Source organism: Aythya fuligula, chromosome 11, assembly GCF_009819795.1.
Source record: "Aythya fuligula isolate bAytFul2 chromosome 11, bAytFul2.pri, whole genome shotgun sequence".
NCBI lineage: Eukaryota > Metazoa > Chordata > Aves > Anseriformes > Anatidae > Aythya > Aythya fuligula.
The window spans coordinates 6,931,852-7,053,747 of record NC_045569.1 but is presented as its reverse complement, the minus strand read 5'-3'; the positions used below and the strand labels follow the sequence as shown (position 1 = coordinate 7,053,747).

General features: G+C 36.4%; 1 protein-coding gene and 1 long non-coding RNA gene across 2 annotated transcripts; one reads left to right on the top strand and one right to left on the bottom strand.

The window, feature by feature from the left end:
- Window positions 1-20,786: 20,786 nt before the first annotated feature.
- LOC116493375 lies at window positions 20,787-24,044 on the bottom strand. Its single transcript, XR_004253751.1, has 3 exons — window positions 23,884-24,044; window positions 22,745-22,914; window positions 20,787-21,740 (listed from the first exon to the last, which is right to left on the bottom strand). It is a non-coding gene; the product is annotated as an uncharacterized LOC116493375 (long non-coding RNA).
- Window positions 23,837-113,812, top strand: VPS13C (vacuolar protein sorting 13 homolog C). Its single transcript, XM_032194724.1, is given in 86 exon segments — window positions 23,837-23,957; window positions 25,263-25,305; window positions 27,332-27,374; window positions 28,216-28,311; window positions 29,132-29,176; window positions 29,179-29,232; window positions 31,586-31,648; window positions 33,607-33,672; window positions 34,497-34,606; window positions 35,425-35,484; window positions 36,081-36,140; window positions 36,830-36,910; window positions 40,807-40,864; window positions 41,573-41,700; window positions 42,369-42,475; window positions 43,157-43,328; window positions 43,768-43,830; window positions 44,788-44,923; window positions 45,487-45,581; window positions 47,395-47,537; window positions 48,976-49,168; window positions 49,327-49,441; window positions 49,870-50,006; window positions 50,739-50,865; window positions 51,474-51,591; window positions 51,942-52,071; window positions 52,435-52,513; window positions 53,515-53,654; window positions 54,182-54,335; window positions 54,737-54,813; window positions 55,002-55,061; window positions 56,893-57,046; window positions 58,116-58,232; window positions 59,109-59,212; window positions 59,487-59,654; window positions 60,434-60,738; window positions 61,040-61,187; window positions 62,023-62,131; window positions 62,541-62,674; window positions 63,361-63,517; window positions 64,309-64,388; window positions 65,253-65,312; window positions 66,493-66,658; window positions 67,685-67,801; window positions 68,371-68,474; window positions 68,954-69,121; window positions 69,606-69,910; window positions 70,304-70,448; window positions 71,628-71,784; window positions 72,601-72,731; window positions 73,721-73,890; window positions 74,669-74,907; window positions 77,560-77,789; window positions 78,279-78,371; window positions 79,366-79,731; window positions 80,683-80,772; window positions 81,185-81,340; window positions 82,314-82,578; window positions 83,387-83,547; window positions 84,066-84,187; window positions 84,454-84,748; window positions 86,105-86,494; window positions 87,352-87,456; window positions 88,194-88,358; window positions 88,655-88,783; window positions 90,864-90,997; window positions 91,385-91,511; window positions 92,707-92,942; window positions 93,273-93,423; window positions 93,966-94,106; window positions 94,898-94,979; window positions 95,086-95,155; window positions 95,994-96,105; window positions 96,916-97,029; window positions 97,586-97,722; window positions 98,015-98,096; window positions 98,548-98,661; window positions 98,891-98,966; window positions 99,565-99,728; window positions 100,158-100,203; window positions 102,291-102,414; window positions 102,885-102,999; window positions 107,781-107,872; window positions 109,164-109,287; window positions 109,558-109,641; window positions 112,537-113,812. Coding segments are annotated over 86 exon segments (11,286 nt in total). The 5' UTR covers window positions 23,837-23,856; the 3' UTR covers window positions 112,639-113,812.
- Window positions 113,813-121,896: the final 8,084 nt, after the last annotated feature.

Genomic DNA, 121,896 nt, shown 5'->3' with positions numbered 1-121,896 from the left:
TGTAATGGCATAACTGTGTTGCAGTGCACTCTTAACCAATGTATTATGAGCTCATACCTTGTTCTTTTGTCAGCTGTCGCTGATGCAAAGGTCAGACCCTCTGAGTCTTTATCTCAGATTTTTAGCACATCACTTCCCTATTTTTGCTGACTCTTCTCTCCTGGAAATGTTTTATTTTCTCCCACCTCTCTCCATTGCTCACAGTAAACTTCTCTCTGGTGTGTCCTCTTTGCCATAAATCTTTTTTGGATAAGGACAGAACTGAAAGTCTGTGTTCCTTTATCTGTTTCCATGTGTCCATCTCCCTACTCTCTCCTAAATTGTTTGGCCTCTTTGCAAGTGCTTTATTTGCCTTTGGCAGTATTGTTTTTGCTCCAGAACTATGCAGTTCCAGACAATGTATTTTTACCCATGGGTTACTAGAACTGGGTCACTTCCAATTGTGCTATGAAACATGTCATGCCTTGCAGGTGATGCAGCACAGCACTGACATCACAAATCTGATTGTTTCCAGTAAGCAGTTCCAACACAAAGACAGGACTGGTAATATCAGAGTACCTGGAGTAAATCTAAGTGTGAGCTTTGATGCCAAGCATGCAGACTGTTGATTTACATTAAACCTAAAGCTACAATACAAGGGCAATATTGGTATATAGTAATATAGACCTGGTACTTTTTCTCTTGTTAGAAACTTCACACGTTGTACATGGGAGATAGGCTTAAAAGTCTAAAAATTATTCTCTTTACTAATGGTCAGACTGACTTGCATAGAAAATGAAATACTTCACTGTGCAGACTGCTTCAAGCTATTTAACACAATATCTCTGGTTTTACAAATCCCTGATAAAATAAAATGACTGACTGATGCAGAAGAGATGATTGCTCCCAGTGCCAATACCTCCCTCCCTGAGAAGGCTACAGCACACGGTGTTTGTTTCTGTTGGTTGGTTTGGGTTTTTGTATTTCTATTTTCTTTTTTTTTTTTTTTTTCTTTCTTCCTCCTGAGAGACTTGCCACAGCAGGTAGTATGCTACTGTCATAGGTACATTTCTACTTTGCCTATGCCTTCGGCTCTATTACCTCCTTACAGACCAAGTACTTGAACATTCATCTCGGATGTTACAGCTTATTTTGTGTTTTAGTTGTAAAGACAGAAGAGATGGACTCTTCCCTGATAGAACCTTTGACCCTCAGCTCCTCTGAGACCAGCATCTCCCCTACTTCAAGTACATTGAAGAAAGTAATTTGACAAGGCAGAAGACATTCCTTTCTGATAAATTACCAGTGCACAGCATGGGATTCAGCCATGGCTCATTTCTCGCTGTTCATTGTGCTTAAATTAACAAGATCTTTTACTGCACAGACTGCAGGACTAAGGCCTCAAAGGATGAAAAGACTTGCAGTATGTGATAAAAGCACACCTCTATTAAAGTGAAAAATACAAAAAAAAAAAAAAAAAAAAAAAAAAAGAACCCATCCCTCATCTGCACTTAGAAACCACTTTTATCTAAATTGAATAGAATGGCTTTCAAAGTTAAGATATAGAAATGTTGACAAATACAGAGAACGGGACAAGACTTTTTTTTAAGTGACCAGACCTGAGTTTTCTTTAAAAAGTTGAGAGTGAAAAAAACCCTTTAGAATTTTACTGTGCCTACCTGTTTTAACTTCTCTTTATTATTTTCTTTATTCCCAACAGAGAAGAAACAGTTTTCCTTGTAATCACGGTACCATTTATGATCCTGCTTCTTGAATTTTACTTGCTGTAAGATTTTGAGAAGCTACTTGGAAAAAAGGCTTCTCTTGATTTTTAGAGGCCTTTGGTAGCTAGAGCCTATTAACTAGGTCAATATGTTTTGAATTCCATTAGACAACTTCTGTAATTAGGTTCTTGTCTGACGGATACAAAAACAGGAAAGTTCTCCCCATCCCCAGCTCCCTGCTCCCCCAGCACTTTCCTGAATTCAGTTTCAATAACCCAGAGTGACAGCAGTTTAAAAGGGAAGACAGGAGTTGTTAGATGCATTTTGAGGAGTGACTCAGAGCCCTCAGTGCAAAGCAATTTACTACATAAACATGCATTACTATTACATGTGATACAGTAAAGTCTGAAGAGAAACTTTTGCCCAGGATACCTCTGAAGGGAAACTTCAGTTTACCATGCTCTCTAGTATATCAGGCCTACAGCTGCCATTTGAGTACCATTCTTTTTATTATAAAAGAAGCAAAACTGAGTTAGTGGTAGTAGCAGTAATGACTATCTTCCCTTGTGTGACTGGAGACAAAGTTCACCATCTCCTCTTTAATTTCCATCAGTCCCTCTTCCTCTGATACCATACAGCCTTCTACATCTGCCTCAGTGTGCCTCTTCTCCTTTCCCATTTCATTACGTGAGGGTTATCTGAAGAGGCTGGACATTTCAGCTGTGGGCTGTATGCAGGAAAGCAGTAATCTGAAGTTGTTCTGTGCCATCTGTGTATGTAGACTTAAGTGGATAAATTGGGCTGAGTAACCTGAATATTACGCTATTTTCACCTATCACGTTGTATAGACCATGAGACAAACAGAAAGCAGCATGGGTTTCTATAGGTCTCCCAAGAAAACTTAGCTATGAAAATACAATAAAATAAAAGAAGCAGCAACAGAAATCTAGGCCTATTGAATGGAGGATTGGGTCTTGAGACAAAACATGTAATATCTCAGAGTATATTGTTCTCTTGGAAACAATTTTTTAAAAGACCTAAATGGAAGATTGTTTTCTAGGAGATACATCATAAGGAAAGCTGGGGATCAGCCCCAATTGGATTAATTTTTAATGACGGGAGCATTTTGGGCTATGTAAAACTACTGGATTGTCACGTAAGTGCCCCATGTTGCCCTGGTAACTGATGTTGAAGATGTGTGTAACAATCATTTGCTTTGGAAAGAGTTGGCAACGCACTGCAACATGACTTGTTGGCAATGCTCTTATACACTGAGTAGTGGTAGGTGCTAGGAGATTTCTGATAGCTACATAAATACAGCTCAACCCATACAGGTCCATGCTACCAAAATTTCTGTAAACCACAAAAGACAGGAGAGGTAAGAAGATGCAAACGGAGAGTAGAGAAACACAGAACATCATGCAAAGACACCTGCAGGTTTCTTGCACAACAAGTCGACTTCCAACTCACAGAAATATAAACATTAACAAAATCCCCTACATAGGGGATCCCTCAGGTATATGAAGCACAAAACATTTAACAAGGAAACCGTTGATATTAGAGTACATCTTAAAACATAATTGTTATCCTCTTCATTTAATGAAATATTACACCCCATTGGAACAAGTAGTCCATGCAATAGCAAGTTTAAGGAAATAAAATTAGGCCTCTTTATATCTCCCATGAATTTAAAAGAGTTCTAGGAAAAAAAAAAAAAAGCAGGGCCATAGTACTGACAGGCTAACTTCGCATGGAGAAAAGCTGATGGAGTTGCTGGTTCACTATGTGCCTTTACTAAATGTTTCTTTCGCCACCCACTTTCTGAGCCTCCCCTCTAAACTGCCACCTACAATTATTTTGCATATCTGTGACTGATAAACGTAGCAGAACTCTACTCTGTACATGTGAGTGGGAAGCATGCATCCAGGCTCTGCATCCCTGCTCAGTGTGCATGGAATAGGTTGATTCATCACTTATGATGCTGCTGAAGAAGTCCAGGCACCAGTGCATTATCATGATTAATTTAACAAAGCTAACTTAGAAATGACACCAGAAGCAATACCTAATGGCATGTTGTTTCACTCTTAAAAGTAACATCTAATATATACTTACAAGGAAGAACAAGGGGATGAAAGTGTGTTTTTCTGACTGATGAAATGTGAGGCTGAATACATGTATTTCTGACTTTTCCTACATTAGCATGTAATTGCTCAGGTGTTGTGTCAGCTGCTCAAGGCAGCTTCAGTCTTCAAAGCAGAGGCAAACAGATTCCCCCACGCGAGATCAGTGATTGAACATCAGTGTAATGCTTATGAAGGTAGCTTATTCACAGGCCCACAGCAGTTCCAGACATTGCCGAGCCAGGCTGTCAGCTACACCAGGCTTATTTGGGATGTTTTAGAGTTAACTGCTGCATCAGACATAGGCAGTAGTGTCCCTCCTCCATGTGCACCCTGGTCAAATGCATTGAAGAACATTTTGCAAACATACCTCTATGTGCCTCTCAGCCAGGGAACTCCATGACACTTCTTGGTGCAGTTTGACTGAGGTTCTTGAGGGAAGTCTGACAGTTAGGTTCAGCAGCCCCACAGTTAACACATTTCCCAGGCTGCATCAAAACTGTTGTACCATCAGACCTGCCACGTAAACAAATGAACTTGTTATAAAAATGCTTTTAACCTGTAATTTAATGTTTTTTTGAGGGAAAGTGACAAATCTGCATTTCACATAAACAGATATATGAGTCATTACAGCAAGTGTGTTTATTGTACATGGCAGTTCTTTCCAAAACACACATGTTTAAACAGATGGCTTATGTTGACTATTAATGCAGTTCCTGCAATTAAGTTCAGTCTGAACAAAGTAGACAGAGACTGACATTCTATTGACATCAAAGCCAGTGTATTACATCTTCCCCTTATGAATGTTCAAATTCAGATCTGCTACTACAGCCTTACTGAAATGTCAACTGTGATAAGTCACGATGTAAATGAAGAGGAGAGATAAGGTAGCTGGCATCTTGCTAATTTACTTTTTGACTGGTATTTACTACATGCATATTCATGCTGGTATGTTTTAATGGTGAAAGTCCACGTTTGAGCAAATTACTGTAAATAAACAGAGCAGTAGGGTTAAATTTGGCTCTCCATATCTATAGGTGTGGTGGGCTCAAAGCACAGGCATACTAGTTTTTACCGGACAGACAGCCCAAGAGCAACAGGGTGGTGGTGTGCTCTGCTGGCTGTACTGCCAACTGAAGCAGCTACGTGGCCCACAAATGATTGTCACAGAATCACAGAATCATCTAGGTTGGAAGAGACCTCCAAGATCACCTAGTCAAACCTCTGACCTAACACTAACAAGTCCTCCACTAAACGATATCTCTAAGTGCTACATCTAAATGTCTTTTAAAGACCTCCAGGGTCCTCCATTATGGTCCTGCAAGCAAAGCAGCTGTGCCAGAAAATAAAAATGGCCATACCTGGTCAAACTCAAAGCTATTCTAACACAATATTGTGTTGATGGAGGACATTGCAGTAGGGGCTGGCTAAGAAGGAATATGAGAGCAGCTCAGATGAAATGGCCCAGATGACACAGCTTAGGCTGCTTCAGGTCTTCCTGAACTGCAGCCTGTCTCCTTGTATTTAATAGTGCCTAACAGGTTTCTCCTCTATGAATTTGTTGCAGAGGTTTTGGAATCAATGTAAACATACAGCATTCACAATTTCCTGTAGCAAAGTGTTCCATACCTTAGCTGCATATTACATGGAAGAAATGCCTCCCCTTCTTCTGAACTTGCTATTAACTTCATTTAACAATCTGCAGGTCTTGCACTGGAAGAAACAGTAAACAATTGTTCCTTACTCACTGCCTCCTGTGATTTTTTTTGTAAGTCTATTCTATCATTTGTTGTGTTTTCCAGTCTGAGAAACTCTATACTATTTCTGGTATGGAAGGAGTTTCATATCTTTCTTTATCACTTTTTCTCTATTATCTGATCAGTATTTTTTTGCATACCTATCTTATTTATTCTCAGATAAACTTGTGCAGCAGGTAGTGCTTTGGCCCTGCAGCTGGAGTCTCACGGTTGCATTTCATGAAGGGCATCTCCATCTTTATGTGACCTGTTCAGGAGATGCTAGTTGTAGCTTCTGAAACAACATAGATGAACAAGTATGGCTCGGCTTAGTGAAGTAGAGAAGCTGTTTAACACAGCTTAACAAGCATGTCGTATCTGTTAAGTGCTGCTTACCTTTTCCTCCTTCCTTGGTACTCTCCCAAACCAAATTTCATCTCCTGCTTCTTCCTCTATTATATTCTTCTTCACTTAAATTTAGTAGTGGAAAAAAAAAAAACACATCCATTTCAGACGTGCCTCTGGATGGAGATGCTTTAAATGCCTTTTTCATATTCAGTAGTAACTTCCTAAATAGGCATGCATGGGAAAAGCTCAGTTACAGCACAAAAGCTGTGTAGTAGTTGGGCTACTTTGGCTTCTGCTCTAGCAGGGCCTGTGACACAAGTTCTTGGAAGATCTCCAAGTGTCACAGCATGATGCTGGACAAGGATGAAGCTGAAGCAGAACAAGGTCCCTTTTATCGAAAAGTCTGGCACATCTTCAGCATTACAGGGTTGGCGCTGCACAGTGGAACACTGCCTCCCTGCTGAAATACCACCAGCTGTTGAAGAAGAGAGCTCATTTTCAGTCACACAAATGCAAATAGCCAGAGAGTAACATTCAACAATCTAATTAAGGCTGAACAAGAGGAGAAACGTGATACCTTACAACCTAGAAAACAATTAATCATCCCTCTTTGAGTGGTCATTGTTGGAAGTAAAACAAAAACAGCAAACAAATAAAACAAACAAGAAACAAAAAATAGGCAAACCCCAAAACGCAGAGACACACAGAAGAAACCCCACAACATTTCTGGGAAAGCCCTAGGAAAACTATTTCAGGAACAACATACTTTACTTAAATTTCTTCCAGTTTGTTTTTGACCAGCTTTAACAGAATTCACAAGACAAGAATAAAAGGGAAAATATATATCTCCAATTATACAAAGTCTATGAGCTTTCATTTCAGTGTATATGCAATAATAAATGTGAACTTCACAGAGTTACTATTTCAGCACTCCATGGTAGTATTAGGAGAAAAAAACCTTGCATAGAAACCTTTCAGTGAAATAGCCTGGCTGTAGTAGATTTACCCTCTAAAAATTTACAGTTAATGTTTCAGTTGACACAAAGCTCCAGGAAGGAAGTTTTAGACCCAAAGGGAAGAGCACCCTGGGTGCTTTTCCAGTAAGGGGTAACTACAGCAACCACCAGGCATGGCTATTAGTTCTTTACAGAAAGAGAAGTAAACTTAAGTTGTGCTGCAGCTAGATTAAATATTTGTGAAGCTCATTTAATGTCCTTTCAACAAGTGAACGTATAATGGTCTAAACAGCTGTAATAATAATGCGAAAACATAACCTACGAAAATAGAGTCTTTTTATAACTTTCCTTGAAAAATGGCTTCAGAGCAGGAAAGGTAATGTACTGGTACCAGAAACATTAGGAAGCTGATTACAAGTGTATCTCCTCACTTAGTTGCTCAGGTTGCTTGACACTTCCTGTCATAAGAGCGGGATTTCAGTCATGTAACTTTGCCAAACTCTAAGTGTTTAGCCTTAAGTTTTCTAGCCTGTATGCTTAGCCCAGGCTACCATTTAGTGAGAAACACTGATAAAAAGGCACAGCCTAATGACCAGTCTTAGGAATGAGACCTTGTTTTTTGATTCTTGCCACCAAAGGCTTGGGAAAATGGTTCAAATACAGCATTGGCATGGCTCTTGTAGCAGGCTCTCAATGCTCTTGTGCAAGTTAGAAAGCCTTGATAAATTGTAACTTGCACACTGTCCATGCAGACTTAGATCTTAGTTGCCAAAAGCTCAGTATGTCTTGTCTGGCTTCTGCATGCCTGACAAAACTACGTTTTGCTATTTTGATAAAGCTGGGCGTGCATGAACTCTGCAGAGCCATTAAGCTTGATTCAGTCCCTGGATACAAGCAGAGTCAGACTTCCCACAACAAAGCTATTCTGGCTCCAGCACAGAGCTCGTCTTTTCAGAACTTGCATTGATCCTCCTGCAGGATGTGTAAGAAGGAGGAGGAGTGAAGGCCAAGGGGAGGGAGGGAGGCTGATGGGTTGCCCTGGGGAGGTGGCAGGACATGACAGCCCCTGCAGGAGTGGCTGATGATAGTGGTATGCTGATTGTGGCTGGGAGGACCAGTTCATCTGGCCAAAGAGTCAGCAGGAAAACAGCTGAAAGAACTGGGGCTTGGAGAAGACAAAAGGAGAGGAGGAGCAGGGCAGAGAGCCAAACTGGGACATGAGGAAAAGCAAGGGAGATTTGGGAAGGACCACAGCTGCAGTGGTCCAGGCAAGGGAAGGGAACGAATGAAACAGTAGTAGTTTTTCAAGCAGCAAAAACAGTTTATCGATTTTGAGGATAAAATATTCAAGGTCGATAGTTTTTTTTTTTTTTTTTTTTAAATGTGTGTTTTCTGAAAGTTAATTTCTAAAACAAACTATTTCAAAAGAATAATATCAACCATTCCAACCGTAGTGAGAAACATCCAGGTCTTTTCTGGGACAGAAGTTTCCCATGCTATTCTGAAGGATGTTGGTGTTAGCAAAGAATGTCTGCAGGCAACACACACTCATTTAGTTTCTCAAATCCAATTTATGGACAAAAGAGAGGGGAAAATGATTAAATTATGACTGCTAGTAGTCCTTGAATTTTACCTCCTACTATGTTAAGCAAATGATATGATTGTGCTGATGCCTTTTTTTTTTTTTTTTTTTTTTTTTTTTCAGATTCCTGTCTCTAAGCTTATTGGCATTTCCTCATGCCATGAAAAGGTAAAACTAATTTACTGAGAGATTATAGAGCAGTTAATTTATGTTGGTTTAGGCAATGATTCAGCTTCTGTCTGACATGAAACATCAATCTCTGTTTCCCTTTGGCTTGTGGACAGATGTGACTAACTTAACATAGCCACACAGGTAAGTTAAGGAGTGTTATGGATAAAGCAAGGAAATAAGAATGCTGCTCCTTGAAAAGCAGAATTACACTTCAGCAGCTACCACTTTAACCTTCTAACTGCTGACCATTGGCAGCATTCCTGAGCTGTGCTTCCATGTCCTGTAATGCCAGCTATGAGGAGGGAGTAACTTGCTGCTAGTGGCCTTGATAAACCATAAAGCTTAATATTCAGATGGAAAGAGATGTGAATGGTGTGGTTTTGTTTGTTTGCTTACCTCAATATTTTCTACAAGTGAACAGCTTTTGCTTTTTCTATCTAGAGGCAATCTATCTGTGTGTAACAAAGCACTAACAGGGCCTTGAAGATGATCAGAGGGCTGGAGCACCTCTCCTATAAAGAAAGGCTCAGAGAGCTGGGGATGTTCAGCCTAAAGAAAAGAAGGCTCTGGGGTGACCTCATTGCAGCTTTTCAATACTTAAAGGGGGCTTATAAAAATGACGGAGAGCAACCTTTTGCTCAGTCAGGTAATGACAGTACAGGGGGAATGGTTTTAAACTAAAAGAGGGTAAATTTAGATTAGAGGTTAGGAGGAGATTCTTCACTCGGAGCGTGGTGAGGCACTGGAGCAGGTTGCCCAGAGAAGCTGTGAATGCCCCATCCCTGGAGGTGTTCAAGACCAGGATGGACAAGGCCCTGGGCAACCTGATCTAATGGGTGGCATCCCTACCTATGGCAGGGGGGTTGGAACTAGATGATCTTTAAAGTCCCTTCCAACCCGAGCCATTCTCTGATTCTATGATTCTTCCTTGCTTAAATGCTGAACATGTCATTTCTCCTGTCATTCAGAGAAAGACATCTCATCCGGCAGCCTCTCCATGCTGGTGTTTTTGGCATACTGGTGGTGTCCTCCTCTTTCTCTTGGTCACTTTGTTTGGGCATATTTTACCACACAGAGGCGCTGCAAGCAGGATATAAACACCTTCAAGGTACAAAGCAATTATGAGTTGTCCTATGCACACAGGCAATAGGCTTGCACTAACAAGTTCCCAGACTGAAGAAGCTGGCTCAATGTTGTGTTGGCCCAGAATTAAGAGCCCATAACTGAGACTAGGTATTACTGCACAGAAATAATTTCAGAACATCATTAGTGAAAGCCGAAATTAACCCTCTCAATTGTCTAAACTTGAGACAACCCTGCTTATCAGGGTCTAAAAAAATATTTGGTACTAGACTGTCTCTGCTTGCATTAGCAAAAGAGTTACTTTTAAGGACCTTTCAGGAAATGCAGGTCCAGCAATCCTAATGCAGCAGAAACAGAAAGTCTTCATGACTGAAACTTTGGGACAAACCTGAGCACACAGTGAAGGGAAGGCAATCAGAGCACAATATGACAAACCTGTCATATGTTGATGAAGATGTAAGACAAGTCTGTGACACAAAACCAAAACTGAAGTTCTTATATGTAACAGTACATCTGGCACTTGTGGGCATCCTTCTACATTGAACACATGTAAAAATATCTTATTTTAAGACTTATCTCATCAGTCATGCCACTTAAAAATCTTATTCATTGATTAGTCCAAACGTATCTTTTTAAAGGAACTTATTCCTTTCACAGCAGTTGCATGTCTCTTACCAATTGCCAGTGAAATACAGTTCCTGCCAAGCACCAGGATAAGAGGAACATTCAGAAATTGCATTTATGTTATGAATTACATCACGTTGCTATGCACCTGAACCATTCAGGAAGTACTCCCCTTCTTTCAAAAAGCCTTTGATCTGCTTCCTGGGAGAAGAAACAATTTTTAATCTTACTTGGTGAAAGAAAAAGACTTTTTTACATTTTTAATTCAAGTTAATAAAAAAGCATGACAATTTATCTGATATCTCCAGGGAAATTTATGTCTGTATCAGGTGTACAACACTGACAAGATCAATAGAGAAAAAAATTGCTAACACATTCAGAAACACCGGATATGTAGACCTGGTTGTTGAGCAGTCACATTTTTGCAGATTTTTAGGTGTTGCCCTACTATAAAATTTGTATAGAGCCTCGTTTTTTGGATAGCTATGCTCCTCAACTTCACCCATGGTCAATCTCTGACAGCTGGCAGCATTGGACTCTCCAGCTCTTCTCCCTCCATAGCACTTGTGAACGGGTGTGAAGAAAAACCGTATCCTTATCACCCTTCCATTTGCTAGACTAATCCAGACATGCTCTTTTATTCTTCTCCGGTAAGATATGATCATGTCTCCTCTGATCATACTATCAGATAAATTCATCTTTCTTGATAAGAGGTGGCTTTCTCTAATAAAGGCCTTTGTTTTTAAAAGTCCTAATTTGTGTTACATGAGGTACCTGTAAAGGGCTACAAAGGCATAGTCTAGTTCTGTGTGCTTTTTCTGATTTTATTGTTTTAAACAGATAAGTAAATATTAACATCACAGAAGCACATTACATAGACTCAACTACTATGAACTTAAAATGAACAATATTATAATCAAACCAAAACGGCTACCGAGATTAGATCAGTGTGTGACCGATTATATTGGCTTAGCTCACTAGTTTATGAAATCATAAAGCTAGTACAGTGTGTAATCACAGTGTGTGTCCAACAAAGAGAAGAATTGCTATGTGTTAATTTTGCATCAGGTGATTGAAAGAGGAGTTGTTTCCTGCTGGTAAAGACCTACCAGTAATAGAGGGCTTTAACAACCTGGGGATTACTAGTGCCAGGATTCATGGAGCAAAGAACATTGCCTGAAAGATAAAGCCTGTTTAGATAATCTTGAGGAACTACAGAGATCTAAGCAGGCCTTCTGTAGTTTTCTGCTTCAACGCTTTCTCCTTAAAATTTCATTGCATTTGTGGAGCTATTGTTTACTCTTCTTAATTATTACCTGCCTTTACCCACGTGAACACAAAGCTTGCAAAGGGTTTTGCAATGAGGTCAGTTTCTGGACCAGCCTTAAGACTAACAACAGTGTGTTAACACAGCCTACATTCAGATGTCTCTTTTTTGGTCTCAATTTAAACAACAGGGGTTCATTTTTCTGTGAATGATGAGTTCCTATACAAACCAGCACTGTCTGATCTTCCTTGTACATTATTGCACTGGATGACAGTAAAATTATTTGTGCACTCCGGACACGAACTGAGTGAATCAGTACTTTTCAACTGGGAAATCTTTAGACATGAGTCCCATTCAGAACTGACCTTGATCACCCTATGCCAAGGAAAAAACCTTACAAAGGATCCATCTGTCTTTTAAAATGCATAATCACCTGTTATATAATGAGAATCCACATGACTGGAAACATTTTTTTTTTTTTTTGGAGAACATACAATAACTTACATGCCAAATCTATTTTTCAAGGAAATAGTTCTTCTGCATCCACCCAAATTTTACAATTTCTGGGTAATCTGAATGCTCATTATCTTTGGTAAAACAAACAAACAAGCAAAAAACCACTAAATTGATTTCTTAAAATGTTGGAATTGTGTCTGAGTTGCCAACTCTTATCTTTACAGTATGTAAAAAGGTTGTATTTTGGAATTTGATCTACTTTAGTTCACAAACTAGCATTGGACAGTTAAATATTCTCAGTACTTCTCAAATGTTCAGTAAAAAGAGTTTTCCAAACTATCTCATAAGTAAAAAATGGTGTTTTTTATACAGTGTAATTGTATTAATTATTAAAGACAAATTGGAAAAAAAAAGTTTTCTGATCACAACCTGACAAACACATTCAAGACTGAGCTGGCTGATACAGTTATTAATTATAATATGCTTTTATACTTTCCTGACTACACCAATTCCCAGAAATATTGTAAGTGGTGCTTCTGACCACAGTTTAACTCCCCAGTAAACATACCCATCTGCTCAGTGTTTTCCTTCCTGCCTAACTTTTACCTCAGTGGTAAAAGCAGCTGACTGAGGGCATTAGGTAAGAAATACGACTGCTCTTACAGACTGTCTTGTTATAGTGATATTGGAAATCAGGTGATGTTAGTTCTAACAGATGATACCTATGTTGACAAATGCCAACTAGAGTTCAGGGATTTGGGTGACGGGAAGCTTCAGTGCTTACCACCTTTAGTACCTAAGTGCTAAGGAAGCCTTTTTATCTGCTTCTGGAGAGCTCTATCCTGGAGACAGATAAAATTTAAAATGGTGTTTCTCAGAATTGTAAATGCTTGAAGTAGGTAAAATTTGATGTAGTTATGAGCAAAACTGTCATGTTATGGAAAAGGTTAGGACTCCACTTATTTCAAATATTTTCTTATTCTCAGAAGTAGCATCATCTTCAAATTTGATTATTTTAATGGCAAAGGTGTACATACAGCACACATGAAGTTTAGGATAGTGTAAGGAACTTTCTAAACTTTGGTGGGTTGCCTCTTATGCTGCTGACAAATTTCAGAGGTAGGATGGTGGCAAAATTCAACTCATGAAAGCTTTGTATATCATACCTGGTCTGCACTTTGGACGTAAAATCTGAGGCTCCCATTTTTACCCCTGGGAATTTTCTGCTAGCAATTATCAGTTTCACAGGTCCAACAGCCTCTACAGGGAATGAGACTTATTGCAGATCAGACAATTGCAACACCACAGTTCTGGTTTGTGTGTTACTCCTGTGCAGTTATGCCAAAATACCGAATGCAGAACCTGTTCTGCTATTTGCCATAAAGGCAAGCGCTTGAATCGTAACTCTTCTTGTAAAGTGAAAGTGGACAATGTGTGTTATGTGGTCAATCACACACTACTTACATGTGGCCAGCTTGGTTTTAAGCAGAGCACACTGCTTCCTGCCGCAGTTTGCCAGCTCAAGAATTCAACTTTGCTTAGAGGCCATGTGTCTCCATGCTGACTCCGGCTTCTCTGTGAGAGGGCACAAAATATTCTTCAAGCAAATAAAAAGCTTAGTTCAGTTCAGAGGATCAGAAGATGTCTTACATGTTTGTTAGTCTTCAGTTTTTACAGTGAGGGTTGGCTGTTCTATTCTTACTAATCTCTTCCCATTTAATGGGACTTTTGGAACTAGCCTATTTTTGGAACTAGCCAGTGTCTAATTGAAATCCAGCTTAGATCTTCATCTGTGTATTTTAGAGGAAATAATATAATTTTTTAAAAGTTTGAAATGAGAATGACTGTCTAATTCCCAGACTTGCAAGAGAAATGTTTATTGTTGGGGAAAATACATAGATACCTAACCAGGACATTATTTGGTATTATATAAAGGCAAATAGGAGCTGAACAAGGTCAATATTGGGAGACAGACTAAAAGATATTTGTGCTGGACACTACTCCTTCAGAGGTTTCACCTGGAGGAAAAACATTTAGTTTGATATTTTAAATGACTTTTAACCTGAGATGTAAATAGTAAATGTTTGAATGTGACAGGTTTTTGATCTAGCTGTGGAATTCAGATGGATCCCTGTACTCATGCAGTTAGTCTGTCTACATGACTAGGATTTGGTATAAAGTGTAGGGAGACAGGGCTTTTGATGTGCGTCTGCAGTTCAGAATTGCTATTTTGAATTCTTAAAATGCGTAAGCCAGAAGATTTGTCATTCAAATAGTCTAGATCACCTCATTGATTTCTACAGACTCCTGCAGCACAGCATATGAGTGCTTAATTCATGTACGTGTTTAATATTTAACAGAGTGCTTCTTCGTTACAGTAACAACAGGGGAAAAAAAAAAGTACATATGGTTTGCTGCTGTCAAAAATAAAGACCTAGAAGAAAAACAAGCAGTGGCTGTTCATTTCTTTCTCATCTGCCAAGTACTACCTTTCACCTAAAAAAAAATAAATCTGGAAAAGTAGTTGCTATGTTGTTATTTTTATTAGGTATTGTTGCATAGCTTTTACTTCCTTTTGATAAGGGACAGCTTGAAATACATACAACTTACAATTCAATTCCTATCCACAACCTTGAACCTTTCTAAGTCACGTATGTTGACTGTTCAGAGGGTTAATGGCTCCGAGAGAAAAGCAAGCTTATGAAATAAGGCTAAATCTATAAATAGCTTGATTATTGAATGCTGGTGCTTAGGGCTGCGGAATATGTGGTAATTGAAGAGTTTGTGTTTCCCAATATTTTCTACAAATAATTAACAAATTATATAGACCAGGTCAGGCTGCCTTTGCTGCTTCCTAAGCAGGATGCAGGAGACTGTGGGTGCAATTTGTTAAGAGGTCAGGAAGAGTAGAATACAGAATTGTCAAAAATAAACATGAATCAGATTTAGCTAAATAACTTGGTTCTTTTTAATTTTTTTCCTCTTCTTATGGAAAGCTTTTTATTGACATCATAATGAAGGGCAAGGAAAAGTAAGTTGCACTGATTTGTAGGAGAGGCGTAAGAAATATGGAGCCATTCTGCTGAAAAGGACAAAGACAGGAACAGACTGGTATCGTTATTTCCCTGGGCTTCCTTTGGCCCTGGTGATGTGGTTTGATGAAGTCACATAATAAAGAGGAAAAATGACAGCTAACTTTCTCCCATGCCAGAGGATGGACTCCAGCTGTTAATGTGGAGGAGCAGAGGCTGCTGTGCATATGGACTTGGTCTCTTTGGGACCTCCGAAGCAGAGCTCAGGGAGATTCTGCCTTTTGGGATGCTCTTTCTTTTTCTCATAGCAAACACTGGGATCAGTGGTGAGCACCCAGGTTTGCACTGTTGTATTTAATAAATAGACTCTGTACAGCCTGAGGACTGCTGATTCATAGCACATCGATCTGTCTAGTCTATATCATTGTCTGATGCTTCCTGAATAATCAATTACTGGTGTTGGTCATACCATTCTGCTTTGGTTTATCTGCAAATTTCATAAGTATCCAGTTTGTTCTGGGATTTTATCTCTCCCTATTATTAAATGTAAAGCATATTGGACATCAGCAGCTATCCATGAAAAACAATCATTATTGTGATTGATTTCTCCATCCATGTAATTTCTCTTTGAACATTACCTGTTACAATCTCAACTTCAGCCACTTTATACATATGTGTACTTGTCCTCTATTTTAATACAATTTTTAAAAAATAATTCAGAATTTTTAAAAGAATAACTAAACATCAAAAAAGATTTTTAAAATAGTGATTTGCCATTGGGCACTGTACAAAATGCATTGCTTAAATCTTCTTAGATTAGATCTACCAAATTCTTCTGGTCTGTGGACCTAGTTATCCTGTCAAAGAAAGACAGCAACTGGTATGACACGATCTGCTTTTCATAAATCTGTGTTGCAAATTATTCCAGCCTGGTGACTCAGGCTTAATTTCTTTGGGTATCTACACAAGATCCTCCGTTTAGAGTATTCTCCCTAGCTCCCATCCACTCTGATCCTGAGCCAAAGTTGTCTTCTTATCTAGGGCCTCCGGGCTTATGGTGCTGGAGGCAAGCAGCACACCCTAAGTAGGGTTCAGCCTGGATTTTAATTTGATGTGGAGGGTTATGAGTTGTAGTGTTGTTAACTACTTCTGGGAGTTCCTCCTCAACTTTATTCCTAAATCACACAGATGATTTAAACTTCAGAAGTGATTCTGAGCTAAATCAGAGACAGAGGTACTCAGCCAGCCAGGCACCAGTCTTCTGCAGGGTACTGCCTCCCCTGACAGTTTCAATTCCTCCTGTTTGAACTAGCCACCCACATAATTTGGGCACCACAGAGCTCAGTTTGACATAATCTATGTGAGATTTTCCATAGAGCTGAGGTCAATTCTGCTGGCATTGTATCTGATCATATCACTTTTACCCTTGCATTTCTCTACAATGCTTGTTGTTCCGAGATACACATTTGAACTGACAGAATAATTAAAAATCATTGCTACAGGACTTATGCTTTTGTGTGCTGGCTCTTTCAACATTCTGTCATGGAGATCACTGGGAACAGCTCATGTCTGGGCTTTTCCTGAAAAGCTGCCAATTCTACTTCTCTGTACTTTCTGCCTTAGATATTCTGACTTTCTCCACCGTCTTTACTAAAAACTGAAGTAAAGTTTTTCTATGGACTTTGGCCTGAATTCACATTGCTCACAATCACTTCTGTATGTGGTCACCCAGTTCTCCAGTCCATGCCCACTTTTTAAATAATGTCAACTCTCCAGAGCTTTATCTTTTGTTGTTCAGTTTATAATGTCTGACAGTTCTTGTATAGTGAAGTGTTTCCCTTCCTGACCTCAGGGCAAGGAAACAGTATTCCTGCTTCAGTCACATTGCACTGGCACGTGGCTTAGTCACACTGCAGCTACAGATCCCTGGATGAGGTCATCAAACGGTCTGATGAAAAGTGACGGCTGTGCTAACAACATCTGCAGTAATATGAGGAACTACGCAGGCTTTTGGGGAACAAAAAACAAAGCAAAACTGGTTTCTTTTACCTGGCACATGTCAACTCTTGTGACTCTTACTGACCATTCCTGACTTTTACAGCAGAACCATCTTACAAAAGATAGTGAAATAATGCCTGTCTTCAAATTCTTGGAGTTGTTACAACTTTCATATTCTATTTTTACACTTACAAATTTACTGATTTTAAGGCCTCATCAAAAAGAAAAAAATATTGATTCTAAGTTCATTTGTTTTTAGTTGCCATGTCCTCAGATGTCAAAAAGAGGCAAGTTTCAGCAGGTGAACTCAGCACTTTCTGAGTTCACAGGCATTCAAAAGCATTTTACAAACTTTCACGTGAGACTTAATGATTTCACTTACAACAAATCTGACAGACAACACTAAGACGTTCCTGCTGAGATGGGTAGAAAGACCTTTCTCCAAAATTAGGAGCATACTTGCTCATGAATATGCCCATGGCGTGCGATGATGGATTGCCTCGCAGGGTCTTGTGGACTCGTGACCTTGATGACTGTTACTCCTGTCTGACTCTGGAACTGGTGTAATGCATTAGCAAATAAGGCATCCTATATTAATGTTTCCAGCCTCAACTAAGAATCTGAAAACTTTAGGGCATCTTATAAATAGATTCTGTAAAAAGTAGGTGATGGTGAAGATTTTTGATTTCCTGTTGCTTAGATTTTTTTTTTTTTTTAACCAAAACTGTCTAGTTCAGAAATGTCTGGAGTTAGGGTGCCTTCTGTGAGAAGAAAGAAAGTCTTGTTCTTGATTTTCTGAGTTCATAGTAAGTGGGATATTTGGTAATTTTCTTAACTTTATAATATAAAGACTGACCTACATCTGGAAAATTAATAACTCTTAATAAACAAAGGGTATTATAACTGCAACACCCTACTGTTCTTCTCTTAGCACTTTCCAAAGCAAACTTCAGCTGATAATAAGTAAGTGATTGTGCTACCTTCCAGCATCCCATTTCTTTAAAACCAGTCAACACTCTTCCAAAAAAGCCATTCATAAAATTTATCTTGAACAATTCTATCATTTAGTGAGTTTTGCTGGAGAACTGTTCCAACATGCAAGTTAATGTGCAAATAACTGAAATTGTTCTCAAGTGAAATGGTTTGTTTTTGTATTCATAGATATTCATATGGGCTTTCACAATGAGTAAGTTCAAATTCTTACCAAGTGAATAAAATTATGCTCATCATTCGAAAGCAAGTATGTTTGGTCCAGACTGGACTATTATTGCTTCTTTCCCCACTCAAAGGCAACATATTCACTGAAACAAGTTCATTTTTATTTCAGGCAATTTTCTTACATAGCCAGTGGCTTTTTCATCTTCACAGCACATCACCGAAGAAAAAAGCTATGACTTCCAGAAATACCATCAAATAAAGTCCTCATAAAAAATTAAGTTAAGTTCCTTTTATGATGCAACTTAGCTGCTTTTTTGAAGATTCCCTGGCTTGGGATAAAAGATATCAGTAATTTATAATTCAAATCTCAGTTGGTATGACATACATGTGATCAACACTGATCAGAAAGACCGATCCTCTTGGCTTAGACATTTCACACAAAAAATGCAAGTTCTAATTAACAAATGTCCTAGACACAGATAGTACAGCAGATCATGGAAATGATTCTTTGAACTCCCTTGAAAACCACCTGTCATAATAAGATTGTATGTGTATCCTCATTTGCAGATACAACATTATTTCTTAGCATGTGGGATCTATGCAGTATTTGTTCTTTTGTAATCACATGAAAGCTGTGAAGAGCTTTGGGTCTAAGCTTTGAACAAAGAACAGTCAATAGGATTGTCATTTTTTACATCCAGATTTTCTCTGAAGACTTGTTCATAGTATGAAGAGAGGCTTGTCCTGGAGTATAATGAGAAAGGGTGTGTATCTATTTATTCAGAAACAGAGGTGGCATTTTTATATGCAACAATTACAACTACTTTGTTAGAATTTAGACATCTAGTTTAAAATTATTCTGAGAAACAAAACTGGGGTTTCTCCAAAGAGTTGAAGGTATTTTTATTAATAAGCTTTGTCCCTGTGCAAAACAGCTGTGCCTTGGCAAAAGTAGCTGAAGTTAACACTAGCTTCTTATACTGACACTCTTCCATTTGCTTATCAATTAGTTCTTCTATTTTTGCGCCTGGGAAAATCCTTTATGTTTTATTGTTCTGTCACAGAAAGGAAAAGGACACACTGAAACAGCATCACAGTTTTTTTGCAGATACTAATTCTCCCACGTTCTCCACTGAGAACTGGAAGCTTCCAGCTGTCACAAGGAAAAAAGGGAAAGGAGATTACTATATATTGGCATCTTCTTAGTGTTTCAACCATCTTAATATATTGTGTTATGCTGGGTTTACTCATTCCTAATGTATTTGAGATACGTGTTGCAAAAATTCCCAATATTGATCTTAGGAAATTATTACCTAGCTGGTTGTAAGGCAATTTGGGTGTTTTTAGTGCAAAAATATTGTTAATATAAAAATTTAACATAATAAAATAAACACAACAATATCATATTGTATTATATCCATGGAATACTGTAGGTTTTTTTAGATAAAGGAGGATGGTAAAATTATCAATACTGATTTCTTGCATCTATTAAGTCCAAAAATGTGTCTTAAATATATAGTTACTTCTTCTGACACTGTTACAGTAAAAAATTACATCATGGGAGATTCGCAGTAGCTAAAAGGTATTAAACAAACAAACAAACAAAACAACAAAAACCAAAAAACTCAGAATCAGAGTGAAGAAGGAACAAGTTGCTCATGGATACTGTGGTGTAACCATTTTTGGACATTTTCAAAACTTGTACAGACAAGGCTTTTGGCAACCTGATCTAACTCATCAGAAAATCCTCTAATCTCTGTGTGGTTTGTGATGAAGAGAGTTGATGCCACATTACTTGGCTGATTTCCCAACTGCTAACAGGCATATACTCTGTTTAGTGAGGTACAGTGGATAAAATTTGCCATCTGTTCACTTGCCAACAGTCAGATGGTAGGAGCTGGAGATTTTGTAATATTAATGCAGTAAAATAAGAGAAGAAAGCTTGGTTATTGAGCAATCAGTCCATGTACCCACCTCAGATTAGCATTATGCTGTGACAATCATTTATTTATATGTACAAAATTGTGTAATAGGCAACACCAAGCAAATATTTGTTGTTACAATGTGAAGGTCTATTCACAAAACTGAAGCTTTAAACTTTAAACTTTCAATACAGATTTTCTGTGGTTTTTTTTTTTTTTTTTTTTTTTTTACAGTTTTACCTCAGGGATTTGAGCAAATCTTGCCATGTAAATAAGTTTTGCTACAGTGCTGTATTTCTGTTTTCTTTTTACGAAATCATTATGCAGTGATGGAGTCATCAGATCCTTCTATTTAATGAAATTCTACCATAATACACAAAGAGCATGTTTTCATGAATTTCAGCTGAGTGAAACTGGTGATTCCATTCACATTTATCAAGTCAGTCATGTCTATTCAACGTTGGTATTTAGAAAAAATAGGCAAAATGCATGTTTTTTCCTGAAGTGAATGAACATTATCTGTGTATTCAATGAATGGTAAGCAAATACCAAAGTTTCTGCTTGTCCTGTATCTGTTCTTCTAGATACAGAACTCATACGTCATGTAACTTTTTTTTTTTTTTTTTTTCTTTTTGGTCTGTTTACCTTTTTCACTGAGAACACAGAAGGAATGGTACCTACCAACACGCAAGAGGTGCATTAATGTCATTCTTGAGTGGCATCCTATCTGCAAGGGAGGCTCACGAAGACTACCAAAGGACTGTTTGGTAATAAAGGTGCAAAATTATGCATCTTTATTTACCAGAAATATCTCAGTAATTTGAAGTAACTGCATATGTATCTATGGTTGATAAAATATTAAAACTGTCTTCTTTACAGATCATCCATTCATAATTCCATCCTGTTTCCCCTTTATGTTTTTAATACATGTAGATTTTACTTAAACAGAATATTTGATGCAGACTTGGCTTTCTGGGGCTTTTTTTCCAGGTGAAATCACATTATTTTGTGAGCAATTTGTTCCACTAGGCCACATATTTCTGTTTGTTAGGGAAGCATGTTTGTAAAGAGCAATAGTAATTTCATTTACTCAAATGCATGCTTTAACAAGATGATTTTCAAAAGTCATTTTGGTTAATTAGGAAGTGATTTGACCACATACAAGCTGTTTTCTTCTTTTTTTTCCCAAATAATCCATAGTTGTGATAAATTGATCTTCATTTTTTTGCTGTGCAGAAATCATTATGACTGTTATGAAATGCAGAGAAAATGGATATATCATTGTGTTTATGTTCCACAATTGTTATAGAGAACATACAGCCACTGATTTGCACAATTGTTCTTATATACTTTGATATAAGAGCATAAGCTGTTGTTAGCTGTTGCTCAAAACTTATTTATTCTGTCATGGTTTATATATAAAAAGAGTAGTAAGTGAAGGTGTTTTAAAGCTTGATAAAAATGATCACAAATGGAGGTTTGTTACCTAACAGCAGGAGCTCTGTGCACAATTTTGCATCTTGTTTTCTTGCATTGACGATTCCCTATGATACAAGTGGATTTGATGGATTTGAACAGCCAATACTGCACAAAAGAACAAAAAAAAAAGAAAAAAGAAAAAAAATATTTTTATATAGTTTCTATAACTTTCATAATTAGCAATTTATCTTTGTGTCTTAAGTTAAACAGAGCTTAAAATGAGAATTTGATCATTTTTGGCTAAAAGTCCCCCCTCTGTTTCAAACATGCAGAAATGCAGAAATCAATTACATGGCAAACAAGTTTTAGGCCATTATGGAAGATAAGTTGCATCAACATGCTACTTATTAATGTTTAACCTTATTAAGGTTGAAAAAAATAACTTGGCGTTGACTTTGGAAAACAGAAATCATGGTATGAATGGCTAGAATTCTCAGAAAGAACAAAAATGGCACTAACAACTAAATATAAAACCAATTTATCCAAATATAGGCGTAGACCAGTCTTGCAAAAGGGCTAGAATATGCACCTATGTTTTTGACTAATACAGTGACAATTAATAAAGCATCTGTCAGTGCTTTTATAAGAACTGCCACAGTACACATGAGGGAACAGACATCCAATGTGCACTGATATGTCATTGTGATTAGTAGTGGGGTGCTTATGGAAAAATACAAGAAGGTATTTTTGTATTATTCTTTCCAATTATGAACCTCCCCAGGATTTCCATGTGTCTCCAGCACACAGTGATATGACTTCCCCAGTCAAATCATGTGGATCATTGTGTTTAACGGCCATTGTCAGCCTGAACTTTGGTCTTAGTGGCATAAGGGTATGCCTTATGCACTGAATCTTTAATGTTGAAAAATTTTTGCAGAGAATGTGGGCACATATATTTACAGCAATGTGCAGATGTGGCATGTATCTCTTAGAATGTTAAATAAGGTGTCAAATAGAGAATCTTCTTGTGTTGCTTGCATGCTCTGGGCTGCAGTCTGTGCTCTACTGCATATTTCGCAAACCAAAAAATGCATTTGACAGATAACTTTAGGTATTGTACTGTAGTCCCCCTGAAATTTAAAGTTCTGCTCTACCACCAACATGGTTACCTGCAGATTTACCACACAGGGCTGCATGTTCTCATCTACTTTCTCCGTAGTGGCATCAACTCCCTGAAGGATGCATTTTTCAGGATCAACATTCTTGTTTGTGTTCCCTGTCTGCCACTATTCATGTCACTTGGACAGCTAGATTAACAGCAATGATTTTTTTCCGTGCGCTGTAAAAACAAACCAGGTTCAGTCAAACCACAGCCAAAATGGTGGCTAGCATATCTCCTGAAGAAAGAGGTGGACAGGAAAGATGGCACCACTGCATCAGTGCTCAGTGCTCGCACTTACACGCTGTACCAGGCTGCACCTCAGGCACAGCACAGCTTTTCTCAGGGAAACTCTGGGCAGCTCTGGGAGGCCTCTGGGGCACCCTGGAGAGCCCTGAGGGCTCCAGGGGGTGTCTGAGCACACGCAGGGGCACTACGAAGCGCTCAGGCAACACTGAGACACCCTGGAAGATTACAGCATGCACTGGGAGGCCTCCACTGCTCTCTGCAGTCCAGTGGGGGTCCCGGTCAGCCTGAAGGGGTACAGGTAGGCACTGGGGACCTTTCTAGGGCTCCACCATGTCCTAGAAAGGCTCTAAGGGACGCTAGATGATCCTGGCAAGTGCCCGGAGCTCTTACAGCTCACTGGGAGGCCACTAGTGCTCTTTCGAGTGCACTGAGGGCCTCGGGAGGCCTCTGGAGCAAACTGGGAGGCACCTGAAGAGCAGAGGGGGCACCAGATAGCACCGCAGGGCCACGGGTGGCCTCAGGGCTGTGCTGGGAGGCCTCAAGGACATCCCAGAGGGCACTGGGGGCCACTGCAAGGCCCTCATGGGGACCTAGAGCGCCCGTGGAGACCCCAGTAGCCTCGCAGGCACTTCGGAGCTGACTGGAGGCTGGCGGGCGGCGCGCAGCGCGCTCTGACAGGGCTTCACGGCACCCCCGCGCGGCCCCGCCAGGACGAGGCGCGCGCCCCTGCGCGGCCCCGGCGGCCTGCGCCCCGCCCCGCCACGTCACCTGCATGTCGGGAGCGCGCCCGGCGCCGCTCCGCGCTGAGCCCCGCCGCCCGCCCGCTCCCTCCGCTCCGCTCCGCTCCCTCCTCTCCTCTCCGCCCCCCCCGCCATGGTGCTGGAGTCGGTGGTGGCCGACCTGCTGAACCGCTTCCTGGGCGACTATGTGGAAAACCTGGACAAGTCCCAGCTGAAGCTGGGCATATGGGGGGGGTAAGGAGCCCGGTACTCTCACGGGGGGCGGCCGCTTCCTCACGCCGCAGCGGGTCCGGCCGCCCGCGACCCCTCTGAGGGGCGGGCGGGCCGGGGGCTGCAGCGGCGGAGCCTCCCTGCAGACGCTGCCCCGTGAGGGGCGGGCGCTCCGTGGGCCGCCGACCACTCCCTGAGGGGCGGGCGGGAGGGCAGCGGCTCCTCTCCCCCTTCTGCCCCCTCGGCCGTGAGGGGACGCCTGGGGGCTGCGCGCTCCCGTCCTCGGCGAGGGGCAGTGCCGTGAGGCGGGGGCTGCCCGTGCGGGGAGCCGAGGGGGGCTTGTGCCCCTTCCCCAGTCGTGTGTGGGGTCGGGGAGCCTCACGGCTGCGGCCATTTCCCGCTGAGGCAAGGCGCGGGTGGGCGCCGCTGGCCTCAGGGTGCTGCAGCCCGGCTCTGTGGAAAATAAAAACCCGTTTATTTTGGATTTCTTGTGAGCGTGCTTTGGGGTCTGCGTCTGGCATGGGGTAGCGAGGGGTGGTTTGAGCATGGTGGTGCTGCGAGGAGGGGGAGCCGGGGCTGCAGCGCAGGTGTGGGGTGCTCGGGGAGCTGTCTTTCACCTCCCATTTGAGTGCTCGAAGTCATGTACTGAACAAACAGTAATGGAATAAGGTGGTATAGGTGGTTTTGATGCACGTAGGGAACATTCAAGTTTGCCACATGGTAAGCAAAGAGGATGCTGTTGAGGTACTGCCTGGAGAAGGCCTTACCTCCATCCCTTACATACACGAGGGAACAAGACTTTTCTCATTGGCATTAATTTTGTGGTTGCTACGTCAGGAGAAGTTAAGGTGCTTTTGGAAATAGCTGTGCAAGAATCCTTACATTTCATGGAACAGCCCGGGTTGGAAGGGATCTCAAAAGATCATCAAGCCCAACATTTCATGAGAAAAGGGAGCCCGAATGAGATTATCTAGCATCCTCTGCAATTCCAGCTTGAAAACATCTGGTGATGGGGTTTCCTTTTTGTGGTTCTACTATGCAGGCTTTTCCTGCTGTGTAAAATCATCAAAACCGAGATACCACTACAGAAACATGCTGGAATGTAAGCTGGTGATATTTCTGTAGTCTCTACCATCATTAAGTTTTGCCTGGGTAATCAGTGTTTAATAATTCATACAAAATTGCTGTTTATTATGCTCTTCTATAACTGCAGTCAGATTTTCAGATTTTATCCACGTGTATTTGGGAGAGTTGCAGTTTTGTTCCTTGTTTCAACTTCTATGGCACAGTAGTTGAAATAACTTACTGTACTTTTTTCTTCTATGTAGGTAATGTAGCACTTGACAATTTACAAATAAAGGAGAATGCATTAGTAAGTATTACGTTAATTTTAAAGTGGTATTAATGGGTCCTGGGACTACTTATTATAGTCTAATTTTACACAGTATGCCTTCTTTACTGGTTATTCAAAGTAGGTACTTGGTTAACAGGTTCTATTTTTGCTAATGTTATTGAAAAAAAAAAAAAAAATAGAAAAGCTATGGGTTAAATCATTAGTATGCTCCTGAGAAGAGAACACTGATTCTGAGAAATTAGTAGTAGAGGTTTGAATTGATGCGTTGTGCATATGTGCATACGTAACGCATTCTAATGTTTGAGGCTTGAAATGCTAAAAAATTAAATAAGATATTGGTGCATTTTTGTTAAAATTTCAGTCTTCTAGTACAACTTAAAGGATTTATTTTCCTCAGTGATTGCTGCTGCATTATTATACTTCCACGTGAAATTTCTTTTAAAATACCAAAAGCTGATCTTGCCTGTTGCTTCTTAGTTTATAATCTTGAGGTATTTTCAGCACATCATTTTTTTTTCCTTAATATCAAACCCCAGTGCTCTTATTGTCTTTAATGTCTGTAAATCAGTTGTCTTTAAAAAAAAAAACAACAAAAACAAACAAACAAACAAAAACATTAAAATGCCTTTAATTTCTAGCATTTTCCTTCATTTTTTTCCCTCTTGAGTTTAATCTTCAGAAAACTCATTCTTCAAGGTCAAACTTATGGTCCAGTTGTATCAGCAGGCCAAACTGAGCTAGTCCCTCTCGGAAATCAGCTGTGGGTCCTAAGTACAGTATCAAATTGGGTAGATGTAGTAGCTGGTACCTGCATTTATTTCACTGCTTCTGGTTCTGTCAAGAGCAGAGATCTTTCTTTGCTCTCACAGTTTGTTTCAACCTCTTTCCATACCTGTTCATACTCACTAAAGACCAAGTGTAGAGATAAAAATATTCAAAGTGAGTCTGTTTTCGCTTACTCTTTTGATATATTTTAATGACAAATTAAAGCTGACAAGAAAACTTCCAGTTAAGCTTTATTATTATTTTTTAATATTTTAACAATAACTAGACTTTTAAGATTTAGCCTCCTGCAGGAAAAAAATAGAAAGAAATATTTAAGAGTTCCAAAAGAGTGGTCATCACTGAGAATATAAAGCATATGGAAATATTTCTAGGAATATGTAGTCATAACCAGAAAAGGGTTGGAATGCTCCGTATTTTTCAATTGTTTCTTGAAAGCACTAAACAAGAACAAGCCACAGAATTGTCGCTAGTTTTGTCAAATAAAGTTGTTTGATGTTAGACTCTTAATTATAGCTCAGAATGCTTTTTTAAAACCGGAAATCTGGCAGAGATGTTAACTGGGATATTAATCTTCTTTTGAGAGGAGCCTTGTTTAATACTTTTGAGCTGTTGGAAAAAGCGGTTTTTAAGGCTGTTTTGTCATGTAGGAGAAGCGTTTGACGTGTCTCATTTGAGAAAGCAGGTTTACTTTTTATAATCTTTGAGACTGAGAATTCATGGCTTTGGATTGTACTTAATTCATTTCAAAAGAATATTGAAGTGGAAGATCTAGAAAACACTACACTAAAATAGGGGAAGGAAATTCAGCAGCTGGGTACCAATTGGAAATTTTCTGTAAATCTTGTTGTTGAAGCTTTTAAAATATCTTAGTGCAATGCTTAGTATTTACTGATAATTAAAAAGAGAACACCTATTTGGCAAATCAAAAAAATAAATTATATTCTCTTAGGTAAATAAAAATCTACTTCTTAGATAACCTTTGGAGCAAGGCATTATCAAAGTTGTAGGAGAGAACTGCTAGAAACGCGTGACTCCTCTGTTTTTAGGCTTTCTATAGGCCTAACCATATTTATGGATACCTGTGTTCACATGATTATTGTTAAATAATTAAAGCTATATCATATAGAGAACTGTTTCTGTTCTGGAATTTCAGTTTTGAGAGGGTAGTTTTATGAGAAGTCAGGATAATAATTTTGCTATATAAATCAGGTTACCTTCAGAATTCGTGTAGCTATTTAATACTTATTTTTCTTTACAGAGTGAACTGGATGTACCTTTTAGAATAAAAGTTGGTCAGATAGGTAAGTCTTTGTTTCAACGTGAATCTTAAAATTGAAGTTTTAACACCGCAATATGAGTCTTGCCTCAGAATTTCTTTTATAATTTTTTCTTCAGTGCTCTCTGTAATAGTGTTTGTTGTTGAAATTAGTGTTGATGTCTAATGTGACTGCACTAAATAAATCATAAAAAGTTATCTGCCTAACTTTCTTTGTGTAACTTTACAGTCTAGGTATGACAAACATGCCTGGGAGGTTCTTTTCAGGTATACGGATGATCAAGAGAGCTTTTTCTTATAACTTCAGTGTGTGTGATCCTTTAAAGGAAAGATAAGGAATATGAAGAAATTAAGAAAGATTCCCAAAAAACTGGCAAACATGCCAAGCGTTTAGGAACTCTTAGTTAAATGTTGTTAAAAATTGATTCCCTTGAGGTCAGCATTGCTTTTTTCACATAAAATGTTTGTTGGAGATGAATATATTGTATTTCTTCTTATATTTTCCTGGGAAAATCATATTAACCCCAGCAAATTAAACTCCAGTCACAATTCCAGATTTTGATCTTGACTATTTGGACTCAAACACCATCTTTGTACTTAAATCTATTGCTTTTATTTTCTCTTCATGCATTTTTTAACTTCACAGGTTTTATATGCCCATCCAGTTTCTCTTCATTTTCTAAATTGTTTAGGACATGAATGAAGATAAGGGGCTAATACCCTGTATTGCCAGAGTTACTGTTCAGGCTAAGCATAGCATACATTTTGATGTAACTTTTTAAATTTTTATTTATTTATATTATATATTTTATATATATATTATTATTATTATTTGATGTAACTTAACATTTATCTGCTTTATATAGATAAACTTACTCTGAAGATTCCTTGGAAGAACCTGTATGGTGAGGCAGTTGTTGCAACACTAGAAGGCTTATATCTTCTAATAGTTCCTGGAGCAAGTAAGTAAACTCCTCAACAACAGTTTAATAATGAAGGGGAGAAAAATATCTAAGGGTACTCGTTTATTCAAGTGTATAATAGCAATTACTTCATATAAGCTGCCATTTTTTACTTTCTGTTCCTTTAGGGTGATTTCTACATGAAGTTCCTTTAGGGATTTCTAGATGAATGCTGGCAAATAAGTAGAAGAAGGGTGGGTTAAAGAGGGGAGCATGACCAAGATGATAAACAGTAGCTTTCATGAAAATCTTTGATTGTATCCATTTGAAGTTCAGTTTAACAGGTTTCCTCTGATGCATGCTTATCCCGAATCCATTCTTCTGGCATGGTTTAGATCTTTTGACTGTTGCATGGTCTGTCTGCTTTTAACTTAGAGCAATCAAAAGTAGTCATTCCATTAGAAGTGATTTTTTTTGGGGGGGGTGGGAAGGGAAGAGGATCAGAGAACTTGATTTGTTTTCTCTGAAATCAGATGCTCTGTTGTATGAAGGAAACTTCCAAGTTGCTAGAGCATCACATGTATGTGATGTGAATTAAAACCTGTTGTATTACACAGATCACACTTGAAGGTCCGAGTACTCATGGAAACATCCTCTTGAAAAACAATGCTTAAACGCTGATGCAATCTTTTGTATTCTAACTGTGTAAAAAATACCAGTTTCTGAGGCTGTGTACAGGTTTCAGCATTCGGACATAGAATAGCCTTTGCTTCAAATGACATTTTGCAACATAATGCTCAATATTGTGCGCATTGCTTGATTATGCATTTATAAAATGTGATTTGTAAAAGGTTAAAGCTGTTCCCAACTTGGTTTACAGGCATTAAATATGATGCAGAGAAGGAAGAAAAATACCTGCAAGATAATAACAGAAGGAACTGGCAAGAATTGAAGAAGCCTTGCAGAAAGCGGCAGAAAAAGGTACTGAGTTAATAAGTCCTCCCCTGGAATTTGAGGACCTACTGTGCTGTGGAAAGCAAGTCCAATTGTTGTGATTGACTTTATAAATTAAGTGTCTAGCTAATCTTAGAATTGCCTCCTATAGCATCATAGAATATCCTGAGTTGGAAGGAACCCACAAGGATTATTGAGTCCAACTCCTCCAGTTGGACTCTCTTGCTGCAGTGCTTTAAAAATCTTTTTGCTCTGAAACTTAAAGAGTGTTACTCATTTAGTTTATCATTCCTTTGTCCATTGGAAGTGAGAACTGGATTATCTGGCATGTTTTTTCTCTTAAAGATTTTGGGAAATAGGACCAAAGACAGCAACTACATTGCATGAGGCAAATGTATCTTGCTTTGGAGTTTTAGTAATGGATGTTTAATAACGTGTTCTAGACGAGCACAGGACATTATTTGCTTAAAGGAAACTTTAAGGAGTTGTATTTAATTAATTTAATTAAATCAATTAATTAAATTGATTTAATTAAAATAATATAATTAAAAAAAATTATTTAATTTAAGGAGTAGTAAGGTTGGTAAATTTTCCACAAAAAATATCAACAATAATGCTTTCATTTCAGTTTCTGCTGTCTTATTCTGATGTACTGCATTTGGACTAGTTTAAAAAATGAGACTGTCTTGATGAGGTAGTAAGTAATGACACAAGAAAACAGTTGAACACAAAGACAGGAAACTAAGCAAAGCTGTGATGTAGATCATTAGAAATGTAAAATTTTCTAAGACTGGGTAAAAGAATTGATCATTTCAGCCCAGTTAGCTTTCTTTTTTTATTTATTTTTATTTTTTTTTCCCTCAAATAACTAATAGAATAACTGTGTAAATTAGGCTTGTTTGGACAGAGACCAACTTCAGAACCAATGACAGAATGACAGGTAGTGAAAACTTGCAATGCCGCAAGTCATTTGCCTTGCAAAATGTCCTGAAAATAAAATGACGCCTAGAACGCTTCGGGGGGGGGGGGGGAAACAGTCCGTATTGTAGTCTCTTCTCTTGCTTTATTTTCCAGTTGCAGGACTCTAATGCCTTTTCCTGTTCTGGTAGTTTGAAATACACATTTGCATTTTCCTTCAGAGAGCAATTTGGCCATCTATATACAGCGAAGAAATAAGCTCTGATTTATTTCTTGTCTTTAGTATATCAAAATGTGTGTGCGAGCTAAGACAAGCTCAGTTGGTGAATTTTGGAGCCATTAGTTCATACTGGAACAAGGGAATATCTGTAGAAGTTGTCGTCTGATTATAGAGGACTTGGATACTGTAGGAGCTGCAATATTTAAGCTGTTTTTATTTATTTTTTTTTCTATCAGTAGCAATGTAATGTAGAGTCAATGCATCTGTAAGAAAAGTCAAAAGTTTTTTTTTGATAAAAACGATACCTCAGTAGATTGACTTACCATGTGAAGAACTAGAATTAGATTCAGAGTCATGTTTTAGAAAGATGCAGTATTAAACTTTTGGCTTAGGGGTTAAAAAGCTAGAGGAATGTTCAAGTCAGATCATTTTAAATTGTGGTCATGCTGCAGCCTCATTCAGTGGTACAATAGCTTTGCAATTTGTGTGACCAGGTCTTGTATTAGAATACTGTAGTCATGAGGACTTGTCTGGTTCTTGTATGAGCAGATCTCTTGCCTTTGCTAGGTACAAAGGTCTCGTGGTCCAAATTGCTCTGCTGTGCTGTAAACTCGTAAGAAATTCAGCTCTTCCTGTAGCTTTTAAGAGCTTGCAACAGCTGGTGAAAGTTGGAAAATACACCGAATAGAATATTTTCTCCATGAATTCTTAGCTTTTGTGACTGTTACTCAATTTACATTAGTAAGTGTACAATCTTAATTCAGTACTGTCATTTATTTGAGAATCAGTTGGTATAAACAGTCCTGGGGATATTTTCTTTCAACATACTATTCAAATGTTGAGCAAAACGGTCACGTCTCTGTGTGGTTGTAGTGTAATGGAGAAGTAATAGCCAGGTCTGCTGATACAAGCTGACAAAACATTTTCTGTTTTCCAAGCTATGCAAGTCTCTCATCGTCCAAACTCATTAATGGAGACCAAGGCTTGAAACCCTTGTCTTTTGCTGGATAGAAGTAAAATGAAAAGTACCTAATTTGCATCTGTAGATAGTCTTTGACACTAGATATTTCTGAAGTGGCTCTGGCTGTCAGATACTATACTATACTGTAAATGCTAACTTGACACATGAGTCTTACAAACTTGCCATTAATTCAAGAGCAGAATGTAACATTATATCAGGATCCAATTTCCTTCTATTAAACAAAATGCATTTTTCGGTTATTTGCTGCCATGTGGACCAAGGCACTCATTCACAAGATTCCTTGTATCGTTTGGAGAGTCTGATTTGCAAGGACACCAAGCCTGGTGGGTATGCATGGTTAATTGCAGTCTATGTTTTTAAAAACAAAAAAACCCAAAGCAGCCAAATTTAAAATGAGAAAACAAGATGTTGATGACTGTGAATTCAAGCGGAAACTTTGTGTGACTAGTCTTAGTTGAATTGAATGGCTGTTCAAGGAAATTAAGAGACCACTTAGAAAAATATCCATTGGCCATTTGGAGTTCAAGAATGTCAAAATACTGACAACATTCTGCTTTAGTTTTTAAATACTACTGTGTAGATATTTTGAGAACAGAGGGTAATTCGTAAGAAGTCTGGTCTAAAAAATACTGTAAGTTTAGGATGTCATGAAATAGTGGACAGGCAAAATGACTAATAGCAGAAAGAAGGCTTCTAGTATGTTTTTTTTTTTTTTCCTTGGTTTTGTTTAATTTGATAGCTTTTAGACAAGGAAGCAGTTTCCACTGAAATTCACTGGAGCTGTTATGTTGTATCTGCTGCTGTTTTTTATCTTCTTGAACCAGATTTTCAGAATGTTACTCTTAGCTAAGAATACTTAGGGAGCTCTTATCTGAGTCAACGTGTAGAATGAGCTTTAAGCTTTATTGGACCATATTCAGTCTCTCCATAGTAGTGGATGCACATAATTGAGCATAAACCCATGTTGCCTTAGTTTTGTCTAACATGCAAATGAAAGTCCGAGAACTACAAATTCAATACAAAGTGAAGTAAGCTGTCTTTTAACCTATCCTCTCCAGAGGGTTCCTTGTACCACTAAAAGGAACTATTCAAAAGAAAACATAATTTCTGTTTGGCATGGATTTTCTTCTTTGTGACTCCCCCTACATTTTTTTTATTTGTAGCATGGCCACCTTGTAAGTTCAAGACAGGTTGAAGTCTTGGCTGGCACTTCTTTCTCCTTTGTTTGAACAAGCATGCAAAGTACATCGAAATAAAGCTCTTCCCCTAAGTTAAATAGGCCGTTGCACTTCTGTCTTGCTTTAGTAGGACACACCCTTCTTCTGCTGTAACCTTTTAAACGTTCTTTTTCCCCTTTATGGCCAGAAAGGAGAAAGAAACAATGCGACTCACCAAACTGGTTTTCTTTAGAAATACGGGGAAAAAAGAGCATTAACTTAATTTATGCTATGGTTGTGATATGTTTGACCATAATTAACATGTTAATATTAGAATTTAACTTCATATAAAAACGTTTAAATAATCATTATTTCTGTATGTGTTTTTTGTAGTTACTGTTGTTATTTCAGATTGCTTTTGTACCCAACTGTTGATTGTTGTGAGAATCTTATATTGATAAATGTTCTTTGGGTTTTCTTGTATGTCTTGAGTTTTTTAACTCGTAAATTTTACACTTGTATAGTAGAAACCTCATCTGGATTTAAACTGAAGGTTTTCCCTTGTGCATATTGTTAGTTGTTAAGTTATGACAACTATGCCTTTTCCTTAAGTCATTAAATAAATAAATGCTTGGATTACAGAAAAGTTTATTCATCAGGGTTCTAGTAAGCAGTCATGCTTCTGTTTTCAGATCTTCTTTGTATGCAAGAGGCCTGACGGTATTTGCTGAGAAGCCTGGTGATCATTTGTAATTCCTCAAACTCATGAGATGTTGTATAAGGAATATTGAAATCTGAATTTAATGCCTTGACCTTACAATTGGCAGGACCCTCTCTTGATCCAGTGGAAATTTGTTCACATACTTAAAAGTTGTTACTGGCTTCTTGTTTTAGTGGGGCTTTAAACTTAAATGATGTTTAGCTTAAAAAAAAATAAAAAAAAAAAATAGCTGATGGCATCCTTAATGGCTATGCAATTCTTTAAAAGCTTTTAATGCATGCTTCTTCCTAAGTCACTTTGCTTTAAGACAAGCTAAACTTTCTTCTGTCTTTAATTGTCTTGCATTTCTGCCTTACTAACTTGAATTTTATCCTTTTCCAAAAAATTGCTTGCGCTGAAAAAGGACGTAAGCGTAAAAAGTATAAAAAGCATTTTAAGAGACCCTTTAAAGGTCATGATCACTCAAAAGGTGGGTAAAATATATGGCTTTCAACTTATTAAAATACTATATTTCTGCATTATTTTGTATTAGTTTCTCTTATTTTGTATTAGTTTCTCTTATTTTGTATAAGTTTCTCTTTCTCTTTCTTTAGCATCCACTGAAACTTCTTATTTTTCCCCTCGTTTTTGAAAGGGGGGACATAAATTGGAGAGAGACTTCTGTTGCTGTATATCCATTCTCTCTATCGAATAAGATTGAATTTAGTTCAGGTTAAGTGATTAACTTAGCTTAAATGATCACAGCATAATTCCACTGTTGAACAAATGGAGTATTTCCTGGAGTATCTTTTTATTTTTCCCTATGGTAAGCAAGCTTTTTAACATTCTCAAGCAATGTCCTGTAAAAGGCTCTAGTGGACTGATCTTGTATTGTGCAAGTATCACCTTCATCAGATTATTCTAACATATTTTGTACTGAATTACACCTTCATATCTATTTGAAAGATACTTATTTGTTGAAACTCACAGTTAATTGCAGAGGTGCTTTTAAGAGAGAACCTTTTACCTTAGAAGGAGTGAGGAGATGTATCTTAAAAATAAAAATGAAACTGGAGCTTGCTGTAAGCTGAACTGTCGTCACTGAAACTTAAACATAAATTTTCCTATGGTTGTGTTATGTGCACACAGCTAATAGCACATCTTCAGAACATAGATGTACAGAAAAGGAAAACATCTGAAAAACTAAAAACTGAAGTGTTAAGTTTTCACATCAGAATAAGCATTATATTTGCATGGGAATAGCTGTGGTTAAAATCAGCTGTTAGGCTGAATGCTGACTTTTTTTTTTTCCAGACAAACCAAAGGAGGAGAAGAAAGATACTTTTTTAGAAAAGCTTGCAACTCAAGTTATAAAAAATGTGCAAGTCAAAATCACAGGCATTCATGTTAAATATGAAGATGATGTAAGTATCTGGCACGTACTCCTTTCTGTCTTAAATTCAACCAAAGTGCAGTCATTATAGTCTAGTCAGTAGAGATAAACTGTTATTTGCCCCATTGAAAAAGTTATTGTGGTTTCTTCTACACCACTTTGGATGAAGTACCTCAGGTACAACCAAAAGTCAGAAGTATTTTGAATATATGAACTAGATGTTCTTTGTTTTGCATTGTTCAGTAGTACCTTGCTCACTAAATGTGGGTGGTGGCGGTTTGTCATATATTAATATGTTCAAATGATATACAGATTTTTTTGGTGTAGTGGGTGAAATGGAGAATGGCGGGAACATGAGAGCTTATGAATGAGTTAGAAAACAAAAAGTTTGTAACACCTACTAGATTATGTAGTATCTTTATATAAACCACACTAGTATTATTCTATCCCAGTTCCAGCTTCCTTTAAGAAAAGAGATGAAGCAGTTTGTGATGGGATAGTTGCAAGTAGATGGGAAGTATTGGATGTAGTGTATTTCCCTTACTTTGGGACTGTTTCCAGAGTCATATTCAAAGTGGTGGGAAGAATGATGTAGCTGACTGAAGTATGGTTCTTTGTAGCTTTTCAGTTCTTTACCATATGAAGGTTTTAGGACCTGAAATGCAATTTTAGAATTGAATTCTGAAGCCTTTAAACTACAGCCATATTGTTTTTGTCCCAACTCAATGTTAGAATACTGAAGCAAAGGAAGACCCTTAAAACAGCTCAGTGTTTCAGTCAGTTTTAATGATACGATGCATCTGTGTATGCAGGCAATAGAGATAAATAGCTGTTTTTCTGTTTTTGCAGATCACAGATCCACAGTGTCCAATTTCTTTGGGAATGACATTGAGTGAGCTTAGTTTATTGGTAATTATGTGCATGCATGTTTTTACATTTTTAATTTACTTATCTTTGGGTACCAGAAAGGAAAAGTCACATGTTTAATAGAATGCAATGACAGTATGCATATGGAGGGTAAAACAATCTTTTATTTGTGCAAGTAGTGCATGAAGTTTGTTCAAGCAGCAGAGAAGATGATTGAAGAACATCATACTTTGAGACTAGTGTTTTGTTCTTATGATCCAAGTGATTTTTAAAACTGAATGTGTTGACTTTGATGGGGGTTATCTCCCTGTCTAACAAATAAAGTAAGCAACCATTATGTCATGATGAACAATGTGGTATTTTGCCAGGCCTTTTGAGAAAAGAGGGGACAGAATTCCAGCTTGTCTTTGCCATAGATTCAAAGGATTTTATGAGTGGGATAAGAAATAGAAAATTGAAATAAACTCAAAAATTTAATACTGGATTTTGACCTGTGCATATGCAGTCTAGAGGTTAGACTAAGAATTAGGTTATCTGGTAGCACCAAAATGATTCATTCTGTGTTTGACATTATAAGATAAAACTTGGATGTGTTAAATAAGATGCACAGAATGACTTTTATCACTTTGACCTTGTAGACAACAAATGAGAACTGGAAGCCTTCTATTCTGAATGAAGCTACCAAAGTAATATACAAGGTAATACGGTGTTTTTTCCTAGCTACCAAGTGAGCAACTAATCCTTGGAGTCTAAAAGTTTGTAGTTATAAAGAAAAATTGTAAAACGTGAATTCTTCCTTTTCTTCTTAATTTTACTTTGTAATTAAACGGTACAACCAAAATGACTAGCTTTATATAAACCATAACTTTCAAGTCCATGGTAAATAAATTAAAATAGTTAAATTTAAATAATAGTAAAATTTAAATAGCTAAATGCAAACACTGATCAGCTCATTAAAGGCATTATACAACAAGTCTAAAGTCTGCATAGTAACTATGATTTCAAATAGTTCTGTCAAACTGCCATTTTTCACTCTAGACTACATGTCTAACATGTATTTGGGTTTGTGGTGGCTAAGAGTGCTTGCTTGTGTTTCCCTTCTTCCTCCCACCCTGTTGTGTTTAACCAGTGTGTGTGAACTTGCATGTGCTTTAAGAGCTTGCTTTTTAGCAAGTAATTTTCATTTGAAAAATAGTATTACAAGATTAAATACATCTTAGTGCTTCAAAGATTAAATACATCTCAATGCTTGTAGTATATTTGCTGTCTAACATGCCTTTGTTTTCTCAAATGGAAAGCTAAATTCATAGTATGGATTGAATACTGAGTATGAAATCTGTTGATTTTTTTTCTTTTTTTTCTTTTTTTTTTTTTTACCCCTACGCAGCTTTTGTGCTTGGACAGCCTAAGTGCTTATTGGAATGTACACAGCAAAATGTATTATCATGGCTCCCGTGAACAAATACTGGTAATGTAGAAGAAAATGTGTTGAATAGTACTATATTTCATGGCTCTTGTAGTATTTTAAGTTACGCCATATTAATTTCTACAACCCCCCACTCTCATGCATTTTTGTCAACTCTATTTTGATACCAGAGTCATATGTTAATCCATCACACCATTAACACTAATCCTGTTTTGTTACCTTTTTTGTTACCAACTCCTATAGGTTTAGAAATGGTCAGATATTGGGTCTTTAAAATCAGTTTTGTTGGCATGTTCATCTTGACCTTACTGGATAATGTTTGTTAGTATCTGGGCTATATGAGGTCTTATATAGCTACTGGAATGAAAATTAAGTTATTAAATGAACACAGAATTAATAAAATTTCAGAATATTATGTCCTTATCAGAGCAGAAACTTGTATCACGTGTTATCCAGATTCCTAAGCTGTGTGACTGAAACAAAACCAAACAGAACAAGATGTTAAAGCAAAAAGTTTTTTTTAAAAAAAAACAAACAAACAAACCAAAGCTTATAGGTAGTGGGTGTCAATCCTCAGACTTTAAAGTTAGAGGGGTTAATGTAGTATTTCTATTAAGGTAGCACCCCTCATTGTGGGAAGCAGCTCTGGTAAAATTTTTGAAGAGGTTTATTAGAGTAAGTTTTATATGTGAATGAATAAATATGCTGCACTTGTCAGACTGAAGAGACTGAAATACATGAAGGTGCTCCATTGCAGATGAGACACAACATGAGGGCAGTGAGTGTAACTTGCATACAGAACAAGAGGCATGTATTTTATTCTTTCCATTAAATTAGCATTTTGAACTCAAATTTAAGTATGTGAGTTTGTTGGAGGTGCTCTCTATTTCTGCTTTGTTCATGTTTTGAGTAGCTGTTAGCTACATGGGTGATTGTGTCATGCAGCTTTTGATGTTGTAAATCTATGAAGTACTTGCTTTGCTTTGCTTTCATTTCTGCTTTCTCTCACAAGTTTTACTTCCTCAGAAGGGGAACTGGGAATGTTCGTGCTATGAATAGGGCAGTTGTATAGATACAAATTATGTTTGAGGGCAAACATTCTCTTTCTGTGCTACAGATGAGGACTACTGAACTGTAAAGGCACCATTACTGTTAAGTTTATTTCAGATGGCTATGACATTCATGTGGTTAAAAAGCAGCTTGTTTAGAGGTTATGCAAATATTCTGTGTATCCTTGTACAATACTGCTTGTTTCCCTTGTTTTCTTTTCTTCTGTTGTGCTTGTCTTTTAGAGGTGTCTTTTTTTAAAATTTTTTTTCCTAGTTAACAAAAGATACACTTAACCAGGTAGGCTTCATGCTAATAGGGAAGGGTGATTCAAAACTTAAGTGTAAAGCCAACCAGAGAGGAAAGAAATGTACTCTGAATCTTGCTTGTTACATGGATCTTGAAACCTAAGACATCCTTTTATTCTGTTCAAGTTCCCATTGTAGAGTAATTCTTTTTTTCTCAAAGCTGGGGTGTTAAGTTCACTGTATGAAGAAGATGCTGTGAATATGCTGATTTTTTATCCTGTCTGTAGTCTCTTGCTTTGTTTAAGTAGCTGAATTACCTCAGAGCATTTTGCCTTGTGCCTTTCTAGTTTAGCAGAGATGGTTGCATATTAGTAACAGCCAAGTTAATGTCAGTGTTTTCAGAGTTAGTGTGGAGTGAGTGACATTTGATCATACTTGCAGACACTGGTGTCATAGCTGGTCTGTGGATGTTTTCTCTGTTAGATCTCAACCAGTCTGAAGTGAGATGTAAATGCAAACCCATATGCACAGAATACACTGTTTGAATTGACAGCAGCAAAAGCCTTAGTTCTTCAAATACATCATGCCAAAATTGTCCACAGAATCACAGAATGGTTGAGCTTCGAAAGGACCTCTGGAGATCTAGTTGTCCCCCATGCCCCTCCCCTCTGCCAAGCAGGGTCACCTAGCACATGTTGCACAGGAAAAGCTCCTTGGTGAATCAGTGCTTCACATGCTTGTGGGCAGATGGTATTGTGGCCATCTAACACTGGCTTACCTGACATCATCGATTGAGTTCTTAACAGATAATGTTTGAAAGAAGTGGGAGCTTGGCTCTCCAAGACTATAAAATGGAGTTCCCTGTTTCAAAAGCCTGTGGTATGTCCTGCATGTGAACTTTTCTTTGAGGGTTGAGGGCAGAACAATTCCACCGTAGCAGATGGTGTCTAGTATTCTGATCACCCGTTAACTCAAAGCATCTCACCACTTGCAGTTTTTCTAGTTCTTAAAATCCTTAGCAGTTTTGGCACTGTGTACTAGTGTCACATTGCATACTGGGTTTGTCACTTGGATGTTTTGCGTCTTGTGATGGGGCATTTCTTTTGAGGTCATAACTGCAGCTTTTGATGCAGCATTTCTGTGAGTTAAAATTTTATCGGTTGTGATTAGTCGTCTTTCTGTGCTTTGGTGAATTTGGCAACCTTTATGGCCCTGTGTCTAGAAGGGGAAGAGAAGAAAAGCAGGAAGCAGCTCAGAACACATCTGAGAAGACTTGAAGAAACTTGGGGGGAAGACTGGAATTTGGAATGGGCATAAGATTACTTGTGGAAATCCTTTCAGCAGCTTGATAAGTCCTCTCTGTTTCACAATTTTAAAACAATTACATAAACGAAATAAACAGCAAATAACATGCTTTTAGTAGCATTCCCTGTATTAAAGACCTGAATACATTTTATATGTAGTTCATAGTGTAGCCTGTTTCCTGGAAAGCTGGACCTTCTATCCAGACAGGCCATTTTAGTCTTACTTTTAAATGGTATTATCCAGAAATCGTATTTATTATTGTAGCTCATTGGTCAGACTTGTAGTTAAAATAAGCTGTGTAATCCATAGCAATCTGTCACTTTCATACAACAGTCTTCATATTTAAATAACGTGAGCATATGGCTATTTGTGAGATTAGCTGTTACAAGCTTAATCTTAATGAAAAGCTAGCTTTTATTACTGTGGAGCAGTAGACAGAAAATAAGTTGAAATACAAATATTTTTAATGAGAAATGTACCTTTTTATAAAATGCAAGGCTGTTTTTAATTAAGGAACTGGGAAAAGGAGTTGGTTGAAGAAATTCATAATTGCAAAATATTTTCCATGTAAAAACGACTCTTAATGTTGACAGACTGTGTAAAATATGACAGGAACAAGCATTTCATCTGCTTTCATGTAATACATGCAATAATACATATTTTTTCCTAAAAGCATGTCTCCTGTTTTAACTGATTGTGCCATTGCAGTTTGGAATCTAGCTAAAATGTTTGGGTAGCATCAAATACAGCATTCTCAATAAATTGTGGAAAGATTGTAGCGGCAAACAGACTTCATTCTGAACGAAGACTCAGCTCTAGCATGGTATTTCTGAGACCTCTCAGGCTGTTGCATTACTTTCCTGACTTCTTTCTATCTTTAGTTTTTCCTCTTACCCATGAAATACGGGAAGGCTTAAGTGGCCTCATTATGAGCTAAACATGAGAAGAGGTAGTTTATGAATATTTATTCTCAGTATGCTTGATCTATTATGCTAGGTGTTTGAACATGTACATGAGCTATGATATTTCTAAGTTCATACACATTGGTTTTTGAAAGATTTTGAGGTTCCATGAACCTCTAAACAAAGTTGAATGAAAACTGTACTAACCTTCCCCTTGAAGAGAGAAACTTTAATCTGTTTTATTTAAAAAAAGGTATATTAAAACTTTTCACTCGTAAGTACTTGTGCTATATTAAATATGCCTTTTGGCGATGCAGAAGGGGAAAAAACTCCTGCAGAAAACATGTGAATTGGAGTTGGTCTTCTTAAACTGTAGGGAATTGTCCAAAATTAGTACCTTTCAGCAATTATTAGACAGTATCATATTTCTTCACAGGATCAGCTGAAAAGAGGAATTCCATGTGGCGGTAACCAGTCTCAAGACTACCAATATAGTAAGTAAACTATATGAATATATGCTGCTTTGAGTATGTTAATTAATCTGACCTGATTATGCAGGCAGGCCCATAGTAGCTTCATTTTACAAAAAACTAATATCTCTGTCACATTAACAGATTAATGTAAGATCTCTTACAGAGCTGGGGATGTTCAGACTGGAAAAGAGAAGGCTCTGGGGAGACCTCATTGCAACCTTTCAATACTTAAAGGGGTCTTATAAAAAAGATGGAGAAGGACTCTACTTGGGTAGATAACAATAGGACAAGGGGGAGTGGTCTTAAACTAAAAGAGAACAGATTTAGACTGGACATAAGGAGGAAGTTCTTCACTGTAAGGGTAGTGAAGCACTGGAGCAGGTTGCCCAGAGAAGCTGTGAATGCCCCATCCCTGGAGGTGTTTAAGGCCAGACTGGATGGGGCCTTTGTCAACCTGATTTAGTGGGTGGCATCCCTGCCTATGGCAGTAGGGTTGGAGTTAGATGATCTTTAAAGTCCCTTCCAACCCGAGCCATGCTGTGATCTCAGAGCTTATCTTCTCTTTGACTAACGCTGGACTAAGCTCATTTGTAGTAAGAATCACGTGCTGTTTCTATGGGTCTTGGGCATATGTATTATCCCTATGAAGTTTGATGTATCAGGCAGTGCACTTAAGTACTTTTAAGATGTATTTTGATTGTAAATATACACGTAATTTGATTTCTTAAGTTTTTAGACCAGTATCAGCCTCTGCAAGACTCTATATCAACCCATCTGCAGAAGTAGAACTGAAAACTCCCAAGCTTGATTGTAATGTAGAAGTACAGAGAATTGCCATTGAACTCACTAAGCCACAGGTAAGTTGGCTTGGTGTATGTTATCACCTACTTCAGTATGTGAGCATTTTTTTTGTAGGGTATTTTTGTTGTTGAAAAATGGTGTTCTTTGGGAGTTACATTTATAGGTGCATGGACTGAAATGTGTATCAGTAATTGGGGTGAAGTCTCAAGTCCTTCTCTCACTACATAACAGTTGATCATTCCACTAGATCCAGGTACTCTGACTCTGTTATCTGTGGACCCTCTGGGGACAGCACTTTCAGTAGCATTTCCTTCACACAGAGAATGGAATCATTCTTTTGATTAGCCCTTACCTTGCTTTAACTGTGAAAACCATAAGCTGATACTATAACTGAAGAGAGGCAAGGATGGGAATGAATGGTGTATATTGTCTTTGACAACAAAGCCCGCTGAATTATCAAGGAATTAATTTAGATTGCTGGGGAACAATGATACATGTACTTTGTTCTTCAAGGAGACCAGAAATTCAGCTGGTGTTGTCCTCTGAGAACAATAGGTACAGTTGTTAGTCTACTTAGATGTACTAATGAAGATGCATAGGCTTACATTTCTGTGTAGTTTGGGGAGTACTGAAGGCCATGGTAAACATATAAATGTATTTTAATCATTGCATGTAAGGAATGGCATCTGAACCTTTGCCAAGAAGCTTGTTTTCCTATGTTTAGTACCTCAGCATGATAGACCTTCTGGAGTCCGTAGATTACATGGTTCGCAATGCACCGTACAGAAGATTTAGGCCAAACGTATCTGTCCATAAAAATGCCAGACAATGGTAAGTTGAATATGTTCATGCATTTTTTTGGGAGATGCTATAGTCCTTTCCAGGCTTTTCATTCTCCTTTGTGGTTAATACAGTTTTAAAATGAGATTGCATGTATCATAATTTTAACATAGCTTTGCTTAGCCAAGTTAAAAAAGAAAAAAATAGTTTATAGAAGGATTACGTGAAAGAAATAAATAACTGATGGAAATTTCTTGAAAGCTAACTTTGATCCCAGAATCTCTGACAAAAAGCCAATGTTTGCTCTAGAGATTAGAATGCAGTTTTAGAATGACTGAAGAAAATATTAGGCAATGTTTTACAAGGGAAACGTATGTCAACTCTAATTCTAGTTCTTAGTTTTGAATTGATAATTTTTAATGGATCTCTTTCTGAGTACTTAAGCGCTTTGACAAACAGCATCAAGTAATTGTACTTAGTGCTATTACAGCCCAAATTTGTAAACATGCAGAAGTCAATAGAGAATGTCAGTTTATAGTTCTTCAGGCATTAAAAGTAATCCATCAGTCTTTTTCAGAAGTGATGTTGAAACCATTAAAAGTTTTATAAACAAAGTTACTTAAATGATGTGGTGAACAAAGTGCATACTAACATGCTACATCCTCTGCAATGTTGAAGTTGCCTTGCAAAAAATGAAATAGGAAATTGCTCACAAGTGGGGAATTGTTGTAGGTGGAAATACGCGGGTGACAGTGTTCTTGAAATTCACATCAGAAGACGTACTCGTATGTGGTCATGGAGTAACATGAAACAACACAGGCAGCTTCTGAAGAGTTACAAGAATATGTACAAAAATAAGCTGACACAGAGTAAACTGTCAGAAGAAACACAGAGGCAAATTCAGGTATGTGATGTTTTTCTGGAGAGAAAGTATGCTTTGGTCCCTTAAATAATTCTTCAAATGTACATGACAGTAATCAAGGTTGATAGTTTCAGTAGGGCAGAAGAGCTCTGGAAAGTTTTCATCAGAAGTGTAATGTAACCTATAGGGGAAAGAATTCTAGTGGAATGCTGTTAAATTAACCTCTCTTAGTTGCAGAGTAATGAACTTGAACGTGTTTACTGAAGTGCAGGATTATTAAAAAAAAATAAATAAATCAGTCTGTCTGACATCAAACATCACCTTTTAGTGAACTTTGGCAGGAGTTACACCGTGGAAAGAAAGGAGCATGTCTTGGAAGAAATTGGAGTATAAATATGAAGGGGCTGGTAGAGCAATTGTATTGGAGAACATCTCCTAAGTGTTGTTGAGAGGCAAATGATTTCATCATACATTTTTACAGGACCTAGAACGAAAGCTTGATGTCTTCAATATAATCCTAGCAAGACAACAAGCACAAGTTGAGGTAAGAAACCATTTCTGTTCAGTCTTATTTTAACACTTCAAATAAGATTATCATGATAAAATCTTAAAAAAAAAAAAAAAAAAAAAAGTGGTGACAAATGACTGGATGGGGAAGAGAGAAGGCAAGTTGCCAGTCTTTACAGGTCAGGAGTAAATCAATTTCCAAACTGGATACCAGTCCCTGAAACTTAACATGGTGTGCGCACAGTGTTTCTGCTGTGTACTCTGTACCATTCAGGCGATTGTCTCAGGGTTTTGTGATTGTTTTCTTCCTTTGACTTCTGTTATTTTGAGACTGATTCTGCAGGTATTTGAATCAAACATATACAACTGTTTCCATACTATCTGTATTCTGTTCCTTTTCAAGTGGATAGCCAGTCTAATTAAAGAATAACTATGATAAAATTGTTGAAAGGTAGATAAAATACGCATTTTATTTTGGAAATCAACACATCTGGAATGCATATAAAATAACATGAAAAACCAGTAATGATGTTGCTTGTTTTTGAGATACTGTGGCCATACCTAGAGTTTTTTTCTTAATGCAAATAGAAAGTGTGACTACGATGTAAGAAAAAAATAAATATTACTAAATATATGTAGCTGTACAGGCTCGGTCATCAGGTTTGTTATTGTAATGTTAGGAATGTAATTGTTTCTTGTATCCCCACTCATTCTCTTTTCATATGGTTCCTGCCTTTTTGCAGTATAAATGCTAGTGAAATGGCTAGAGTAAGGGCACCCAAAGTAACGCACACTTGCATTCTCTCCCCCTCCACTCTCCCTGCCCCCCAGCCCTCTTTTTGTTTGTCTGGTGAGTCAGTGATCTTAATCCCTTGCAGGTGTGATGTTGCTGTCTCTAAGATATCTATTCAACATACATGCATGCATATGTGAATTATTTACAGAAAAAAACATATATAATAATTAGTTACATATTCTAATGTCTGGTTTGTAGACGATAAGATCAGGACAGAAACTACTGAAGAAGAAAGCCGCTGAAGGTGAAAAAAAAAGTGGAGGATGGTTTAGTGGTTTCTGGGGTAAGAGAGAATCTAGAAAAAAGGAAGATGAAGAATCATCAGTACCTGAAAGTAAGTGTAACATACTAACTTTTTAATAGATTTTTAAGTTACTATGTACTTTAATAATGATAAAGAAGCAAGTTAAAATATATCTTCTTTGCTACTATACAGAAGAGAGTATGGCATAGACAGTGCCATACAGCATAGATCTATTTTATAGTATTACATACTGTTACTTACTATTGAGTTGAGAAATACGGCCCTTTTCTGAAATGGCTATAAGTATTTTAGAACTTTATAATAAGAAGAACATCGAGTTTACAGCTGTAGCGCGATATGCATCAAGTGAAATACTGTAATCTGTTGATTGCTGTCGGGATGAGAGATGTATTCTAGTAGTACTCAAAGTTAGTTTTGTATTTGGAAATTATGGGTAGTCTAATAAATGATTTCACTGCTATGTATATAATGCCATATATGAAGGCTGGTTATTATTTTATAATATGGAACATACTGCAGTATGGAGAAGCAGAAGATGAGCTTTGTGTCAGCAGAACTTCAGTTAGGAACCATAACCAATTCTCCTCTCATGTTTTTAGCTGTACTCAAGTGTATATATATTTTTTTTAAAGCTATTGATGAACTAATGACACCAGAAGAGAAAGCTAAGCTCTTTACTGCTATCGGTTATAGTGACAGCTCCCATCACCTTTCCTTACCAAAACAGGTAAATGACTCTTAAAGGGTGGTTTAAAAACAAACAGACAAAAAAAACAACTTTCAGACACGTTATTCTTAAGCTAAAGAATGTGTTGGTAAAAATAAAATCTGTACAGAATATATATATATATATATAAACATATAAATATCTATAAATTTATATAAGAATATAAATTATATAAATTATATATAAATTATAATATAAATCTTATATAAATTTATGTAAGAATATAAAGAAGATAAATAAACATATACATACTTAGTTAGAAAGCATGAAGAATGGCTAACGTTTTCTTGGATGTTTTGCCTTATTCATAGCTCTAATGTGGAGTGATTTAGGAGTACCAAACTGGAAGAATGAAAAAAATAGCATTTATCTCTTGCTTCCTGTTGTGGCAAAAAACAACTAGCCTGTATGGTTGTCTTGACTGTTCTGTAAATCCAGAAGTCAGTTATTCTGATAATTGAGTTGTTGTTTGTATAAAGGTGAACATTACCATGTGATTATTTTCTGTTTCACTAAATTCTTGCCACTTCCTGGGATGCCTTTGTTAGAGGGATCATGTTATGTTCCTGTTGAAACCTTTGTTCTCATAAGAAGTGCTCGAAGATACCTGTTATGCTTGTTTCTACAACAGGAAGGAAAGCAAAAATTAGAAAAGCGTATATTTAAAAAAGAACACAACACTTTTGTGATGGATATTTTTTCACTTGTTAAGCAAAGGAATAAAATATCAACTTGCTGGTATAGTATTCTTCGCAGTGTTTATCAGTTGAAAGTTATAAAGGAGACAAAGAGAATGTGTTTAATGTTAAGGTTTCTCTCAGTATGGCTATTTTTAGTCAGTGCTATTACCATTCTTGTTTTAAATCTGAACATGAGTGGTGGCTCTGCTTCTAGTTGCTCATCACTTAGAGAAGCACTTCTTTGTTTCCTTCAAGGAGACTTTTGTCAATTTTCGCCTGCGTACCTAATTGAATGCTTCAGTCTTCCACCCTTGCGTGTATGTGTTAAATTTTGTCATTGTAAGCCTACATGTGCTTCACATGTAGGCAGGGAAACTCAGAATTATTTGAGGGGCAAAATCCCAGCCTCTGCATGATTGTGTGAACTTTTGTTCTAGTTAAATTGAAAAGAGAAGAACAGCAACGTGCCTTGTTACCAGCAAAGATGATGAACAACCTAAACTGTGCCCAGTACTGCTGTGTTCTTTTGTTTCATGCATTCTTGCCCAATTCTGTAGAAAAACTTCAATTTTTAATTTGGACAAATGTAAAGTGTATAGATGCTTTCATCTCTGCCAATACCACATAGAAATGTGCAGGCTTCAAATTGAATTGGGAAGTATGATCTGATTCTCAAGATAGTGATTGATGTAGTCACAAATGGTACATGGAAAGGTTTACGCATCCTTGACAAGGTTGATACCTGACATTAAGCAGGAAGAATGAAGGCATTTATGCAATACTTCTAAACTGTAGTTATTTGGTGTGATTATAACAATTTTGTTTACTTGTCTTGCTAGCTCTCTACGGAGTGTAGCTTATCTGCACTTGATTCACAGCCTAAACTCTATGAATCGTAAAAAGAAATACAGATTTTATTTGCTCAGCATTTGTTGAAATAAGTTATTTTATATTGCAGAATTGACTGGTGAGGGTTGAATGAAAGTTATGTATAGCTAGGTTCCTGCATGAGGATGTATGGCTACTGGAATAGTTGCAATTCCGCATTTCATTAGATGGATTTAAATTACGAGCTCCAAAAAAAAATTCAGATCAAGATGACTAATTTCAGTTTTCTCTGTCCTTCTCACTAGTACATTGCTCATGTTGTGACACTGAAGCTCTTAAGCACTTCTCTTACAATTAAAGAAGACAAGAATGTGGCAGAAACTCTTAAAGTACAAATAATTGATCTGAGTACGAAAATATCACAACGCCCGGGAGCACAAGCCATTAAGTAATTAGATTGATTTTTTTTTTTTTTTTTTTTTTTTTTGTAGAAACATTACTTCTTTTTCAAATTTCTAACCTTTTTTTGCTTGGGTAGTTTTCTTTGTATGATGTTATATGTTGACTTGTAATGTTTACAGGGACTCTGATATTTCAGTCCTTGTAGATAATTTTAAAAGTTGTTGATTTGATAAATAATATTGGAGGGAATGAAGAAGGGAATCCTACTTGTTGCTCTGTGTGAGTATGAGTAATCTTTTTCTTGAATCCAGATGTTGAAGTGCTGAATATTTTGGGAATTGATGCTTAAGCAGTGTGAAGTGTTTGAGCTGATTACATTCCAGCCAAGCTACCATATGTGCTGCTTGATACTTCCTACAGAAAAGAAAATCTATGTCTGTATGTTGTGGGTAGGAGATAAACCAGCGCAGGGGAAGCTGAGACCTTTGTCCCCCTTACCAAAGGGCACATCAGAGATACTGAGCACAAATTGTGTTACACAGTCAAGGAATAATGTTTCAGTGGCTAGAAAATGAGATTGTGTGCATTTTTTTTTTACACTTTGATTTGCAGTTCTATTATATTTTGACTTGATGCATAAGATCACCAGTTCAGTTGTTAATTGTGGAAATAATTTTGCTGAAAGCATTTTTGGGGGTAGTATTAAAAGTGTGGACTCCGCTGGGAAAAAAAAAAAAAAAAAAAAAAAAAGCTTTGAAAAAGTTTTTACCAAAGTGTGCCATATAATTTAGTTGGCAAGACTGGAACAGTAGGGAAAAAATACCCTTGATCTTAATTTTCTGGAAAAATATCATTAGGTTATCTCAATAAAGTCAGGTTTATGACTTCAATTATGCCCAAAGAGTCAATAAATTCCAATGGTAGCGAACCAGGACCCTAGGACTGGTTTTATGTCTAATAGTTACTTCAAAATATGAATGAAATCAGGCATGTGGACACCACCAAATTGCTCTTTCTTTCATAGACATTTTTCTGCTGATTTTGCTTCCCACTGTTCCTAAGGAAGCTGGCAGTAAAGGGTATCCATTTGCTCCAAACCAAGCCCATAAATTGTTTTTAAATCAATGAGTAATGGTTAACATTTTTACTACTTTTTTACTTGTAGTATAAATATTCTACCTATTTCCTCTTGGAATTGATTTTCTCAGTAAATACGAGCTAAAAGTTTTTACTCCACTTTGCAGATGACAGAAGGTAAAAATATAATACTGTCCTTGTCTTGCTGTGAACAACTTGCTTCCTACATATTTTTCCCTAATCTGTTAATGTTACAATTTCTTAACCATGTGGTATGTTAGTCCTATGAAGCTAGGTTGGTTTTGTTTTCTTTTATCAAAGCCTTTCTCATCTTGCTTGTTTTTACTAGATGGAACTGTGTTCTGTATTCTGATTAAATATAATATTTAACTTCTCATCTTCTTTAGGGTGGAAGCCAAGCTTGAAAACTGGTATGTTACAGGCCTGAGACAAGAAAACATTGTACCATCTCTTGTGGCTTCCATAGGGGATAGCAAGTCTTCTTTACTTAACATAGAGTTTAATATTAACCCTGAAGATAGTACTGCTGATCAGAGTCTTAGTATTGAATCGCAGCCTGTGGAAATAAAATATGATGCAGTGAGTAGTTAACAAAATTATTCCCTCTTTTTCTGATTCTTCTCTTTCTCTACTGTTGCTCTAATTCTTTTTGCTCAGTCAAGATCTATTTTGTATTTTTTAACTGAATGACTTCTGTATATGTTGATAATTCTTGTATCTCTCTCCTTTCTGAAAAGAGAACAATAAATGCTATGGTAGAGTTCTTCCAGACAAGTAAGGGAATGGATCTTGAAAGATTAACATCAGCCACGTTAATGAAGCTGGAAGAAATCAAAGAAAGAACTGCTACAGGTAAGATAAAGTGTATCTCACATGAAGTCATTTCATAAAATATAAATGTTTATATATCATAAACGTATATATCAACATCATAAAATGTTTCTATATGATTTGCAAAACTGCTTGTGTGTGGTTTGGTGGATAAATGGAATGACTAATTTTTTTCCTTTGTTGATTTTTTTTTCTTTTGACTTGGATTAATGGATGCTTTGTGGGGAGAAGCATTCAGCTTAGTGGGAAAATGCCTTTCTTTAATTTTTAAATTTTAATTTTCCTTTACGGAAACCAATTCTATGATTCTATGAAAACAATAAACTTGTATGAAAATAAGACTTCATTCAAGATGCCCTGTCTTTGAGATAACATCTCTTTACGTGTGGTCTGGAACAACTATTTTACTTGTGACTAGTATTTCAATTTTTATGTACCTTTTATTTAAGGATTAGCTCATATTATCGAAATGAGGAAGGTTCTCGACTTGAAGATCAATCTGAAGCCTTCCTACCTTGTGGTTCCACAGACAGGTTTCTACCATGAAAATTCAGATTTGCTGATTTTGGACTTCGGTACATTTCAGGTATATAAACGATCTTTTATAAACTCAGAGGAAGAAAATACTCTTCTTCTTTTAACATAGCTGTCATTTGGTACTGTATGGTTTTCAGAAGATGAAGGTGGTCATCTTTGAATGTGTTTTCACATCGTATGCTTACTACAGAGTCAGTTGGGGTCAGCGGTTTCATTGTTTTCAGTGTGTTCAGTATTCAGAGCTGTTAGGTTGTCTTTTGACATAGTTTTACTAGTTAGTCCACCAATAAAATATTTCCGTATTTGGTGAATCATAATCACAGTAGTTTTAATCTTCCATGTCTTCAGCAAAATGTGAATGTTTACCCTTTTCTTTTTTTTATAGAATGATGTATCTTTAACAGATAAAATAAAATACCTTTTTTTTTCTTGGAGCTTGAAAGTTCATTTCCTTGTTCCTGTAAAACTGAAAAATGACAATTTTTTAACTTCATTTTAGCCAAGTAAATATTTTGGTTGTAATCCAGCAATAAACTAATAACGAGAGTTAATTTTACATTACTTGAATTTGAACGGTTCGATAGCATGAGGAGAAATTAAAAAAATATTCTATCTATCCTTGGTGAGTGAAGTGTTAAAGAAATAAAGATCTCATCTCTGTAAGAGTCCAAATGGCAATCATAAACTCCTATGAATTGTCTTTTTCACCTTCACTAGAATTAATAGCATGTAAATATGTGTAAGTTTGAGACTTAACTTTGTTTTGTCCTTATGTGTTTAGCTGAACAGCATAAATCAAGGCAGTAGTCAAGCTTCTAGCTTTTCATCTTTAGAGGAGATAATGGACAAAGCTTATGACAAGTTTGACGTGGAAATAAAAAATGTACAACTTCTTTTTGGAAGAGCAGGTAACAAAACATAGTTGCTGTTTACTCAAAGGATTGATTGAGGATAATTGCCTGTAATTAGTAAAAATATTTTTAAAGAAAGATAGCAAAGAAAAAATAGTAGTTATGTAAAAGATCGTAATAGTCTGCTCTCAGGTATTCAACTAAGAAAAGTTTGCATGTTAATTTCTCTTAAAGCACCTGCTTGTTTTTTGTTTTGAGACTGGTGTATTATTTCTTTGCCAGTGAGCAACATAAATGCATAGGACTGTTACGTTTTCCTTAATGCTCTGGCAAATGTACTAAAGTTGCCCGTAGTAATATTTAATTTGTACTTATATTTTACAGTTACCAAAATGCTAGGTTACTTTTTAAAACTTTATATTCAGATGTGTCTTTTAGTGTGGAATTGGGTTAAGGCTGCTAAGTTAATATAGTGTTAAGGAATACTGAAAATATATTGAAAAGCTCTTAAAAATCTTAAAATAGTTCACCCTAAATAGTTCTGGCTTTTTCAATTTGTGAGTGGGTTCTTTTAAGTTTTCCTGGGGATGCCATTTGATAATGCACAATGCATTAGAGCAATTAGCAGGCAGTGTTTTTCATCTAAGGTGATTGAATACTTGCAGGTGAAGACTGGAAGAAGGCTCGTTTTCAACATCCATCAACTTTGCATGTTTTACAGCCTATGGATATTCATGTACAGCTGGCAAAATCGATGGTGGAAAAAGACAGCAGGATGGCCAAGTAATGTATTAATATTTAGAGGACTTCAAGTACTGTGTATTTAGAGAAAAGAAGAAAAATATATCTTCTGCAAGGGTTTAGTAACATGTTAACGTAGGAAATAGTTGGCTTACTACTTTTTAAACACCCTTTGTTCTCTACCGATTCTGTAGTCACCTTCACTTGTTACTGACTAAAAAAAGTCATTTTAATGAGTCCAACACCTATTTTTAATACAGATTCACTAGCTTTACTGTGATGTGATATGATATTTATATATTAGCATAGTTACTAGTAACATTTTAAATGAAGAATTGATATGTACTGTTTTTTTTTTTTTTCTTGGAGTGAATCTTTTTTTTTTTTTTAAGGTTTAAAGTGTCAGGAGGGCTTCCTTTGGTACATATCAGACTCTCTGACAAGAAAATCAAGGCGATTTCTGATCTGATTGATAGCATTCCATTACCTCAGAAGACATCTATGCCAATCGCAAGCAGAAAGGTAAGCTAACTACAATTAATAAAACTGAAATTTAAAAAATAAATAAGAAGACACAAAGTGATTGTGAATTCCTGCTAATGTCCTTTCTCTTTTTCATTTAAAGTAAGAGATCTGTTGTCCATCTGAGCTAGGCAGAGTGGTGCCAATACAACTTAATATCAGAACATGCTGGGCTTATTAAAATAAGGTTACCTGAGACTTTATCACTGTCTGTTGGCTTCAGTATAAGTGTTGGAGAAACGCATATTTCTAAGAAATATGAGGAAGGCCAGTTGAAAGATGCATAACCAGTGGAAAATACCACAGAGGATACCATGTTACATGAACTTCAAAATAATGGTTTCTTCTTTCTGCTCCATGTAGGTAGCAGTGATTCCTGCAATTCCTGTTGTTGATAAAGGGTTACTTAATACCCACCAGTTGTTAGCAGAAATAGTGTCAGGTAAGAAAACGTACATGCCCCTTAGTAAAAATAGGTGGCCAATGTTTATGGAATAACTTAACATTTCCAAGCTATCATTGCTCTTAAAACATGTTATAAGGATACTAGGGATGAGCATGGTTGTATCTAACTATCACTGCATAAGATGAGTATTAAGATGCTGTTGTTATATCAGAATACGAAACTTTATTTTTAAAAAAACAAAACCCTTATTTTGGAGATGAATTCGTACTCTGTCTGCATAAGTAACCTCTTCAAATATGAGTGAGATATTAATAAAAACTGCATTTGGTTGTTATTAGCAATCCAGTTTAATTATCCAAATGTCATGAGATGTGTTTTTAGGGAATTGAAGTGACGAACCTGTTTGAGAATTAAATTACACTGATTTAGTCAAAAACGAATTTGCTGGTTCTGCTACTCAAAGAGTTTGAAGTCTAAGACATTGACTTTAAGGCAGGCATGTGGAAAAGATAAATAACAAGTCTAAAGCACATGTACTTGTTTAAGCAGCCAGCATGTGGCAGAAATACTGTTACAGACATCACAGATGTACTGTCTGAAATGTTTCACATCAGCAAAGCTCTCCTTTTTCAGTAAATGCAGAGCTAGAAGAACAAATAGCAAATTAATTTATTCACACTGTGGATTTGACTGTTCATTTTCATAATTCTAGGGAGAAACTACACTGGAATATGGGAAACTTGTTTCTTTGGTGTTTACTTTAGAACTGTTTTTTTCCTACATAGATTCTTTAATATCTAACAATACAGCCTAACTCTAGTGCTTTAACAGAGCTTTAATTTTTTTTTTTTTCACTTTCTCATCTTCATCTAATGGGAAGAAAGCAATATAGATCTGAAAACTACTTGGTCAGCTTAGGTTTAAATAGCTTGTACAGTGTGAAATGATATTGGAATCGGAAACAGAGCAGTAGATTTACCCCTGTTTGTGGTATAAGCTTATCCTTCACTAAGAAGGAGGTCATTTCTGTTCTGTAGATTCTGAAGAAGAATATTTTGATTTTGAAGAAAGTTCTGAACAAACTGACAGGACACTGATTAAGGGAGAAGAAATAAGAGATAAGGAGCCTGCTAAAGAGGAACTGACAGATCTTCAGTTGAAGTTTGAAATTAAAGAGGTATGTCTCTGTAATTCTACCTTAATCTTCTATATATAGACTACTTAAAATAACAAAAAACATTATTCTATTTCAAGTTTAATGGACACACAAAACGTAGCCACTAAAGAAACAATACACACGTATATATGTATTTCTAAGTGTATGTGTTATTTCTAAGAAGTGTAAATAAAACAGTCTTCAATTGTGTGTATGAGTTGTGTGTTACGCACAAAAAAAATATTGTGTGTTATGCGCAAAAAACAAAAATTAATAAGCCCATTCATTCAACTAGTATTTTCTACCGAAAGCACTCCAGACACAATTTGACCAAGGAGAAAAAAAAAAACAACACAAACAATGGTAGAACAAAGCAAGTACCCGGGCAGGTCACTTCTGAAGAGCAAGACCTGTAAGGTCTGTAAGATAGTTGCCTCGCACCATCAGATATTCACAAGGCATTAATATTAGTACTCTTTTATTGTTTTGAGCAAAGAAAATAAAATATATGAACAGATGGCCTTACTGTGTATTTCTTGCTCATTCAGGTTTTGTTAGAGCTCACCAGGCAAAAAAAAACTGAAGAAACAGTACTTGTATTTGATGTGAAGCATCTTGGGACAGAGGCTACAGTCAAAACCTATAATTTAGCAGCTGTATCATATTTGAAGACAATAAGCTTGGATTACTATGAAATTGGAGGTAAGGAAGGAGGAGTAAATAACATAGTTTCTGTAGTCTGAATCAGTCTCTCTCCTGTCTTTTAGTGCTCACTAAAATTCAATTATTGTTCCAGTTGCACAGGCACAGTACTTATTATACAACTTTCCATTGGAAGTGCTTGTGTCAATTGTACAGTTGATAGTTTTTGACTGTCATGTTAGTGCTTATTAGATAAATAAATAGGTTTGTATGGAGAAGGAAAACGGTGTTATGTTTTAGACATAACAAAGGGAAACTAATGCTATGTATTTGGCAGTGCAACATATTTTAACGAGCTGTACTGAAAGCTTATTTGTTCAAGGCACAAATTCCTTTGGTTCACTGAAAAAAAACGAAAAAATATTCTATTTTTTGTGTGTATTTTGTGTGTTATGTTACAGGCAAAAAAACACCCCTTCATCTAATTAGTTCCTCAGATAAACATGGCTTGGACCTTCTGAAGGTGGAATATATCAAGGTATAGATAAAGCTTTTCTAGAGGTTGACTTTTTCTTTTTTTTTTTTTTTTTTTTTTTTTTTTTAAACTTTTCTGTACTTGATCAAGTCTTAGAACTACTATTCTGAGAGAGTGGATTGTTTTCTATCTTCTAAAGAGCACAGTGGGTGGTTTGAATTAACAAGCTACATGCTAATCATTCATTTCAGGCTGACAGAAATGGTCCACACTTTCAGACAACTTTTGACAACACTGAACAGAAGATTGAAGTGAGTGCCTGCAGATTTTTTTTTAGCTTTCCTTTGGTTTGCTTGCTTAGAAGTGGGGAATTGATGGTGGTTTTTTTGGCTTTCCTGTTTTTTCTTAAATTTTTTTATTATTTCTTCCTCTTGCACCAGGGGAGACGTAGAGATCCAAAGCAGCTGAATATTTTATACTCTTAGTTTTAGAGAAGTATGTTAGTCTATTTCCTAACTATGGAGAAAAGCTGTCTAGTTATTAGCTCCTGAATAAAATTAAAACAATGTAAGAGTGCATTATCTTCTCAAGCATTTGCAATACTGTTAGTGTTAGGTCAGAGGTTGGACTTGATGATCTTGAGTTCTCTTCCAACCTAGAAATTCTGTGATTCTGTGTGAAATAATAAAGTTCAAATGCCTGCTTTGGGGAAAATATATTGGTTCTTGGGGTTTTTGTTTTCTTGTCAAATAGAGTATTTGTATTGTGCGAGCTATGTAATTTGCACTTTGCGTAAATTTCTTAAGAAGTCTAAATCCAGTTGTGAGTGACTTTTTTTTTTTTTTTTGGGGGGGGGTGGGGAGGGGAGCACGTTCTATTTCTGAAATATGATTGAGGAGTTTCTTGTGATACTGTTCTCCTCTATCACTTCTGTCACTCTCCAGAGCAAGAACTTAAAAACATCTTATTCTAATGCAATAATTTATAAGACAGTATGTACCTACCTTGTTAAATTTTGACTCTTGTACTAATGGTGTATTTCTGAGTCAGTTTTCATTCTAAGGAAAAACAGTATCTTGAGTAACTCTGGAAACTGACAACTCGTTTTTTTATTTCCATAGTGTGATGACCTATTAACTCAAATAAGAAAAATATGACTTATTTCTTCAAAAGACATCTTTCTGCTTTTTGTACTTTATTGCAAATATTTTGCCTGACCTCTTCTGGCACAACAACTGAAATATTCCTGAATAGTTGTCAGTATAACTGTGTAGTTTTACAGTTTCTACAGATTTCATTGGGGAAGTCCAGTTAATACTGGCATTTTTTTTTTCCTAAGAAAAGGCTTTGGAAGTCCCAGTGGGGGGTGACAGTTTTATTCCACAGGTGCTGGGGTAGATAGATATAGCTGAATTGGCTGACTTCACCCTATGGAAGAGTGCTGATATTTAGAGAACTCAGCTTTCCCTACATGATTAGGTTTTGGCTTTGTAGCTCTTCAGTAGGACTTGTGTTTATAAGAATTGGATTTGAACCTTTTTTTTTTTTTTTTTTTTTTCCAATTTCAAACCAATTCAAGTGGTAATAAGTTTTGCTAAACTACAGTGCAGGCAGTTTTCACCTTTTGGGCTCCCTTAATGGATTTATTGAGAAATGATTATCCTGAGTATCTATGTAGCAGCCATTTGCCGCTTACCCTTTACGTTGTACTGGGTTTTGGCATGAGCATGCAGGAGTCTGGGTTTCACAGAGCATAGTGCTTGAGAAGACTGAATCCTGGCTGAGGTTAAGTACCTAACTGCTATCTGCCTTAATTCAGATGGGTTTCTCTGGTAGTCATCAAGTTACAATGAGTTTCCCCTCTTTTAATGCTTCTGAATTCATTTTGTCACTTTGCTTTTGTACTAACCAGGTAATAGCTTAACAGAGCTGTTGAGTTGTTGTCAGGTTCAGTTATTTTCTGAGTTTACCACTTTCCTGCTTTACAGAAAGCTTTTTTCCTTTGTAATTTTTTGCTGGTGTAACACGTACGGCTTTTCTGTTTCTAAGATACTTGTGCTCCGTAGGGTGCTTTTGCACCTCAGTCCAGCTCTTCTACTTGTTAGTTACATTTTGTGATGAGGAATCTCATGTTTTGAACAGGTAGCTTTTTCGTCATTAAACATTCTGCTGCATACAGAAGCCCTTATGTCTGCTGTCAGTTTTCTAACGGCTGTTAGTCCATCTGGGGATGAAAGCAGTAGAGAGACATCAACTAAAGAAGAAAAGCAACGAGATGACATTAGATTAAAGAAAGGTATTTTTGTGTTTGTCAAAATGATGGGTCTGGGTGGATGTTTTGCATGCTGACAAAAGGATCGAATCCTAGAGAAATCTGATTAACTTCGTAAAGCAGGGTGAGGATCAAAGCTTATGTTGCAGTGGCTCTCCAGGCTTTAAGTATACTTGAGAAGTGGTAAAGTGCTTTGCCAGCCTAATGAAAATCTTGCTGTTCCTAGAGTGCTGGAACAAAAAATGTATTTATGTCAAAACAATGGACATCGAGGGGAGCAGCTGCACTTCCTTCAACACAAAGTGCAAAAGTCAAGCATCACATGAACTGGAAATGAGATGTTTAGCGAAGAATGGTCATGGTTAGAGTTGTTTTTAACTTGAAATGGCCTGGGTTTGACTGCACACTGAGAAGCTGCTGCTGTTTAACAACATCCATAAACATTTAAGCTCTTGTATTAACATTTGCTATCCTTGGTTAGTGAAGGTGCGGTCTGATGGTGAGGTCTGATGGTTTCTGGTTTATCCCTCATAGGTCATTTTTGACACTTGTGCTTGACCTCGCCTTAACCTCCACAGCTTTAATACTTGCTCTCAGAAAACCTAGATGTTGGCTGCCTGAAAAAGGTTTTCAAGGATGGCTATTTTTTACAAGCTGAAGCTTTGTGTTAATATCTAGGGGTCTTGAAGTAGGACATTTGATAACCTGAAAAAAACAGTACTGTGAACCTGCTGAATTAATATTAAAAGTACTGTGCAATTATTCTCCTTACAGCAGCATTTACCATTCATTTAAAAAAATAAAAAAGTATCAGTAGAGACTTAACACTAGGTGGGAGTGATACTAGACACAGATGAACAAGGAAATACTGACATGTTTTATCAATAGAGTTGGCTTCAGAGGGAGTTTTCTTTCTCTAAGATAGAACAATAGCTGTTATATACTAGTGGTGATGAATGAAACGATAGGAAACAATACTGAATCATCTGAACACCACAGTAACTAAACTAAAACAGCCCTCCAGTGCTCTCAGGAGTTTGACTGAAAACATGCATGATGTGCCTTGAAAATAGATCCTTTGTCTTATTTTTAGTGACCAGACCTTCCAAGGATAAGGACATCTTTGCCTTCAAGCTTTTTGCCAAGCTGGATGCCTTCTGTTTAAATATTTGTGATGAAAAAAAGAATATTGCAGAGATCAAGATACAAGGTATTAAATTCATTGTTAGTACTACTAATTAAGTATTTTAATTTCAAAGCAACTGCTGATAATTGAGCTGAAAGATAGTTAAGGTATAGATTTTCAGCACATGGTTTTTTCTCTTGTGCTTTGGAACAAATGTGGCTTGTAGTATTGTTTCCAGAGTCAGTCCTTTACTATGTCATTATGTTTTGGTCTCCAACTGCATAAACATAATCAACTACTAAGGTATTGAATTAGCGTTGAAGTTTTGAAGGAATTTGATTATGAGTTACTTCTCATGTTGTGCTAGATTTTGTAGTTTTTTGGTGTGTGTGTGCACCTGAGTTATTTAATATGTTTTAAAACTGTTTCAGTTGGTTTTGAACTCCTAGGCTTTGTTCGGGTTTCTTGTTTTGGGTTGTGTTTCTTTACCCTCACCCCCTGAACTTAAATTTCTGGAACTTAAAATACTTTTTTTTTAAAGATGTGATTTAATGTGTTGCTAAAAACAAAAACAGAAACACACAAGCAACAAACGAAACACTCCCCCTTTTCTGATTTTGGAGAAATTGTGGTAGTTGGAAATTACTTCTAATTATCCTGCCTTGGATGTAATAGAATTTGTAGTGCATATGCCTCTTGGTGAAGAGGCTGTAAATAACTTATTTTATTTGGAAACGAGAAAATCAATAATTTTTTTTTGTATGTATGCATGCATGTGTGGGTTTGTAATATTTGTTGAATTACTGCAAGATTAACACAGAATTGTTTGTAACAATGTGATTTAAGAATAATGTAATAAGACCTTCCCTCACTTCCCTTATTTGTGTTGTCCACCCTACCCTGAAAGTGAGTGCTACTTCTGTTATGCAGTGCTGCCATTTCTTTTCTTATACTTCACAGGCCTTGACTCATCTCTTCTGCTTCAGCCAAGTCAAACGGAACTCTTTGCTCGACTTAAAGACATAATTGTCACAGATGTTGATTCAAGGACCCTTCATAAAAAAGTACAGTTATAGGATTTTAAGTCTTATTTGACTCTTCGTTAATTTTACGTGTACAAGTGAAATTTAATACACATTGTATTCTTGAAAATGATTTCATGTGAACACCTCTTTCCCTGTAAACATGGTGAAGCATGGATGTCTAAATAGATGTTTTTTAAAAAGTCTTATATAATTAGTATTTCTGATAGTCTGACAATATATTCAGTTTTTCCGTGTATTAAATACCTTCTTAGAAGCTACTGATGGCTGAAATATATTATTTCTTCCTTTCTAGGCTGTATCTATAGTAGCAGATGAAGTTTTCAGTTTCAGTCTGACTTTATATCCATATGCTACTGAGGGAGAAGCCTATACTGATATGTCAAAAGTGGATGGTGCCGTATCTTTGAGAGTTGGTTGTATTCAAATAGTATACCTTCACAAATTTCTTATGTCTCTGCTGGTAAGTCTTTTCTTTGTATGACTTGTGCTGATTTCTTCAATTATGCTTCCCTGCTTGCAGTCTTGGTATAAAGATTAGCTTAAGTTTCTGAAAGAGAAAGGGTAGGCTTAATTTTCTGTATGTACTACTAATAAACTCAGATAAACCAACCATAACTGGTTTGAATTTGAAAAACTACTACTCTGCAGGGGGGGTGTTCTGAGTCTCCTTCTTCCCCACTGTGCTTTTAAGGCATTCCTGTTCTCACACCCACCTTCAGCAAAAAACTGAATTCGTTGCTTATGCAAACATATCAGAAGTAGAATTAGAGACAAAATTTTCTGCAAGGTTTGATGCTATGAGGACTGCAAATTAACCACTGTAAATCACTTATCTCTTTGTCAAATATTCTAATACTGGCTTCTTTGGCTAAGCCCTAGTTGGTTCTTTGCCACTTAGTACTGGCTTTAATAAGTATTAGTGTTCACTGGTGACAGAGGGGTTCTACAAATAATGTGGGTCCCCATAAAGTAATGAGATAAAAGACTGTTGCCACAAATGAAGCTGGAGAAGAAGATGGGTTCAAAAATCACTCGTTAGTACATTTTTGACCATGTAATAGAGGTAATGATAGAAAGTACCCAGTTGTCTTACCCCAGGGAAAACTTAACACAATAGGCAGCATAACTTGGGGTTGATGTTGGTTGTGACTGGTGTTCTAATAAGAGAGAGTAGTTGCAATTGAAAACAAAACTGTTTATAGCTCTATTTCTGCTTGCTCTTCAACTCTTTTTTTCTAGACCTTCTTGAACAACTTTCAGACAGCTAAGGAGGCACTGAGTGCTGCTACAGTCCAAGCTGCAGAAAAGGCTGCTACCAGCGTAAAAGATCTGGCTCAAAGGAGCTTTCGACTTGCTATGGACATTCACATAAAAGCACCAGTAATAGTCATTCCTCAGTCCTCAGTTTCCCTCAATGCTATAGTAATAGACCTTGGCTTGATTAAGGTTCAGAACCGGTTTAGCTTGGTGTCTCCAGAAGGTGGTTTGCTCCCTCCGGTCATTGACAAAATGGATGTGCAGCTGACAAAGCTGAAACTATCTAGGTAAAGTGCATTGTACCAAGTGTAATGTCTTAGCTAATTGTTAATATTAATACTTAGTAAGATATTAATCTACTTGTTTAGAAGTCATGGTTGGTAAGAGTCAAATATTTGGTGCTAGAATATGAACCTGTTACCCTAGGGGCAAATAAATGAGCAGTAAAGTAAGATACTGTTTTGCTCAGGAAGCTATGTACGTCTAAAGAGAGATTAAACTTGATATTTAAAGATAATTGAGTTGAAAATGTAATATGATAAACTTCTAACATCCCCCGACACTTTTTTTTTCCTCGTTTGTTTTAAGAATCACTATGGAGACAAGTTTATCTCATCTGGACATTCAGATACTTCACCCTATTAATTTGAGCCTGTCTGTGAATCGAAATCTAGCTGCAGATTGGTTTCACAAATTGCCAGTATTGGAGATTACAGGGTATCTGGATACAATGAATGTAAGTCTTTTGAAAAGAAAGTGGTGAGTAGCTCATGATACCTAATGTAAGACTAAGCTTTATGTTATTTCTGGGCACAAAAGTGGAACGAACTGCAAGCTGTTAGTAGCTGTGGAGTGTTTTTTAGGGATGTTAACTGGATTTAACCTACCTTTGTAAATAGTGAAGTTGAAAAGTGTCATATAAAATATCTAGCCCCCCTGTGTGCATTTATTGTGCTAAGAGAAAAGAGAATTGAAAGGCATGTCAAGGAGTCTTGAATATTCCTTACTATAAGGCAGGACAAACTTATATCACTTGTTGTTGTGTTCACTTTTCTAAACGTGTCTATTTCAGTGCCTTTAAAAAAAAAAAAAAAAAAAGGTATCTTTTTGAGAAGAAGTTAAATCTATGCTAATATTTGCCTTAGTAACTCATCTGCATAACTTTCAGTCTCCCTTGAATGATCTCAGGATAGTTGTGTATTGTGGCAACATACTGTAGAAGAAATACCAGTTATCTCTTGGCAAAACTGGAAGTAAAATGCCATAAGGTAGCACATCATTCGTAGCAAAGTATTGAAAGCTCTAAAGGCTGCATTATATATTGATACAGCTTTAAGAAGTCATAACTTTCTTTAAGCTCATAGTCCTTTAACCGTAAGTAGTTAGAAGATTTTCATTGTTACTTTCCTCAAAGGATGATGCTGCTGACAGAACAGCTGTAGTTAAGCACCTTTAGTCTTGCCAGAAAACATTGTTCTGCTTTGATAGCTAGTTACAACTTTAAAAAACAGTTTTTGTTTGTTTGTTTATTTGTTTTTTCATTCTGAGAACTTTGATCTGCAATTTTGTAGGTTGCAGTAAGTCAAGAGGATTTGAATGTCTTCCTCAAAGTGCTGACAGAAAACCTTGGTGAAGCAGAAGATAAACAAGCTTGTGCAAAGCCAGTACTGCAAGAGGAAGGTGAGAGAGAAAATTTGTCTCAAATATGAAGTTAGTTTTCAAGAATAACGAAAATCATGTGTTATATGGAAAGCAGACTTAGATCTGAGTATGATGTGCAAGTAAAAAGCTCTTGTTAATTTTGCAAGGACAGTGTTTGTGCTTCAAAGTATTGCAAGACAGAATTTGGTGGTTGTGGGAGCTAAAAAGTAATGGAGGTGACAAGGTACTGAGATGGCAGTGTCCTTGTTGCCAGAATGTTTCTACTTTCTTTTCCTGTTCTGAAGTTAAAGGCTCTGTTTGTGGAAATGTTGCTAACTTACCTCAGGTGAATATAAGCCATTTAAATGAATAAAAGAATTGGATCTGTTTCTTGAGCTAAACAAATAGTAGCAAATTGGCAAGTTAACCACTTCATTGAATGCTGCAGGTAAAACCAAAGAAATGGAGAAATCTGTTTTGACGCAGGATAAGAGTGTTCCAGAAGGAGTGCTGTCTGACAAAAGGAAAGGAGCATTAAGTGAAGATGTAGTCAATATGCTGCTTAATTTCGAAATCAAAGAGGTACGTATCTATCTATAAAACTTACTTGTTACTGGTTCTAGTATTCAAACCTGTTTATCTGAAGAAGTGGGCTGTAATTATAAATTATTGAAAGAAGGGGGTAATAACTGATGAAAAGAAAATAAAATAACTGAAAAACTAGATTTTTCAGTCTAGAATGATATACAGAATGCTACCTTTATTTAGCTGTTTTAATTTGTCTGCATTATGTGACTTAGTATATATAGAGGGCTTGACATCTCACAAGGAAAAACAGACTTTGTTTTAGATGTTCTGCACTTATGTAGCCTTATACAAGGCGTATGGTTCTTAAAGCAACAAAATGGCTTTAGTAGCAAAATAGGTAAGCTAGAATTGATATTTTTCCTGTAGGGATACAGGACTGAAGGTGAGTTTGTAGATGAAATACAGGGAAAATGCACAAGCAGCTGAGTAACAAAGATACTTATGGATATAAAATTATCCATGTATATCTTTTTTCTGAAGATAGATGTCTGTGTGAACAGAAGGGGAAAAATATTTACAAACAGGTGTTACAGATTCTGTTCGTAGAAAAAAGCAAACTGTCTAGACTAATACCACTTTTGAAGTCTAGCTGAAGAGAGAATGTCCGCTTATAACTGCATGCCATGTTCTCTGAACAGTTTTACTGACATAGTGAACTCAATTCCTTTTCTATATTCAAGGTAGTAATAACCTTGATGAGGCAGGTTCAGAAGGAGAGGTATCCATTACATATTCTAAATGTGCTACAGCTTGGAACTAAAACTAAAATCAGAGATCATGAATTGACCGCAGCAACATACCTGAAAAGAATTACTATGAGATGCACTGAAATAACTGGTAAGTATTCTACGTAACTGGTGCATAGTAAGTATAGTGCATACTGTAAATTTCTATGGTAAAATAATATTACGATACAAAATAATAAAAACAAACAAACAATAGAAAAGGGAGGTTATGTGCCAAGTTATTTTCATGATCCTGCTCTCTGTAGTTCAGATTCAGTTTAAGTGTCTCCTGTGATAAGAAGTTCTACTGCTGTTGCTAGAGTTAGCTCGAATATAGTTAGTTGCCTACTTAAAGTCATTCCTGTGAAGTATTCTTTCTGTTCAGCATGTTTTGATGAGCAGTTACTAAGTTGTAAAAACTTCAAATTTGTTAATCTGTGCTTTATTGCTACTTCTGGCAGCACTGGAAATCCAGAATACTTCTTTATTTGTGAGGTACCAATTTGAAGCGGTACTCAAGTGATAACAGAAGTAGCTGTGTACTTACAGTAGAAAAGTACGTTACAGAATATATAAATAAAGACAGGAATGTAAAACTATGGGTAGGAATGCAAATAACTTACCAGTTCTGAATCCTCTTGCAGGACCGTGCTAAGTTTATTTTGATTAGTTTAATTAAACGGATTCAGTAAATTGACAATTAAAAAATAGTAATCATGAATACAGCATTTCACAGGATAGTGCTTGATCTGCAGCTCCTCTATGAAAAGAAGTGTTTCCTTTGATAGTTTCAGCAACAGTAGTATATAATTTAAAAATAGAACAGAGGCATTCAATGGGTGGAAGAAAACTTGTGAATGGAAATACTTTCAATTAATAACTAGATTAATTCTTGATTTGCAGACTCAAATGGAGATCCTCTTTGTATTATTAATTCTTCAAGTAAGACAGATGAACATCTTCTGAAAATGGAATACATTAAGGTTTCAATACCTTTTTAACTAAGATTATTTGGGAACTAAAATAAGGCTTCCATACTTAGCCTGTGAGAGATGGTTTGTGGGTCTGTTTTTTTTTCCTGCTTGTTTGTTTTAAAACTTGCATCTAAAACTGTCCGAGGCTTTCTCTCAAATATCCAGTTTTCAACTTATATCTCATTTTACTCTCTGGTGCATCCATATAGTGCTTGCTTTGTAAGTTAACCCAGCTACTGAAATCATTGTGTAAGCTAAATGTGTGCATTCTTCTCTGTAAAGAATACAGAGTAGTACCTTTGTGAAACTTAATAGTTGAGATGGTCTTTGCCTATTCAAGTGAAAGGTGACCTTCATAGGGCTTAAAAGCATTTGAGGAGTAGTAAGTTGGTAGGTGGCTCTTGAGATTTATTTAAAGAAAGAAAAATGTCTTTCAGAAAGCATGTAAATACTTGGGCATCTCAGGTCTCAGGACCAGTGGGATACTATTATTAAAATTTTGTCATTAATGTTAAGAGTAGAGCAAAACAAGTTAATTGGTTCTGACAGAGTACTAAGCATAGATTGCTCCAGTCTAAATCTCTTGTATGTAAGATAAAAGAAAATACTGTACCTAGGCAGCTGAACTTTCGCAAACTATATGCAATAAAATGTTGCTTGGAGCATCGTGAGTACCCATACTGTTTGACTGAATAGTGTATTTTAAGAAGAGAGAAGTCTTTTTCCTAAGGGTTCATTGCTTTCCTGTTTTCTTTCACTGTGGTAGTAATTGTTGTGTGTGTAGAGAAATAATTCAATTCATTCTATTAATTGAATAGAAACTGGCTGTAGGCTTAGGTTTTTGTTTTTTGTATTTTTTTTTTCCTCCTTCAGGCTGATGCAGACGGACCTAATTTTGTTACTATTTACAGAAGCACCAAACAGAGCATTGATGTAAGTAGAGGATGCATTTCATAACTTTAAGCTCCTCAAGTAGTAACATCTGTATGAACCTGTTAATTGCTTACTGAAGAGAACAAGCCCTGTTGTTCTGATCATTAAAGCATACTACTTCATATTTCATTACTTCAAAGAGAAATCCAGGAAAAAAAAAATGTTTTAAAAAAGAAAAAGTAGTAGTATTTAGCACTGATTAGTTAATTATTTTTCTAGTAGAAGCTGTAGATTTTTAGCTAGTTAAAGTATGTAAGTACATATTTTTAACTGTAGCATATGGGGTGCGTGTGTGTGTGTTCCTCCTTGCCCCAAATGATAAACTTGGCAGCATGTAAAATGTAAACTGTGCATTGCAGAGCTTGAAAGTTCCTAACAGTGAAATTGAGATGAGGTGAAACATCTTATGAACACGTGACATATTCACTTAATGCTTTTTACTTTTCCTGAAAGCAACTGTCTACGTGTAGTTTTCCATAACTTGTGACTTCTAAAGTAAGCAGGCCTTGATAATTGTTGCTTTTAAAAATGTTTTCGTTTAAAGCAGTCATGGTAGGTTGAGCTTGCTTCTTGATAGAGAATTTGGAGAATTTGACATGACTGATCTACTTTACTGAGAGTCAAGAACGCTGACATTCTTTAATGTATCAGTAAAACTAGCATTTTCAGAGAACTGCTTTCAGCTACACAAAGATGGCTAGCTGATGGTACTTTTCAGTAAGTAGTATTAGCCAGAGCAGTTGCTTTTCATGTGCTTTCTGTTCTGATTGCAAATTTTGAATCTTGTGTTTTTGTGGGTGAGTTCTTTTTTTTTTTCCTTTTTTTTTTTTTAATCATACCTACTAAAATATTTCTCTGTGTGGTTCTGCAGATATGATCCAAAGAGCTCTGTAGCAATGACATGCAACAGACTAAGAGCTTACTGAAAAGGCCCATCTACATTAAATAACAATTCTGAGACGTGCACGGTACTTCTGTAGCTGTTGCTGTCTTCTCTTCCATGGCTCCCTCATCTACCCTGAAGTTTCTATATGTTGTTAAGCTGAAGGAGGTAGAAAGGGGGATATGCATGTGAAAGAGCAAGAATTTTAATTGTGACCATAACTCTATGCTCATATGCAATCACTTGGTACTATATGTCAAGTAACAACATTACCATGTTTCCTTGCCCTTATTTTAGGTCGTCTTTTCAAGTTTGGATCTAGTACTTCACACAGAGGCTTTACTTTCCATCATGAGTTTTCTCACATTCGGTGTTCCATCAAGTGCTCCTTCCAGTACTGAGAAGGCATCAGACCATAAGCCCCAAATAGAAGAACAAGAAAAAGGAAGTGCTCTCAAACCAGGTAATGTAATATTAAAGTCCATGCTTTTGTTGCATGGCAGCATATAGCCTTTGTTTTCAAAGGATACCATTTCAAGTGACAGCACTGCAGCCTGTTCGGTGAAAAGATAGGCACAATTGCATGTGGAGAGAAAAAGATCTTATTTAAAGAAACCCAAAACATCGCTCTGTATAATGTTAGTATTTGGAGAGGCCAGATGACCTTGCTTAATTCTACCAATCCTCCTTACTCCATATGTAATTTTACTAAACAGTAGACTGAAGTGGAACAAATAATGTTGCAGTAAACAGTACCAAAGCCTTTCCAAAACATTGGTGTTATGACTTTGTTGTTCTCTAGTCTGCAGGCTGTAAGAGTGCTTACACTGATAAAAATAGGTGTTCTTGAGCCATGGGGAAGTTAAGTTCTGAACTCAAGGATCTCCCTCAGTCTCGTGCTTATTTTAAAAATTGATATCTGTAACCTTGAAGTAGTATACATTTTTATATGTAGACTCCTGAAGGGTGTTTTGTCAGGGTTTCTGTAGTTGATTACTCTGTACTGTTTGGGAAACACAAGGTTTTCTAATCTGTTGGGATCAAGTTTCTAGTAATTGGTTGTTGTATTTGAATTTTGGCAGCACCTTCAGTTTGGCTGCAGAAATGTTTTTCCTCGTTAATTAAACCTAAATTGGCTGTGCTACTCTATGCAAAAAAGAACATTGAGCATGTGAGATAGTGTTTGAGAGTGTGTTCAGTATGCTGTTGCATTAAAAAACAGATATTGAGGGTAAAAAAAATAAACCATTGTCTTGATTGTTATTTGCCTGTGTTCACTCATGACTGTTCTTGTGCCAGAAAATAACCATGTTTTAATTAAAAAAAAAAAAGTTGATTTCATGTCATATCTAACTAGCATTAACTTCAGGGAATAACTGCAAAATCTTTTTTGAAATGTATATATACAACACACAAATAATGTAGTATCTGGTTTAGAACAATTGAGTTACGATGGTGATCTTGTATGTCACTTGGTTTTCCCATCCAGTGTCTGGTAATGCAACCCATGATGATATCTGTGAATTAAAACTCACCGCAAAGCTAAATTCATTCAGCATTTCAGTATGTGATCAGACTTGTAGAATTGCAGACATCAGAATACAAGGTAAGTTCTATTTATTTATTTAATTAGACTAATTAATTGTCAGAAATATTATTTATCTTTGTGCATTGCACACAGACTGATATGTGCACTACCTACGTGTCTTGTAACTTATGTGTCCTTAAATACAGTTTAATTATATAGTATCATTGCAGTTAACAGTTTTAACAGTTTTAATATCCAAAATGCTTGCAAGGGAAGAAAATGTGAAAATGTTCTCTTTGAAACAAGAAGGCAATTACTTTCTAAGTGCAGTAAAATTAGAAGAAAAGAAAACACGATTTGATATATAGCATAAGCTTAAATTCTTGAAGAGCTAGAGTGATCTTAGGTAGTGTCAGGAATATTTTTTTTAACCATAGTCTTAAAGTCAATAGAACTTGGATTTTTCATATGTAGAAAGGTCAGGACTTCTGCACTGGGCTTAGCATCAGTTGTTACATAGCAGACATCTAAATTATAAGTCAGTGTTATTTTTTTCATATTCAGTAAGATTTATTTCTTAGAAAAACTATTCAGTTAATAAATGCTTTTTAATAAGTTGCTATCTTCTTTCTTCTATCTCAAATCAGGAATGGATGCATCTGTAGCTGTGAAAACTAAAAAGATTAAAGTATTCTCCAGACTTGAGGACATTGTGATTACAAATGTTGATCCAAAAACAATCCATAAAAAGGTGATGTGTTGCACAGATTAGAAGCAGACAAAAAAACACCCTTTATTGAAGCTATTAAATGAAAGTACTCTAGTTGATTTGGTCTGTTGTATGCATGCGTTATACTAAGTATGAATTAATGCATCAAATATTAGGCAAAATTTCATTGCTTTACATGTATTTCAGGGAAACAAAGCATGCTTCCATTCATTTTTTTAGTTCTTTTTAATCACGTTTCAGTTGTGTTTTCATTGATGTTTTAATTCTGATGAGTAGTGTGGGTTAAATATAAATTGAACTACAGATAATCAAATGAGATGAAACATACCCTGAAGTAGCTAACTTAATTTCTTTTTGTGCCTCACATATGCGTGTCCAAGTACTGCTGATAAATTGCTGTTCATTTGTTTGTGGAAATATTACTTGTCTGAGACCTTAAGCAATAATTTTGTCACAGATTATTGTCTGGGAGTTTTAACTATATGGACTTAATCTTCTAGGCTGTCTCCATAATGGGAGATGAAGTATTTAGATTTCAAATGTCACTTTATCCAGATGCTACTGCAGGTGAAGCCTATGCTGATATGTCAAGAGTGGATGGTAAAATGTCTCTGAAAGTGGGCTGCATCCAAATAATTTACCTACATAAGTTCTTTATGTCTCTCTTGGTAAGACATTGGTTTCACTTCTCTTCTTGACAGTAGAAGGTTGTTTTTTGTTGCTTTTTTTTTTTTTTTTTTTTTAAATAAACAAGTTTATTCAGCTCTCTCTGACCACTGCCTTGTGGTGAGCTGATCTACAAGCATGCACAAGCATTTTGATGAAGAAATGCCCTTAAAAGTTGCACTGTTTTATTGAAGAATAACAAATAAGGGCAAGGATAAAAAAAAAAAAAATAAATAGGGAATCTAATCGATAGTTTTAATATCTTCAAAATCAAGTAAACAGTGTCTTTCCACGTGTTTTTTATTCCTTTTTCTTTTTTGAAACTTTCACAGTTAAATTTGTATTTCTGATACACTGTGTATTTCTGACACAGATAAACTATTTCTCTTTTTTTTTTTTTTTTTTTTTTTTTTTGCTTCAAACTTACTTTTTTTTTGAGTCTTACTTGCTCTTGTAGATCTCATCTTTTTGACTACTTTCCAACAGAACTTCCTAAACAACTTCCAAACGGCCCAAGAAGCCCTGAATGCAGTGACAGTCCAGGCGGCGGAAATGGCTGCTTCTAGCATGAAAGACTTTGCTAAAAAGAGTTTTCGTCTCTTAATGGATATCAACTTGAAAGCTCCAGTTATAGTTATTCCTGAATCTGCAACTTCCTGTAATGCTTTGATAGCTGATCTTGGCTTAATCAGAGTTCAGAATGAATTTAAGCTGGTGTCTTCAGATGAGTCTTCTCTTCCTCCAGTCATTGACAACATGGATATACAATTAACTCATTTGAAATTATCAAGGTATACATAGGGTTGCTTTCTGCCTTCAGAAATACTTCCCTAAGAAAACAGGTCCATATTCCATATGCAGCTGTTCTATTATTTAAGGATTAGGGCCAATGGACATGTTGAAAAAACAAGCACCATCAAAAAAAACAAAACAAAAGAAAAAAAGCGTAGGCTTAAGAATGCATTTAGATAGGGATATATGTCCACAATCTTTTTAAAACTTCTTGGAAAGAAAAGAACGACAGGGGAGTAACTGAAGCACTTCTAATGTACAAACCTGGACCTAAGTGCATGTATATACGCATTATTATCAAAGAGCCATAATTGTGCTAGATTATAATTACAGTATTTGGGGTTCTGCAGCTATTAATACCTGTCCTGTATTGATTATATCATCTTTTGTAGGTGCATTTTATTCACAGATTCTCAAACAGATTCTGAAATTCTGTGTCCTGTGAGTTTGACTTTACTGGTCCAGAGAAATTTAGCAGCAACTTGGTATCATAAAACCCCAACAATTGGAGTCAAAGGAGACTTAAAACCAATGCAGGTAATATCATGGCAAATCAGAGCTAGAATGAAAGTTATAATTATTCTTGGAACAGTATTTAGTCTACTTACTAAACTTGTAGACTCATTACAGTTTGTATTCTTTACAGAATATTATTACAGAATATTCTTTACAGAATATTAACACTTAAGCCTGACTGTCCCATTCATAGATGTGCTAGTTTTGGTATTGTATAACAAATAGTTTTGGTAGTTTCGTGCAAATGAAATAGTCTGTTTTTATGGAGGAGAAGGGAGTCTGTTGCAGCCATCATTTGAATTAATAGCCAAGTCAGTAAGGTTTATCTGTTGAATTAGTATTTAGTATTTAGATTACTAAGGTTTTAAATTGTTTAATTGTAATAATCAGTTATTTGAGTGTTCAGTAGTTGTAGTGGAAATTAAAATGGTAGAGGTAGGTCTCTGAGGCAGTAGTTCAAAATGATGCTTGATGACTTTTCAGACAAAGGGGTTTACTTCCTTTTTTCCCGTGTTGACCATAAAGATTTAGGTGGGTAGAAATAGACTGCAAGGCCTTGTAATTGTATATCAGACTAATTTCATTCCTCTGTCTATGCTGAAGTCAGCTGTAGCAGTAGTGAAGCACAGAGTAATATAATACTGAAGGAGTACCATTAAAAAAAAAAAGGATTTAGAGAAAATACTCAAACATTATGTATTTTTGGCTAAGTGACTGTATCTTCCCACTTTTTTTGCTGCTTATTTTTTATGACCCTGCAATATTATAAATGTATTGAGATCCATTAACTCTTCAGGGACTTAATGAATGACAGTTGCTTTCACGTATACAACAAAATGGCGATTTTAATGTTATCTGTCTGTTTCTGTATTACTGATTTGTTAAGAAGCATTTATTTTTATCAATTATTATATTTCTGCAGCTAAAGAGCCTTTGAAAGACCAGATAATATTTAACACGGTTCTTATTGTAACGCCTGTTCATAACAAGCAGCTAATTATATTTAAGGAGAAGTGGTCCAACTGTTTTTACTCAAATTTAGGATGTTTTGAGCAGGATTATTTTGACTGACTGATATGCTTATAGTGGAATCAGAATGTTGTTTTTTCTAAACACTTGCTTACTATTGACAAAGATAGGGTTCTGCACTGGAAGGAGATAACATCACCAAAAATAGGTCGTGGGTTTGTCATTTTACAGATTGCACTCAGTGAAGATGATCTAACTGTTGTCATGAAAATTTTACTTGAGAACCTTGGAGGGGCTTCTTCCCAGCCAAATACTCTGCAGCAGAGCATTGAAGATACCCAGATGGTTAAAAAGGGGAGAGTTTCAAATGAATCCGACTCCTCTGAGGGTATGTTAAATTCTGTAGCTATATAGGTATATGGAGAGGACTATGTGCAATTCCAACATGTTGGTCTGAAACAGTGCAAATAAATCATTCTTCTTAATGGTTATGAATGAGTTTATGAAAAGTTACAAATACGAATGTATGCACATTCCAAAAACATTGCAATGCAAGCTGTTGACGGTCAAAAATTTTGTATCTGTTGCTTGCAATTAATCTTTTATAGGGTGGTATTCTTCAGCCTGTATCAGAGGCTGAAATTGCAGGTTTAAAACAGATAAAACCCAAACCAACAAGCTTCCCCAGAATATTAATGAACAATTATAAAAATACAGGATAATATCTTTTTAATATTTAAAGAGCATGTTAATGTAATCAGTATGTGTTTCTAGCTGAAATATAGTTAAGTTTGCCAATTTGTTTGTTCAAAGCATAATAGTATTCTCAATGTCAAAAAGTTTTTCAACCAATAGTTGAAAGGTATACTATAAAAAGAATCTAGAAGGAAGAATAATGCAAATTGTGGTATTGCTACTTTATGTAGTTGACTAAAAGAGGAACAACCACAGTAAATTAATGACAACTTTAAGAAAGTACTTAAACCACTCAGAGCATGGTAATTTTAACATCTATTGAAGAGAACAGTATGCTATTGAATATGTAACTGTGAGTTGTCCTGGGTAGTCATCCTAACTTTTCCTCTTTCTTTGACTCTCTGATTATAACTAAAAAAAAAAAAAAAAAACAGAACTCAAACCCAGCATCCTATCCCCAAGCTTAGTATTCTAAAGAAATGTAAAAATACTTTATTTTTATCAACAGACCCTCTTCTTGCTTTTGGACAAGAAAGTGTTTCTACAGTTGAGTCTTCTGCAGAACGTTACGAAACATTTAAATTCGACTTTAATTTTGAGTCACTTTCAGTAATTCTCTACAATAGAGATATGAATCAGGTTTGTGACAAAGCTTTTATTATGCTGCTGGGGTGGGGAACTTTGCATATGGACAGAACTCCAGATAGTAAAATAAAATATTTTATCTGTTGTCTTGACCCTGTTATGCTTGCCTTATGGATCTTTGGCAATTTATCCTTCAACCTGGAGACTTTGAGCATAGAATAGCCTTAATTTGAAGAATGTCAGTGCACTTGTAAAAATCACACATTTAAAAAAAATAAAACAACCAACCAAAACAACCCACCATCTCTTTTGGTCATTCAAGACTTGATTCCAGCTATCCAACCTAAAAAATTAAAATACAGAAAGTATGAATTGCTGGTCTCCATGATGCTAGTTCAGTGCATGGCTATATCGTTAGTAAGCAGCTGCAATATGTTCATGATCCATACTTCCCTCTTACATAGCCCTGAATGTGAGCTATTAACAAACATCCTGAGCAAGTCAAACTGTGCTGAAAACAGAAGAGAAATGTATAATGCTGCCTTACTATCGTGACTTCATAGGCTTTGTATAGATCTGAGGGTTCTTGCTTTTTACACCTTGGTACCTAGTGATTGGGTGGTAGCTTTGTGTTTAAAGTGACTGTAATACAGGAATTTGCAGTGGGTGTGTTTTGAAACGTTCTTGTGGAATGAGCATCACCAGGAAGAAATGCACTAATGTAGTATGATTTAAATGCCTTGTTTATATAATTTCTATTTAATGCTGAGGTCCTGATTGTAAATGGAGTTACTGTGATGGGAATGGAGGGATTCTCTGGTAGAAGGTTCACAGTCAAGTGAAATATCTTTCGATCATGCATTCTGAACAACTGCTAGAAATGATGTATACTTCAGTTAATTTCTTTGACTAATTTTATGGTTAAAGGACTCAGGACATCAACATTTGCAGATTGTAATGCACATTTGTGTGATTAGCCTCATGAGAAGTGTGATTACTACTTTGTTCTGTGCTAAGTAATTTTACTGCTTCTCATTATATAGAAGTCCCCGCTTTTGCTGCATAGTGATAGATTACGCCTTGGTGAACTCCGACTGCATCTCATGGCATCGTCAGGCAGGATGTTTTCCAATGGCTCAATGGATATAAATGTTAAACTTAAGGCATGTACACTGGATGATCTCAGGGAAGGAATTCAGAATGTGACACAAAGGTAAGTATGAGTGCATCAGAAATGAAAAAGTCCATGCAGTTTATGAGGAAGACTGTTTCATAGACCTATACTTTGCTTAGGCTGGACGTCAGGAGGGGGTTCTTCACAGAGAGGGTGGTTGCACACTGGAACAGGCTCCCCAGGGAAGTGGTCACTGCACCGAGCCTGTCTGAATTTAAGAAGAGATTGGACTGTGAACTTAGGCACATGGTCTGAACTTTTGGGTAGACCTGTGCGGTGTCAAGAGTTGGACTTGATGATCCTTAAGGGTCCCTTCCAACTCAGGATATTCTATGATTCTATGATTCTATGATTCACATGACGCTGATAGAATGTAATAGGGCTGTCAGTTGTGCTATGCACTAAAGCAATTAGTAATGTATTTTTAATAATGTTAAACAGGTTTCTTCAAATTACATGTTGGCTTATAAGGTAATCCAAAAAATACCTGGGAGGCTTGAATACTACAGTCAACTGTGGTGAAGAGATGAGTAGAGTGCAACCAGCCTTGGTTAGGGAGTTCTAGGTACTGTACTGTAGTCTGATTATTACATGCTGCATGTGTAATTCCTGAATTGTAGGACACAGTTAAAATAGAAATTATTCCTCTGTTAGAGAAAAGTCTATATCCTAATTTCTCTGTAGAAAATGTTGATTGCTTATTTAGTAATTCTTTTAAAAATGACAAAGGGAAGGGACAAAGATATTATGTATCCTGTTTTTTCTATATTACTGTGTTATGCTATTACAAAGAATTGTCATTAAACTTCTTTTCCAGAATGATAGACAAGAAGCATGACACAAATGACAGTTGTATGATAGATATAAGATACAAACAGGATGAAAATGGAACTGAAGTTGTTGCCATCCTTGACAAGCTGTACGTATGTGCCAGTATGGAGTTTTTGTTGACAGTAGCGGATTTCTTTGTTAACTCAATGCCGGCATCTTCAGCTGAAAAATCTACACAAGTCCATTTAAAGCACGTTGCTTCTGGGAAATCCAAACCAGAAACAGGTCTGTAAAACTGCCTTCTTTCCCCTTTCTTTTCACAGATCTCATATTAGAAAAAACTCATCCAAAAGTGTTCAAGTGCTTATCTTGCTATCAGACTTAGACAATATGAAGAACAAATACAATCTAAATTGTCCATAGATTACTGATATAGATAATTGTCCATAGTTTACTGCTATATTAAGTAACCAGGTTGTGCCCTGCAACAGAACTAAATACTGAAAGTCATCCTGCTACTTAGTATTTTTACTCATCTTATTTACTCTTATTTCTGTGAAGGAAGCAAGACTGACTATGTGGACAGTAGTTAAAGTAAAAAAGAACAACTTGCTCCTCAGATGTGAGTGGCAAAGAGTGTCTTTTCTATCTGTAAGCTAAGAGTTTTGAAACTGTATGTTGGTATTTCAACAGATAATAACTGTTTGTTACTGTTTCAAAGATATGGTAAACTAAGTTTTTGATGAAGGCAACTTTTCTCTTTTTGGTTAAAGACTGAAGGTATGGTATGATGAAACAAGGGCACAAAAGACCACTTTTGAGTTGAGTTTTGTTGGGTTGTAGGTGATAGCCAGGCTCACCTGACTTGTGGTCTGACCCCATCTGTGGGCTGTGTTGTTTGGACTGTTACCCACAGCCTTATCTTTTGGGAACTTGGCAGTGTGTTGAGAGTGAGCCCTAGGTTTTATGAATTGTTCTAGTTATGTCAGCAGTTCACTTCCTTTCTTCTTCCCTTGATGGAGATGTGCCAAGTCCCATGATAAAGGAGGAATGATACACATGCCAGAAAAAGGGTACTTTTAGTGGCTGCTCAAATGTGTTGGCTACTCAAATGTGTTGCTGGCTGCAACCAATGATGCCTGGCTTTCTTTGCTTTTGCTGTTGTAGCACCCCAAGCCTCAACTTGGCATTTTGTTCAATTGCATGGGTACAATATTCTGATGTTTCCAGCAAGTTTCCCACAGCATTCTCCTCAAGAAACTGGCTGCTCGTGGCTTGGACTGGCGCACGCTTCGTTGGGTTAGAAACTGGCTGGATAGCCGGGCCCAAAGAGTCGTGGTGAATGGAGTCAAGTCCAGTTGGAGGCTGGTCACTAGTGGCGTCCCCCAGGGCTCGGTGCTGGGGCCGGTCCTCTTTAATATCTTCATCGATGATCTGGACGAGGGCATTGAGTGCACCCTCAGTAATTTTGCAAATGACACCAAGTTAGGTGCGTGTGTCGATCTGCTCGAGGGTAGGAAGGCTCTGCAGGAGGATCTGGATAGGCTGCACCGATGGGCTGAGGTCAACTGCATGAAGTTCAACAAGGCCAAGTGCCGGGTCCTGCACCTGGGGCGCAATAACCCCAAGCAGAGCTACAGGCTGGGAGAGGAGTGGTTGGAAAGCTGCCTGGCGGAGAAGGACCTGGGAGTATTGGTGGATAGTCGGCTGAATATGAGCCAGCAGTGTGCTCAGGTGGCCAAGAAGGCCAACGGCATCCTGGCTTGTATAAGAAACAGTGTGGCCAGCAGGGCTAGGGAAGTGATCGTCCCCCTGTACTCGGCTCTGGTGAGGCCGCACCTCGAGTACTGTGTTCATTTTTGGGCCCCTCGCTACAAGAAGGACATCGAGGTGCTTGAGCGGGTCCAGAGAAGGGCGACAAAGCTGGTGAGGGGCCTGGAGAACAAGTCCTACGAGGAGCGGCTGAGGGAGCTGGGCTTGTTCAGCCTGGAGAAGAGGAGGCTCAGGGGCGACCTTATCGCTCTCTACAGGTACCTTAAAAGAGGCTGTAGCGAGGTGGGGGTTGGCCTGTTCTCCCACGTGCCTGGTGACAGGACGAGGGGGAATGGGCTTAAGTTGAGCCAGGGGAGTTTTAGGTTGGATGTTAGGAAGAAGTTTTTTACTGAAAGGGTTGTGAGGCATTGGAACAGGCTGCCCAGGGAAGTGGTGGAGTCACCATCCCTGGAAGTCTTTAAAAGAAGTTTAGATGTAGAGCTTAGGGATATGGTTTAGTGGGGACTGCTAGCGTTAGGTCAGAGGTTGGACTCGATGATCTTGAGGTCTCTTCCAACCTAGAAATTCTGTGAAATCTGTGAAGTGCTAGGCTCAGGAAACCTATGTAACGAGTACTAGCATGCATGAGGGTTACACACCCATATACCTCCTGATCATTTAGAATTGAAGTGTCTTGATCCATCATTAGTATGTTAGAGTCCTCCTTTGAACTGAGATACATGTGATTTTATCCTGTTTGGAGGCTGAGTGGATACTCAGACAAGAAATCAAAATGAAATTAACAGTGTACAATTAGAAAATCTTCATGCTAAAGAATGCTTTAGGTATTGAACCAGACGATAACTGTTGTGAATTTGGCTTTATAGAGCTATTACTTAGGTTGATTGCAGAGCATTGAGCAAATAATGCTTTTATATAGTATCAAGAGACAGTTTCTTCAGAACGAAACTGCTGACCAGTTTGCTGCTGATTTCTGGATACTGTGATTTTACTTTTTAGTGAAATACTTTTTAGTGAAATAGCATTACTGTAAAGACTGAGGTACTTGTAAAATTTATACCTTTAAAAACTATGTACCAATTTTTATGCATAGTTGAGGTATTAGATATATAATAATGCTGTTGAGCCTGTTATATTCAAGGGTGGTTTTACTTATTTTCACAGAAACATCTGTATGGCCAAATATGAGAGTAAAAGCTGTGATCATGGATCCAGAAATTGTGTTTGTTGCTAATTTGACGAGTGCTGATGCCCCTGCCTTAAAAGTTTCTTTCCAATGTGACTTATCTATGAATTCGGGAAAGCTTGCGCAGAGGATGACTGCTCAAGTGAAGGACTTCAAAGTGTTGGCTTGTGCCTTTCTCAGAGAAAAACAAGACAAGAGTGTTACTAAGGTATGAAAAGTTGATTTCCAGAATGAAAAAATTAGTGACAACTGCTGGCAGGCATGTCTGTTTGTTGGTATATCCATAACACTCAGAAAACTCAGTTCTCATATAATTATTATGAAGATAGGAAAGGGCTGTGTGTATGCGGTGTGCCATTTAAAAGTGAATCATTTGACAGAATGCACAGGACTTCATCACATAGATCTTTGTTTAAAACCTTTGTGGTGGATCATTACGTTGAAGTAAAGGCTTCTTAGTGAAGAAACTGCATGAGGGATTTTGAAGACTAAGAATACATCTACGCAATTTTGTTTGCTGCAATTCCAGCAATTTTGCATGCTGGAATGAAGCACAGTAATGTAGAAAGAATGCTGTTACTTGAAAACAGTTATTTTATTGGGTCAGCAGCCTTTTGTCAATGGGATTAAAAAATAAAAGTATTTCAAAAGGCTAAAAACCAGGAGTAACCTTAATCAAATCGTATTTTTCTCTCAGGTGTTACAACCATGTTCTCTGGTCATGGAAAATATGAGGCATGTTTCAGGGTTACAAACTGTGGTACTAACAGTTGAAGAACTTGTTATAAAGGTAAGTTAGATTATTAAAGTTGTCTTGGGAAGAAGAGCTTCATTTCTAAAACGAGCAGTAGTTTAGTTTTTTTAATCCATGTATCCCTATTGAAAACTTCTGTTTCTTCTATTAGTTTAATTTTGGAAATAGGCATTTTTGTTTTTCAAGGCTGCTCTGAGTTGGAAAAATCATTACATATTTATTGTTTTGGTTATTTCTTGGCAAAAAAGGGCAAATTTAAATATTGGATACTAGGATTCCTCCCACTAGTTTCTTCCAATTTTATGAAACAACCCTTTTCCTGCCACTGCCACTATTTTTCTCTTCAGAGAGGTTTATAAACAGGAATGTGCACAGAAGTGCATGTTAACTTAAGGCTCTTAATGTGATTTCCATGGTGATAACACAATGTGAAAAACAGTGTTCTTAGTAGGTAATTTATTAAGCAAATATAAAGTTATCTCTGAGTATAACTTGCTAACTTTCCTATAAAAATCGTCATACTTTTGTATTTCTGATCTGAAAGAATAGCCAGTAATGAAATTTAAATTGGAAATAATAATATGTTGTGTTTAAAGCTTTTGACAGATGTACTGTGCCTTTAAGTGAAATGGTATTGTACATAACTGATAGCTTTTTTGAACACCTTGAAATTCTTAAAAATTAATTTTTAAGTGTTGATGATTTACAGTGTAGGAGGGAAAAGGTGTCTGTTGGCTGCTGTTGTGGGAATACCATGTATCGGTGAAAATGAAATTGCAATCTGAGAATATTCTTCTTGATCTGTGGGATTGTGAGAGAGGAACTAGGAAAGGTTGTGGGAAAGGAAAATAAGAGGAGGTACATGAATAGGTTCTGTTTCTGTTTTTTAGATAACTTTTTTTTTTAATTCTGTATACCTGTATCAAGAACCTAAGAGTTACTTGCCATTTTCATTAGTCATGTATTTTATGTGTTCATCAATTTTAAAATGTTTTGAGTAATAGAGGATTTTTTGTTGTTGTTGTTCAAGATCTCACCAATAATTCTAAATACTGTGGGGACCATTATGGCTGCCCTAAAGCCAAAACCAACAGAAGAGGATTCTAGAGGAGCAACTGAAGTTTGTGAAAATTTGTGGCAAGTGAAGCCTTTAGATCAGTACAATGCTTGGTTTCTTGGTGTTGATGTAGCTACAGAAGCAACAGAAACTTTTAAGGACCGTGAGCATGCTGTGAAACAAGAGAAGTTTGACGTTGTAGTGAGATCTGTTCAGATCACCTTGGAATGTGGTCTGGGACATCGCACTATCCCTTTATTGTTGGTAGAATCTGTATTTTCAGGTGTGCTTAAGAACTGGTCCTCACTGATGGAGGTCTCTGCTGATATGTCACTGGAGGTTTGTACAATCAAATTATTTGCAATTTAAAAAGTTACTGCACTTACCATAATGTTCAAGTAACTTCACTTCTGGTAGTTTCTACCAGTAGTTGAGTTAACAATAGGTTTACATTATAATGGTCTTAGGAATTATTCAGTAGGCAGGCAAGTATTGAGTAAGCATAGCATGTTTATTATAGGAATTATATAAAAAGATCAGCACTAATATACGCGAATTCAGTAGGAGCTTTTAACGGCAATTACTACTGTGAAATAATTAACTTCTATATAATAATAACTCCATTCTTTACTGGTTATGCAAATAACCTTCTTTGCATTGTTAGGTGTGAATGTCATAATAGAGTATGGCAGATGCATACTTAATCATATAAAATGAGGTCCCAAAAGGGAGGAGGGATGAGGAAAACAGCTGAAAGTAAGCTTCCGGAATTGCACCTGGCAAACAGTTCTTTATTCAGATTTGCAGTGTTTGAGGAGAGACGAATATTTATGGTGGCATTTAGATAAGTTGTTCCAGTGGGCCAGATCTAGACTAAAGAGATTTTGTTCAGGCCAATTGCTATTTCATAGTAAAATGAAGTACTTGCATTGTTAAAGTTACTGATCTCCAAGTCATTCTCACGGACACCATAGAAGAGAACAGAAACGGCATTGTATTAATAAAATGTGTTAAACAAAAAGCTATATAATGACTAGGCTGTTTGGTCCTATTTCTTTATAAGTAAGCCAGATAGTTAATACTTTAAAAATTATGTCACTGAAGAAAAAACGTATGATGTATTTCACTTGCGTGTATTGATTTTTGAAGCTGTTAAAAACTAATACTAGACTTCTGAAATGTGAAACAGATTAAAACAGGTTTTTTAGTGTACTTTAGGAAGGAACTTAGGAACTCATACTTAATTTTGATTCTTTCTTTGTTCATACTTAATTTTGATTCTTTCTTTAGGTCCATTATTACAATGAAACTTTTGCAGTATGGGAGCCTCTTATTGAAAGAATTGAAGGAGGAAAGAAGCAATGGCGTTTAAAGCTGGAAGTATGTAAATGTACTGGAAACTGTAAATACTTGGTTTGAATAGACAGTTTTATTTTGGTAATTTTTTCTAACAGAAAGGTGACCATTAAAATGCTGTTGCTTGGAGGGAGCTACAGAATTTCGCAGGGAAATATTCAGTCTGTAGAAATTTGTGTAATATTACTTGTCTAGTGCATGAGCAAAGTATAGCATGCAACCACACACACAGAAATGGAATAAAATAACTTGCTTGCCTTCAGTATTGGAATAAAGTTTCCATGTTATTGACAAGTTTAAGATGTATTACAGATTTATGAGGTAAGGTAGGTATTCTTTGCTTGGAAAAAGTTTCAAGTGTAGAGCAAGCTTTTTCCTGTTATAGGAGGAAGTAGTTCAATATGTTCATAATTGCCTATAGAAATTTTGGTTTTAGATGAAGACTAACCCTGTCCAAGAGAGAAGTTTGATGCCTGGCGATGATTTCATTATTCTTCCTGAACCACAAACTGCAGTTAACATTTCTTCAAAGGATACAATGAATATAACAATATCCAAATGCTGTCTCGCTGTTTTCAGTAACTTGGCCAAGGTAATCCTAACAGGCAAAAGGTGCCAAATTATTTAGCTTTGGGGGAAGCTCTGACTTCTGAAGGGCTTTCTGTGCTGCTTTCTCAAGCTAGTGATTGTTTTAGAGCCCTGAGGAAAATGTTACCTAGCAGGAGTTTTACTCTGATAGCCCTTTAGGGGTAAAAAAAAAAAAAAAAAAAAAAAGGTGGTGCTGGCTTTTGCAAGGGAGGTAAATTTCTGTTAATATGTCAGAAGATGGATTGTAAGAAACATCTGTGTTTATTGGAGGGCTTTATTTTCATTCAGCTTGCTGCTTCTTTGTAAGACTTGTTCCATAGTAGAACACTAAGAAGAGTGTGCGTTTTAGGGTTGGCTGTTAAACTGTAAAAGTAGAAAGTTCCATGTTTTTTAATTCTTTTTTCCTTATTTTTTCTTTTGGTAATGTGCACACTTCTGAGTGTCCAAAGCTTTTATTTTATTTTTTTTTTTTTAGTGGGAGAAGAAATTTTGGTGACTATATCAAGTCATTTGTACAGAATGTTTCTCACTCCCAATTGTTTTAAATTTTAAATGAACAAGCATTCTCTAAGCAAGTGTATTGGGGGGGGGGGTTCAAGGGTCAGTTAATACTACTTCTGTGTAATAAAACATGTTAGTAAGCTTATGTTGTGGTTAAGTACTAAGTATGTGCATGGTGAATGTGTTTGTGAATTTGGTGTACCATATCTTTTAGTTTTCTCTTACAACTCTCCAACAACAACGAAAATATCCCTATGAGGAAGGAGTATGAATACTTAGCATGATATCATTTGCTGTTAGCTACAGAACAGTGAAATCGCACATAATTAAACTTAGCTTCTCTGAAGTATTACTATAGATATCTATCTATATATAGTGTGTATATAGGGAGTTTTATTTATATATATATTCAATATTTACTTATGGTTACATACTCGTTATTATATTAATTTAATTATGGATGTTCTTCACTGCAGGCATTTTCAGAAGGGACTGCATCCACGTTTGACTATTCCTTTAAAGACACAGCTCCTTTCATAGTGAAAAATGCCCTGGGTGTTCCTCTCAAAGTGCTTCCTAGCTCCAGTTTTCGGATTGTTAATTCAGTTGAAAAAGCAAATGTGAACCTTGTAGAAAGTGGCCAGAACATGGAACTAGAATACTCAGTTTTTGAAGCTCCTCAACAAGGAAAGCTGTCTACGTTGCATCGGCAAGAGAGTTCCATCTTCTCTTTAAATTTAGGTATTGTAATAGGGAACATGGCATGTTGCTATACATTGAGAATGGGAAAAATGGGGGAGTCAGTATGGTTAAATTCAATGTAATTAAAATGTAGGGTGAAGTATGTTATGTTGAAACTACTTCCAAGTACTGATAGCAATTGAAAACAAACTAAAACCAGCTACTGCTGGCTTCTTAAAATGATGCAAAATTTATTCTGCCCAGTTTTCCAGAGAATGAAAAGTACAGTATTTTTCCTACCTCCTTGAACAAAATGGAAGATGCTTTAGTGTAGTCATTGATAGATCATCTTAAAGACTCCTGAGACATAGGCTTGTGGGTTCCAACTCCTGTTAAACGGGATCTTAATTTCTCAGCATCCTTACTACCCCTTTTTTTTTTTTTTTGTAGTTAGTTATTTTGCTTAGAGCATTTATGAATATTCTGTATTTCCAGCTTTGCTAGAGAATATTCCTAGGGGCACAGGACACAATAATTCCTCATACATAATTTTTTCCCCCTTTCTTTCCAATTCCTTATGAAGATACTTGGCTGTGATGAAAAGATAATGCTCAGTGTTGCAGTTGTCAACTTAAAAAAATAACCTATTCATCATAAAATGACATTATGGAAAGTTAAGATTTTCGAGTTTTCTTCCTTTAAGCTTCAGTTTTCCCTTGTGCTCAAATGCCACTTAAAGTTGTTTTTGCCAGAGGGCAACTTTGACAATTATTGCCGAGTCTAGAGAAACATAAATATTGTTCAATTCTTAAAAATGGTAATGTGATTTATGTTTTGCACAATTAACACGTGTATTTTTATGGATTAGAACTTCAAGGATACAATGAAGTGGTAAACATTCCCATTGCCAAACCAGGGCGGCGACTGTACAACATTAAAAGCCTTCTTGTTGATCGTACAGACTCTATTATTGTCCAGATAGATGCTACAGAAGGAAACAAGGTTGTTAGCGTACGATCTCCTCTGCAGGTAAACAAAATAAAACCTGAAATAAATATTCTTTCTTCTGAGAGACTTGGCTTTTCTTACTTTTTTTTTTTTTTTTTTTAAGATAGTACTTTTCCCAAAAGCTAATTAAAGGCAAATTACTAAGTAATGTACTGTATTTGTTAAACTATTTTTTGTGTATACTATACACATTTTTTTTCTGGGAGATGAAAAGTTAGATTTTTGTTGTAAATAACTCTTTGTTTAGCTTTTTAATATCCAGAACACAGAGTTTGGAATACATACATCGTTTGTGGTTTATTTTAAATGCATTTTAAGCATGTTTTTCAATTCATAGAATTTATAAGGAAGCATAGTCTTCTTGTATGCTTGCATGTCATTCTCCTTCAGAATTGTATTTGTCACTAAGATGTGTTTAAGTCTATTGTCCAGGTGAATGATTAAATCTACTATTTTTCTTCCTTTTTGCTATTCATATATTTTCTTTTAGAAATGAGTACCAAACAAATGTAATGAAAGGTTATGCTTTTTCATCTTAGATCAAGAACCATTTCTCCATCCCATTTATAATCTATAAACTGGATAGGGACTCCAGATCGCTGGAGCCGATTGGCGTATCTAAGCCAGAGGAGGAATTTCATGTTCCTTTACATTCATATAGGTATGTTCCTTTCTGTTCTATGGGGCTATTGTTTGCAAGACTGATACACAAATATAGCATTATTGTAGAAACTTAAATTTGTAGTTGGAACACTTCCTGGTTGGGTAAAACAAAATAAAAATCCAACAAACAAAACTGTCTTTATTAGGTAATTACACAGTGTGCTTGCAAAAACCTTCCAGAAAGTCAGCAATTGCTTTCAGATGGGTGATGGTAGCTGTCAATGCAAGGATATCGTATGTACCTGTTCTGTTCTTTTGCCGTAGGTGTCATTTATATATTCGACCAACAGGAACATTAGAGGGTCAATTCAGAGAGTCCACGACTTACATTGCCTGGAGAGAAGAGCTACATAGAAGCAATGAAGTGAAGTGCTTGTTACAGTGCCCAGCCACTGAGATGAATTTTTTGCCTCTAATAGTCAGCTCAACAGCCGTACCAGATCAACTAAATTTTATTTCAGCATCTGGAGAGGAGTGGGATCCTGCCTACATTATCCACCTTTATCCTACGCTGACTGTGAGGAATCTTCTGCCGTACTCCTTGAGATATTTACTTGAGGTAGGTTATTCCGTGTTTCTGTTTTGAAATGCTTTCCTTGATTTTAATGAAGATTCGCATACACTTCGAACAGGAGGTGAAAGTAGTGTAGAAGATACTGAATGCTGTTTATTGTATTTTCTTTTGTAAATTACAAAGTTGGTTGATGGATTAGCCCTGGGAGTTTGGGGGATTAGTTATTTTTCCTTTGGATCTACTTTGCCAGTTTCACTTTGCTCCTGAAATATTAATCCTGTATTGGATTGGTCTACCTCCTAAATCCTTCTGAGACCCTGTTCATATATTGCAGGATAGCTTTTGTTTCACAGGGAAAGATATAAGGAAAAAAAGCCTGAAAGTACAGGTGCTTTTCTTCTATGTAGAAAGACAACTGGTCTCCATTCCAACACTGACTCTTAGTATACTGAGTGCTACTGTGAGGCCTCCATTGCACAAATCAGAGGATTTCTTTGCAGAATCCTATGCAGATGTTCTTGATCTACTTCTAGTATCTTGTGTTTCTAACACACGTTTTCACAGAAAAAGCTGAATGATTCTGGTAAATAGAAATAGTATGAGGATCTGCAACTATCATCCTAGTTTGTTCTTTTTTGTCCTGGTCACACAACTGGCTGTCACATTCCTTTAGATCATCCTTTTGCTTCTGTCTGCTATAGTAAGAGCACTATTACCAATTTTCCTTCCCTTCATTCCACTTCAGTACCCAAAGTCAAAGAATGTAGAACAGTGTGCCATTGCCTTAAATAAACCAGTAATTCAAGTCGGTTTCTGAAGTAACTTCATCTGTAGGTGAGCTTATAGTCTTTATGTCCATCAACTAACAAAGCCTGGCCACTGCTCAGTATGGTATGATACACTGTTTTTTTTTTTTTAGCTAAAATGAGGAAAGCTGCTGTTCTGAGGTGCTGTTCTCTAAGGAGAGCTGTGGTACCCAGCGGTATGGCACAGCTGCCAGATTCCTGTCTTGTGCGTTGTTTCATGTGAAATGTCTTGGCTGTGCATTTGCAGCATAAAAAAAATCAGTATTGCACCTCGTAACATTGCCACAGAAATGAGAACTCATTGCCAAAATCTACTGGAAGTCATGGAGGAAGGAGGGAACAAGGACAGGGGATACATTGGAACTCATTTGTATTCCTGAAATCTAGAATTTTTAGTCTTTACAGTCCTGCAAGAGAGTGCAATTGACCTTAGGTGATTCATAGGATTGGGCTCAAATGAAAGTGATTGGAAGTTGGGATATATGATACTAAAATGAAGCACAAGTACCCTGAAAGACAAGAAAAATGCTGTTTTGTGAATACGCACATTTTACATGTTAAAAGCTTAATTTGTTCCTTACAATTTTTACTACAGGGAACAGCAGAAGCCCGTGAATTGTTAGAAGGCAGTGCTGCAGACGTATTTAATTCCAGAATCGCTCAGGAAATAATGGAGCTTGTCTTGATAAAATATCAAGGCAAAAACTGGAATGGACGTTTTCGAATTCATGATGGGATGCCTGAATTTTTTCCAGTGTGTTTCACCTCTGATTCTGCAAAAGCGATGACAGTGGACATTTACATACACACCAGGAGAATCGGAAGCCGTATGATCTTGTCTGTGTTCAGTCCATATTGGATAATCAACAAGACTTCCCGTGTTCTCCAATATCGAGCTGAAGACATTCATGTGAAACATCCAGCGGATTACAGAGATATTGTTTTATTCTCCTTTAAAAAGAAAAATATTTTTAGTAAAAATAAGGTATGGTTATTTTAGATGATGGTGGTAGTGCTATAAAAATCCTGCTTTGAAGCTGAAAACTGAGCTGCCCTTTCCATTCCATCTACACCCTCAGGAGAATTTTGTCTAAGTTTGGAAGCTGGGTGACCATATAAAGTGGGTAGGTCTTGAACAGTCAGTGGGTACCCTCCCAGCTTACCTCCCAGAAAATTCTTCCATCTGGTAGAGGAATTTAATGAACATATGCAAGATGGAAGTAAATACACCTGGGGAGGTATGTTCCAGTGAATGAAGAAAAATCAGACTTGTCTTAATCACCTAGGTGCTTTGACATTTAACATGCACAATGTAAATAATCTGTCCAATGTTAAACCATACTTCTTTTATATTGTTTTAGCATAGTATTTGCATGGTCAAATGAAGAGTACTGTGGCAAAAGATAATTTTTTTTCTTTGTAATGTGACTCCTCTTTCCATTTTGTTGTATTTTTTTTCACCCAGCAGTAATGGAAGCAGTTGAAGAAACAGTCTTGACAAGGTGTTACTTTGATTCTTTTCATTCCACTTCCCCTTCCAGTTTGTAAAGCACTACAAAATTGTATTTTTTTCCATCATTGTGTTTGCTCTCAGTAACCATATACTGTTACTACCTTTATTGTTAGATTTTTCCCAGACATCAAGCATAGACTAACAAATGAGAATATGAATAATGATACTACATGCTTAAGCTTATCATAAGTTATAGAAGGTTTTAAAAGCACTTAAATGTCTTTTTAATACTGCTACATGTGATATAGAAGCACTCCATAATGCATGAACTTTAAAATTAATTTATTGAATCATTTTCCATGTCCTTTTTTTTTTTTGCGTGTGTGCAGATCCAGCTATGTATTTCAACAAGTGCATGGTCCAGTAGCTTTTCCCTTGATACTGTAGGAAGCTATGGATGTGTCAGATGTTCAGCTAATAACATGGACTATCTGGTAAGAAAGCTCTGATGTGTTTTGTGGGGTCTTTTTAGGCACTTTTTTCTTGACTTCTTTCTTTTCTTCATTTTGAGGCCTTTGTTTCACTACTTACGCTGCTTTTAAATCGTGGAAATATTTAAGATCTGTGTCTTGTGACAAGTAGTTTCACCAACAGAAATTCCAGTATGATTTGTCATTGTGTTTCACATAACAAATGTCTACTATTAGGTTGTTGGAAAATACACTAACCTTGATAGTGAAGACAAAAGAGTTCATGTTCTAAACTCGTAAGTGTTTGGGATTGTTTAAAGCCTCACTGTAAACAATGGCCATCTTTCTTTAAAATAATCTCCAGAGCTAAGCAGAATAAAAATTGCAATTTATTCTGCTGTTGGAAGCACAGCTCCGAGTAATAGTGTAGAACTTCATTTCCATGTACTTTTAAATTGATTTCTTATGATATGATCATTTTAGGTTGCCTTGATTTACAGCAGAGGTGTTCCTGTTGGATTTTTCCCTGCTAAGCTGGTACTCATACTACAGCTAAAACCGTTTGTTTACCGTTGTGCTAATGCTGCATAGTGCACCACATTTTACTGCATGCTTCTTTGTCCTGTTATTGCAGGTGTTCAAAACAGGAGTATTCTGTTAGCCTTTTTATTTACTGTCATGTTGGCTTTCCTTTACTTCCTTTCTGACTTTTCTTTGAATCTTCATGTTAATTGTTTGATCAAATTGTCCTTGTTCAACAGGTTGGAGTTAGCATCAAAATGAGTAGTTTTAACCTTACCAGGATAGTTACGTTCACTCCATTCTACACAATAGCAAACAAATCTTCTCTGGAACTAGAAGTTGGAGAAATTGGTCCTAATGGCTCTTTGCCGACTAACAAATGGAATTATATATCAACTTCGGAGGTAATATTTCTGTTTGTTTCCTTTGAGCATTATCATAGACGAATAGCTGGTCTCTAGCTGTCACCTAAGAAAATAAGGTTTCTATAAATGCTCCATCTTCTCTGCTGGTGTGATGTGGATGCTTCACACATCTCAGGGCAACATTTAGATAATTTACTAATTTTACTTGTTATATCTGTTAGAGATGAGAGTGACAACTGGGGCATCTGAATAGGTGTCTTGCGCAAGACTATTTACTACTGTTTACTATATTAAACCTATTCAAATGGTTCAAGTGCTTATTTCTTGTTTTATAGTGTCTTCCATTCTGGCCTGAAAACTCATCCGGTCAACTTTGTGTGAGAGTAGTTGGCTATGAAAGCTCATCCAAACCATTCCTGTTTAAAACCCCAGATAATGGTACTCTGCTGAGGCTGGAAGAATTGGTGAGACTATGACTTTGTGTGGTCCATTTTTAATACTCTAATTTAGTTTTGTGCAATTGAACTTAGTACAGCTTGATTCCCCAAGTTGATTGAGATGGAAGCCTTGTACTTTAAGGTTGTCGTGCATTGCACTTCAGTACAATTAAAAAAAAAAAAAGGGCTTCCATTAAAAAAAAAAAAGAAAAAAAGGACTGTGAATCAAGTCGACAGTATTCTCAGGGTTTTCACAGTTTTCAGTGAAGATGATCTAGGTTTGACAAGCTTATAGGAAGCTGAACAGCTCTAGCACTATTAAATTACAAATGATACACTATAATGGCAAAAGTTGTGAAATTGTCAGGTCTTGTCCTTGTGGGGGACTTCAGCTTCCCAGATATATCCTGGAAATGCAATACAGCTCAGAGGAAGCAGTCTAGGAGGTTTCTGGAGAGGGTGGAAGATTCCTGAGGCAGCTGGTGAGTGAGTCTGCCAGGGGAGGTGTCCCACTGGACCTTCTATTCAAAAACAGGGAAGGACTGTTGGGAGATGTGGTGGTTGGAAACCATCTTGGGCATAGTAACGATGAAATGGTAGAGTTCTCTATTTTTGGTGAAGTCAAAAATAGACCAATAAAACTGCTGTCTTAGACTTCTAGAGGGCAGACTTAGAGCTGTTCAGGACACTGGTTGGCTTTTGACACTGTTTCCCACAGCATTCTCCTCGAGAAACTGGCTGCTCGTGGCTTGGACTGACGCACGCTTCGTAGGGTTAGAAACTGGCTGGGTAGCTGGGCCCAGAGGTGCGGTGAATGGAGTCAAATCCAGTTGGAGGCCAGTCACTAGTGGCGTCCCCCAGGGCTCGGTGCTGGGGCCGGTCCTCTTTAATATCTTCATCGATGATCTGGACGAGGGCATTGAGTGCACCCTCAGTAATTTTGCAAATGACACCAAGTTAGGTGCGTGTGTCGATCTGCTCGAGGGTAGGAAGGCTCTGCAGGAGGATCTGGATAGGCTGCACCGATGGGCTGAGGTCAACTGCATGAAGTTCAACAAGGCCAAGTGCCGGGTCCTGCAGCTGGGGCGCAACAACCCCAAGCAGAGCTACAGGCTGGGAGATGAGTGGTTGGAAAGCTGCCAGGCAGAGAAGGACCTGGGAGTGATGGTGGATAGTCGGCTGAATATGAGCCAGCAGTGTGCTCAGGTGGCCAAGAAGGCCAACGGCATCCTGGCTTGTATAAGAAGCAGTGTGGCCAGCAGGGCTAGGGAAGTGATCGTCCCCCTGTACTCGGCTCTGGTGAGGCCGCACCTCGAGTGCTGTGTTAGTAAAATCTTAATTCTTTGTGAATTTAACCTCTCCTAGTATTCGGGAATGTGTATGTAATGATGGCATGTTCAGATAAACCTTTGGAGATAATGCTTCTCATAATTTGCTGAGATACAAATGATAGCGAAGATAACTTATCTCTCCAAGTTTGCTGAAGCAGCTGGAAAGGTTGTTTTTAGAGCAAGACATCTACATTGATTTAGAGTTCTGTTGGCACACTTGTGTATTTTATTTAAGTGTATTTCTGTATTTTATTTTTATTTATTTATCTTGAAAGCCATTAAAAGAAAGCGTTGATGTGATTTATTGGGAGGTTTCATCAATAGAATTTTTCTGTGCATTGATTGCTTTGTTAACAATCATTCTTGTCATACCTTTAAGAACTTTGGTACAGTTGTCTAGACTTTTAAACCTAACTTTCATTTTTATAATGTAAATAGAAGGGAATGTCTGGCTATAGTTTTTACTGAACTTACTGAATAAAGTAATTTTAAAAATGTTATGCATCTAATTTTTAAAGTGATTTTTTTTTAATAATTGGAATCTAATTTTTGAATTAAGTTAAACCTACAGATAGCTTGTGAATACTCCTAGTGTCTTAATTATGCCACTGACCTAAACGTTTGAGGTTACTGCTACTAGATAATGAAGATTGTTTCCTTTTTTTCATTTGTGAAAGACCTATGGAAGACAGATATAAAAGTAATAATTCAGTCTGTTCTAACTTGAGTTTATGTATAGAACAAATAATGAAATTTCTCTCTAACTTTCTCTTCAGAATGGGGGCTTATTGGTAGATGTGAATGTGTCTGAGCATTCTACTCTTATAAACTTCTCAGATTACCATGAAGGAGCTGCTCCAGCTCTAATTGTTAACCATACTTCATGGGACTCCCTCAGATACAAACAGAGGTATGTGAAAGAAACAATTCGTCATTAGTTGTTTAACTAGTAGATATGCTTTGAGCAGAAAGTAGTTCTATTTTAACATTATGGTGAAAGGTACCATTAAAAAAATATCATACACTTTTGAAGTATTTTTTTCCTGCTTTTAGTCAGTCCTTAAAGCTTGAGAAAGTGGAAAGAGTAAAGTAGTAGTATAGATAGATCATAGTTCATGGGCAGTGTAGCTATAGTTGGGCTTGTTTGGAGCTGGTAGCCTAGACCTTTCATGCTTCACCCCTAAGAAGCTGTAGTAGTGGAGTGTACAGTGCCATGATCTGTATCACTTAAAGCAGTAGTCTTAAACAGCAAATCCTATTGTCTTTCTTACTATTATTCTTTTTTTCCTAACTGCAGTGGATTACAAGAGGAAATGGAGTTGAAACCAAAGCAAGTATGTCTGTTCGCATGGACAGATCCAACCAAAACAAGAAAATTGACTTGGGGCTACTCCCAAAATTTTGGTGAACATGACCTACTGAAGGTAAATCTCAGAAGGGGAGAAGTAAATACTTGAACTGGTCTAGGACTATAATAAGTCCAAAAATTTTCCAAGAGAAAGCTTCTTTAGTAACTTCTCATCTCTGTCTTGTCCTGCAGGAATTTTTTGAGTCTAATCTCAAGTAGTAAGATTTTAGGTATTTAGATTAACTAACTGCCGGATTTCATACAACCTCCAGCCTGTGTTTTCAACATGATTTTTGTGGATATCAAAGAAAAATAGAATTCGAACCCTAGAAGTATCCAAATAATACTGTGGATGACTAATAGATCACTTCTCTAGCAGTGCTGCATTCAGCTTAAATAGTTATTTAGAGCTGGAGAAAAACCCTAACTGGTTGTGAGTGTAGCCTTCTATGGGAAACGTTTGCATGGAGTAAAAAAACAAGTTGCTCAGTGAGAGCTATTTTCGTGGTTGTAGCTCACACAATTAAAACAGGCCAAGATCTAAACTGCAGGCACAAGAGCAAGCAATGATCAAGTTGGAAAATGAGTGAAGGGAGAGGGGAGAACAACTAAAAGGAGTGGTAAATCTAGGATAAGACTGAGCAAGTATTTTGTTAAGGAATGGGGAAGTGAGCACTTACTGTATAGGCACTTTCTTGAGTCGGAATTTTTACATGTATTTTAAGACGGTTTCAGTTTGCATTAAAACTGTTTTCCTTGTAATATCATTATGATAACATACATGACTACTTTGGCCTTCTGAGGAATGGATTTTAACTATCTCTGTTTTGACTCACAAATTAACAAACAAGAAATCTCTGCATTCAAAATGCAGAACTTCTTAAAATCATTAACCATTTTTACACCTTTGTGGTATGTGATTTAATTAATTCTACTCACATGACCTAATATTATAGGTCATTTCTTTCACTGTGAAGACTTTGTTCCCTAATCATTGCCAGTGTTCTTCTCATCTGCAATTATTGCTGAAATGCCTACACTTCAAAAGGAAAAACAAAACCAAAACAAACCAAAAATCCCACACCCTTCTTGCCAATGCTTGGAATACAACATTGCACTAAATCAGCATGATAAAGTAAACAGAATAAACAAAAAATTACTATTTTGTTTCTTTATTTTGCATGTGTGCCAGTAAACTTGTTTATATACATACAGCAATATTATTCCTGTAATATACCTATACAAGTATATATATATTTTTTCCAATACAGGATGAATGTGGCCAATTTCCATATAATGCAAATACTCAGATACACTGGGTTTCTTTCCTGGATGGACGCCAACGAGTGCTGCTATTCACAGATGATGTTGCATTAGTTTCCAAAGCATTACAAGCAGAAGAGATGGAGCAACCTGATCAAGAAATAAACTTGTCAATTCATAGTCTTGGACTTTCTCTTGTTAACAATGAAAATAAAAAAGAAATCTCTTACATAGGAATTACTAGGTACTGCATATAGAAGCCTAAAAACGCCTTTGAATAATCAAAATTTGACAGTCAATTGTAATTCTAGCTGTACAGTTGAATTGGTGGTAAATGTCTTTCCCATGAGATCAGTATAAGTGGAGCCTCTTAAGCAAAATTAATTTCTGCCTTTATTCCTATTGTGCAATATGAATAATTGGGATATAATTGCTCTATTTCTTAGCTTCTATAGAAAAAGAAGTAGTATTTTGTTCAAGCCTGAAAAATGAGGATTATATCTTTTCACATGGTTTGTGTGCATAAGAAAGGCTTAAGTACTTTTAAATTGTAACCTTCTTGTATTTCCTGCAGCTCTGGTGTTGTTTGGGAACAGAAACTGAAGCAGAAATGGAAACCATTGAATCAAAAACAAATAAACCTGTTGGAACAAGCTTATCAAAAATATCTTTCTAAGAGTGCTTTCCAAGGTCCAGGTTGGCAAAAACTAGACAACAATACTGAGGTATGATTTGAGTTTCAGTATTTAAATGACTGCAGTATGTGAACAACAGTGAAAACAGACTTCTGTGTTGCTAATTAAGAATAAGAAAAACACAAAATGAACAGAAAACTTTGTTGGAATATTTTCATACTCTATACGGAATATCTTGTTTTGAGGTAATACTGAGGCAATGTTGAATTATTTTCCATAGTTTTATTAGTAAGTACCAGATCATGTTTTGGGATCAGGTTAGAAACATCAACTGGGAACAGTTGAATGTAAACATTTGTAATTGTACCAGTGTGAGATAACTCATGAATTAGTTATTACTGTTATTATGACACAGAGGTACTTGATTTGAACAAGTGAAATTGCAATGTAACACGCTTCTCAAACTAACTTGTGATTTTCTTTCTTTTCTATGTGAATACTTGATGAGAGTTATTTCAGTAATTAATGGTATCATGAAGTAATGGAAGTCCAGGTGTTACTAGTAATGTGTTTTTCTTTATCCTAAGGCTTAATTAAATGATACATCAGCTCTGCTTTCTGATTATTACCAGGTGAATTTTAGTAAAGTTCCAATGGAAATGCGTCTCCCAGTTAGATGTAGCATCCGACGTAGCTTCCTGTCAGGAATTCAGGTTGAATTCAAACAGTCACCTCACCAAAGAAGCTTACGAGCACAACTATATTGGTTGCAGGTAACATCTTTCATCATGTTCTACATACTAAAAACTTCAGATTTTTATTTTATTAATTTATGTGCATGAAGAGGCATCTCCGAATCTTATGCATGTGGTTCTTGGCTCTCTGATGTCAGGGTAGTAAAAATGCTATGAATACTCATTTGTGGGAAAGTAGTGCATTCCATTATTTCATTTCAAATGGAAAAAATTACATAAAATTGTGGTTTACTGTAAAGCAGGGTGCTATCATGAAAAACACATTTTTTGCTGTTTTTAGAAGAAGGAAAAAACAAGAACCTTTTTCAAAATGTATTGACCATAGCTTGTATATTATCATGTAACACCATGTTCTAGGTAGTGTACCTAGAGATTCAGACCTCTTAGTGTAGAAAAGCAATCTGTCTAGTGGTAGGTAGACAAGAGACATCCAAATCTTCAAAACCAGTATCCAGTAATATATCAGTGTGTGAGAGTTTAACAGTGAATTAAAGTGCGCTACTTTTTTCACTGTTGACTTTTTTACTGAGTCAACATATACCATCAGTTTCAGACCCTCTAAATGAATCTCTGTAAGCATCCCACAACCATCTGACCCTTTACAAGTAAACAGGTAACATCCTGAAATAATTTCAGCGAAATCTTTCTCACTTTCTCCTTCCCCCAAAATGTGAATGACATTCTTCTTGACCACCGTTCATTTAAAAAAAATAAATCTCGGGCCTTCTAAAACTGCAGTGGTTTTTGATTAAAATGGTCCTTGATTATTGTGTCATTAAAACATGGCTGTAATTATGCAATAATTTTAGGTTGATAATCAGTTACCAGGATCGATGTTTCCTGTTGTGTTTCACCCAGTGGCCCCTCCCAAGTCAATTGCTTTGGATTCAGGTAGGTAAAAGCTGTTAATAATAGCACCCTTACTCAATATTGAAGGTAGTAGCTTGGCAAATTTTTTAATATATACTTACATATATATATTTTTTTTTCAATTCAGAACCAAAACCGTTCATTGACATCAGTGTCATCACTAGATTCAACGAATACAGCAAAGTTCTGCAATTCAAGTGAGTTTAGCAGTGTGTTGTAATACTACCTTAGAGAGTTTAAACCTTTTTAGAAGTGAACCCTATTTTTAAAGGTCAAATTGACTTATCCAAACCACTCTTGACTTGAATTGAGTTTTAAATGTCTCTAGTGAAAAACCATCATTCTAAAATAAACTTACTTTTAGAAAGTAAGGACTGGCCCGGTTAAAAAAACTCGTAGAAAAGTTCTTAAGTAATTGGAATGATGCACCTTCTACTACAGCATCAGAGGTGCATGTCTGCCTGTTTGCTTTATAGTGCTGGGTTTTTTGGTGCTCTAACAACAGACAACTCATACAGTCTCTAATGTAGCTCAAGGCTGTGTTTTACTGTGAAATATATGTTCTGTACTTAACATGTCTGTCTTCATTTGAGTTCTTGCACCATGAAGTGAGATTAAAATAAACTGATAGTTACTAATGCAAGTTTTTCTACCTAGCTTATACTGATAAAATGTTTGAGGACGGTGAATTTTAATAAAATAAATACTTAATAATATGCCGTCTGGAGAAAGGCAGTTGACTAAGAGGAATACATATGCTGTTTAAGTGATAACCAAAGGAGCATGTAGAATTATAAATATAATAGGTAATTGGTGATGGTTAGTATTTTTAAGGTAAATTTTCAAAGTGTTAAGATAGCAATAATCTACAGTAAAGCAACACACAGTTTCATGTGGCTGGCAAGCTCTCCTAACTATAAATATACAGTAAATACTGTAGACAGTCCTACTACGCCATATTATATAGCGAAACTTACAAAAAGTATGTGGTATTTGAATGTGTACAAATACACACTGTTCCTATTCCTGTTTTAGATACTTCATGGTTCTTATTCAGGAAATGGCACTGAAAATTGATCAAGGCTTTTTAGGAGCACTTAATGAACTTTTCACTCCATCCACAGATCCAGAAGCTGAAAGGCAAAGGGTAATGTATGGGAGAAAACAATTTTTACCACAATAGATCCTTATGGACCTATGTGATTTCTCTGAATATTTCAGTGAATATTGCATTCGAGAACAGTGAGTAAAGGGACTTTTAAAGATAATTCTTAGTGAAACATTGAGATTTTTGTTGAACATTTGGGGTTGAGTATTTTTAATGGACAACTTTGAGAAACTGATACTGTGTTATGTATAACTGTATTTTGTTCTTGTAATGATTCATTAATTGTTTGACACAGTTGTTTCAACTGTAGCTAGAAAGTGTTACAGGTGCTAGATGAAATAAGCGTAGGGTATAGTGGTCTTCCAACTGATTAATCTGTGTGTTCATAGTGTATTCTGCTTTTCGTCTTTAGGGAGCAGAAGACAGTGATTTTTACGGCTTTGACTTAAATCTTTTATTCAGATACTGGTCAGAATGATCACATCTTGCATTTGACGCTAGTGTGCATAGGAGTCATTCTCACAAGCTTCTTTTTCTAAGAAATGTTACCTTCAGATGTACTGTCTAAAATTCTGATTTGGCAAAGAAATACTACTTTTCTTATACAAAAGTAGTTAGTCCATTTCCAGTTTTGGAGGTGCTGGCCCTTTAGTTGCTAGAAATTTTATTATATTTGGATATGATTATGCGTTCTGCTGGTTTTTACTCATATATATATATATATATATATATATATATATATATATATATATATGCATAACATATACGTATTTCTATGTTATTTCTGCCATTATGTATGTTGATGAAATAACCTTCTGTTCCATTTTCTTTTTTTCTGTATTAAAACAGTCTAAATTAATTCAGCAAGACATAGATGCACTTAACACTGAACTAATGGAGTCTTCCTTAACAGACTTGTCAATGCTGAGCTTCTTTGAGCTTTTTCATATTTCTCCAATTAAGGTATGTAATAGAGACAATTTGAGTTAATAAAAGGCTATAAATGACTTCTTAATTCCTTGTAGTAAAATATGTGCTCAGATCAACCTTTTGGGTAATTGAGTTCTTCGTAGTGTCTTTGGAACTGTGATTTTTTTCTTTTTTTTATGTTCTCTGGAGCTTAATACCTCATTGAAAAACTTACTAGTAGTCTAAGAGTAGAAACAGCACTTAACTATTGCTTAGTGGGAGGAATCAATGGTTATAACATTGAAAAAAGCTATATAAAATCTGAATATATCTGAAATATCTAGACATGCTGTCTGTTAAACGTAGGAGGGGGCTGCTGCTTTTATTTGTTTCTATTATATTTGCACATGTAAACATACGCAAAGTTATTTTTTATAGGGCAATTTGGCACTGCTCTATGTGAAAATACATATAAATGCATACATTATCAAAGCAATACCATTGTGAGTTCAAGCATGTTTGTTCAAATAGTACATTTCTTCAAAGGGAATAAAATACACACTTGACACTGTTTCAGCACTGGTTTGTTTAACTAATTGTTTCTTGACAGTTGCATTTGAGCCTGTCTCTGGCTTCTGGTGGAGAAGCATCAGATAAGGGTCAAGAAATGATAGCCATCCATTCCCTGAATTTACTGTTGAAAAGTATTGGAGCTACTCTAACAGATGTGGATGATCTTATTTTCAAGTAAGCTAATAAAGATTTTTCAAATGATTTCAATATTTTGGAAAAAAAAAAAAAAAAAAAAAGCTAGAGTATACATTAATAAATAGGTCTGTGTTAAACTTTGCTGACTGACACTAGTATAAATGGGTAAAGCCTTTTAGGAAAGGGAGGAATGGAGGGAAGATGTTTGTGCTTCTTTTCTGGGGAATATGGTTTCAGGATTATCTGAAGGAAAAAATAGACCGCTTAAAAGGCAGGAGGTATGGAAGTGAGGAAGTGTGATGTTCAATAACGCACAATACTTGTCTTTCAGACTGGCTTTCTTTCAAATTAAATACCAGTTCTACAAGAGAGACCAACTGATGAAGAGAGTTGTTAGACATTATAGTGAACAAGTAAGTTTTAGTGAAGCCTTTGTGACAAGTTTTGAGTAACTATATTATAGAATGAGGAAAATAGGAAAGAAAAGGTGAATAACTCTAAAGGCTATTTTTTTTTAAAGTGTATGGTACTGAAGTAGGAATATGATGGCACATGACAGAAATGTAAATACAAAATCCTCTTAAATCTGTTTAATAATTTTGATTTAGTTGCTTTTGTGTTCTTACTGTCTACACATTTCTTCACCACAGTGTTCTGTTGTTTATCTGTGGATATACTACAGCTTTTACCTAAGCCAGTCTTGACTGTAGTAGAAATACTCACATGAGTGCTCTAACACCCTGCTTGGGTAGTCAGTCAAAAAAATTTACGAGCCTTGAATTCTAACATTGAACTGTGTAACAACCAATTAAGCTGTTCTTGGTTTTGCATTTTTTGTTGATTTTTTGTTCTTCTTGTTTTTAGTTCCTGAAACAGATGTATGTTCTTGTACTTGGGTTAGATGTTCTTGGAAATCCATTTGGCTTAATCAGAGGCTTGTCTGAGGGAGTTGAAGCTTTCTTTTATGAGCCTTTCCAGGTATGACCTTGTGATTATTCAAACATCTATGAATAGTAAGCTGATGGAATATACATGGAGGATTGTAGTTTTTTGTGTCACTGTACTCTCCACTGTTAAGAAAGCAATGTGTTTTTAATGTTGACATTAGAGAAATGCCATATTCAAACAATTTCATCCTCATCAGTTTAAAGGAACTGCTAGTGCTTTCTTGAAATAGTTTTCTTTTACTCATAAGCTTTGTTACCAGGGTGCTGTTCAAGGACCTGAAGAATTTGCTGAGGGCTTTGTAATCGGTGTTAGAAGTCTTCTTGGACACACAGTGGGTATGTTGTAATGTACAGTGGGTAATATTATTACTCTTTTAATAAAATAGGTTAACTCATGGATAGCGTTTGTTTTTCTTATTTGGGAAGGAAAGTTGTTTCTAAAAATATCTACATGGTAATTTTTAGACAAGAATTTATCAGATACTGGTGGTAGTATTCATGCTACAGACCATTTGTATCTAATTTACTTGACAGCATCTAAATCTATTTTGTAGAATTAGGAAGCAAACTGAGAAACTTGCTAAGTTTAACTGAATTTGTAACATGCTATGGATAAAAAAAGAAATTATAATGGTCTCAAAATACCTGGAAAAGCCTGAGGACCAGTTCTTGTTACAGTTCATTTATTTTTTTATTCAGCTATTACAGAAAGTCAGATGCCATCCACTATGATACGTAATATATACTGAGCTGATACAAGAGTCACCTTTTGCTAAGTTTATGATTTTCAGGTCAATTTCTTTTTGTGATCAACATGGTAGTCAGTCTGCATAAATTAGTAATATCTAAATTCAATACAAAATGAAATCTCTGAGCCTTGTGGCTTGTTGTATGTTTTCTGCTGTTAAATTTATTTTGTGATCTGTTCCACTAGGTGGTGCAGCAGGGGTGGTGTCTAGGATCACTGGCTCTGTTGGGAAAGGCTTAGCTGCCATTACTATGGATAAAGAATATCAGCAGAAACGGAGGGAGGAAATGGGTCGTCAGCCAAAAGACTTTGGTGACAGCCTGGCCAAAGGAGGAAAAGGCTTGTTGCGGGTATGAATTTGAAGTTGAGTGTATTATGTGCCAACATGTTGTAATCATTGCATATGATTTTTAAACATGAGAGTTTGATAATGTCTTATTTGGATTTATCAGTTCACAAACTAAACAGAAGACAAAAATGGGAAGTCAGTTTATAGGAGACTCAACATCCTCAATATCGTTCATCAACTTAAGAGTTTGATGTAATGTAGCTTTTTTGACCAGCACAGGGAATTGACGATAGAGTCTCAAAATGGGAAAGTTCCCTTTTTTTCCCCTCTGCTGTGATTTCCTTATGGATCTAAAGTGAAAAGGGATTTTTTTTTCCAATACTGAACTGCATTATTAAGTTTTAAAATGAAGAATGACACGATTGGTTGCCTAGTTAAACCATAGCATTCCTATTTCTAAGCAGGAACTTAATTATCTTCTTTGTTCTAGGGTGTTGTTGGGGGTGTGACGGGCATAATCACTAAACCTGTAGAAGGTAAGTGATAAGGTTGCACTGCACTGCCTGAAGATTTCTTTCAGTGTTTTAGGATTTATTAATTTTAGGCAATATCAATGTAAGTGTGGTGATGGTAAAGCACAGGGAGATTATATTTCTAATTCAAATATAACCTTATGCAATGTTTTACTCAGATACACTTATAGCTCTTATTTGCTTACCACCTTTTTGCTCTTTGTATGAATTAGGGAATTACTGTCTTTTAGATATGTTTTGTAAGGCTTGCTGTAGTACCCAGTTTATTTTTTAAAGTTAGAATAAAGACACTAAAAATGATCCTGTGATTCTTTGGAAAAAAAATGATAATTTTAAGAAGCACTAATTGAAAAAGCTTTGAATGTTATGACATGGGAACATGAGTTTAGTGATGGGGTTCAGTAGGTCAGTTTGATGGTTAGACTCAGTCTTGAAGGCCTTTCCAACCTAAATAATTATGATTCTGTGACATTTTCTCCCTACAATATCGTACAATGTTCATGGCACATGTATATCAGATGTTGAGCTAGCAGATTCTGGATACTACAGAAATAATGAACAACTAAAATAATATGTTCATTAAAGATGACAGATATTTCCAGAGGCTGGGGAAATATTAATAAAAAAAATTCTGGTTGAGTACCTGAGAGCAGTATGAGTTTTTGTTCAGGCTGTCACTTCATCAGTATGATAGACGATGAAAAATAACCAAGAAAATAATACTTCATAGTCCACATCTAAGTGATTTAAATACTGGCAGGTAATTGTTGTGCTGTATTTCACCTGTGTTTTTTAGGCTGTTGGCAGATAATTTGAGGTTAGTATTTACCTCACTGGTGGATGAACACATGGGCTTTCTAAACACTCTTAGCTCTTCCAAAGTTATGTATTACCAGAAACACGGAGTTCTGAAGTAGAAATAATTAACTTCTGTTATGCATGTGCAATTTCGAGCCTTCGGATTATTTAATTGTTATTGTTGACCTATAAAAACTGGTGATCCCCAGTCACGACCAAATGTGAGTGAAGAAGAATCTAGTTTGGCTGATGGTTTGGGCTCAAAGGATTGTAGCAAATGGGGTCATGTCAGGCTGGCAACCAGATGCTCTTGGGGTTCCCCAGGGCTCCATTTTAGGTCCAGTTCTCTTCAAGGTTTATGTAAGTGGTCTGGACACAGGACATGAATGCACTTTAAGTAGGTTTGCAGATGACACTAAACTAGGAAGATTCTATATGAGTAATGGGGCTACCCTGGATATATCTACCATCTGGGGGATGAGAGCTTGGAGAGCAGCACCACAGAAAGGAATGTAGAGGTTTTGGTTCATGTTAAGTTGAGTATGAGTCAACAGAGTGACCTGGCAGCCAAAAGGGACAGTCATTTCCTGGGGTACATCAAGCACAGCATTGCTAGCTGGTCAAGGGAAGTGATTGTCCCTCTCTGCTCTGTGGTGGTGTGGCCTCACCTACAGTAATGCATAGAGTTTTGGCTGTAATAAGATTAGAAGAATGTAAAACTACTAGAGAGCATGCAAAGGAGGGCAGCAAAGATGGTTGAAGGTCTAGAGAGGAAGGCATATGAGGAGCAGCTGAGGTCACTTGGTTTGTTCAGCCCAGAGAGGAGGAGACTGAGGGAAGGCTTCATGGCTGCCTGCAGCTCCCTCACGAGGGGAGTGGAGAGGCAGGCGCTGAGCTCTTCTCTTTGGTGACAGCAAAAGGACCTGAGGGAAGGGCATGGAGCTGCATCAGGAGAGGTTCAGGCTGGGCGTTAGGAAAAAGCTCTTCAGTGAGAGGGTGGTCAAGCACTGGAACAAGCTCTCCAAGGAGCAGTTTATGGCACCAAGCCCACAAGAGTTCCAAATAGTTTGGACAATGTTTTCGGGTAGATGGTTTGATTTTTAAGTGCTCCTGCGGAATGTGTGACTTTTGTAGAGCTTTTTAGTATGCAAACTATAGATAATCAATTTCCATGGGCTGTTTTCAAGATAAAATGATTGTAATGCAGTTCAGAGCAGTAGTAGTTGAATTCTGTGGTTACTGGTTTCTGGCACGTAATTAAAAATATCGTTTTTCTCCTGTTTCTTTTAAAGGGGCTAAAAAGGAAGGTGCAGCTGGATTCTTTAAAGGAATTGGAAAGGGGCTTGTAGGAGTGGTAGCCCGCCCAACAGGTGGCATTGTAGATATGGCAAGCAGTACCTTCCAGGGAATTCAAAGGTAAAACGTCAAGAGGAAGTTTTGAAGAATTCTCCATATGTCATAAACTAGGTGATTAAATGGTCCAGTAGGGACAGAAATTTGTTGAAGATGATTTGCAGTAGGATTATATAGGACTGAGAGTTACCTAACAGCTGGTAATGAATGTATTTTATGATAATCTCTGGAAATTGTTGATTCAGAATACGTCGTGTGGTGTCACAGTTCACATAAACAGTAACTAGCCCATTGTATCCTTTCGCTACCATCCTTTATGAAAACATAATTAAAGGATCACGTTTAAACCTTATTTCTGAGGTAATTTGTCTACTGCACAATTCAAATGTTTAAATGTCATTTAAACTTACTGTAAAAAATCGACCATCGAAATTCTGGGAGAAAATTTGCCCATTTGAAACTCAGTTAACAGTAACGGTAAAGCTCAAATATGTAGTAAGCTTATGAGAATATTGCTCCATTGTCTCTGGCAGGGTGGCAGAGTCAACAGAAGAAGTATCTAATCTCCGCCCTCCACGTCTCATTCACGAAGATGGCATTATCCGGCCATACAACAGGGTGGAAGCGGAGGGTTATGATTTATTTGAGGTATGACTTACATTATAGTTTAAGTACTCTAATCTACAGGTTTCCTTAAAATATTATAGAAATTAGGGAGAAAAAAAAGCTGTTCTGAAGGGAGATGGGATTAAGAATGCTTTGAAATACGTGGAAGCATTAAGAAAAATGCATTTGACACTCAAGTCAAACGTTATGCTTGAAAAAAACAATCTAGTACCACTAAGTCTTCTTCATAAACTAAGCAACTATTAAATAGGATGAATAGAGCTTGAATTAATTGGCATGTAATGGAATTATTGAAATTCCTGTGGTGTTTTGGGTGGTATCAGCAGTTCAAACAACTGCATGAGTTCTCAAAGTGCCACCTTTTGGTATTTATTATATTGTTCTTAGTGCTAATGTGTCATAGCTACAGGTATTATGTAAATGTACTAGCCTGCTTCCACGTCTGGATGTGGATAAAACATGGATGTTGAATAACTGTTGGTTTTAAGTCCTAAGTAATCAGAATCCAGTTGAATTGCATTTCAACTTTCGCTTTCTTAAAAACTGAAAATGTTTATCTTTTTCTAAGGAGTTAAAGTAACATTACTTTCCTCGTTAATGATTTTAAAACTAAAACTTGCGTAATTTCTGCTTCCTTCTTGATTTTTTAATACTTATTTCCCAGTCTATTTCTAATACTTCTCTTCTTTCTCTTTTTTTCCTGGCATACGCAGCAAGAACTGGAATAAAGGAGTAAACATTTTCCATGTTTCCTCTTGATTTCCTTTATGGTCTTTTATCTGTCTTAATTATTTAGATTAAGGGCATGATTGCATTTAACATGTCCGCGCCCTACCATTCATGTCTTTTCTGTGTAGCAGATAGTGTTTCATGTTGTCCTGGCTAGAAAACAAAAAAAAAGAAACTTAATATCTAAGGTAAGATTAGATAAGTGAGAAAGATGAGAGAGAGGTTGTTATTTCTCTTTTATATCTGTTGCATACTTAGCTCTTTATGAATGTCAGATACTGAAGGCTCTTGGGGAAAAATCATGGTAGGGTAGATGTTGAGTTCATTCATTTGTTAGCATTCTCTTTCTCTTAAAGCTAGGGCTGTGAATGAAGGGAGAGAGCAATGTTTTCATATGTGCACTAAATTTACAGTAGTGATACGGAATAGAATTTTCTTCTGTGAAAATGTTTGCTTAGAAATTCAAGATTATATGGAAATGTTTCCATAAGGATTCTAACAAAACTTTTCTTTTTTCTTTCTGTAAAAAACTTTTCTTTCTTCCATAGCCCTGCCACTTAAACATTTAATGAACCCTTATGACTTCAAGTAAACACCACTCCTACTTCTATTTGAAATTTTATCAGTTAAAAAAATTATATCCAGCTCAGTTGACTGCTTTCATTCACAGAATCGTAGGGCTTTTCTGTTTAACATACTTACATGTCAAATGTGAACATGAATATTTATTATACCATTAACATTAATTTATATTAAAACATATTTCTAAATCAAGTGATGCCATAAATTTAATTTCTAACACAACAACTCAGAAATAACAAACTACGCTGACCAAGTTGTCTTGGGAGCCAATTAATTGCTTATCATACACAAAACAAAACTTCAAGCAGAAACATCTCTGCTGCTAATGCCTTTCTAGAATTTACTGTTCAATAGTTCTTTTTCATTTAAAGTAGTTTAAAAAAAGTAGGAAAATTATTTTACCTATTTAAGTGAAATCATCAGTGTCATATAATGAACAAAACCAAATTGCTTCATGTAATGAGAATTTTTTGTTTCTAACTTCTATTATTCTTAGATCTTGCTTAGGGATATTTTTCAGTAATGCTGCACTTCCTGAGTGGTTGCGCTGTATTTTTTCTGTCTATCGAAAAGGAAAATGTGGTACAATTAGCACTGCAAATTGGATATTATGCATTTCCTGCACATCTAATATTTGCATTTTTCTTAGGCATAAATTATATCAGTAGTATAGTTACTTCTTTTCGGAAGACAACTTTCTGAAAACAGCTTTTATTTTTAACCAATTTTGATTTTTATACTACAGCTTAGTGTTGGGAAGTTTTTGTTTTCTAATATAATTTCAAAACAAGATGGACAGTGTCTTACAGGAATAAGATAATTTACGAGAAGGATAATTTATACACACTTGGAAATTTAATTGTCAGTAAGTCAATTTATAGATGCTAGGTCTGTATATTTTTGATTCCAGTTTTGACCCAACATTACATGTTGTTTGACCATAATTCCCACTCTCATCTCCCATATCATCAGTATGCCACTCCTCTATCCCTGTAAAATAAGCTAAATAATAAAATTCATAATAAGAATTATTTAGAAATGGAGAATTTTAACATATAAACCAGTCTGGATTCTTAATTCCTGTATTCTCTTGCATGCAAAGCTTCTGGATGCTTGCTGTCAGCCATACAAATACTGACCTTAAGATGATTTTCCTGCCTAAGCAGTTAAAATAATTTCAAATACCATTCTTACCACCCCTAAGTACTTCTGTGTTTTATCTTGATTATGTGTCATCTCTGATTTGGCCAGTGACTTCTACCTTATTAAATTGAGTAATCAGTTGAAATTCATCTGAGAAAGCTCTGCTTCTAGCCTGCTGCTTTAGCCATACTAATAGCTCAACTCAGGTCCATTTACAGTTGGTCATTTCTATCAAATTAAAGGTTACTTTCCCTTGGAGATAAAAATGTTGTTTCAATATCCCTTCTTTTCCAACCACCTTGCTTTTATAGTTATACATCGTTAAATTCATGGCTTTTCCATGGGGAAAATGAACTAAACTTCTTTAAAGTGCTGTAGTATTCTCATCAAAATAAAAGCTTCTTGTGAAGATGCCTAAATTTTAACAGCGTTCTCAGATCATGAAGTGATTTGCATCAAGTGCCCCAACCCCTTTTTACAAAACACACTGCCATAGCACACTGAATTTGTATCAGGAGTATTGATGCAGCTCTGACAACTACTGCATTGCTTAGGCAGAGAGCTTCATGGAAATTCTTACTTTAATAAAGTATTATGTATAAAATTTAAAAGTACTAGCAGGATGGTTTCTGAAGTTACAAAACCAGACTTCATCAACAAAGCTTGGAGTTTAAATAGAGGAATAAGCTTATGAATAAATCTCTATTTAAATATGTGGTTATTTCTCACTTCTTGCTTATCCAACAAAAAGATTCAGAATATGGGTTTCAACCTTTGAATTGCAGTCTTGATGGTGATGTTTTTTGTATTTCTTTATTTGTATTTATTTATATACCTGCATCGACTATGCTTTGGTTATAAAATGTGAGTTGATATTCTTTTATTCATATACTGCCGTCTTTCTGTGATTTGAAGAGATGCAAAGACTTTGAGATAAGCAGTCTTTTGTGGCATTTTTCCCTTTCATGTTTGTTTTACAGTATCAGAAACTTTTAAGATAGTCAGAAAGTGATATTTTTTCATAGAAGATGGGGACTCTATATTTTAGGTTGTTGGAAATTTCTGAATTAAAATGATTTTTAAAGTATCACATCCCTGGGGATGAAATCCAGGAAAACATTGTGCTGCTGATTTAATCTATAGAACATGAATCCACCTTTGAGCTTAAAGGTGTTTTTGGGGTTCTGTTGCAATGTATGATGATGCTTTAAAGCATTTGTTAAACTTTTAAATATACAAAAATAAAATGCAAATATAAGTAAATGTTGAAGCTTCTTTAATTGATTTTGATGTAAATTGGATTGACATAAGGTCCTTCCGTTTTGGTTACTTGATCTATATAGAGTTTTGAGCTTGCATGGTTGACCATAGATAAATGTAGAATCAAGTCATAGATTCAGCTATGGAAATTAAGAAGGAAATTATTATTATTTTTTTTTTACAGGGAATAACTAAAAATATACTGATTTTATTTTCTCCTTCCTCCTTCATTTCAAGTATGTTCTCACGAGTTTGTCAGAAACAACTTGAGTAAAGTTGTTTCTTACTTTTATACAGTGGCTGAATTCCCCAATAACAGAAGCAATCTGAAAACCGAAGGTCATTTTTACTTTGAAGATCATTGGGCCAATTTTGGGTCCTCCAGTTACAAACAGTTGATGGGATATTGTAAACCTGATGACATGTTCTAGAAAATACTGTTCTTCAGTTAAATAGCATATACAGAGTAAAAAATCAGAAAATACTTAGTGAAAAATTGTTGAAGAACCTAAAAATAGCTGGGAAGCACTTAATTGTTTTGTTTGGAAGCTTTTTTTAACCTCTGTTCATGGTTTATCATTTGCTATAGTTGACTAACAGAAAGAGAGGATGAGTAGCTTGATTTACACTTTCATATTACTTTCCTTACATACTTGAGATATCAAATAAGTATGTCTTTTCAATGCTTTAGAAGCATGACCTTTGAGGTGCATTGAGTGTAACTTGGTTGTTTATTTCTATAAGCCTGGGCCATGTGTTGTATTCTCAAAAGATATTGTCACAGGATGTTCACTCTTGATTCAAGTCTGCAGCATAGGATATACTAAATAAATAAGAATTACTAAACAATTAGCACAAAGAGAAAATTCAAGCTAGGTGAATAGCCTAATGACACTGCAATGTCATGTTCTCCCTTTTGAGGGGAAGGGAGCAGACCTTTCACTGACTGAGCTTCAGGAGTGAGAACATTGTGATAGCCTTCTTTTGAAGAACCAGTTCAACTAGGTGACATTTAGAAAGGCTTTTGAATGGAAAGCACCACTTTGACTTCTGTTTTTGCAGTCTAATGTTTTCATTTTCTGTTCCAGAAATTGCACATCAGAAAGCTGGAAAAAGAGACCTACCGATACCACTGTGCACTTCCAAGAGGCAGAAGGGCAAACCTTATTGTTACCAATAGGTATTTAGCTTTGAAGGCCTCCTAAGGGCTTGTCTTCATTTCAGCTTCAGGATCAGTCATCTGGCTAGTCTAAAGTGGTAGCTGTTGTCTGCATATTTACTTTCCTTATTGGTTTTCTTCATTTGATAATTTGCTTCCTTTATGGAAAATGTAAGATGATGATCAATGATGTTGATACAAGATGCTAGTTCAGGAAGCAATTTTAGTTGACTCTGAGGTCAGTGACCATTTCATAATAGTGGAGGGAAATACTCCTTTTTCTGTTTCTGTTGTTTCAAATTAGCTTGTGTTAAGTGTCTGTAATCAAAACTATGTTTTTCTAATGCATGTTTACAGTCTCCTTAGTTAAAGGATACTTTAAGTGGAGTCTTAACTTTTCTTGTTCAAGTATGAACATAAATATTAAACCCATCGGGCAGTATTTAGAATGTAAGTTATTACTAGTCTTGGATGCAGTTTGAGGACTCAAAACTGTGTAAATACATTTAGATAACAAAGAAGATCCCATAGTTTCTTCTCCATATCCCTGATGTCACCAATTTCTCCCCCTTGCCTGAATGTATGAGGTGGGCTAACCCATAATGAGACTCTGAGAGACATTCCACTTAAATTTGTTTTGTAACAACTAGCACACTTCATAATTCATGCTGCAGCAGAACAGGGTTTTTAAGATAAGTAGTCATGTCTTTTTATAATTTTATGGTGGTTTAGTTTTTTGCAGCTTCAGCTAAATGTGCACTTCTGTTCTTATCCCGGTTGCGATAAGGGACATGTTTAAAAGTTCTAGTTGAATTCCATTCAAAACTGCCCCTTGTTTTGGTCTAGTGTGACAGCTAACATTGGAGTTTTGAAATGTTAGAGGGATTGCTAATTAGCAAATGTAACAGGTAACTAGGACTGCCAGGCGATCCATTTCTACTTTGCACTTGTTTGAATATATAGCTAGTATTCAGTTTGCTGAGGCTTGCATTGTGGAAGAGATTTGTATTAACTGATGACCCTCTAGTATCCATTTCTAGTAAAATGTTTGGATTTGGAGAGATGGGTGAGTTTTAATTTAACTTGCCCTGTGCATACCGTGTGATAACATGGATCACTATGAGTCCTAAGGACAAAGTTATCATCTCAGAGTGTATATTAAAGAAATACTGTTCTACTGCTACTGAATTGGTAGTTTTGATCCACATAGGAAATGCCTTCTTGAGCATATTTCTGGTTTTCATTTCATTTTCTGGCAAAGTTCTAATCCCAGGAAGAAACTGTGTATTGACTTTTGTTTTCTTCTGAACAGGAGAGTGATATATGTAAAGGAGGTTGAAATTTTAGGTCACTTAACTACCGAGTGGGATTACTTACTTGAAGACTTTGCATGCTGTCCCACCTATGAAGGAAGTGTTTTAAAAATAACTGTTCTGGTAAGAAAAGCTTTTATTTATTTATTTATTTCATTTAACACTACTTATTTAGTGATCCAAAGATGCTTTGAATTTGCCTAAGGGTTCTAACTGCTGACGTTGGAGCTATGAGATAGGAGTTGCTCTGTATTTTTTAGAACTATGGATGGGTTGGACAGAGACCATGTGGAAATCTAAACTGAAGTTGACATTCAAGCCATTTAAGTATCAGGTTCTGCAATCTTGTTTTGTGAGTCACCTGAACTACATTTTTGTTCCCTTCTGCAACAGGATCAAAGGATGTTCCACAGGAAGGACAGTGGAGGTCATGAATGTGTAAAGGCAATTCAACTTCAAGATGTATCTACAGCAAGGGTATATTCTTTCTTCTGTTTTCTTTCTCCTTATGATATCATTAGTAATTGTTGAAACTCAACATGTCTAAAAAAACAGTAACATTCACAGACTAGTTACAGAATAGTGTGCTATGCCTGGGGACTGTTTACTTTGTTGTTGAAAATGAGATTGACCAGGAGAACGAGATAAAATAATCTGAAGCATTCAAGAGAGTAAATACGATGATAAGTTAAGGTTAAAGCTGGCATCATCTTATGCTTTGTATAATATAACTCATTAACAGAAAATAGTTCAAATAATAAATGAGCTAGGTGAAGTTCATTCTAGTCTCTAGGAGTCAACATACCTCTGAATTATGCCACCTCCTCATTATTTCAAGATGACTGAATTAACCCAGCAAGTGTGCCTCTGTGTGAAATGAATGACAGACTCCTTCCCCCTTCTCACTCTCTGCCCATTTTCTACTGTTTATTTCCAAATGTTTGCTCATGTTGATGCTGGAGAGGTTGATTTTTGAGTGTTTTTATTTTATGTATGGCTGGGTTTCCTAGCTAACTCACACAAGCTAAACTAACAGTTTGCATAAATTCCATGGTACTTAAGCAGCTGAAAAATCTGCCTGGGTAACTGTGTATCTTGTAGCTTTGTGTCAGATTATAAGAGATGATGAATTCTTCCCAATCCCCACAGAGGAGTAAAATACTTTCACAACATCTTGCAAGCAGATGTGAAATGGTAGCTTGAGTAAATGGCAACTCAAAACTAGAATATGCCCAAATTCCTCCTATGAAATTGATCAAGTCATATAAAAGAACCAGTTAGACGGGGGACAAAAAAGTTGCTATCATATGAAGGCACTTCTTTACATACTGGAACAGTGTGTATAACTATTAATTCACCATCACCTGTCTAAAGCGATTTTTTTAGCCTTCTCTTTTGGCATATGTTCCAAACTGTGCAGTTGGTTCGCTAGTATAAATCCTTTCAACACAAACAGCAACTACAAAAACGTGGGCAACACCAGAGAAATAAATTACTTCTTTCTGTTTCGTTCTCTTTTTAAATTTTTTACTGTTTACCTACATATTTCTTTGCTGTTATGCTGGCTTGGATGTGTTAATAAATTTCTGTCTTCAAGTGCAACACTGGTGCTTAACTTTTGTGGCTTTCAGTTGCACGAGTCTTTACTCTTAATTTTGCATCTCCCTTCTTTGCATAGATCCCACTTAGAAAACTCTCCGAATCTGACAGGAAGCCACAAAAAAGTGTGCTTCACAGATAATTATCACTTCTTTTAAGGCTTCTGTGAAGCTCTTAGTGACAGAAACATGAAACAAATGTCTGGAAGATCAACTTAAGTTGATCTGTAGCTTCCTAGTTCTTTCTGTCCTCTATAAAAATAACATAGGTTTTGTTTGCTTGTTTTTTAGTCTTCTGAATCTTCTCCCAGTCTCCATGAGTTATCAGCAATCCATAAACGTTTGAAATGCTTCAAGTGTACTCTGATGCATGTTGCCTGTCCATCCAGCGTAATTTAATAATCTTCTCATATTCATAGTTACATAAATCAGTTTGTTCTACTGAAATCAGGAGCAAAACTGCCCTCACAAGCATTTCCAACACTTAAGCTTTCTCCTAATGCTGGAGTTATTCAGGTAAAATGAGGATGACTATCCAAACTACTTGCCCCCTCCCGCCCCCGAGGCATTTATACGTGGCAGTGACATTAATTTTCTTGGACTGGAGTTATATCAGAACGTTAATATTATGGATATGTCATATGCATAACCTAAGTCTGATGTTAGGTAGTTGTGAAATGGATTTTCCTAACAGTTGGACCAGTTTGTTTGGGTTGTCACACTGCTTTGTTCAGTTGTTTCTAATTGTATCCTTATTATTTGCTTCTCTTCTAATTTATCCTTCAGTGGATTGCAACTATCTATCTAGTTTATTGTGAGCACTTCTCGTTGTAAATGTTTACAAAAGCACAGGCATTTATGTCTTCCTTTAAGTATCACAAATGATTGTGTTACGTTTACAGATAATGATAATGAAAACCTGTTGGTTGGTTGGCCTGAACGTAGTTCTTTTCATAGCCCTATCACCTCAGACTGAAACTTTTAGGTGTGGGTTCTCACTACTTTTGTATCCATTTTTAGAACAGAAAATACTGCTAAATTTGATCTGATATTAACTTTTTTTTTTTTCAAAATACCCTTGTTCTCTTGGTATTTAAATTTTCAGTAGAAACAATATATAATGAAAGGAACAGAGGATGAAACATGCTGGTTAGGACATCTACTACACTGGGATATATACTTGGTCAGTATGTATCTATTTGAGAGGCCTTTGGTTCTACTTATATTTATTGATTCAAGTATATTCATTTGAGATGCCTTTGATACTATTTATTTGAGAGGCCTTGGAAATTAAGCGAAGAGAGAGAGAACACATCCTTTTGTTGTTGTTAACAAATATCACATCTAATGCAAAATGGCTATTTAAATGTTAACTGATATTTTACATTGCTTTTATGTTAGTAGTACAGGTTGTAGTTCCTGTTTTTTGGGCTAGTATAGTGCTGGACCTTTAAATGCCCTGACTTTGAAAGCCTTTAAAGTGTATAGTATTGGAAAAAGCACTTGCTTATCTGTTTAAGATCGCAGCCCTTGCATTGCGGTGCTTCCTGAGGAAGGTTTATCTAGCTAAGTGTGAATAAAATCATTAATGTGACTACTTGAAAAATCTGAGCAGATTGACAACATCACTGAAGCTTTTTCTATGTTGAATATTATGTAGGTCAGTCAGAAGCTGTATATTTAACTTAAGGCGCATAAATTAGCCAATGTGTGTGTAGGTTTTGCTGTAGGTGGCAAACTTTAATCTTTGTACTTTCAATATATTGTTTTACAGAGCATTTGTTCTGCCATTGTGGAAGCCCAGGCAACAAGAAAACAACAGAAGCTGGTGAAGCAAGCATCACTGCAGTTGAAGAAACCACAAACTCTGTCTTGATAATAACTGGATTTATCGGGTTTGACCTTTGGTATGCAATCTTATGCCTAAAATTGATTAAAAGCAACATGGAAACGTTTTACAGAAACTAAAGCTAAAATATCTGAGGTCTTCCTTTGACATTAACAGCCATAAACACTTTATTTTAAGAACCTATGTGTCTTGCCAAAACTGTGGATTTAATTAACCTAAAATAAGCATGAAAGCCTAAAAATTACAACTTTTAGCTAATGTTTTCCTACTCTAAAACTACCTTTTCTGCACTTTTTAATATCAGGATAAAAAAAAATTACATAATTTGCACTCTAAGGTTAAGGTTTACAAACAGGTTGTAGTAATTGTTGTTCTAGCATTTTGCTAACTAAAGTGCTTATGTTAGTGACTGATTGAAACAAAAACTTCTATTTTAAGCAGCATTCTGTTTAAATTAAGAAAGTGTATACAATTTAGCTACTCTAAGTTGTTCTGTGTCTGTTCACAATCCTAAAAATAGTGCACTGGAGTAACATAAAAATGACTAATGAATGAAATAGGTGTGTGGGGATGCTTACTTTGGAATGTTGTCATTTACACTGTAAATGAAAATCTGCACTTTAAAAATGGAGAATATTGTTTATCTGTCTTGAGCATGTATATGATTTTGGTTATATCACTGTAGCTTAAAGACCTTCCCATGGAGGAACAGTACACTCTTGTACTGTGAGAATGTTGTGTGCCAAAAGCTTAAATCAAAATAGTTTGCAATATTTTAGTGTACAGCTATTTCACTGGAAAAGTGCCATCTAATTAAGCTAAAATATGCTTCCAATGTATTATTTTGTGTTGCAGTTTTTCTTTCTGAAGACCCTTAAAATACAGTTTAATAAGATACTTAAACATATTCAAAACATTCCCTGTATATACTATGGTATGAGTAATCCTATGAACTTAATTGAGACAAATTCTGTAACACAAGGCTTATGCACAAGTAACTGGGTCAGGGACTATATGAGCAAATCAAATGAGTTTTAGTTCAGTGAACAGTAAACTAACAACGCTTGCTGTCAGTCTTTGGCTCTCAAGTAGAGAAAATACTCTTACGTGTGCTAACTCACCAATTTGTTCTTTCCATCTTACTTCACTTGGAAACCATCAATGAATGATTTTTGTATTTTATTATTATTTCATTTCATAGTAGATAATAGTTAAAGATATGAACTCAGAGTAAAACTGGTAATATTCTTGCATAGACCTATTCTGTAAGTATAACTATCATGAGAGCTAGGTCTGGATTTTTGAACTTCGTCCATAGTTAAGGGCTGTTGGATTCTATAAATGTGTACTGAACTTGTACCTTTTCATTAGATATCTTTTGGAGAGCATCTGCAGCTGTGATTTTATTGCACCTGTATGCACAGGGTTATTAATCCTGTTCAGTCCAATGGGAATAAACATGGTACAACCTTTTGTCTGTAATATCACCTATATTCTAGAAAGCTCTGCTTAAACATTGAGATTAGCAGCCTAGGTTGTATGTATTTCAAGCCTTGTGTTAAAAAGTATATATATTGACAATAAATTTTTATATGCAATTATTTGTGCAATGGCTTTAATGATTTTGCTTTTGAAATACATTCTGTTCTCTTGGTTTCTGTGTGTCAATGTCATGATATGGGGAAAAAATGGAATATTAGTGTACCTCATGAGCTATCTGCAGCCCTCTGCTTCCTTCAGTTTGGTGTCTGGCATTTAAGGGATGGTTCTGTATGTATTGTCTTTTAATCCTAGCTGAAGGTAGATTCCAATTCTATGTATCTTTGTGTTTACCTTGTGCCATTTTTGAGATGGAGAATTGAAGCTTAAAACAGTTTTGATGACACATTCCTGACTACAGTTTTCTGCTTGCTTCAGTTATGTACTTCATTTCTATTTGTAAACCTTCTGGTTTGAGTTCTCAAGAGTAGATACTTTTTCTCACTGTATTTCACTGTAGGTACAGTGAAATAGCTTTCCTTTCTGTTTAAAGCAGTTTTAAGAAGCAGTAGGGTTTTAAAGAAGAACTTTTGATTTTGAAATGCTTGCCTTTGCAGTTCGCGTTGCTGAATTTGAAGTAGATGTCACTAGGACTTCCAGCTGAGGTAGTGAATGACCTTCTGTATCACTTGGACCAAGCACTCTGGAGGACATGAGAGATCACTTGCTTCACAAGAAATTGCATGTCTTGTTTAAATGAAGATAGCTGTTTGGGTCTAGTATGTTTCCAATGCTTGTCCTGTGCTTTCCTCAGTCTTCTATTTAGCGTGTCCTTCCCTCTTTTGCTCTGTTGTTTCATATAGCCTTTTGCATTGCTGTGTTCTTTACAGCCCTTGGCTGTACCTAGGTTTTGTTGTCTGATGTTGTCAGCTTTTTTTTTTGTCCTGCTCCCTTTCTGTCCTTTTTCTGAAACTTCCCATCTTGTTAAAGTGCTGGCTGAAGGAATTAGGGCTGAGGAGAGTCTCTTGACTCATATATCTAAGGATATAAGCATAAAAACAGTGAATGAATTAAATGTTGTTTGGATGATCTGTAGGAACGAGGCATTGCTAGGGTAAAGAATCTTTAGTGATGAATTTTCAACTAATTGCTGCAGTGCCAAATGAGTTTTTTGGAAAATTTAGGCACACCCTTGCAGTGTTGCAACAAATTTATTTCCCATCCCTTGCAAATGTTATGCTTTTATGAAGTTCTAGATTTTCAGTACTACTGAACACCAGTGGGCCAAACTGTTGAGATCTTTATAGACCTTTAATTACAGTGAGCTCCTGGAGGCTTTTGCTATCTCAAAACCCTGGATCCCTGCTTTGCTTCAATTGCTCTCTGGCTTTTTGGATGACCGTAGGTTTCTCTGGCTCTTCAAAAACATTTCTTTCCACAACTTGTATGGCTATTCTGTCCTTGGAGCTGTTTTTTTCAGTCTGTTGCTTGAGATGTAGCCTTCTTTCTGCAACTACCTCATTCCTTTCTGCCATGCCATTCCCTACCCCCAGCATCCTCAGTTCCCCTAGATGAGGATTAGCATGCACTTCTTCAATGGAAATGTATCTCAATCTAGTAATCATTTTGAAAGACAGTAGTAGAAACTGAAATCAAACAATCTTGTATGTTTTGCTTATGATCTTAGAACCATGTAATACTTTCAAAAAAAAAATAAATTCAAAAAACTATATAGGAGGTTTCAGAGTAGGTAAATGTATCCGTGATTCTTCAGAGGGTGGTGCTGTGGATTTTTAGTTATTGATTGATTTATTTAAAGAAGCACTATTACTTTGTTTTCAATGAATTTCTGTCTAATTTGGAGACAAGCGAGTCTAGATTTCATTCAAACTTTCTCCTCTTAAAAGAACCCTATGTCGATTAATTCTGCAGTCATTGTGATGTTTTTCTTTACAGAATTAGAGTAAGTCAACCACTTAAAACTACTAAAGTGAACTTCAAAAACACTAAGCAAATTAAACAAAACAAAACAAAAAAAAAACAAACAAAAACCAAACCAAAACAAAAAAAAACAAACCCCACAAAGTATAAACAAAAGAAACCACCCTCTATAACACTCTCTCTTAAAAACATTCAGGGTGTAGTCTTTATCATTGGAGATACTTAGATCCTGACTTGACATTGTCCTCGACAACCTGCTGTAGCTGACTATGGTTGGACTCTGTAAAACCCAGAGATATCTTCCAACCACAGTTGTTCTGATTCTCTGCCAGTAAGAAATTTGAAATACCTTCAGAAAGCAGGGAAAAAAAACAAATGAGAGGTTGTATTTCCTTGATTAACTTAAACTAAAACTGCCAAAAGAGTTTTACACTTTTCACTATCTATTTTAATGATTTTTTCAGCCCTGGCAGTCTGGAAGAATGTTCGGTTTATTATGGACACTGAATAGAGAGTGTTTTAGTAATAAGAAATTAAATATAGTCTCTTAGAGGATTAATTGTGAAGTTGAGGGAGGGGATAAATCAAGAAATTCAGCTAAATAATCAAAAACTAAGTTTAGTTCAGTTAATCTGAATTATTAAACTTTTTTTGAAACTAGCTAGCTAGCGCTTATTTGACAAAATTATTTTTCAACAGTTTCTGAAGTCAAGTTTAACCAAATCTGAGTGTGAAGACAACTTCAAATAGATGCCAGTGGACTGACCGCTTCAACAGAAATGATAAGAAACAAGTGGAAGGATTTGAGAATCACGTTATACAACTTAAGATTCCATCTGAAGAATCAAACCTATAGTTTCTTTATTAACATGCTGTGGACAAAGGTATGCTTTTGAGAGGGAGGGCAATTACCAGTTAAGCATATGATGCCACACAGCGCATGAAGTGCAGGTTGAAGAAAAAAGATTTAGACATACAGATGTAAAAGATAATGTGTGTTCTGAATGCATGAATATTTTTCAGTTTACTGATGCTTCCTAATGCAAGTCCACACCTTGGATTGTGGATCTCATTTGCATAATCAGTAAGGATGATGCAAATACGCAAATTTCTAGACTTCACAAATTATCTCTGGGATGCAATTTACTTCTGTTTTGGACTTTTCAAGATGTTTGTCATCAACTAAGCGACTAAGATGGTAGCTTATTCTATTCACCTCACTTAACTGGGTGAGAAAAGCCTAAGTGTGAAAGGAGATAGAACTCTAAGGAGTTGACCTATCAAAAGGAAGTTGTGAATTTAAAAAATTTCATTCATTACATTTTATTTTCACTTCAACATTTCTCTACAGGTCAACAAGGATATTTCTACTTATAAAATGATTTAATACAGTTTATCTCTTTTGCAGTGTTTCAGAGTTTCTCTCCTGATCTAATCTTTAGTGTTCAGATTGCATTTGGGGTGAGGGGACGGAGGAACCCCATAATTTAGGCGTGTTAGCTGGTAATGAAAGAAAGTGAAAGCAGGATGGTGGTAAATCCACAAAACGACTAACTCTTTAGAAGCAGAATATTGGTAAAAGCTGTTTTGATGTACTGAAATCTTGCTACAAATTCCTTTTACATCTGTAGTGAAAAACACCTTATCTAGTTATGAAGAAGAGCTGCATTACTTGAAAACAGTAACTATTGAATTTTAATCAGGAAGAAATTTCTGCTTGGATTTCAGTCAGGGAGGCAGAGACATTCCTAGACATTTACTGGAGTTAGCAGATGGAAAACTGAAAATCCTCATTATTGATAATATGACAGCAGTCGAGTTCCAGTGTTCGTCTTGTGTGTGCCCAGGTTGTAGGCTCTACTGTTTATCGAAGGTAAGCATAGTAGGGATGTATAATTCTGAAAAATACTTATCCAAAACAAAGACTTGGAAAATGGGGAAGGTGGTGATGTACTCTACGATGCAGCATACTTCTACGCATTTGAAACTTCTCCATTAGGAATGAATAAATTCAGTACATATATTACATATTTATATAATAAAAGCTTTATAGGTAAAGCACTGAGCTGTGCAGGTTCTAGTCTCTGCTCTGATAAATATGGTCCTGAATCTGTTCTTGATTTAGAAGATTTACGAGGACTGTGTTGTGGTTTATTTACCACAGGTAAACCTAACTTCCATTAGGTTTATTTACCTCTGGCTGTGCTTTACATTTTCCTGCTGGAAATAAGTTTGCTGTTCATTTTTGAAGAGCTATGACATGGGATTAAAATGCTCTTAAGGAGTTCCAAAATACCTGTGCATCTGATTCCATAGGATTATTGCAGATTAATTATCAGTAAAAGCAGGACGGAAAATATCTTGAATCAATAACTTACATGTAAGAAACCCAACTTTTGACCTTGTCCTGTCTTGAAAGTAATATAATTGAAGAATAAGGTATAATGCAAGTACAGTATGACATTCTAACAAACTTGTGGGGGAGCATTTTTCTACAATTGCTCTTACATTGAATGATAACATCAGTAGGCTTGTCACTGGGGGACAGTCCTGAAAAAGCAGATATCTCTTAATTTTGAACCCCAGTCAGTTAACTTTATTCTGTTCAATGCAAGACATTCTGCAGACTTTTAACAGAGCAAAACAACTTTGAGTAATTGATAACCAATACTGATAAGCATCAAAACAGTAGATATATTCTCCAAATTTTTGTGGGATGTTACAAATAAAACGTCCCATAAAAACCTTTGCAATTAATTCTAAGTGGATTTAATCTGATATGCTGTAGTATAGCAGAAATCCATGTGAACTAGATATGTGAAAATCCATAGACAATAAGTTGCTCTGTTTCAAATCAAGTGCAATAGTGAATTGTTGTTTCAGTAGTTATCCACAAGGTGGGAGAATGGTCCTTCATATTTTAGTGCTGTTGTCTCTTCTCTTCTGCCCACCCTCCTCCCACCTGGATACTGTACTGTTGAAATCACCTAGTCGATATGGTCAATACAGAGCATGGAGCTATATGTCAGAGGCTGTCAGAAACTTTACCAACTGTAGATCCAAGCCTGAAGTTTTAGAAGTGTTGAAAATATAATGTAAAGCTCATTCAAATGTGAATTCTTACTTGTCCATAGAGTACTGTAGGAATTGATGCCAATTTCCACGCATAAAAATTTATTTGTTTTAGAGTAAAACCTTCCTCTGTAGTTTTTAATTAAGTGCTCATTCTGCTAATGAGGCTGTTAAATTGCAGAAATTGATCTGAAGATGGCTGCATAACAGACTGTGAGAAGGTATGTACTGTTTTTTGTGTGTGTTTTTAATAAATTCAGAGAGATTGAAGGCAGCCCAAGAAGTCGTCTCAGAACTGTTTAATGTGATTTTGTTTTCTTTTGCATTGATCATATAAAGGTAAAACTAGTTTTCCTAAATAGAGGAGCTTGCTCTATGACATATCTATTTCAAATAGTGCTTAAAAACTACCTAAGACTGACTAATACTTGCCAGAAAAGTGGAAAATGAAAAAGTAAGTAATGTTATTCTGTATTTGGGTCATGATTGCCACTGTACAGATTACCATTATGAGCTACTTTAGTCTTCACTCAACTTCTATAGCTCAGATGTAGGAGCCATTCTTACACTTCAGAGCTTCCAGGAGAGTGCAGAACAGCACTCTCTCTGTTAGGTTCCCCTACAGCATGCAAGAAAGAATTAAAGATCTATTAGTGTATTTGCTATTTCTGTGTATGTTTTGTTGGTTGCAAGTGTCCTTCTGTCTGCTTTTTTCCTTCCTATTCCTACTTTGTAGAGATTCTTTTGCCTCTCCTACAGAACAAGATACCTAAAACACAAAGTAGGTAAGGCTATCCAAATGTTTACAAATAGTAGCTATGTCATATCTTTATACTGGTGAAAAAATTGTATTTGAGAGAAAAAGTTGCTGGGAGTGCTTATGCATGAAAGATGAACTATGCTGTAAGTAAACAGGGAAGTAAATGTTTTAAAACCTTATTTCTCATGTTACCAGGCATAGAGTGTTCTCTGTTTCTGAGGCTGATCAGTTCCTCCTGTCATCCTTCACAACATCCCTCACAATCTTTGAACCCTGTAGTATCTAGGGCTTGCAGGCAGCTATTTTCTGTTGCAGGCAGGAGCTGAGAACTGAGAAGAAAGGTAAGACAGAGAAGGTGCTTGCTTACTGCCAGCACATGCAGTAAGATTGCTGCCTTAATACCATTATAGTCTTTGCCCAGCTATTCTGATCCTGTCCATGAGAAGACAAGAATTTGTAACATTTTGTGTCCCATCTACTGTATCCTGGGTAGCTAGCAAGTAACACGTGATTTTATTTTATATTTTCCTAGCACAGCCTTTTTATTCTAGGAGGTCTATTATCCTGGGCTCTCATCTTCACTTTTCTAACCTTCTTTGAGGGAAACTTGATGGCTTCTATAGGCTTGAAGGGCAGACTGAGCTGGTTGTTGGCAGTGACATACTTCACATATGCTGAGTAACAAATTTCGGATGGCCTCCCATTTCTTCCTGGTCATTCCTGTGTCACCTACCTGATTTATCTAGAGGCTTTTGGAGGAATTAGATGCTTGTAATAGATGAAGACACTAGTGAAGAAAAAAAAAAAAAGTTGAAACCTCAGTAGGTCAGGAGACTGAGAATCATGTTCTGATTCTCATGCTTGCTCCCTCTTATCTGTAGTCACAAGGCTTAAAACCCTAATATAGCTTCATTGTTTTAACACTTGTATTTGACTCCTGAGATCTTCATAAATTGTCTTAGACTAAGGTGACACTAATTTCTCTCATAGGTAAGAACATGTTCAGACTTTTTTCCAAGTTTCCTCTGTGGATGTCTCATCTCATAATGTGTTCTGCCTCTAATAGTTGGTTCTTTTCTGTTTGCACATTTGCAATTTTAAATATGAATTGTATGTGTATATGTAGGTTATACTCTTTATGTTGCAGGTTATCTGTTTAAAGCCTCTTTTTGAGAAACAGAAATAACTGCTTTAGAAAAATAGTATATGGAAGTGACCACAGGCCTAGTAACACGATGTTCTTTTTTCTGAGCACCTCTTTTTCAGTGCTAACCATCCATTTGTCTCTGCCCTCCCCCTGTGTTATGGGACCCTCCCTTATATAAGGATTTAGGCTATCTAGTAGACAAGCACATTTAGAGCCATGCTTGCAAATAATAAACATTATACAATAAGGCTAAAGTGGTGTTAAAAGCACTGAAGCAAGCAACCTGACCAGTGCTGGCAAGGAGGTACTGATATTAATCATGGGTCTGTTTACTGTTCGTATCGGTCCTTCTGTGAACTGTGATGCTTGGAACAAGGCAGTTTGACAATATAAGGCATTTAGAATCAGTATTGGTTTCTAGAGTTAAAATGCAGTCTAAGCCACTCATTCCTGTTAGTGCCACATCCTCACTTGAGTAAAGTCCATTGCTGGTGGAACCAAACACAAAATCAGATGAGGAAAGTCCAGTGGTTTAAGTGACACCAGCAACACGTGTCAGTGATGGGGCTGAGCAGTTAGAATGAGTAGTGATGTTACTGCCAGTGATTCGTATCACCAAATCAGGGACTTGATCTGTGTAACTCTTGTTTTTTCCATACTCTTGTTTTTTTCTGTTGTGTCGTGCTGTGACATTTGTGTCATTTCATGTTGTGTCATGTACTTCAGAATGAGAACCTGTAGTTTTTAGAGGTAATTCCTGTTTTTAAACACAAAGTATACACCATTTACCAATCCTTCTACATCTGTTGAGGAAACTATTCAATTATCTGTCTAATGTGGCATATAGATGACTGTGATACAATAGTTAAGTCAATGACACGTGAAC